Source organism: Mauremys reevesii, linkage group 6 (assembly GCF_016161935.1).
Source record: "Mauremys reevesii isolate NIE-2019 linkage group 6, ASM1616193v1, whole genome shotgun sequence".
Classification (NCBI taxonomy): Eukaryota; Metazoa; Chordata; order Testudines; family Geoemydidae; genus Mauremys; species Mauremys reevesii.
In genome coordinates, this window is record NC_052628.1 from 71,178,038 (window position 1) to 71,320,516 (window position 142,479).

Here is a 142,479-nt window from a genome sequence, read left to right on the forward strand (position 1 = left end):
ACATCCATTCAATGTGCAGTGGCAGTCAAAAAAGCAAACAGAATGCTGGGAATAATTAAGAAAGGGATAGATAACAGGACAGAAAATATCATGTTGCCTTTATATAAACCCATGGTACGCTCACATCTTGAATACTGTGTGTAGATGTGGTCACCCCATCTCAAAAAAATATATTGGACTTGGAACAGGTTAAGAAAAGGGCAACAAAAATTATTAGTGGTTAGGCCACTGGGTCCCAGCTGTCCTCCTTCTTTGGGTCCCTCTCTGTCAATCACTCCAGCACTATGACAGTCCATCTTTCAGTAGGTAGTGATGCAAACCTCAAGCTGGGTCACCAATTGCTCTCTTCCAAGGTAAGAGTTCAACAAAATATATAGAGTCCAATGGTCCTCTAATGCTTTCTCAGGAGCCCAGACTATGGGTGACTTTGTTACTCCTCTCCATTGCTTGAGCTAAACTAGGTAACAGCTCCCTATCACCCCAGTCTGTTAGCCAACCAATCTCCTCAGAAGCTCTGCCAGCTTTTACTTTGCCTTGCAGGTAACATTTTATCCACCCTAGTCCCCAAGCTCCCCTGGAAGAGCATTCCTCTGCAGTATCCCACCTCCTGTCACTGGACACTCACAGAAAATACCAAGTCTGCTGTCTCCAAGGAGACAGTATATAGACTTCCCTGCTAGCTCAGTCGAGGGAAGAATTAATAATAAAACCAAGAATAAGTTTATTAATAAAGAGCAGATTAAAGTGACACTAAGTAAAGATAATAGAAACAGACATAGTTACAAATGAAAAACAACAAAAAGCACTTCTACAAGACTAAAACTTAACTCTATCATAATATTATCTATAACTTTTCCTGTAGTCCTTTCTAGTATTCAGTTATACCAGGATTCACATTTTCATGTTTCCCCTATGCCTCACAAGAGGGTTCCTCCATAAATAGATAATCATCTCTTTTCCCCATCTTTCTTACAGTCCAGTACATTCCTTTGCAATATACTCTTCGAAGCCCACACCTGACAAAGTTCCATTCCCCTGTTGTGTGTGCTTCTGGGTGCAGATACCATGTGGTCCATGTTGGTACTCTGTTAATTTGCTTTTCCTGTTGCCTCACTACACAAAAATAGTCCCTATTGTCTTTGGCAAACCCCACTTAATTTATAGTAGGAGACATGGAGATAAGTACCTGCTGTCCTGTCTGGAGAAAAACTAAACAGAGAGAAAAACCGGTTACTGATCTTAAAGCATAATATCAGTAAGTATTCCTAATTCCTCTTATTGTGTTGATACATACATTTCACATTGATATTAATGACCAGTATATTAGAAGTAAGGCTATGATTTAGTCATGGGTATTTTTAGTAAAAGTCACGGATGGGTCACGGGCAATAACCTACAAGTCATGGCCAGTGACTTGTCCGTGACTTTTACTAAAAATACTCCTAACTAAATCTTAGGTGATGAGGGCGGGTGTGTGTGCTCCAGAGGATGCTGCTGCGGTTCCTGGGGGTGGGGGGCTGCTCCTGGGCGGGGGACATCCCAGGGTCCCGCCACCACCACTGCTGCTGCTCCAGATGGAGGGAGGCCTGGGGCCCTACTGCCACCGTCCAGGGACGGGAAGTGGTCCGTGGCCCACTGCACAGGATGGAAGCAGTGGAAAAAAGAACTGTATCTGTAAATACAGCTGAGCTAGTGTATAAAGATGAGAAAATGAAGATAAAGCTATTTTACCATCTTACCAAGGAAGAAAAGGACGAGTAATGAGTGAGACACTGGTGCTGCTAGGAATAATACCCAAAACTCTGCCACAGCTGATAAAGGTGTCTGAGTCCTGTGACCCCTAGACACATTGATACTGTAACCAGAAAGGCTGTGCTGGAGCTCAAGCACCCACTGAATAAAAAAAAGGGGGGGGTGCTCCATACCCGTAAGCCAGTCATAGATGGCGCATGTTTAGGGCAGCCCTGGGCTGGAGCGCTGGAAGCTCCCTAGAAGGGGGCGGGGGGGCACCAGCACCCAGACCGTGGTTCCAAATCCCCCCGACTCCAGCCCCTGCTGAGCCTCCTCCCCCTAAAGCCCCACCCGTGTTCCCACTCCGCCGCTTCCGCCGAGGTGCCCCCGCCCCTCTCCGCCTCCTCCAGTGCATGGCCAGTGACACCTATTCAGTAACTGGAACATGAAAGAAGTGTGTAGATATTCTTCCGCCTCCGCCCCAAACACACACTCACGCCTCTTCAAAAGCCCCCACCAGGGAAAAGGAAAGTCAGCACCTGCGGCCCCAGGCGCGCTGCTGAGCTGCTGGAGCCAATACACTACATTTCCCAGAGAGCCGCGGGGCGGCGTGACGCATGCGCGCTGCTGAGCGGCTGGAGCCAATACACTACATTTCCCAGAGAGCCGCGGGGCGGCGTGACGCATGCGCGCTGCTCTCGCCCTGTGCTCGGCCGCTGCACTTGGCGATTGCGCTTGGCCCCAGGAGCGTGCCGGGGCAGCATGTCGGCTGCGCTGAGGTTCGACGGGCGCGTGGTGCTGGTGACTGGCGCCGGGGGAGGTAAGCGGCCCGCTCGGGCCCTGTGGACTTGCACTGCACGACGTTGCACTTGCCCGCTGGGCTCCGGGAGGGGCGGCCCTGGCCAGGCCGGGGGTCGCCTGTGCTGCTCCCGTAGGTGCTGGCTGATGCGGGCCGCGGGTTTGGGGGAAGAGTTGGGTGCAGGATTTGGGAGTTAAGGGGGGATCCTGCGACTCTGGGTGCAGCTGAAAGAGCCCCTTTCAAATCCCCTCTGCTACTTGGGAAAGAAAACTCTGCCTGCCACTAGCAAGGATACAAAGGCGGGGGGGCGTGCGCGCGGTGGCCAGCAATTTATTCTGTATAGTCCGGTACTGTGGGTGTGGGATGTGCCTCAGCTGTGCAGAACTGGGGCAAAGGTTTTCCTAAGCTCCCCGAGGAGGAAGTTTGATTCCGCGGTGTCAAGGTTGAAGCCACTCCCCCCCCTTTGAAGGAAAGAGATCAATCACTCTCATGTTTACAACAGGCGTCCTGCGTGGTTTTGCTTCAACTTGCAAGATAATTGCATTTTGAAAAACTACTTTTCAAAACACAACTATATGCAATTAAAGCATGCGGGCTGCTTGAAATCTAGTCAGCGTTCAGGTGCTGACAGACACAAAGCAAGCTGTAGAGCTGAAGAGATTTTGTTTTCTATTTCATAATTTATAATAATCTTAGGTGATACCCAGTGAAGCCTTGATCCTGCAATGAGCTCGGTACAGGTGTAGGAACCGTTTCTTCTCTCACCCGCACCATGTAGACCTCTTTGCTGGAGTGTGGATTTGGGGCTGTTTAAGAGTTGCTTTACTGCAAACATTGTCTATTCTAGTGCTTTAGCTTTGTAGGTACAGCAGATTAATTTAAGATGCTTTGCTGATACTTTCAAGAATAGTTGCAAGAAAAGTTTTCAAACAAATATTTTTTAAAGTTGACATTATGAAGCAGAGTAAGAGCTTTAAAGCTACTCTGAATGCTTTTCAGCTCTTGCCCAGATTTTCCTTTGCTTCGTGTTAGTTTGCTGTGCTGTTCTTTAAATCTTTCTTCTTCAGTGAAATCTATCAAAAGTGACCACCTGAGACAATAGGAAATAATACAAGACAAAAAAGCAAAAAGTTGCGTGGTATCAGTGGATATTTAGCAAGTACAACTTGTAGTAGAAGCCATAGGATTCTTGAAAGTGGTTGTTTCACAGATAAGTATGGTTTCACTACAGCTTTTTAAATTAAAATCAGTACTTAATACATTTATCTAACTACAGATCTATCAAAATGCTTTGTTTAATTCTCAATAGGTGCTTACCTTGTTTTGATTATAGTACCATTACTTTTACACAGTGACTTAGAAGTTGATCCTTTTATAAAGATCAGAGTTAGAGAGGGAGTCTTAACACATCTTGCAGACAGAAGAGTATTCCTTCCCATTCCTGTAGGTCAGGGGTCGACAACCTTTCAGAAGTGGTGCGCCGAGTCTTCATTTATTCACTCTAATTTAAGGCTTCGCGTGCCAGTAATAATTTAAATGTTTTTAGAAGGTCTCTTTCTATAAGTTCATAATATATAACTAAATTATTGTTGTCTGTAAAGTAAATAAGGTTTTAAAAACATTTAAGAAGCTTCATTTAAAATTAAATTAAAATGCAGAGCCCCCCAGACCGGTGGCCAGGACCCAGGCAGTGTGAGTGCCAATCAGAATCAGCTTGCGTGCCGCCTTTGGCACGTGTGCCATAGGTTGCCTACCCCTGCTGTAGGTGTTCCTGATGAGATGCCTCAGCAGCTCTCAAGGAAGTGAAAGCAGGGTCATTTAAATGAGAAATTTGATTTTTCCAGTCATTGAAACCAGTGTAACAAGTTTTTAAAATCATCCCTTGAACTATTTGGGATATAAAAAAAGCTACATCCTATAAACAAAATGCAGATGTAAGAAAAATAGTATATTCTTCTCAATTATCCTATTTTCTTAAACCAATTTTATTTTGCCTCCCACCTTTTGTTGTTGTTTTTTATGAAGTAAATCTCATTTATTGTCCTTCAGTTATTTTTTTCATACAAAGACATCTTTAACATTATCAGGAGTCCAATTCTGGCTCAGCTGTAAAATAAATCCAAGATTTCTGCTTAGTCAATTAAGTGGTAGATGTAATCTCTAGAGAATGAGATTATAGAAGAGTTCTTTGGAAGGAGACGGACTGGGAGAAAATCCTTTATTATTACATTAGGTATTTATGTGGACACCACATAGACTGCTCTGTGTGTAATGGTTTATAAACAGGAATCCCCATATCATAAGCACCCTGTCTGGTCCATTGTGTGACACCATTCTCACTGGCCTGTGCCTTTGGATAGTTCAAACATCATGAAGAAAGGGGCACCTTAACTTTGCACAGCTCAAGGGGCTACATAACAACTTGCTAGTAGCCAAATATTGGAGCCATATTATTTTCTAATATGTAGACATGGCACCAAAGAGATTACCAAATGAAAGTATTACATAATGGGGCCTATAATCTCAACTTCAATTTCTAAATCCTTGGTTTGTTTACTAGATTTAGCACGAATGATATGTTTCCAAACAGCCTTTGTGAGCCAGTTTTACTTGATCTCATGGAGAACAAAGGCACTTTGTGTGCACTTTGAAAAATCCTTCTCCCCCTTACACTTTATTCAGTCATTTGTTTAATTGTTCATAACAAAATTACTTGTGTGGAAAAGAATCACAACTTCTGCCCTTGATCCACTTTTGTTAACATTTTGACTGGTATGATTGGATAATATCATTGTCCATAAAAACAACTGTTGTATTCAACAGGCCTTAATTCTAAATAAAGACAAAGGTGAAAGACTAATGGGAGATATGAAACATTTAAATATTGCATTATGCTGTATAGTAAGTAAGCTGCTTTGTGCTCCTTGCTCATGCAAATAAATGACTTGCTTCTTGTTTAGGTCCAAGTAATTGGCACTGATTTTTATCAATATGGGTAAAAGGCACTATAATTTAATTATGATTGGAGTTGAACTTGTGTTTGCATGATATGACAATGTTTCCTTTCGAGTAGACAAAACAAAATCAAACTAGGGGCTGTCTTATTAACTTAGAATGTAGTTCATTAACTTGATATATCTTCTCCCACTGCAAAACCAGAATACATTCCTGTATTGTGTAGCCTGCCCCATCAAGTGTCACAAATGCCTCCTTCACAAGCACAAAAATCTCTCCTGGAGTTTTAGCAGCTTCCATGATGACTCTTCTGGGTGCTGTACCACTAAGTGAGCATGGGGAATACTTAGTGTTTTCAATTGTGGATTTGGCCTTCAGTTTCTGAGCTATTTTGCTTTCTTTTATGTTTCAGTTTTCAGAACATGCGACTGCTTTTGTGGCAACTTTAAAATGGAATTATTTTTTAATTAAATATGCAAGCTTTTATTTTTTTATGTCTGATTTCAGCTCAAGTGACCATTTCTCCACATGACTTTAACTGGTTTAAAGTGTATAGGTAGAAAATACACTGACTCACTGAAACTTTTTTTGTTTTTGCTTTTTAAAACTAGGATTGGGTAGAGCATATGCTCTGGCTTTTGCTGAAAGAGGAGCTTCAGTAGTTGGTAAGTTGTTTCTTTCTTTAATCTCTTGCCAGTAACCTTTGTCTCTCTTTTTTTTTTTTTTTTAAATATGTTGGGATTCAAACTTCATGACTTCTTTGCCAATGACCTTTGTTCTTTAATAAGTTATCCTCCTAACTCCTGAGATTCAAACTTTATTTCTGAACTTCTGGGTTTGAAACAAGTAACAATCTTTGGCTGAGGGCTTCTCTTCACTGAAAGGCTATCTAGATATATAACTTAACCCTAACTTGATTTCCATCCACTCACAAAAACCCTTAACTCAAGTGTGGTGGTGATATTTTATTTGAGTGGCTGGCTCAAAAGGTGGGGCTGGGCTAAAGCTCTCCTAAACACAACTCCTCAGCCGTTAATCCAAGTGGGCAGTGTGGATGCCAGATTGGATTTGATTTAAATCAAATTGATTTAAATCATTAGTCAGGAAGACTCTCTTTATTTAATCATGGATTTCTATATAAAAGTGCATTCTTATTGGTTGTTAAACCTTAATACATATTCTTCACAACTCAGAGAGAGATGTAGGTTTCATTTTTAGAAGGTACACACTATACATTTTTAAAGTGAGTTATTTTGAAAACTTTACAGATTAGTTTTACAGCTATATCAGAAAATGAATGATTGTTTGGTTATTTCATTTACCAAAGGTAATTGAAGCAGATATTTATGAAGTCACTGGGAGGTGAACTGTCTCCAATTCAACAGGTTTCCACCGCTTCCCACCTAGTGTATTGTCCTTCAGTTTCTGGATGGATTTCACTTCCAACCTCTTCTTTTTTTAAAAAGGGTTTGCAGGGTGTCTTTTTTTTTTTTTAAGTCACTATAGATATTCAAAATAGGAAAATTCCCAGGTGTCCATTAACTCTGTTTCCATTAACTCTAATGGCCAATCATTTGTCTTTTTCTGGGTTGTACAGTGGATTGTTACTCAAGTCCACTTTTGTATAAACAGCAAGCTTGGGAGGTACCTCTTTCTGTCCAATTGCTCACCTCCCTGATGTGTGGTGGAGTTGAAGTTTAAGAGCACAGTTCTCTATGTATGCAAATAGGTAACTTCATAACCATAGCTTGTATACATATCTCATGATTATTAAAGTTAGAACATTATAAGAACAAGCTTTCAAAAAACGAGCTTTTGTAAAAGATCTTAATGGATCTATATTTATGGGTACAATAACACTGTATGCAATCTGTTGATATAGCTGCTTTTTTGGGGGGGTTTAAACCTTCTGTTCTCCCCATGGGGTGTCTGGACCCTGATTGGTACAGTCACCCTGTGGCTATAGTTCCTGCAGAAAACTTCTGTAACTCATCCTTGGACCTAAAATATAAACCCTAGCTCAGATATGTGAATTAAGTTGTACAGTGGTCTCAAAGGCTGTCAAGGCTGAATCCTCACTCTGTCACTTTGAGTGTAGGAAGTGGGGGCCCGCAAGGATTTTAAAAATTAATACTTGCCACTCCAGACTTATATTACGCTCCCAGGGTTACAGCTTCTCTCTGACCTTGGTTTGGTAAACGCTGCCACCACCCAAATGCAAAAAAAACCCTTTGAACCCAGGAAGAGCACTTGAGAATTCCTCCCTGTGGGGTACCCTCAAGCCCTTTCACCCCTGCAGCTGGAAGGAAACAAAGGAAATTAGCTGTGGCTACCAGTTAACCAAACAACATACACAAACCTCTTAGGACACCAATAATCCAGTCCTGTTCTTAAAAAAAGTAAATTTTATTAAAAACAAAAAGGAAAAAATACATTTGGAACTTAGGCTTTTGCTAGATTTTAAAAGAGCAATTCCAAAAATTAAGCACACAAAATAGCTTTCTTGAGGGTTTAGCTTAAAGGTTACAAACAAACAAAAGCATCTGGGGTTAGCACAGAGGAGATCCACAAGCCTTAAAAAATAAACGGAAATAAACCTGATCGCGTCTAGATAAACGTTCTGATCTACTTACACCTTTGGGTTGTTAAAAGTAATGCTAGTTATGATCTGATGATTTTTATATCTGGTTCAAACTTTACACAGCATTCCTGCTGCCCTGTCTCTTCAGCCCAGAGAGCAACAGACAAAGGGAAGGTTTCGTTCCCATTTGAAAAAGTTGTAGCCTTCCCATTGGCTTTCTTGGTCAGCTGCCCACTCCTTTTCTTTTACCTGTGGCTTGTTAACCCTTTACAGGTAAAACAAGCAGAGAACAGCTACCAAGAGGGATTTTACAGCTAATTGGCTGTCTGGGTGTCCATCAAAGGGAGCTACTGCCCACTTCATTTATCACAAAGGGACTCCATGTGTCTGTAATAGCTGTCACATGTGACCATGCAGCTTTTCAAAGAGCACCAGCAAATACTGTTGGGCCACTGGGGTTTCACATTTTGAGAACTTTTGCATTAAAAGCTTTCCATTCAAATACTGTCCAGCTCTGCATATTTAGTCCTGAATAAGGAGAAACTGTCAACTTACATATGATGTTACAGGCAAATTACATCAAATGACCTGAGAAAGTTTAATGAAACTGAGAGTAGAAAAAGACAGAATTGGTAATTTAACCACATAAAGAACTGATAGTGCTTGCACATACTGTTGTGACTTTGTCCTATCAACACCTATTTGACCACATATGTCAAGACTTCCTGTTGCAACATTGTCAAAAGTGGCCTCCAATATACCACTTGATCACTCATGGTATGATGATACAAAGGTTATAGGTTTTTACCATGGAATGGTATTTAATTCTCTATGCGGTTTCTCTGATCCGGCATCTAACTATTTGTTGAGCCTCTGTTTATTAAGTCTTAAATTTTCTGCAGAATATTGCTTGATTTGTGTTTGTACAGTTTAAGTGGATTAAGGTGGATACTTTTAATCTATGTGCTGCTCAGATTCCCAACCCTAGCCATCCATAACATAATCTAGTAGCAGTAGCTGTGAAGTTGATTTTTATATGGCAGTCTCATTTCTAGATAACATTGCAATTTGAATTCATGAAAGGGGAAATCTGCAGCAGTGAATAACCTGTTGTTTTAGCCTGAAATAGCATGTGATTAAGCTACTTTGCTAAATAGATTTTTTTTTTTAGTTAACTGATTCAACTCAGCAACATGACTTCTTTGTACTAATCATTGAGTTACTGTATGTGAAAGTTAATTTCATGCTGCCCTTTAATTCAGGGATGTTTTATAGAACAAGTCTTTTGGGATACCATTTTAATGTATTTAATCAATCCAGATGAATTATTTCATAGAGCAGCAGAGCCAAATGTCTCTCATCTAACTTCTTAGGGATAATGCTATATCCCAGAAAACCAAATCCCCTTTTCACTGAATCTTCACAGAATTCCCCTCTCATGTGGCAGTCACTTCTATTGTGAAACAATGTAAATTTTCCTCTTGATTTAAATGGCAAATATAGGGCTATGTTAAATACGTATTTTTGAACTCTGATATTCTCTCCTATATCTTTCAGAATTTGACTATTTGAATCAATTGAATATTTAATGCAATGAGAAAATAAAAATGGTAAAGACAAATGTATTTTTTTATATACTGTAAGATTACCTTGTCTCCTTTAGCCAATACTCAGACTTTACAGTAGCATTCATGCAGCAGTGAACAGAGAAATGTTGTCAAGAGAGGAGGTTCTTTACAGTATCCCTGAAAAAGATGCTAAAACTAACATTGTGGGATTCCATGTTCATTGTTTTTTCATATCTTCTATATTTAATGTGATAGAATTCAAAAGTAAAAAGTTCTTTTTTTCCAACTGCCAGCCCTTGGGTCTGAGAGTCAAGCTGGCTTCTTTCCATCTTGCACTTCACACTGTAAGGTTCTGTAGGTAAAATTAGATACACTTGTTGCTCTTCCACTTATGCTGGTAATGGTGAGTATGCAAGCCCACTTCTTTTCCCTGGAGTTCTATAGATGTAATTGATGCTTGCTTAGTAACATTCTGTTAATGATCTCAAGACTATGTAATATAGCTTACTCAGTGTTAGCTGTGCAGGACAATAAGGAAAAAAATATTGCTGACTGAAGTATGCAAATACGACTTTGTATACACAAACCAGCAGATTTATTGGGTAAGGAGGTACCATCTTTATAAAGTGGCCTTTTGGAGTAGAGCCATATCTGTATCATTTTAATCTTCTTTAGTTTTGTAAATAGATGATTTTTTTCAGTTGGTTATTAGATTAATTCTATTCTTCTATTAATGTATTGACACAGCCTTGAGTGAAATAAATGATCTAGATCAGTTTAATAATCAGTCTAGTTAAACTAGTGGAACCCCCCAGTATAGACACACTTAAACTGGTTTAATTCTTGCTTACATTGATTTATTTTAAATTGGTAAATGTACTGGCAAAAGCTAAACTGATTTAAACAAAGGGTTAAACTAGTTTAAGTGTATGTCAGTTAGAGAGATGCACTGGTTTAAACCAGGGCAGTAACTGATCTGGTTAAATATCTGGTCAGTTTGTTTCTAGTATAAACAAGGCCTTTTTCACATTGTAACTTTATTCTAGTTTGCCAAACCACAATTAACTTGAATTTGTAAATTATGATGAAAACAGGTAGACTTGTGGGTGCATTGTATTTCATTTTGGACTTAATTGTCATGTTACTGAATACTCATTGTTTGAGGTCTTGCAAAAGTTAGAAAGAGCAGTGCTGGAACTCACAGTAGTAAAAGACTATCTTGGCCCTTCTGCTTGAAAATGTAACTTTAGGGCTTGTGTACATTGCAAGTTGCTGCATGGAAAGCCAGGATGTTAGTCTGTAGAGCACCATATTGCTGCGCCGTAACGTCTTATGTGGACATCACTACAGTGCAATGAAAGTCCTGGCAAGATATGCATTGCGGATTCACACCCTGGCTTCCAGCACAGTAACTTGCCGTATAGACAAGCCCTTAAAAATGACAAATCTGAAGGAGTGTACATAGAAAAGAAGTAGATCCTGGTGCTTGAAGCAGTCATTGACTATATGAATCCCAGAATCACTAGGCAATCGTAACTACCATTAACAGTGTCAGTATCCTGACATTGCATTTTGGCCCAGTTCTTTTACAGAAAAAGACCCATGATGAGAATGAACAAATACATAAGCTGGTAGACTACTTTACACTGTATTGAGTGAGGAGGAAAAGGCGCGTGACCTCGTTCAATAGTTATCCTTAAAATCACACTTAAATACTATTCAAGTCCACAACCAGTTCCACTGTATATAGATATTTAAGAACTTTCAAGTACCTTCCTCAGAGTATATATTGGTTGAGTTGAAACACTCTTCTCATTGTTGCATAGCACTGCACTGTCAAAATTTAGGTTTTCTGTGATTAACTTTATGAAAGAAGCTCCAAGCACATGAATGCAGCCCAATTCAGAGATTGTTTTTAGCTATTGATTATTGGCTTGAAGCAGGATCAGAAATGAAATGTACTCAAGGCACAGTCTCAGTGATCATTCAGTAGCAAAAGCAAATGCTACTGGAGGACTAGACTAGTTCTAATCACTGTGACTGTATGATATCTAGATTTTTAATCGTGTTGAACAATAACAATACCATTGGAGAGATCAAGCTTGGCAGGGAAAGTAAATCACACATAGCGATGAAACATCTCTTCTCTACCTCACAAATTGTTACCTCAGGGCATGTCTACATGAACACTTATTGTTCTCATGCCCAACACCCCTGCCCCAACCCTGATCCCCTTCCTGCTCTCCAAACCTTTCAACCCCAGCACAGAGCACCCTCCTGCGCCCCAAACCTCTCATCCCCAGCCCAGAGCCTGCACCCCTTCCCGCACCCTTGCCACAGCCCTGATCCCCCTCCGACCCCCTTGGTCCAGTCCAGAACACCCTCCTACACCTCAAACTCATCCCTAGCCCCACCTCAGAGCCTGCACCCCCAACCAGAGCCCTCACCCCCTCCTGTACCCCATCCCCAATTTTGAGAGCATTCATGGCCTGCCATACAATTTCTATTCCCCAAAAAGTTTGCCCATCCCTGCAGTAGAGTGTCAGACTGTTTGCTCTTGTCCAAATAACTTAGATTACCAGTAGAAATCAGCTGCAGTGAATCTTGTTAATAACATCCGCCAGAAACCTTAGTGGCTGCAGGATGAGAAGAGACTGAAACATATGAGCATCGATTGGTCAAGAATTTATTTTTTGTGTTACTCAGTGAATGATCTGGGAGGTGACTTCAAAGGACATGGCAAAAGCTCCTCAGCGGCTGACAAAGTTGTTGAAGAAATAAGAGCAAAAGGAGGAAAAGCAGTAGCTAACTATGGTATGTTATTTTCCATGATAGATTTAATAAGGCCACTTCATTTATGGAAACAGTACATTGAGCTGTTACCAAATGGAAAGGTAATAGTTTGTGACAAAGGACTGCTCCAATACTATTAGTAATTTAGTTCATTCAATGAGATAAAACATTGTTCGGAGGCTGGAGGAAATGGAGACATAAAGCATCTTAAAATGAAATCTCTGATCCCTTTATTCACTTGAACTCTTGGCACTGGTATGCTGGAGGGGGGAAGCATCCCCCTCCCCCCTCGCAAAAGGTAGTGTTTTCTGTGACTTAGCAAGCTTATCATTTAGCTAACACAGAAACTAGACTGCCTGTTTCTAGTGAGTTTAGCTTCTTGGTTTTCATGTAATGATAAAATGCTGCACTGTTTGGCTTGTGCAGGAATTGCGGTGGACTAATTGCCTGCAGTAGCTAAAATTTCATTTTACCCCATAGGGATTTCACATGAGCAGTTTACTTTTTCTTTTTAAATGCATCACATTCCGTTGTATACAGTAATATGTGGCTGTGTAACTAATACATGATTTTATTTGGAGATCACACCACTGCCTGTTTTTGTTTACAGATTCAGTGGAGGCTGGTGAGAAGCTTGTGCAGACAGCCCTTGAAGCTTTTGGGAGGATAGGTACAATTATTAACTTATAACTTGTTTGTTTGTGAATGCTAAGTCATCTTAAGCAGTGCAGTTAATAATTGAGAGTTAGTGATAGCATGTACAGGAAATTCAGTGTAATTAAATTCAAGATTGTGGTGTTCTATTCTCTGTAGTCCTAAACAAATGAAAAAGCCGCTTCCCGGTAACTAGAGGTTAGCAGTTGCTAATATAAAAGAAAATTGCAAGATTTATCTAAGTAATTATTTTGAGCATTTAGAGTGTTTATGGAAGAAACACTATTCCTTGAATATGTATAAATGACAGTACATCTTTTTCTGTAAATAAGTGTTGTCCGGATATACTGGAAGGTGGACAGGACACACTGGATGTGGTATAATTAGGACGCAACTTTATTCATAAATGTCTGGGAGTGCCCAGCAGATAAGTGTACAGTGCAGGTAATTCCATAATCATTTACACATACTAGGACAAGCTGCTGTCAGCTCTCCCTCTTTACCCATCCTGCTCCCCAGCCAATCCACTGCTGGGACCCTGCCACCCTGATGGAAGGTTAAGGGGGGCTATAAAGGAGTGGGAGGGTTGATTCCCTGCTGTACCAGTTAGAGGAGGCCTGAATCTTTCCCTGTTTCTGCTCCTTTAAATAATAACCCCTTGAAATCCTTTACCAATTCATTTGATCTGCTCACCATCGCCTTTCCCTGTGGGGTACCTGCACCAAACATTGGCCCCATGATTACGTAATGAGTTATGACATCATAGCCCAATCCCCATTTCGTGTTCATCCTAGTTAAGCTCCCAACCCCCTGTGGGAAAGGCAAAACCCCCTCACACTTTGCCTTGGCTAATCTGTCAGTGAGGGAAGAAGTCCTTCCCAGCCCCCTGAGAAAGGAGCGACTAGTGTAATGCCCACAGTGGATCATGACAAAACTGTTATTTAGCTACTTCCAAAGATGGGAGGGTGGATGCTATTCCACCTGGTCCAGGTAAGAGGGCTTTTCCTGCACTGCTGTGGACCTAAATAGTGCCCCTCTCTCTTCTGTTCACCTGTGGGGGTTGGTCAGCATCCCCACAGAAACCTGATCTGAAGCTGCCTCAGCCAGTCATTCTAGCTCTCTAGCTGTTAGAGGCCACACACCTTTTCCTACAAGACAGACAATGGTACCCACTCCATAATGTGCACTGTGGTCATTATGGATGACTTCTGTAGGGGCTGAATCTGTCAGGAATGTATAAAAGTTTATTATAACGTTGGCATCATCTCTCTTTTTACATAGGGTAGAAAGGAACTCTGATTCCCCTTATCCCTCTGCTTTAAGGTAGCATGTTGCTGCTCTTACACTCTTTATTAAAAGGAGACCAATGATTCAGAAATAACATTTCCTTGCGAAAATTTTTCGCTTACTATTATTTCTAGCAACACCTAATTATAACGTAAAAATTTGTGCATTATTTTGTGTATAATCAATTTCACAGTTTCCCTTGCTAATATGGTTCTTTCACAGAGAAACAGGAGGTGAAATACTATTTTTTTTTTTTAAAGTAATTTTAAGAATCACAACATTTGTCAGGGAAACTTGGGAGAAGTTTTACAACCTGGAACTTGTATGATTTAGTTTTTTGAAACTGACTGGCTTTGAAGGTGATTGTTGTTCTTTTAATATAAACACTGAATGTGATTAAAAAAAAAGCAGAAGGTGAATTTATTTATGCACATCACTCTGCATCTTCCCCTTCCAAAACAAACAAACAAAACAGAAGCCAACAAATGAGAATTCAACTCTCTCCAGTGGGCCGCTCCACTTAAAAATAAGCATATATCAGGTAATATGGTCTTTCAAGTTATTACCCAATTTTTGGACCTTCCTTACAGGTCTTCTCTAAAGTTAGTTGGCAAATAATGGTTTGCCATTATTTATGGTTCCCCAGTAGATCTCCATTTCTGTGAAGATCAGTCCTCTCTACTTTATCACCAAGTTGTCCTTCTCTCAAAGATTACTCCAGCCACTTGCCAACTGTCATCATAGAACAATACCCAAAAGATTAGACCTACACCTTGGAAAATGAACAGAGCAACCTAGACATCTTAGCGGTACTGAATCTATGATAACCCATATTCTGGGCTGGACTGTCATTTCAGTTTATCATTATTCCAGGATAAAAGAGAACTTGCATTCCAAGAGAGAGAAAATACACTTCTAAAGCATGGTGACTTGTTCCTGAAATCTTGATTTTTCAGTGTTCTCCCTTAAAACAGTATATGCAGTCTTAAAGGAAGTGGATGTCATTTCACATTTTTCTTGGCTCTGTTTTATGTTTGCTTTTAATAACGTAGTCTACTCCACAATGTCTGTCTTGCCCTTTTGCTGAAGTTAGTGCAAGGAAGCATAGTTCTGACTTGCTCTGGTACATCTAAAAGACAGAATTATTGATACCCATAAATAGAGAGCAAACTTTGAACTTTGATCTGTTTTCTTTTATCATGCTGTTTGTTTTCTTATTGGTGTGACATTATGTTGCTAGTCATTTAATCCCTGATGAAAAGAATTGAAAGAATGTTGAAGAGATTCATGAAGAGTTAAAGATGCTCAGTAACATTTGAGTAATTCTCTTTACTTTTGCCTTACCTTAGTGAAGAATAGACTGTTGTGGTGCTACAGAGAGTAAAAGGTCGCAAACGTTTTCTTAATAACGTTTTTGTTTTGCAAATGCTTGCAAGTATTAAAGGCATAATCATTATCTAACCTTTTACTTTGGCTAAATACCTGGAAATGGTATTTGGTCAGAGCTGAGCAATGGATAAGAACAAAAGCAAATAAAACTCTACAAAGCATTAAGCTGTGTGTTAATTTTTCTTCCATTTCTTCACTTATCTCTTTCCTTCTCTTCCCACTTCTGTCTTCTGTTTTCATTCTCTCCTTTCATTTCCAGCCATTTTCTTTTCTATTGTTTTTTTCAATCCTCTTATTATTTTCCATCTTCTCCCTCTGTTTTCTCTGTTTCATTTCCCCCTTAAACTATACAGTTTCCCCTTCTGTATATTTCTCTCTCCTGCTCTGATGTCCACATTCCCTTATGCTCAGGGTAGCATGTGCAGAACGGAAACCTAGGCAGTGAGAGATGCAAAACTGAGTGGGTGGTTCTGAAGCTCCCTTTCTTGTTTATTGTTGGTTGTGTGGCCTGAGTTACATTACAGGCTTTCTGACTCTTTGTCCATAGTGCCACTCACTTTGAGTTTGGGAGCATTCCAGCTTTTATGTTACCATAAATCATGTAGTTCAGAATTTGTAGCAAGTAGCATCATTGATCTGGGTGGTTTCATCACTACAAACTTGAGCATGATGTCACTGAGGAAGGGGGCCGGTTATGGCACCTTCCCATCAGTGCTTAGTGTTGTCATCTCAACACCTGCGTCTACTTATGAGGCTTCACTGCAGCCTGTGGCAGACTGGGACTACATGTCCAAAAATACTTTTGAAACATAAGGAAAGCCCTAGTCAGTATGAGTGAGCGACTGTTTAACAATTATAACAAACTGTATGTGTGTGCTTATAACCTAGATTTTGAAGGCAGGAGCAGAGTTAAAGCAGATTCATACTCATTCATACTTAAAATGTTTTGTTTTTGTGTTCTTTGCAGATATTGTTATAAACAATGCTGGGTAAGTAAATATGAAGGTAGCTTTTCCCCATTGTTGTACCATATTCTAATCCTTTTGTGTAAATACATGTTCACTTTCTTTTTTTGTTTTCCTGACCATGTATTTTAGGATTCTGAGGGACCGTTCATTTGCTAGGATAAGTGATGAAGACTGGGGTAAGTTGATTAACTTTGAAGTTGACTTAACTAGTGAAGGTTTCTAGACGCTAAGTAAATGCCACCCCATCCTCATGAGAGTGTGAGGGGCACAGATCGGGGTGTGTGTTTGTACCTGACCTTAGAGATTCACACTTGGCCTGCAAATCTCAGCCCCAAGATGCTTAATTCATTATCAGCTTTCACATTGGGTCAGTGTTGCAATCCACACTGGACTCCTGCAAATGTCACCCCCATCTCCAGGGAGGGAAGCGCTCATAAAAAACAGACCATCTGATTAAGGCTGTCAGGAAAAACCCACAATGGAAACATGCACCAATTTTTCCATGTAGGAAAAATGCATTTGTGACCCAGAGAAACCCCTGAAACCCTCAGCAGTCCAGAAAGACAGACAGCACCCAAAACCTATAACAAGGGAAATGTGGTGTGAAGCTGCGGTGCCCAATGGCTGTCAGAACAGGACAGCAAGCAAATACCCCTCAGTGAAGTGATGGGGAATGAGCATCCAATAAGTCCCCAAAAGGCTGCCAGTAAGAGGCAGGAACTGCAGAACAACAGCCCATGGCTATGCTTAAGCACAAGGGGTCTGTGATACCATGAACTCCATGTGCTAGAGCTGCACACAGGACAAGAAGGGGAGCAGGGAGAAGACCAGCCTAGTCAGTTCAAATGCCCATCCCACAGCATTTCAAAATGATTTAAAAAATGCAATGCAGATGTCCAGACTGTGATTAAATTAGTTGAGTGTGAATGAAGTGAGAGGAAGTTAAATAGGCTTCTCTTTTTTTTTTTTTCTTGGAGAAAGTAGTAACTGCATATTTATTTTGCCACAAAAAGGAAAAGAATCAAATGTCTGTTCAACTAATTTGATTGTAGATATAATTCATAGAGTTCATTTGAAGGGATCATTCCTGGTAACCAGAGCTGCATGGAATCATATGAAAAATCAGAAGTTTGGAAGGTAAAACTGTATAAGGCTAATTTTTTCATCAGTAAACAGTAGATTGACACAAGCTTTCTGATGCTGCAATGGATTACTTGATGAGTCTCATTCCAGTTTAGTCAATGGGAAGGAAATAATCACTTCGTGCCCAAATGTGTGAGGCTGACATCCATTTGTTTCCTGCCTTCTCCTACACACACTCTGTGGATAACATCCTAACAACTTTTTTTTTGGAAGTTATTTTTGTCTTTCAATAAACATCTCCAGATTTATTGTGAAGATTTGTGTGCGCACGCTGCCTGGTGTGTTCCCAAAGCTGATGTGCTGCTGTCAGTTCACATTATATCCAGATTTATATTTTTCACCTTTATATCTATTCTTTGTAGTGATTGTCCTGGTGTTTTGGCAGTCTGGCTGTTTAGTCCTATCCACCTACAAGTTGAAGATTAAATTAGTTTGTGCTTCATTCTGTGACCAAAATGGCATATAGTGGCCATTTGATCACTTATTGGGCATAATTTTGGGGATTGCATCCCTGTATATGAGACACAATTCTTCTCTTGCTCTGTTTTGTAAATCACTTTGTTTATTGCCAAATGATGTTAGTGTTATATACCAAATGTATCTTCACATAATGTACAGAAACGTGTTACTTGCAGAATGTCTGCTTCTGTACACTTTTTAGCTTTTTCTCACCTTGACTCTCTTAACATAACCAAAGCATCTTTATTTGGACTGAAGATGGTGAAACCGTGTTGATGTAGCGATTGGGAGTGACGTTGAGACAGATTCTTATCTCAGTTTCGCTTGTGTTAACTTGGAGTGACTCTCGTTAAGTCAGTGCAGCTCCTGTAGATGCACACTCCATGTAATTCAGATCAGAATCAGAACTGGTTATGGTGAGACTTTAACTGCTCAAAAAGGAGACCTATATGTGACATGCATTAGGCGCTGATTCAGGCAAGTACTTAAACTTGTGTCTAACTTTAAGCAAGTGAGTAGTGCTATTGATTATGTAGGGGGTGGGTGAAAACAGTTTTCAACTTACCAAACTTGTCTGTTTGTCAAAGCTATTTTTAAAATGTAAAAATATCTTCATATGAAGTATATGGTTAAGTGCAAACATACATTCCATTAGTGCCATCCCCACTTTTTACAAAATAGTTGTGCCATTATGCCAGTGGTTGCAAGCTGCTATTTCTGTTCTAATATGAGACCAAATCCTGAGAGGTGCTAAGCACCTCTAACTCCCCTTGCATTACTCTTCAGTATTTGTGCCATTTTTGGCATCACCCCCACACATTAGAAAAAGTTGCTTCATAATTACTCAAACATTCATTTTGACATGTTGAGATGTTACAGTATTACCATCCCCATGGTTTTAGGATGTGTAATTGTCAGAAGCCAAAAATGGCTGCAACACCTAACCTGGCATCCTCTAGAAACTATTAATTTTCTGTTTTTCCTTCTCTTTAAGAATAATTATGACTTCTTCAGCTGCTGGAATATATGGCAACTTTGGTCAGGCAAACTACAGTGCTGCAAAAATTGGTCTTTTGGGTCTTTCAAATACACTTGCAATTGAAGGCAGAAAATACAACATCCACAGTAACACAATTGCACCTACTGCTGGGTCGAGGCTGACTCAGACTGTCATGCCACAGGGTAAGTAACTTGAGCTCTGTGAGAATTGAGTCTTTGCGAGTTGGAGCACAATCAATTGGTGAGAAAACTGGAACATTCCATTCCTTTACACTTCAGAAACTCTTTTCTTGTCTATTTATGATAAGTGATCTTTCCAGTTTCATGTGCTGTAGGGAAGTAAGACATCAGAAGAGAACTCTAGCAGCCTTTATAATTCACTAGAATTATTTTATGCCCTGAAACTTTGTCACTGTAGCTTTATTAATTTCCCCATTTTCTTCAGTAGGTATTGGATCAGGGCTGTATTTATGGTGTTTGCATTTATTGTAATATTACTGTTTGTTTGCAATGTGGTATATGTTTCACAAAATATGGAGTAGACAAAGTTGACCTGAGTAAATTAAAACAGGAGATGAGAAGGTAGATAAGTCTGACATAACATACTGGGCAACTAGCGGAATGCACCCTTTACATACCATATACTTAGTAAACTTGGACTGGATTATACTAATATTATTATAATAGACTGTCTGTGAGACTACACAGGAAAATGTTTTGAGAAGGGGTTTGAAGAAGATGGTGAATAAATAAATGAAAAGATGAGGTCAAAGGTTTGGGTTGGTTGAAGTTTTTCTGATGCAGTTTAGTTACTTAGACTGGCCTTGTTAGTCTCCACATAAGCGTAAAGTAGGCAAAACTTGGAGCACTAAGAGTTATAGATTTTTAAGGCCAGAAGGAACCATTATGATGGTGTAGTCTGCAAAACACAGGCCATGGAACTGTCTCCGGAAAATGTACTACTTTGTAGTAATATAAGGAACTGCAAGCCCAGTTTTTAAACATTTCAGAAATTGGCTATTTATATCAGTTTTTGATGCCTGTGATGGAGTACGACTGACCACTGTGGCGCCTCCTGCCGGCTGTCATGGGAATTAGCTCTGTTCTCTACAGCACCCTCCTCTTGTGGTACCTCACCGCTGTCACTTTTGTTCTGGGACCCGTGCGTCCTCTTCAGTGACTCTGCCCTCCGGCTGTGCCACACTTTATGGGGGATCTGCAATCTCTGTCCAGCCACTCCCTCAGTGGCAACTGCAGTCCATTGTTCAAAGGCCACTTCCCATGTGGCTCCAGCACCCTCTTCTGCCCTTACCTCAAGGCCTCCGCCTGCAGGCCCTAGCAGCCAGCCAGGAGCTCTCTCTAGCTCTCCAGTCTCTGCTTGCAGCACTGCTCTGTCCCAGGTGCTGGCACTCCTTCCTCTTGCTAGGAGCCTGATCTTCTCCCCCCAAGCTCCAGTCAGCTACTGATCTCTGTTCTGCCCTCCAGTCCTCCTTATATGAGCCTGCTGGCCCATGATTGGCTGCCCCTCTTATCCCCTTTCTAATTGGCTGCCTCCCTGGGGCTGCTTTTTACCCCTTTTCTGCCAGTGAGGTGTAGCTGCCCCATCACAATGCTCAAGTACTAATGTTTTGTTTTGTTTTATTTTTTTTAAGTGCAGCGTTTTCTTTATTCCTTTGGAAGTATTTTTTTTCCCCCAGTAATATCTAGCTTTTTCCCTCAAAGCATTCAGAAGGAATCATCATCCCATTCTTTTTAGGAACTAACAGTGTGCCAAACCCAGCAGTACATACTGTTTGAGGATGGAACTGTATGAAACCAATGCAAGGCTTTTAAAATTTGGTATACATAGACTCTGAATCCTTCCAGAAGATCCTGTGGTATCTCTTCTGACAGTGTTAGTCTCTCGAAAGTTGAATTGCCTTTATTGTGTCTCATAATTCTTTTGCAGAACTATACTTATTTGCTGTGCCTTCCTATGATGATGATCATAGATTTTAAGACGAGAAGGGACTATTAGATCATCTAGTCTGACTTCCTGTATATTATAAGCTATGAAATTTCACCCACCTTACCCTGTATTGAGCCTGTATTGTGTTTGGCTAAAGCATACCTTCCAGGAAGGCTTCTAGTCTTGATTTGAAGACACTGAAAGAAAGAGGGCCCACTGCTTCCCTAGGTATGCTTCTTCCAATGGTTAATCACCTTCACTGTTAAGAACGTGTGCCTTATTTCAAATTTGAATTTGTCTGGCTTCAGCTTTTTAACTATTGGTTCTTGTTATACCTTTCTTCACTTAATTAAAGAGCCATTTAATATCTGGTTTTTCCTTGCTGTGAAGATACTTGCACACTGCAGTCATCACTCCTCAGTCTTCTTTTTGATATGTTAAACAGATTGAAAGACCTGAAGAAATTGTCTTACAGTGAGCTCTTTAACCCTCAAATAATTTTTGTGGCTCTTTTTTGCACCCTCTTTAGTTTTTCAACATTCTTTTTAAAATGTGGACACCAGAACTGTACACAGTAGTATACTGTCTGTCTGTAGAGAAGTAAAAATCATGTCCGTACTACTGCTCACTGATCTGGAGCTCACATTGAGTTGTTTGTTCACTATGAATCCTAAATTCTTTTCAGAGTCATTTCTTTCCAGGACACAGTCCTGCATTCTGTAAGTATGGCTTATATTCATTTGCTCTTAGTTAACCAGTTCTTAATCCATGTAATGTGTGCTTTTATTGATATTGCATAGTGCTAATTTTTTAATCAGAATGTTGTGCAGTACTCAGTCAAATGCTTTACCAAAGTCTAAATATATTACATCTGCGTACTTATCTTTATCAACTAGACTTTATCAAAGAATGAAATCAGGTTAGTTTGAAAAGACATTTTCCATGTTGACTGGCATTCTTTATATTCCTATTCTTTACTGATTGAATCCTACATCAGCTTTTCCATTATTTGCATGGGATTAATGTCAAGCTAACCAGTTTATACATGCATCTCTTGGAATATTGGAACAACGTTAGTCCTCTTCTAGTCTTCTGGAATTTCCCGGGTATTCTAAATAAATATCAGCGGGCAGAGATCTCATTAGCCAAGTCTTTTAGCACCGTTTGGGTGCAAGTTATCCAGGCTTCCTGGTTTAAAATCGGTCTAACGTTCTCCTTCATTACTGGAAAGTCCTTCATCATCCACATGTGATACAAATACATAATCCTTCTTCTTTCCAAATACTGAACAGAAATATGTGTTGAACAGTTCTGCCTTTTTTGCATCATTAACAACAATTTTACCATCATCATCTAGTAATTGGCCTATGATATTGCTAGGATTTCATTTGTTCCTGATGTACTTAAAAACTCCTTCTTACCAACCTTTGCTCTGACAGCTATGAAGTTTTCCTTGATGTCGTTCATTTCCTTTATCCATTTTGTGTACTCAATAGCTTCTAATTTATATTGTTATCTGTTTCTCCTTTTTTTTCATTGTTATATATTGCTTTTTTATTTCTAGTTGCTGCATTTATTTCTCCATTGGACTTTTAGCCAGAGTAGCCATTTTTCAGATTGTGGAATTAAAGATTTTAGGCCTTCTAACAAACTCTTCTAAAAGAACTCCCAATTGTAATTCACATTTTTCTGTTTAAGTTTTCTCCAATTAACTTTAGTCATAATTTTCCTTAGCCTTGGGAAAAAATTTTCTTTTGAAGCAGTGTGTGGGCTTATATTTTATATATAATTTATTTATTTATTGCTGATAAGGACTCTCCTTTGTTTGCCCATAATGAACGTAATCGGATCAGGATCACTGGTCCTTAGGCAACCACCAACTTCCAGTCCCGTGATTAATTCATCTTTATTTCTCACAGTGAGGTCCAAAATCATTACCTCATGTGGGGTGCAATACTTTTGTGTTTAGAAATTTATCATCTATAATTTTTAGAAACTGTAACAATGTAATGTCTTCCAGATTGAAATCTCCCATAACAACCTTTCTTCCACACATTACAGATAGGTGCTTAAGGAATAATTCTTCATGTTCTCTGATTTAATTCAGTGGTCTGTAACAGACCTCCACTAGTACCACATCATGGGCATTGTTTGGTTGTAACTAACAAACAAATGAGACGTGAACCAGTGCTGATTATAGTTAAGGCTTCATTTTAGTCAGGGGTATTTTTAGTAAAACTCATGGACAGGTCACGGGCAGTAAACAAAAATTCACGGCCCGTGACATGTCCATGACTTGTACTGTATACCCCTGACTAAATTGTGGTGGTGGAGTGAGGGAGCGGCCCAGGACGCCTGCTGTTGTTGGAGGGGGGTGGCCGGCGGCAGCCCGGGACCCCCGCTGGTGCTGGGGGCGGGGGGCAGGGCTGGCAGGCTCCCTACCTGGCTCAGTGCACTACCTCCACCCCGAGCACCGGTTCCGCCCGTGGCCAGTGGGAGCTGGGGGGGCAGTGCCTGCAGGCATAGGCAGTGTGCTTGCAGGTGTAGGCAGCGTTGCTTCCAGGGAGCCCCCAGAGCCAAGCACCAACCAGAGCCCTCACCCCCTTCCGTGCCCCAACCCCTTGCCCTAAGCCTTGTCCCACAGCCAGAGTCCTCCAGCTTCTGGGGGTGGGGGTGGCGGGGGGGGGGTGGGGTGGGGTGCGGTGGCCAAGACTGCCCCAGTAGCAGCTGGTGCGGCTGGCCCAGGGGCTGCCTGTGCTGCTCAGGCAGCCCCCAGGCCAGCCGCACTGGTCACGGAGATCACAGAATCCATGACCTCTATGACAAACTCGCAGCCTTAATTATAGTTCGTATCTTAGATTCCTCTTGATGTATCAAAGATAGATTCTGTTGTTCGTTTTATAGTGGACTGCCTGAAATATTTGCTGTCTCCAAAGTATTGCAAGGCCAGTTTTGTTTAATTCATTTGCCCATTCATTGTGTGTGGAAAGTTAATAGAGTATTGCATTTTTAATAAGATGGCCTATGAATACGAAGCAGAAGGATATATGTTTTGTAAAATGTATGAAACCTATTGTTGATTTTTCTCATCCATATACGTCGCACTGAATGGAGAGGGAGATGATTGATTGTCAACTGCACAATTTTTCAGTTGTGTGTTGTTCTAGTAATCCTTTAAATCGCCAACCGGTCAATTGTGATCGACTGGTTGATGTTAGAGGATCTCCCAGTTGATCACGATCTCTGGTAGTGTAGTGAGGCTGCTGCTAAGGCAGGCTCCCTGCTTGCCCTGGCCCCATGCTGCTCCTGGAAGTGGCCAAGCGTGCCCTGGGGGTGCTGGGGCAGGGGTCTCTCTCCACGCACTGCTCCTGCCGGCAAGCACCGCCTCCGCAGCTCCCATTGGCCGGGAACGGGGAGCTATGGCCCAGGGGAGCAGCATGGACTGTGCTTGCAGGGAGGGGCAGTGTGCGGAGCCATGTGCCCCTTACCGGGCCACAGGGGCACGTTGGCCCCTTTCAGGAGAGGCGAGGGGCTGGGGTAGGCAGGGAGCCTGCCTTAGTGGCAGCCATGCTGCGCCACCGACTGGGAGCCGCCGGAGGTAAGTGCTGCCCGGTGGAAGGCTGTACCCCAACCCCCAGCCCTGAGCCCCCTCCTAGAGCCAGCACGCCTCACCCCCCCCTCCCAGAGCCAGCATCCTGTACCCCCTCCTGCACCCAGACTCCCTCCTAGAGCTTGTACCCCTCACCGCCTCTTGACCCTCCCCCAGGCTCAGCCTAGAGCCCCTTCCCACACTGCAAACCCCTTGGCCCCAACCCAGAGCCCACACCCCTCCCAAACCCCAATACCCTACCCCAGCCTGGTGAAAGTGAATGAGGTTGCGGGAGAGCAATCCATGGGGTGGGTGGGGGGGAATGGAGTGGGTGGGACGGGGAAGGGGTGGGGTAGATCCTGGGTTGCCCTTCAATTCAAAAAGTGATCTTGGGCGTAAAAAGGTTGGAGACCACTGCTTTAAATAGTCTACATTTATTTAGTTTGTAATCAAGAACACATTTTGTGATGATGTGCAGGGTAGGCAATCCCCATATACAAGAGCTGTGTACATTGTGAGTTTTTATTGGGGGGGAAAAATATGGAAAGTGACAGTGGCTTGTAACACAACTGAATAAATACCAGATAAAAATAAAAGGGAAATGAACAAGCCCTTCTCCTGGGAGTTTGCATTGAAATTATCAGCTAACTTTTATTTATAGAACAGCTAGAGATCTGTTTTAGTGCTAGTGAAACAAAGTAAGATTTACAAAGACAAAAATGGAAAGGATATGCAGCACAACTCATTCAAATTCTGGAAGGAATGATCAAATTCACTGTAAAGTGGGTAGAAATGAATGATTATGGGGATGGGTTTGGTGAATAAAGTATTTGAATGATGATGTATTCATACTGATGTGTTTGGTTTCTTTTCAATTTATTCCAGATATGGTGGATGCTTTCAAACCAGAATATGTGGCTCCCTTAGTTCTTTGGCTTTGCCATGAGAAGTGTCAGGAGAATGGCAGTCTGTTTGAGGTGATACTTTTTTGCATTTTAACAAACAATAGGTTTGTTCTTTTGTAACCCAATGCAATTGTAGTCACTTTTTTCTGGAGCTGCAGTGTTCTTTAAAGTGGTGGCATTCTGCTGTGATAACAATGAAACAGTGGCATACTATGTACCCAGTGAAAAGGGTAACACCAAAAATTTATTTTATTACATGTGCCAGATATGCTGGGCAATAGTGAAGTAGTTAAATGTTAATATTAGTAGTAAAATACTCTTTTGTGGCATTAATTTTTGTTTGTGTAGTTGTACTGTGAGGGGAATCTTTATATTGCTCCATCTCATGTGGACAAAAGGTTTGTACATTTCCAGTGCTGGTAGCTTACAGAATATATCTGTCTGTATATAGCACTGGCCGGCTGCTCCTCCTCCCTCTCCCTTATGGTGCACCAGGCCATATTCCTACCCTTTACTTTCTCTTATTCTGATAACAGATCGGTGAAATGTAGAGAACATTTGATTTCTCTGCCCAAAAATAAATGCTGGGAGTAAAAGTTATTCACAGACTATACCAGGGGTCAGCAACCTTTCAGAAGTGGTGTGCCGAGTCTTCATTTATTCACTCTAATTTAAGGTTTTGCGTGCCAGTAATACATTTTAACGTTTTTAGAAGGTCTTTTTCTATAAGTCTATAATATATAACTAAACTATTGTTGTATGTAAAGTAAATAAGGTTTTTTTAAATATTTTAAGAAGTTTCATTTAAAATTAAATTAAAATGGCAAGCCCCCCGGGGCCAGGCCAGGACCCAGGCAGTGTGAGTGCCACTGAAAATCAGTTTGCCTGCCGCCTTCAGCAAACGTGCCACAGGTTGCCTACCCCTGGACTATACACTATACCCCTGGACTTTTATGTTCTCTCAATGTGCAGACACAGTTAACTGGCTTTATTTTAGGAATTGAGCATCAGCTCTAGAACCTGAAGCTAGTTCTAACTCCATTTGTAAAAAGGAATATAGTTCAAGTTTTATACTATCCCTTTAGAAACAAGAGCACAGTTATTTTCCAGCACAGCTCTATGTCTCGTATGTTTGTGACTGACTTCTATCTGTAATTATTCTCTTACTACTTCACCAGCCTAAAGTTGATGTGATTATATTTTTTGTGTGTAGGATAGGTGCATGTAAGTGTGGGTTTGCATCTCTACCAAAAATCAAAATCCTAGAAAAGAACTAGTTTTATTGTCATGGCTGATGTAGTTGCATCAGTCCTTTATTTTATTTATTTATTTTTTTTAGAAAGGGGAGAGTTTACACAATTCATATGTGAAACAGGTGCACACAGACCAACTTCCAGATGGGATCAAAGATTTATGATTCCGGGGTACTTTGAGGCATGCTCTTCAAGCCTCTTTTTTTTAATTAAAGATTGCTTGTTGGCATCAATAGCTTATTTTTTTCTTTAAATGATGGCATTTTCAGAGCTGTGCAAGTGACTTAAAAGCACAAATTCTATTGACAGTCAGAGGTTTATTCTCTTAAATCACTTAGACACATTTTAGAATCCCCATCTAACAGCACATAGGCTGACCACATTTTTGGAAATAAGATCTTGCAAATATTTCTTATAAATGGCCTTGTACCTTCTCTTGCGATGTATGATGTATAAAGGAGAGTTGGCTAATTCATTGGTCAGGGCAGTTTCTGTGCCACATGCAGGCCTCAAGCTAGTGTGAGAGATCTGAAACCCTCCAACAAAATGTGTGAGAGGTATTAGTTTTAGAATATGTTGACTTATAAAGTGTGCAAATTTTCTGCTTCTTTCTTCTCTTCCCCTCAAAGTGCCATCTTTTAAATATCTTTGCCCAGCCAGTCCTTTTCTTTTCCTTTCTTTTTCTCTCTTTTCTCACTTCATTTTCAGTGTCTCTAATGAGAGAAAATGACTAGGAATCCAGTCTGCTCCTGTGCTTTAATACTTTCCTGTGGAAGGTGTTTGCCATGTTGGTTAGTTCCCCGTTGACTCTGCCAGTCAGGCAAAATGATGCCACGGAGGAGCATTTTATGTGAGCAGCAGTTCCATAGAGTCCAACAGTGATTCTACAGTAAAATGAGTTATAATCCTAGGTACACAGGCCATTGATGGGATTCACCCGAGATAGGGCTGTCTGTTTCCCAAACAACTATTGAAATCTTATTGATACTGCTAATGCACCTAGGCTTAGTAGAAAGTTCTTTGGAAAAATACCACTAATTATAATTAATTATATGCCAGGTTGCTATGTTGTCACTTATACAAATTCCCTCTAGAGAATAGTTTTGCTTGTTTCCAACACTAAAACTCTGATTCCTGTGATAAAATCAGATAATGATTTGTTTTCCCGCTTGGCAGGTGGGAGCCGGATGGATTGGTAAATGTAAGTAGTCTGTGTTGTTGTAGGTTGATTTAGATTCTTTTTTTTTTTAATAAAAACAAAATCTAATATAATTGCACGTTCTCTCTTCTACAGTGACTGATAAAGAAAGCTTTTTCATTTTGTTGGTCTCTAGTGGGCTGCATATTTTGAATAGATGAGGCAGATTTTAGTACACAAAATGAGTGCCATAATCCATGTGTGCCAGATCCTCATCTAGTATAAATAGGCACCACTCCCTTGATTTGAATGGAGCTGCATTGACTTACACTAGCTGAAGAGGCTTAGTAATGTTAGCTACAAGAGCTAAATAGTATGTGAGAACACAAGGGGTAGTCTTCATATATGTAGGAGGCACATGCTATTAATCTGTTTTTATGTGTATTCACCTTTAAGTGAATACACATAAAGGTGTGTGTAATAAAAGTAAAGACAACACCTGGGCCTCTATTCAACATTCAGTGGCTGATGAGCAAGAGGACAATTTACTTCAGTGTATAAACATGTCTTAACTTTCTTTTCCTCTAGTCATCTTATGCATGATTATTTTTTAAAAATGTACAAAGATTCTCTAATGTGGCTGAATCACATGAGATTCTCCTTTGAAAACTTTCCTGAAAAATTTGTCCCTGTTTTTTAGCTGAAATATTTTGAATTTTTTTGAACAGCTCTGACCAGTATTCTAATGAGATGGACCCTAAGCCATTTCCTTTTCATTAGCAGCCTGTTATACTCATTGAACAGGATAAGGGACAGCATAGAACCTTGAAGTGCCCTCCACACGGAGATGAAAGTAAGCTGGTACCGAGTACTGGTTTAAAAAAAAAAAAAAAGGAGCAGTAGTGTACCGGAAAATAGTGCAACATTCAGTACTGGCTTACTTTCACCTCTTTTGGCTGCATAACAAAAAGTTCAAACTCAAAGCTAGTAAAAGCTTGGAAAGGGAAAACTCACTGTCACATTTGTTTGTTGTTTCTCTCCCTCCTCCTCCTCCTCCTCCAGCCAGGCAGCCTACGCGGCTAGGCTCCGCGTTCCCCGACCCTCCCATTCAGCAGGGGTTGCAGTGGCTCCCCTCTAGCTTGTAGCAGGGAGCAGGAGGACTGGCTGAGGGAGAAGCCTCCCCAGGTAGCCTGCTGCCTGCATAGGGAACAGTTTAAACTTAGCTGTTCACTCTGTGGGATTTGGGGCTATTTCTGGCATCCTTGTTAATTTCACTCACAGTTGTTGTGGAGGTGGTGACGAAAGCCCGGCAGTTCTTTTCTGTCCCCTGGATGAGGCAAGATCCGTCGGGCAGCCTGGCTGGAGGAGGAGGAGGGAGGACAAGGAGAAAAATGTGACAGTGAGTTTTTTCAGGCTTATTCCAATAGTAAAGTTTTATTACAGACAGTACTGGTAGTAATAGTAGCTTTATTTTTTATATGTAAGTCATGCAATGGGAGGGATCCATGAAGTAGGTAGGAGAGGTGGGTTGCTTGTGTTTGGACTGTAAGGGTAAGAAATGTAATTTACTTCCACCCCTGGCCCCACCCCTTCCATCTGAGGCCCCGCCCCTTTGGGAGGGAGGGGTTGCAGAGTGAGACCCATACCGGTAAGAGCTGTATTTTACTTTCACCCCTGCCTCCACAAGAGAGTTCTTGAGGCAGTTGACGGTTCCCCCAGAAGTACTCTTTGGTTCCTGTGAAAGAGAAAAGAATGGAGTCTTGCAATAGTCACTCCATCTATTCCTTTAGCATCTGTAAACTTTTCAGTAACAAATCGTGGTAAATGGTAGCAGTGGGTGCTGATAGATCTCAGAATATCGACATCGAAATTCGATCATTGTCCATCACCAAGAAAAGATAGTCAATTAATGAGATCAACTTCCTTGCCATTTCCAAGCTGAGAGATGGATTCATAGTAGTCATGGAAATTTGTAGCATCCCAGTGCTCAGAGCTAGCGCTTCGATTAGGCGATCCCAGGCGGTTACCTAGGGCACCAGGATTCGGGGGGGCGGCATTTTGTGTTCCACTCCTGTTGCGCCGCCAAAGAAAGGACCTTCTGCTGACGTGCCGCGGAAAACAGTGGCAGGCAATGAGCAGCTCAATGACTCCGCTGTTGCCTGCGGCATTTCGGCGGAGGGTCCTTCTTCAGTGGCGCGATGGGAGCGGAACTGGAAGCACAAAATGCTGCCCCCCAAATTCTGCCTAGGGCGCCAGAAACTCTGGCGCCACTCCTGCCAGTGCTGGCTTCATTTTAACCTTTTTTCAAAATTTTCTCTAAAAAGGAAGATTGGAAACATGATGATTATTGGTAAGATTGTCTGTGCCAGAAAGTATCTCCTTGAGTCAGGGTGCTAAAGATCACTTGCTTTGAGACACTGATTTCTGGCCCTCTCTGTCACTGACATTCTCCATCAAAGTGTTGTCCCCTCGTGATTCACTTACAGCTTCCCAAGCCCTTTGACAGCCTCAGACAGTAGCAGTGGTCAAAATCCCATGAAAGCAGAACTTGAATAGACTCTTTAAATTGGTTTATGGTACAGGTGTTCCTTGCCTAGTGAAAAGGAATGTTCAAAAACTGAAATCACATTTACAAACATTTCTGTCATGTTTTATTGGAATTTAAAATGTCATGGTGTGATTCTTTAAGTGTTAACTAATGGCAAAAACAGTTTTAAATTCAACTACCTGGCACTTGTGAGTTAGATCAGGGAGGTTCTGACCTAGTTTTCTCTCTTTTGGGAGGGTTGGAATGAGTTTTAATTATCTCTCAGAAAGCACACTAAGAAATTGAAGGGTTCTGCAGTTTGTCTTGTTGACCAACACCTTGAACTCTGTGATCAATGTCTTCCATTTTCGCTGTTTAATTAGTGCGCTGGGAGCGATCCCTGGGTTCCATTGTCAGGGAGAAGAATCATCCGATGACACCAGAGGCTGTGCAAGATAAATGGGAGAAGATCTGTGACTTTGATAATGCCAGCAAGCCCCGAACTATCCAAGGTAAAGAAGGTGTTTGGTATAATACAACAGTCTGGGGAAATGAAAGCTGTAAGAGGGAGTTTTATAGAAACATCAGGTTTTTATTTTATGCTTTTTAGAAGGAAAAAAAAAAGTCCGCTGAATCAGGTGAACTTCCCCTTCAGCTGTGTCCCATAAATCATTACACACTTCTAGAAGAGTCAGGCCTTTTTAATGCTATTGCTGTGCCTTTGAATGTTTGTCCTCTTCCTCAGGGGTTTCCTAGCTAAGGTGCTCAATTTTGCTATGAGTTCCGTGTTTTACAATCAGATGGAAGATAATTGTATATTTGGTTGTACACCAGTGCATGTAGGAGCAATGTGTTAATAAGGAATGTATTCCCTTCACTACTGGAATCTTGGGTGACTATTGAAAGTTTAAATAAGGAAAAGCTTTTGGGTTAGGGACCCCCTGACATGACACTGGGGCTGCAATTTCCCCAGCCTCCTTATCCTAGATGACTTCTGTCAAAATTCTGCAACTACACCTGTATTCCCGCTTCATGGTTCACCAAGGGCATCCACTCTAGGCTCCCAACTCCTCTCTTGGACAGAGACCTGTGTCTCTCTTCTCTCCTAATGGGCTTTTCTAGGCTGCGCAGTTCCCTGCACTGCACTTTATTTCCAGAAAGCCAGACTGCCTAAACAGGCCAGCATCTGCAGTTTGCTTTCTCCTCAGAGGCTATGAACGTCATTGCTGGCAGTTATAACTTACCAAGCAGCCCTTTATAAGCGAGCACATTTATTCTTAAGATGAAAACATTACAGAGAAAACATATTAAAAACAATAAAAGTTTCTCTGTGTGCTAACAGCTTATTAGAGGTCACCCATCGGTCTTTATGGGGTTTCCGTAGGCCAAAGTCCTTCCAAAATCCCAAGAAGGATTGGGCCCCCATTGGACAGCTGGTCCTGGCCGTTTGCTGGATCAGAAAGAAGGGCATGAATCAATTTAAACACAGTCCTTTCTTTGTCTGATGATCTCTGCAGAATCCTGTGAACTAGCATATGTGAGCTTCTACTGGTGGTGGTGGTTCTCTGGAGGTGTTGCAACCTGAGTGAATATGCCTAATCACTCCCCATTGTTCTTACTGAAGGAACTGTGGTCATCTTCCACCATGGAATTCCCTAACCCACAATGATACAGTAATATATCCTAAAGATATTGCAAGAGATTGCCATATCTGTCACAATTTCAGCTTCCCTTTGATCAACCTGACTCCACAGCCTCTTGCTTCATCTCCCTTGCTTCCTGATTTGACCAGCAGCTCTAGACCCTATGCACCATGTTAGTTACTGTCTCAACCCTGGTCTTTACAAAGCTCTTCTCTATGATGACCACGTTATCCTTCTCCAGTATTGCTTCCTGTCCCTCCTCCTCCTCCCTTTCTGGCAAAGAGCGTACTAATTTCTTCAGGTACAGAATTGGCACTATGCAGCAAGAGCTCTCGTCCCTCTGCCTAACCTTCATTCTACCTATTGCCTCTGCTATTTCATTCCAGTGTGACTCTGGTATCTTTCCTGCTGCCTACCTCTAATCAATCCCTCATTCTGTTCCACCTCCCCTTCCATCTTCTGACTTTTCTCCTCCCCCATACTCTCATCCTTCTGTCTCTTACTCTCTCTCTTGGATGGCTTTTTCTCTCATCCTACAGATGCCTATTGTATATCTTTTCCAAAATGAAATTTCTTTTGACACTCACTCCCCCCCCATCTGCCTATCCAACAATCATGTTCCTTCTTTCCATTACTTCCAAGTTTCCTAAGTGTGATATGTATATCTGTTGCTTTGTTTTCTTCTTCTCTTAGTATTGAATGTTGTTCTGACAATGTGAATTTTGTTAAAGCACCTTGGGCAGGGTTGGGTGCTTCATAATGGTCTTACGAACATCTAATTGAAATAAAATAACACTATTATAGAGTGGCCTCTGTGGCAGTCTGTGGCACGACAGGTGCATTTCCCTCTTTCTGTCCATGAAAGGAAAATAGTTTTAGTGTCTGATATAAAGCTTATCTCTGGGCACAACACATTCATATACATCAGTGCAGTACTTCCCCCAAAACCTGTCAGGAAAACCATTTTCTACAATAAACAAATGCATATAGCAGGGTTTTCCCATTTCCCCTCTCCAGAGAGAGATCAGCAAGTCATCAGCTCAAGAGTCATTAGCAGCGCTTTGTTCTAAGTTCCTTTGGCCCCTGATTTAGGGACCACTCTCCAGGCCTCCCTACCTGAGGGTGACTTCAATTTCTACAATCCTTCACTCACGTCTTTGCCACAAGGACTCCCATGGCTGCTGTGTTCTACTCCTCAAGGCCTCACTCCCTGTTAGTCCTGTCTCTGTTTGGGTGATGCACCCTCCTACAGCAACCTTTTTGCTTGTGGGCTTGGCTTTCCCTGTCAAACGGAATCTTTCCCTTTTCTGAACTCAGCTCCTTTCCAAACTTTCCTCCAAGCTCTTCACTAGCAGCTCACGGTTGACACTCTTTCCAAACTCAGCTCTCTCCCAGCAACGCCTGTCAGCTCTTGTTTTCTGCTGTGCTTTCCTCTGTATCTCAGGCAGCTCTCGTCTGCCCCTTTTCTGACTGACTCCATCTGTCCTCAAAGGCAGCTCTGAGTCACCATTTCTCTCTCCTCTCTAGAGAGGCAGCTCTGAGTCACCATTTCTCTCTCCTCTCTAGAGAGGCAGCCGACTTTAAGCCTCAGTCAGGCGTCAGCTGACTAGTCACTGGTCTCTTTCCTCTTAAATGACCCGTGTCACCCTGTGACAAAAACTCTATTGGATCCCTAGCTTCTCCCCATCAACTCCAGTGAAATCTCTTACTAATGGCTGATGACCTTCCCCTGTCCTTGTCCAAGAACTTTTTCTGTGCTCTCTTCCTGGAACTACTTTTAGCAGAGTCAGTTGCTCTTGACTACTCTTGTTCTGTCCAATATACAAGCTCTCACCAAATCGTTTTGTTCTTTTCCCCTATGCTATCTCCAGAATCTGTGTCTTCCTCATAACTCCTACCATAGAAGCCCACATCTATGCCTTAGTCATCTCTTGCTTCAGCTACTGCAGCGACTTACTCTCTGGACTTGTCACAGCTTATCTTGGGCACCACACTAGTCTATGTAACATTTTTTCCCCAACTGATTTCATGTCACTTCCTTCTTGGGATCACTTCTCTTACCTTCTTCAGAAATACAAAGCAGGCAGGAGCTATTGAGAGCCACGTGAGATTGGTTTTTTTGTTCAGTCCCAGCCCTGTCAAAGAGAGTTGGTAATGCCTACATTTTAACATCTTATACATTGATTTTATAACTTCTGCTGCCACACTGGTTTTTATAACTTCCCTTCAGATTGATACAGCTATTTATTTAGTACCCATCTTTTTCCCATAATACAAGAACTAGGGGCTACCAAATTAAATGAATGGGCAGCGGGTTTAAAACAAATAAAAGAAAGTTCTTCACACAGCGCACAGTAAACTTGTGGAACTCCTTGCCTGAAGAGGTTGTGAAGGCTAGGACTATAACAGGGTTTAAAAGAGAACTGGATAAATTCATGGAGGTTAAATTCATGGAGGTTAAGTCCATTAATGGCTGTTAGCCAGGATGGGTAAGGAATGGTGTCCCTAGCCTCTGTTTGTCAGAGAGTGGAGATGGACGGCAGGAGAGAGATCGCTTGATCATTACCTGTTAGGTTCACTCCTTCTGGGGCATCTGGCATTGGCCACTGTCGGTAGACCGGATACTGGGCTAGATGGACCTTTGGTCTGACCCAGTACAGCCATTCTTGTGTTCGTATGTACCATACATTTGCTCAGCACTGTACAAAACACAGAAAATCACAACTTCTGCCCCCCCAAGGAGCTTGCAGTCCAAACCAGACAGAATTTAATATTTTATATTTTATATTGCTGGAAAAAAGTATTAACCCAAAGGACTATTGTTTAACACAAGTAAATTTATTAAACCTAGAAATTCCTGGATGAGCAGAAAACCATTTATTCATTGCTGTTCCAAAAAAGTTGTATGATCTTCAATTCTCCTGCAAATCAGCATAATGCATACAATATATTTTTCAGGGTATTTCACTTGTACAAATATGAAATAAGAGAAACGGATACAAAAAGCAGTATAGTGTACCCTATTAGTACTTAACTATATTGCATTTGCTAAAGTTGAAGATGTCTCAGTAAAATTTTTCTCTCACACCCCCCAGTGTCATCTGTTTTAGTGTGGTGTTATGAAAAGGACTGTTTTATGTAAAAAATTCAGTAGCATCAAGATAGAGGTGTAGCCGGTCTTTGAATAAGAGAACAAGCCCTTGTTTAAACTCTCAGATCCGTGAGAATTAGCAAAAGAGTTAAAGAAAACTCTGAAGAAATTTGATAGGTCAATAAATTTAATTTTTCAGTATGGTATATTAGAAATTTTTTCCCCCAGTATTTTCTTAGAAAGTTTTTCCCTAGTATGAAAGTCTCCTCTTTAGTGCCTAAAGGCATTCAACTGTTAAATAAGCGAAACTAATTAGAATATTTGCATTAAAAAAGTACCTTGTATATCTGCAAGTTCAAGTGCTCCCAAAATTTCATTAAAAACTATTACCAGTATAAATTTAAGTAATTGGATGCTGTGAAAAAGCAATTATGTACTAAAATTTATATGCAATTACAAAAAATACCAATTAGCTAAAGCATTTACCTTTAATTTGCAAGAATATCCCATAATCAGAAATGTGACGCTTGACTCAGCACAAAAATAATTGGGGAATTCTGAATATGAGTGATCTGACTTGAATTCCTTCTAGATTATAAGGGGTTGAAGTTTGTGTAACATGTCATTTGAAAGGTAACTTTCCTTACATTTGTAATAATCTTTAGGACTGGACCTACAATTTTGCCATGAGTTAGCTGTGATTTCTATATAGCTATTACACATAAAAATGTGTTTTGTAGACTTCTTAGAACAACATTATTTTACAAAGATAAACTCTTAGTGGAGCTCATTAATTTTTAATGTAAACAAATTAAATATTCAGTACCTATTTACTTGGATGGTAACTCATTTAGGCCCTAATCTAGCAAAACACTTAAGCATATGCTAAAGTTAAGCACGTTTAAGTGGTTTGCTGGATCAATGTCCTAGTGCATACACTACACTCCCTGCAGTTATTCACAGAATTCAGTGTGTATCAGAGGGGTAGCCGTGTTAGTCTGGATCTGTAAAAGCAGCAAAGAGTCCTATGGCACCTTATAGACTAACAGACGTATTGGAGCATGAGCTTTTGTGGGTGAATACCCACTTCGTCGGATGCAGGGAGTGCTATCTCAGATGAGCTTCACATACTAGAGATAATCTCATAAGGCAAAGCAAATCTGACTGGGTTTTCTAAAATCATTCTAAGTAAAAAAAAATTTCCCAATTTGCCTTCCACCATGCTGTAATGTGTTTAGAAAGTTTTTTCCAGTTTTTATTTGACTCAGAATACTTGATGGGTAAATCAAGTCACCGAAGGAAAAGAGCAGTCTAGTTGTTTCTGGATGTGGTTATCTAGGTTTTGCTGTTTTTGTTTTTTTTTTTAAATTGTTGGTAATGTTTTTAAACAGCCAGACCATTATCAGGGAGTGGCCAATCACTTTTGTCTATCTTACTAATTCTTTTCCCCCTACATTCTTTTTGTTTGTGTTGCACTACTACTTAGAGGAACAAAGGTTATGCTAGGCTCTGTAGAAACGTGATGGTCCTTGCCTCAAAGAGTTTAGTCTTACTAGACAAGATAACAAGTGGGGAAGGGGATATAACATACAAGCAGAGTGAACAGCCTGATGGTGTGCCAGCATGATGTTCTTCTGTGCTTTTTCCCCCCCCTTTTTTGGATTTTTTTAATTAAATAATTGCTGGGACTTCTAATTTTATTTATTGAAATGTACTATGGGGCAGGGTAAATGAGTGTAGGAAAGAATAGTCAGAGGAGGAAGGTGACATAAGAGAGGAATGTGGAGGGCTGTTGAATGAGACCAAGGTGTAGAGCAAGGATTGACAACCTTTGTCACATGGCCCACTAGGATAAGCACCTTGGTGGGCCAGGCCAGTTTGTTTACCTGCTGCATCTTCAGGTTCGGCCGATCACTGCTCCCACTGGCTGCGGTTCGCCGCTCCAGGCCAATGTGGGCGGCGGGAAGCAGTGGCCAGAACGTTCCTCGGCCCGTGCCGCTTCCCGCCGCCTCCATTGGCCTGGAGCGGCGAACCTCAGCCAGTGGGAGCAGTGATCGGCCGAACCTGCGGATGCGGCAGGTAAACAAACCGGCCCGGCCCGCCCGGGGGCTTACCCTGGCGGGCTGTGTGCCAGAGGTTGCCGATTCCTGATGTAGAGACTGGGAGGGAGAGGGTGGATTGTAACTGGAGCTGGCAGCTGATGAGCAGACAAGAAAGTATGTGATCAATAAAAACCGCAGAAAGCCGTCTGATACAAGTAATGTCTGGCGTCCGATGGCCTCTGCTACAAATGCTGCCTCTGTTTGTTTGATCCTATCAGCTTGTGTTTCTCTGGCTCCACCCTGAAGATTTTTTTTCCAACCCACATGCTCGAGGGTGCTGCATGGGCCCTTATGCTTCTGGAGAAGGTTGGGGGTCTCCCCTGCATGGTTCTGGGTTTGGGGCTGCCTGGTTGTCTTTGGTGTATGGGGCAAGGACCATGAGTTCTCCTCCTACCAGTTTAGATTTCAGATATCCTGTTTACTGGTTATTTATACACTAAACAGTATTTCCCTTTTTAGAAAAAAAAAAAAGGCACTAAGTTTGAAACAGCTCATATGCGCTAACTTACACCCCACGTAACCTCGATGAAGTTGAGTGTTCTGTTCTGTTGCATTAAAATCTCCTCCCACACTCAATTTATGAGGAACAAAAGGATGATATACCTTCAACATGAAAAATTTTGTTGCCATTCAGGCAACACACTCAAATTCTGGATTAATTTATGTCTTTGAGCTACTGCATGGGCAGAAATATTTTCCTTCTAAAGGTCATTACATGGCAATCATTTTTTTTTTTAACTTAAGTTTTTTACAGCACCCAAAAGTAAGGTAGTGACCTCACCAAATAGCAAACTGGCACATGTCTGAGCCTCAAAGAGCTTATTGTCTGCTTCCATGCATGACACAACAAAGTGGGTAATCACACTCTGGGAAGAGATTGTGAGAGGAAAGGCAATAAGATTACACAATTGGTCTGCAAAGGTGTGTTCACAGCACAGCTAAACATTTTTACAAAACACCTTTTACTAAATACAGATGACATTTTTTTTTTTAAGCATGTTAGTTAACTCTCAGCTTTGTGTATATGTGGTAGAACTGGGCTGATTATCCTGTGGCCTAGCACATGACCCTAGTGGCCTGTCCCCATTCTCTGGAGACACCAGATGGTGCAGGAGCTCCAAAGTTTCTGGATGGGGGTGGAGAGAGAGTTGGGCAAGGCAGACATAAGGTTGCATGAGCAACTATAAATCTGGCATCTCCAAACTTTCAAGAGCTTGATTTTGCAACCTAAATAATATGCTTTAAACCTTTGTGTGTGTGTGTGTGTGTGTGTGTGTGTGTGTGTGTATATACACACACACATAAAATTAATTTATGGAGTGCCAGCCATATGCTAAGAATACAGCTAGAAAGAAAAAGTTATTCTTCTGAAGTAAGAATTAATTGCTGTATAATACAAAGTAGTTTACTTTGAAATGTGTGTTAATTTTAATGTTTTTGATGTAGTAATGTCTTTTTCAATTGGACAATCTATTAATTCACATGATAATAACATTCACAAGACACTTAAATATAAAATATCAGACATTTAATGTAATCTAATTTCCTCGGAGTCTTGGTTGGATGCATTGAAAATGTAACCTTGCATAACAGGAATGAGTCATGTCTAGTCAATTGCTAAAATATCATTGTAAATCTAATGCTGTAGGTGGGACTGCTGTTTCCTATGCCAGGCAGCAGCAGGTCAGTGGAGATTAAAGTGAATTAATGTGTTGAGACACAGCAGTTGCACACTGCTGTAGCTGTACTTTTAGAAAATGGGAGGAATATTGGTCAGTTGTGGGGTTCTTGACTATAAGTTTAGTGAGCAAACTCTGCTCATAACATTGAAATTGATCCTTTATTTAATATAGTGATCTTTTAAAAACAAAGCAAAAGGACCCTCCAGTCTCACATCTGATTGGAGTGATAATATTTTAATGGCTTACTTAAAGCCTTTCAGACATCTGAAGAGCATGTTTTAAAAGCGATCTTGTTTTTAAACAGTCATGAAAAACATACTTTAAAAATATATATAAACTTACACTTGGTACTGCGAAATAAATACCTCAAGAAGTTCAGTGCCAGACTAACAGGCATATCTCACACTCTAGATGTCTTCACTGTGAATTTAAAGAACAGTTAATCAAATTACAAACCCAGCAATCCCCTACAAAAGTCCTCCCACAAAAGTCAACCTCCATCAAGCCCTCTTTCTCCCCCACTCACCCCCAAAAGCTTGAATAAATAGATTTGCCTTGCAATGTGCTCTGAAGATGAACAAATCTGATTGGAGAGTACCCAATAGAGGATGTAGTTCCAAAGCTGAGGGCCCCTCATTGAGAATGCTCTACCAATTGCCCTTTCAAAGTGGATCCAGGTCAAATGCTGCTGCTGACCACAACTGTGGCAGTAATGCACGGAAAGACACAAGTATCTCAAATAGGCTGATCCCAGGCCATTTAAAATCGTAGAAGTGTAGGGCTGGAAGGTACTGCAGTAGGTCATCTAATCCAGATCCCTACACTCAAGGCAGGACTAAGTAATAACTAGACCATTCCTGACAGGTGTTTGTCTAACCTGTTCGTAAAAACCTCCACAACCTCCCTACGCAATTTGTTCCAGTGCTTAGCTACCCTGACAGTTAAGAGGTTTTTCCTAATGTCCAACCTAAACCTGCTTTGCTGCAATTTAAGCCCATTGCTTCTTGTTCTCCTAAACCTCCAAGGATAGGACAATTTTTCACCCTTCTTGTAACAACTTTTTATGTACTTGAAAACTGTTATCATGGATACCCTCAGTTTTCTCTTCTCTAGACTAAACAAACCCAGTTTTTTCAGTCTTCTCTCATAGGTCATGTTTTCTAGACCGTTAATCATGTTTGTTGCTTCCTTTGGACTTTCTCCAATTTGTCCACATCTTTCCTGAAATGTGGCGCCCAGAACTGGACGCAATAATCAGTTGAGGTCTTATCAGTACAGAGTGGAAGAATTACTTCGTGTGTGTTGCCTACAACATTCCTGCTGATACATCCCAGAATGATGTTCACTTTTTTTTCCCATTAGTGTTACACTGCTGAATTAGGGCTTTATGGTGGGGGGGTCCCCAGATCGCTAACCTTAAATTTCATCCAGATACCAATAAGCAATGATTCCCAAAGCCCAGGTATCTTAAAAGTTGGGCTTCAGCATTCTGTACCAGCATAAGTCTCCGGATGCTTAATGCATAGTTCCATATAAAATACATATCAGGAATCTCATTTTAAGAGAACATCAGCATGAATCATGGTAGCAAGGTTCTCATCTGAAAAACTGATTCGGTCTTCTAGCTAGAGGCAAATGGGAGGGGCATTCTGTGGTTGGCTAGCAGCTGCTGGGGAAACAAAACCACCCCCAGATTTGCAAATTCTAGTAACATTTGAGAGAGAGACACCCTTCCTAAGAGAGGCACAAACAATCCTTTTGATAACTTTAGGGTTACCTTTACCCAAACTAGCCACCATTTCCCATTGGATCTGAAGCTACAGTCTGCCTCCAGCAAATATGGCCACCACGTTGCATTGTTTCCAAGGGGGTTGAGGCTAAGCTACTCTCTAAGGTTGAATTTTGTACCTGCGGGGATCATGCTCAAATAGGAGGACAATAGCTTCCTCTAAGAGTGGAAAAAATCAGCAGGAAGGAGGAAAATAGTGATTTTTAAAAAACTTTTTAAGTCAATCTCATAATCTTTTGGAGACTGGTTTTTGAATGTTTGGTATTGGGATTACTGATTTTATCCAGTTTGAGTTTCTGCCAACAAACGCTCATCAATGCCTGAATCTCACCCAGGCATGGAGCCTGGCATTGAGCAGCCCTTGCTGGGTCAGGTGAGAGAGGCAGAGAGATGGTCATGCTTTCAGCATACGGAACATATACAACATATACTTTGTGCTAACCCCCTTTGTTGTGCAGTAATCTGCCTCTTGAAATCATGACATTGCTCTAGCTTCAACTTGCTCTTGCTGTTTACCCCAGCTTGCACAGGAGGATGATTGATAGAAAACATGATTTTAGAATACCCAAAAGAAATAAGTATACAGAGGAGAAAATGTACACTAATTATCAAATTCTGTTTTTTGACAAAATTAGTAAACAGTGTGCAAGATGTCTTCTCTTAACATGTTAGTGCTGGGGAAGTTGAATTTAATATACAGTTATGGACTTGGTTGCCTGACCAAGATAATGTTGTATAGCACCAGTTATTTGTTCCAGACATGTGCTTGAAATAAATATTGTTTCCTTCATCATATGAATCACAACTCCTTACTTAGTGCAGAGCCAGTAGAACACCTGTAGGATATAATTGCCACACATGGTTTGTAGGCATCAGTAAGGTACGGAACTAAAATCTGTTTAGAGAAATCTGTATATATTGAATCACCCCTGCCCCCATTTTTTATTTTTCCCATATGTCATTGAAAGAAGGATCTACTTTTGCAGATTTATGCAGGGTTCTTTGGCTATTTTTAAATCATTTGTTCCCTTTTGTTTGTTCCAGAGTCAGTAAGCATACTGAATGATGTGCTAAGTCAAATAGAATCTGAAGGAGTTTCCATGAATCCCACAAGCTATACTAGATTCGCTTCTTCAGGCTTTGACCCAGTAAGTAAAAATGCTTCTGCAAGGTACTAATCTTGTAGCTATCAAAAGATCCAAAGCAAGGACAATCTTGCTCACGGCGTGTGATCAGAAGCTTTGGCTTGCTTTCTGTAAAGGTCACTTTTTAGATGTGAACTAGAGCAGAAATAATAAACTCGCGCCCTATTCTTCTCTTATTTTCTCTAATTAGCGGTAGAACTTTTGAAGTTTTTTTATTATAATATATCTATATCTATATATATCTATATCTATATATATCTATATCTATAGATATCTATATCTATAGATATCTATATCTATAGATATCTATATCTATAGATATCTATAGATCTATATATATATATATATAGATCTATATAGATAGATATATAGATAGATATAAACTATAATACTTACCACCTCTTGCACTTTGGAGCATTCAGACACCCTAAATAGGATATTGTTTCGAATGATGTTGCTGTTTTTTACCTGACAGACAAGGCTCTTTGTGAAGTGCTTATCTTTCACGTGGCTGATTTCCCCACCCACAAGTTCTAGGTGGAATGAGCTGTCTATTATGGTGCTAACTATTTCATTAGTGTTGGTTTTTAATCATGATTGTTTATTGAACTGTCCACTGCAATGTGGTTTTTCTTTGAAATACTGCGTAGTGTAATTTGCAGGATGCGGTTCTTTATTGCCATATATTCTATGATGATATATACAGGCATCCTTACAATATATTTATTGTTATGGAATATATTTAAAGGGAAAAAAAACAAATACCATTTCAGTTCCAGAAATATCTTCCCTGTGACATGGCATGTAAGTAGGGCTGTTGATAAATCGCAGTTAACTCACGTGATAAACTAAAAAAATTAATCGCGATTTTAAAAAGATTAATTGCTATTAATCACACTGTTAAACAATAGAATACAAATTAAAATTTATTAAATATTTTGGATGTTTTTCTACATTTTCATATAGTTTTTCTGTTTGCAATTGGAATCAAAGTTTATATTTTTTTATTATAAATATTTGCACTGTAAAAATGATAAACAAAACAAATAGTATTTTTCAGTTCACCTCATACAAGTACTGTAGTGCAATCTCTCTTTATCATGAAAGTGCAACTTACAAATGTAGGGTTTTTTTTGTTACATAACTGCACTCAAAAACAAAACAATGTAAAACTTCAGTGCTTACAAGTCCACTCAGTCCTTCTACTTGTTCAGCCAATCGCACAATTAATTTTTTGGATCGCATGATTAATTTTTTTGGATCACTTGACAGTCCTACATGTAAGTAATCATAGCAAGACTGTTAATATATTACGTTGCAGCTATATGATGATTGTGCTTGAAGAAAGTAAATTGAAATCAAATACTACATAGCATTTAACTTTAAATTATACTATATATTTTTAATCCACAGAGCAAATGTGTTGGCCAAAAGTTGCCCACAGTGGTTTATAATTATACTCACTTGCAACCGATTTTGTACGCTCTTGGTGTTGGAATGTCAACCAAGGATCCAGACCATCTAAAATTTGTTTTCGAAGGCAGTGAAGAGTTCTGTTGTTTACCTACGTTTGGAGTCATCCCAGCTCAGGCATCTCTGTGGGATGGTGGACTTTCTAGTGTTCCAGGACTCAACATTGACTTCACAAAGGTATGTATGATTTAGACATTGCAATTTATTTTGTGTTGCATGCTATATAAATTGACTGTAATTGAAATCGCTCAGTATATACACCAAAACTTCAGAGATCGCTGTTCTACAAAGAGAAAAGTAACAGTCTCTGATTTCTTGCAACTCCGGACAAAACTTGTATTGAAATGAGTTACCTACCTCTCTGATGTAAAGTTCGTGGTTTTTTTTGTTTTTTTCCCCTTAAGCTGCTTATGAATCACATGTGTATCACTCTCTTTTTTTTTTTTAAGTGGGAATCTTGCTTGAAGAGCAGCATCCTCTTTATTAAAACCCAAAAACCTTTATCTAGCTCTGACATTTTTGTGTATTAATGGAGGGATTTTATTTTTTAGCAATTTCTTTTGCTCTTTCCAGGGATGAAGCTCTCTACCATAGATAATCTAGAAAGCAAGTACAGTAGGTGTAATCTTTGCTTTTTTTATTTAGTTGACAATGTACAGGGGTGAACACTCTTCAAACTGTGTGTGTGTGTACACACACGCACATTAAACAAGTATAAATTATATAAAGCTGCATTCTTCAGAATATGATGTCATAAGAAATTTAGTATTTCATAGCTGAAATATGATTTTTAAGAAGCTTAAAAATGTAAGATTTACAGCATTTTCTGTACTGGGACTGTGGTCTGCATAAAAAGTAAAGAAAGCTGTATAAATGGCTGTCGTTTTTGTCACACTCCTGCCACCCCATGAGTTTTTTTCATAGCTGTCTTGACTTCAAACTCTGAAGTTTCCTGTAAAAAGCAAACTAACAAAATCCAAACACCAGATGGCCAAACCCCTAACATTATATATGTATTGAACCAGAATCACTGCTGCTGGCCTTTGTTGACTGCACATGGGATGTCCTGTTGTGTTTGTGAGAAGCTAAGGAAAAAACATAGTGCTCCACAAAACAGAGGGAGGCCCCCTCAAAAGGTTGTAGTGTCTATAATTCTTGCCATGTTCTACACATAGGCTATGGGAAGAAGAGCAACATACCATTATCCGCATCCTGGGAATGGTGGTATAGAGCCATATGTTATCCTCCCTCTCTCCTTGGTCCCATACATTAAAGTAAATTACAGTCAAAAGGCTCTTTGGTCATCTCCCCTGCAGTGTTGTCTGTCTTCAAACCCCATCTAGTAACACTGAACATTCAAAGCACTGAATTATAGTTGGGATATTTGTTAATGCATTTTTTAAAATGTCTACTTTTACACCTGAACTATTTTTTAAAGTAATTTTAAACCTAGGAACTTGGTATTATTCAGTGAAATCACATTGCTTAGCATGAAATCTGCTGCTAATTGAGAATCTATAATAGATGCTCAAGAGGAGTGAATGAACGGATAATCAGAACTGTTTGGTGCTGGACGTTATGAAAACTGGATTCCACTTCAGAAATTTTGTCAGGGATTAAAAGGATAGCATAAATATGCTGGAAATATTTTAACATTTACTTAAAATTTAGGAAATCTGAAATTTTGACTGCTATGCATCTCATTGGCATTCTGTTTTGAATGCACTTTCTTTTAAGATGATTTCTGAGGTTAGAAAAGAAGTTCTGCAGCTTGGAGTGTTCAAATTTTTAGTAATGGGAAATGCTTATAAACTGATGTCTGTGTAGGCGCGTGCTAACTTATTTATTCTGTTTTGAGTTATTGACTCATGATGGGGTAGACAACAGAGATTAACCTGGCAATAAAATTGCCCATATTTATCTTTTTGGTGGCTTCTTCCTAATTAGAATCTTAGAAAATAGAATTGTAGGGCTGTAAGGGACCTAAAAAGATCAAGTCCATCCGCCTTGGCTGAAGCAGGATTAAGTATACATAGACAATCCTCGACTGGTGTTTGCTAACCTGTTCTTAAAAACTCTAAGGATGGAGATTCACCACCTCCCTTAGGAAACCTGTTATGATATTGAACTATCCTTGTAGTTAGCAAGTTTTCCTTAATATCCAACCTGGATCTCCCCATGCTCAGTATGTTCCACAAAAATACTGTGTGATTGTAAGTCAGGACTGATTGTGGAGGGCTGCTTGATTTTAGGCTGTTACCAACAACTTCCAAAAATAAGTGTGTCAAAATAATTCCTACACTCAAAGTAACATAACAAAATATTCTGAAATAATGAACTCATCAATTTTGACTGCTATTTTTATAGCCTTGGTGCAGCTAAAAGTATCCAAGTGTGGAAAGAACTTGATATAATTTATCACTTCTCTTTATTTTGTAGCAATATGTTTTCATTCTGAACACATTTCCAAAATATCTGTATCTACATATTTGCTTATGACAGGGATGGGAGAAGTGGTGGCAAATGATACTGATTGTCATTATAGTGCTGCTTATCTTTACACAGCTACTGCATGGTGAGCAATATCTGGAGTTGTATAAACCACTTCCAACTTCAGGTCAGTCCTTTACTCTGATGGTTTCATATTCACCATGGCAGCACTTCACTTTTCTTTTGTATCAGCATTACATATGGAAATACGGATACATTGTTTTGAACTGGTTTCTGTTACAAATTTAGTCTGTATTTTGTGTGTATGGCTTTATCGTACTGGTTTTGGAACTTTCCAGTGAGATGTCCTGTTAAATTAAAAAAAAAAAAATCTGATCAGATGGTGCTTTTTTATTTTTATTTTGTCTAACAACTATAGTTTATATTTGTTGTGACGTACTTAGTAAAAACAAGGTAACAATTGGCTTTCTGCTGAGCTGCCTGAAAAAGAATATTTAGTTGCTTACTAAACATAAATTAGTGTGCCTTCACAATGTGTTTGTTTATATATGTATATATGTGTGTGTGTGTGTGTGTGTGTTTGTGTGTGTATATGTGTATGTGTATATATATATATATAGAGCTCATGATCAACTTATTAACTAGACTTAATTAATTACATCTGGGAGTTGATATCACAAATTGTCAGAATATGTTTCCAGAAACTGTACTTTGTTACATTGTTTACATCCTTGTGCCTGTGAGACTTAAAGAATGAAATGAACTAAGTATGTTTTAATTTTAGAAAGATAAGCTAAGTGAGGTAATATATTTTATTGGACCAAATTCTGTCGGTAAGAGCGAGAAACTTTTGACTTTATAGAGATGTGAACAAAGACACACTTATCCCTTGCCGTCAAAATTTTCATTGAAAAATGTATTAATGGATAATCAGGGTCTATGTCCAAAGAGAGTCTATATTTCTGTTTTATAAAACTTCACTAATTACAAAGATAAGACCAACCATATTGGGTTAGACCACTGGTCCATTTAGCCCAATATCCTGTTTTCTGACAGTGGCCAATGCCAGGTGCTTCAGAGGAAATGACAGAACAGACAATCATCAAGTGATCCACCCCGTGTCGTCCACTCAGAGCTTCTGGCAAACAGAGGCTAGGGACGTTCAGAGCATGGTTTTGCATCACTGCGCATTCTGCCTAATAGTCATTGATATAACTATCCTCCATGAACTTACCTAGCTCTTTTTTTTAACCTTGTTATGATTTTGGCCTTCACAACATTGCTGGCAAAGAGTTCCGCAGGTTGACTGTGTGTTGTGTGAAGAAGTACTTCCTTTTTTTTTTTTGTTTGTTTTTGTTTTAAACATTCTGTCTATTCATTTATTTGGGTGACCCGTAGTACTTGTGTTTATGTGAAGGAGTAAATAACACTTCCTTCTTCACTTCCTCCACACTATTCATGGTTTTATAGCCCTCTATCATATTCCCAGTCTTTTTAATCTCTCTCCATATGGAAGCTGTTCCATACCCCTAATCATTTTTGTTGTCCTTCACTGTATCTTTTTCAATTCCAGTACTGGTTGCCGGATATATGTGAGTTTATTTGTAAAGTGGTATTGAGAAGTTCTTCAGTGAAAGAGATGAGAGCAAGTGGGGAAGAAACCAAATAAACCACGGATAAACTAGTTCTTTGCTTCTGAGAGCGAAAGGAAGCACCTGAGCTCTTTATTGCTTGCAGGAAGATGGCATGCTCTCCATTAATTGACAGGACTCTGTGATTAAGATCATATTGTTCAGGCTCATATTTAAGTTGTTTGCAGATATGTCAACCAATTTCAAACAATAACATCTCAAAAAGTAGAATATCATATTGCATAGGATATGCATTGTATTAATGTATTACAAATAAACTACTTCTAATTTATATGTTCTAAAACTTGGCTTGTGTAGATTACAAATTTGGGAATATTTGTAATTAGCTTTGCTAAAATACTCCTGCAAAAAATTCATGTTGTATTGTAATTTAAGACCTTTGTACTTCAACATACGTGTTTTCCTATTCTCTCTCCTTTCAGGACCATTAACTTCAGAATCAACTATTGCTGATATTCTTGACAAAGGCTCAGGAGCAGTTATTCTCTTAGATGGTAACCATATTGTAATTTATTAAAGAGACACAATCAAAGCTGACAGTCTCAAAATTTAACCTGTGCTAACAATAACTTTCAGCCTAAAATCAGTTTAAATTCTTAGGTTCTGTGCCACATGGCCCAGTGACTGCTGAGAAATGAACTAATTTGCAGTCATGTGCATGTTGCCTTATTCTTTGGAATAGATAAATTCTGAAATTAAGAAGTCTCCTTTTTGAGAGAACATTGACAGAAGATTCAGTAGTGTTCCTGCCCCCTGAGCAGAAAGATGGTGCTGAATACACAAACAGAAAAAAGCTATTACTTCTAATAAATAGTCTTATCTGAAGTTGGCTAGCCTGAACTGTGTTTCTCTTAAAAAGATGTGTGTGTGTGTGTGTGTGTGTGTGTGTAAAATCCAACATCTAATTAAATTGACTGTCAACTTGAATTTTATGAAAGGACATCCTGAGATGTTTTTATTCTCTTTTGTTAATTTTTTTTTCTGCTCATGCATTAATTTAGTGGGCCCAAGAAGTCCATAACTTGTATTTTTCTTTCACAAAATATGTGTCTTAATTTCTGGGGACATGGTTATGGTATAACATGACTGTTGGGAAGTTCAGGTTTTAGAATGAGACTAATAGGGAATGACCCACCAGATTTTTTTGAGGTAATGTACTGTTTAGTTTTCTACATGAACCCTTTACAAATTTTCCCCTACTGTTTCCTCAAAACCTCCAAATAATACTACTTATTCCTGACCTCTGCCCTTCCTGTTTCTTACCAGTTAATGACTCAGTCTGGCAAAAAGCTAACTGCTTTCCAATCAAATCCTTCTAGTTATGCTTTACTTCCGCATAGGAACGATTGAAAAGCCAAGGTTTGGGCCCATTAGAAGTTTATTCAAATGAGTGCGTCTATTTCTGTAACAGACCTGAAGGTTCTGGTCTGGGTCATTAAAGGGTAGCTGCTTATGGGAGAAACTAGGCACTCAGTATAAGTGGGAGTGGTGCACAACTGGCAATAAGTTTAAGTATGAATGCTGGTCTGTGTCCTAATGGAATAAGTGAGAATAAATTGGAAATAGATTTCAATTTCACCTCAGTAACTATAAATACTTAAAGTTCAGCAAAATCAAAAGTGACTTTAACAAAAAGAAAACCAAGTAACCTTAAATTAAATCTTCCTTTGGGGTTGCTTTTTCCACATACAGTATTAGTGCTGCTTTGTTGTGTATGAGGTTGTGAATGTGATTTTTCACCAGGGATTGTTAATGGCTTCTAATAAATCACTTTTTATGGCATAGTTCTATAGTATTTAAATAAGTGGCTAATGATGTGTGAAATGTTGAAATAAACATTAATTTCAGCACTTTGTGTGTTGTCAACCATTTTTTAGCACTTTTATGTCATCAGCATTTTGATAGCTCATTTTTTCATTTTAATACTTTTGTTTAAAGAGCATCTATAATAGCGTAGTTTTAAACAGGACATTAATCTTCACTTGTTAGGAAATGATTTATGACAGTGCCATTCAAAAGTGAGGACATTGTCCCCTAACTTGTGAAGATGAATACTGGCATATATAAAACAGCTATTCTATATCCATTGGCTCTGAGAGGGGTAAGTGTTAGGAGTATTCAAAAAAGAGACTCTAACCTCTCATTTTGTATTGTCTTCCAGTTCGCACCTACTGTGGAAAGGATCTGTTGTGCTATAATCAGTTCTCTCTGTTTATTGTTGGAGCTGGAGGATTTGGTGGAAAACGAACATCAGAAAAGGCAAAGGTAAACTTTAAATGTATTTCAGATGAAATAACTATTACATTTAGAGAAAGATAATATAAGAAAAATAATTAGTGTATTGATTAGGGATGATCAGTTAGCTTGGGAATGACACAGCAGAAGACAGACACAAGCAGATTCTGAACAATCTTTCAGGACTGAATTGCCTGTGCGGTACAGGTTGAGGTGGCTGATTAAAGTGGGAGAAGCTGTTTCATAGTTGCAGTCTAAGCTGGTCTTTACTTTTGAGGTCTGTGAACTTAGGCTGCAGGTCATCTTCTGAGGGAATCATCTGTTCACTATTCAAGCTGGCAACAGTTATGTTGATCTGAGAGTATGATGTAGGCTAGTGGTTCTCAAACATATTTGATTGTGCCCCCTTCTCTTTGTCTGTAGTAGTTTATGCTCCCCTGCCTCCCGCCACACAAGTTCATATACCAATAATAAAAAATCAACATGCAACTCTCACTAAATATTAAAAACAGTAAGGCATTGATTCAAACAGAGCCATTTAAGTATATAGGGTAAAATTATACAGAAGTGCACAACGTTTCTCTAATGGGGGGTCCCACCGAAAAGGGGGTTAGAAGTCGATTGTAGGGGGCTCAAGGTATTGCCACCCTTACCTCTGTGCTGCTTTCAGTGCTGAGCGGCTGGATAGCTCTGGCGCCTAGCTCTGAAGGCAGCGCTGCTGCCAGCAGCAATGCAGAAGTAAGGGTGGCATGGAGTATGCAACTGTATGAACATATCTGCAAAGTTTGCTCTTTATACCCTGACCAACCCCTGAAAATGTGTGATTTGTCCATAATTTAAGTAGACCCCCCCCCCACTGATATGTCTGAAGGAATCAGCGTTGCTAGTTATTCATTGCTATGTATAAAATGTGTGCAGTAGATTTTTTTTTTTCTCTTCTCCCTAAAGCTTCTCACACCGACCCCCCCCCCCCCCAGTTTGAGAACCTCTGATGTAAGCCAATCTTAATTTAGGTATTGTATAGCACTTTTGTGATTGCCTCACATCTTTTGTGTGGTTGCCCCCAATGTGACTTGATTACGTCCTCCATAACTAGAAGGAGGGGTGCAGAGTTCTTCGCTAGAAGCTGAAAGAAAATGCTTTATTTGTTTACTCACTTTCCTTTTGATCTGTCAACTCTTCGGAAATATCTGAAGTCTCTGTATTAATATCTAGGGCAGCAAAAGCCTTGCAGAACATCTAAAGTCAATCCAGTGTAAAGAACTTTTTTTTTTTTTTGAGTCTCTTTGTATTAGATTCTGAGAGTGCAACCTCTCCTGTAGACTAACTTGAAGAGCAGGATTTCTGGCTACTATTTTTTTCTCTTTTTACAAGTAGCACAGAGATTTAGACCTCTCCAGAGGCTTTTTCACTGTTCTTTCCTTTTATTGTTGGTTTATACCAGGGATTGGCAACCTTTGGCATGCAGCCCTCCAGGGTAAGCCCCCTGGCGGGCCGGGCTGGTTTGTTTACCTGCCACGTCCTCAGATTTGGCCGATTTGAGGCTCCCACTGGCTGTGGTTCGCCGCTCCAGGCCAATGGGGGCGGTGGGAAGCGGCGGCCAGCACATCCCTTGGCCCGCGCTGCTTCCTGCAGCCCCCGTTGGCCTGGAGTGGCGAGCCACAGCCAGTGGGAGCCTCAAATCGGCCGAATCTGAGGACGTGGCAGGTAAACAGACAAGCCCGACCTGCCAGGGGGTTTACCCTGGTGGGCTGCGTGCCAAAGGATGCCGATCTCTGGTTTATACTGAATCTCCTTGAATCAAGAAGTCCTGGTTGTTATAGGTCCTGTGCAAAATTTATGCTTTGTCATTTTATCATCCTAGCACTTGAATATATACCTAGATGCCACTTTCAAATGCTTTTCTTTTCTACAGGAAAAAAATTGAGCCATTTTTTGAATGCAGATGGTAACATGACACAAGTAACTACCCTCATAGGAGTGGTCCCATTGCTACTCGTGCTTAAGACTTTACAGATTTATCCCTTTAGTCGATACTTTGTACCATATACCACACACATTCTTTTAGTTAAAGGAGGGGTTCTCAAACTGGGGGTTGGGACCCCTCAGGGGGTCGCGAGGTTATGACACGGGGGGTTGTGAGCTATCAGCCTCCACCCCAAACCCTGCTTTGCATCCAGCATTTATAATGGTGTAAATGTGTTTTTATTTATAAAGCGGGGGTCGCACTCAGAGGTTTGCAATATGAAAGGGATCACCAGTACAAAAGTTTGAGAACTATTGAGCTAAAGGAAGTATTTTGAATCTTTCTTCTTCTAAACTGTAATGACCGAAATCTAGACTTTAATGGCCTTCAGTGTAGTTATGCACCCATAAGCATGCACACAGAATCAGTTGTGGGTGAGGGGAATACAAAACAATAAATGTTGATTTTGATTAATGTAATCTTGACTTCCTATGATCTTTGCCCCATAGTATTTGATTTCTTATGTAATTATATTATGAATGTTTTTAATGTTTGCATGTTTAGTTAAACATGAAATTCCCAGCTAAGGAGCTTTCAAACAACTGGTGTTCCTCCTGTTTGTTTAAAATGGCTTGCGGAACATGCTGTTCATTGAAAAAACCTCTAGATGTAGCTCTGTTTCTAAACTGATGCAGTTATGTGTGTGTGATTTCAGAAGCAGAAAAAGAAATAACAGTGGCTTTCTCTGCTCTCTCTGGATTATTATCTAGAGTGAAACGCTAGCATCTTGAGAGGTAGTTGGCAAGTGACATACAATGGCACAGTGAGGTTTACTGTGTGTGTGCCCTTAACAGAAGTCCAAATGGGTAAAGCAGCTATTCATCTAAATGAGAGGAAAAACACGGCATGTAAACAGGAAATGGTAAGGAGGACAGTTAGCACAATAGGACTCTTCTCCAGATCTGGGCGTATAGGCAGCACTGTAAGACAAGTAATAATACATAATAATCATGTGGACTTTGCCATGTTGTAGGCACTGCACCATAGAAGATAATTTATTTTCAGTTTGTAATCGAGGGCCTGTGATAGTACATCCATAGTCCCATGTGGGCTGCGTTCTGAGATATTAGTTCAACTTCAAAAGCAGTAAATTGACCAGCTAAAAAATCTTTTTGATTTTTAGATTTTAGATCTCTATCCACTGTGTTCAGATTTCTTAATCTCAAGCTCAAATCTTGAGGTTCACCCAACCACAGAAGGTGTGGGGTTAGGCTGTCCCTAAATATATCATATACTTATAAACAGAAAATTGATGAATCATGCTTGTTTTACATAGGGGCACAACTCTTCAATGTCTCCTTGACAAATTTAACAGAACACTTTATCATCATAAACCCGATTTCAGTGAGGTCATCTTTGTAAACACAGCAGCCCAAATGAACTGTTACTAAAGTCAGTAGTGGTGGTATTAGTGGCCCAGCTCAACATTCATGGACCTTTTTTGTCTAACATGGTGCTTGTAAGAAAAACACAGGTGCACTAGAAATTAGATAATAAATTAAAAACCTTCTGGGCCAAAAATTAGACTAAAATTATATAGTACTAATTCTTGTTTAGGAAGTAGTGGTGGTATTTAGTTTTCTTACGTTAACATTGAGAAAAATTATTCTCTGTTAATATCACACTGATGTAGTGTTGTCTGTATGTGATCCTCCTACATCACAACAAATGAATAAATTGTTGTCCTTAGTTTCACTAAATGAACAAATAAATCCTTTATCCTTGAGGCTTTTTAACAAATAGGGAAATCCAGATGAGGATAGAATATAACTTGGATTGCCTGGATGGTTTTTAATTTTTTATATAATTCCTTATAGGGCTATGTATTTGCTACAAACACTGTGTCCTACAAGATATGGGGAAGTTGCCAAATATGAAAATTGTAGGTAAATGTCTGATAATGCAATAATGTTAAACTTTGTCTCAGCTGTTGGTGATCTAGATATAAAGGTATGATGTGCAAGATTATAGCAGAGTACTGAGAGACTGACTCATGAGTTCTGTTCTAAACTCTGCCTCTGGATTTACTGTAATTTTTGTCAACTCTTTCAATTGCTGTACCTCAGTACTCTAAAATCAGTATTATAATATCTAGCACAGAGTTTTTTATTGTAATGTGTGGTGTGTGCTTAGACCTAGAGTGTGATAAGTGATTTTATTTAATTTTTAACATATATATAAAAGATGAAAAGAATGCCTATTCCAGACTCTAGGTACCCTTGTGATAATTAATTGTATTTTTGTGTTAAGACGCAAACAGAAATAGCAAATCAAACAGCCTTTCTCCACACACAAGAATCTAGTCCCAAATCATATACTTTCCCACTTCATTTCCTAAAAAATATGAATCCCTCCCAAATTAAAATCTACAACTTAATCTCCTCAACATTGGCCTTGTCCAAATAGAAGGGTGTGGTGGTGTATCCCTTACGTTGCCCACAAATTTTCAGGCAGTTTCAGACCAGAGATGCTAGTGAATTTCTAAGTTAGGGGTCCTCATACAGAACACATTGTGAGCAGCTCCCTCTGTCATGTATTAAAAGAGCTGGAGCTTGAACACCTCCTTTAATCTAAAGCAGTGTTAAATGGTGGGAGCGGTGGGGTCTTTCATGTGTCTCAAGCCAGTTAAGGCTTAATAAGACAGAATGAGATGGAAATCCACAGACAGGCCGTGCAAATTCTGGAGCACTGCTATCATGTATTCGTGGCAAAATGCACTGTGTTTATCAAGCTGGCCACCACTTCCTGTGCCATCTTCAGTTTCTGAGTTAATTTAAGGGGTAGCTCCATTGTAGTGTTCTGAAGTGGCAAAGGTGTGGATGATTCTAGTAAGGCCTGTGCTCAAGAGATGGGATCACAAACTTTTGAGCAAACAGACTGAGAAAAGTCACCCAGTTCATTGTTATATGATTGTTTAACAGCAGCTGGGAATATAAGACCCCTGAATTATGAACTTTTATGACACACAGCTGAGGAGTTTCCTCTGTGAAATGGGGCTGAGATGATTTTTGCCATTTCCTCCAGTTACCCTTACTGACTTACTAACAGCCTCAAACAGCTAGCTCTCATGCCCCAATCACTACCCTGTACTGAGACACTCAGCCTCTTGCTATGGCTCATGCAACATATAAGTGTTACAGCATACTGAAAACACTTAATCCCATGCCACCTCATGGAACCCTGCATTGACCCTATGTGCACATTAACAGAGAAGCCAGCTCTTGGGACAAAAAAGCAATTACCCAAAACTATCCTCTACCTTATCTCTTTCCTCTTAGGTCTGAAAGCAAGTAAAAATTTTATTAAAGTGAATTTTGAAATGAAATATACACAGGTTGAGAGGGAAGGTACTGTACATCTTGGGTCAGGCTTGGGTTATGGGGGGTTACAGATATCATTTGTAAGGATGAAAAGATACATACATATCACATAACCGGCATAGACCCAGATTGGGGTGCAAGGGATTTTAAAGCGGCAGTGGATAAGTGGGCTTGGGTATGCCACCCATGGAATGAATAAGGAGTCCAGGTCAGTATCGGTGGAGCGGATAAGTACATGGGTGGGGTGTGTCCCTTGGTCCGTCAGGGAAGGGAGTGGGTTATTTTTCTGGTCGGCAGTCTCGGTTACTCGGTGTGGTATTGGCGGTGTCCGGTGATGTGTTCGGTATTACTACTACTTCTGTGTAGCCTAGTGGACAGCACAATTGGCTGGGAGTCAGGAGACCTGGATTGTATTCCTGGCTCTGCCACTAGCCTGCTGGTGATCTTAAACAAGTCACTTTAATCTCTGTGCTTCCATTTCCCCATATGTGAAATGGGGAAAAGGATGCTAAGATCCTGTAAAGCACTTTGGGATCTGCAGATGAAAAGGACCATGTAAGCGCTAGATGGTGGCATTACTGTTTATTCAGTTAGAAGCTAATGGTTCTAATGTTGTTAGGGTAAGTAGTCTTTAGCCAGGAGAAGTTCTTCTAGCACACCCAGATCCTTAGGGAACAGGGCCAGCCTGAACTCAAACAAAAGGGAGCACAGAAGTTACGTCCCAAGATCTTGCTCTTCCATGGAAGTGGAAAGCTCTTTATGAATTGGAGGAATTTCCCCCTCCATAATCACACTGTTTCTTCCCCAGGAGTGAAGGGGCACTTGAATCAGTTCATGGGAGAAGAGAGCACAGATAAAGCAGTCTGTCCACATCACAGACTCTTTGCTATGTTTTGGTGGCAAAGAATCCTCTGTCCTAATTGCTTCATGTACAAGCTCAGTCCATGAAGCTAGTATTACTAGAATTTGAACATCAGATCAAACTTCAAATGTGATTTTTTTTTCAGTATTTTGCAATTTATATTAAAGCATTTCCTTATATTCTGCTTCTGTCGGGGGATGAGCAGATTTAGGATCAAGGCCAGAATCCATCCAGCCATAGTGCTTCCATGTCTTGCTCTTTCCCACACCAAATGTTTCATGTCTTTGCCAATTAATTCTCCATTAGCCTAGTGGTGGGATTCTCACTTTATTATCTAGGCTTCTGACTAGAGGCAAGGCAACACATTGCATAATATGCTACTGTGCCAGCACTTTAATTCAGTGTATCTCCCACTCTTTCCTGGGATAATTTACACCAACTACCACTAATTAGGGTGTCTGCTGTGGAAAGTGAGCCAGTAGCTTCATACCATCTAATGGGTTAAACTAGCATTGATTCTCTTTAGTGCACCTCTCATAAAGGCAATGATATACTGTAGAACTGACTTGCTATTGGTAAAAATCAGAAATATATCTAACATTATAAATAGTTTGTGGGTTTTAAAGAAAAAATTCAGCTGCTTGAATAGTTTTCAACCGGTTGCGATATTTTCGCTCCATACAAATCAGCCCTTTAAGATGGAGTCTGACAGACTGTCATGTTGAGTTTACAATTTACATAATCAAAAAAACAAAGCCATAGAGGACCTTGTTTCAAGTGATAGGGTTCAAAATGCAGCATGTAATTGGGAGGATAAAGAATAAAACGCCAGAGGCTTTAAAAGACTAAGATAAGGTCCAGAGTCATTCATATAGTGAACTTTTAAAAAAGTTGGTTAAGCTCTTGTTATAAGGCAGTATTTAAATAGCTTTTTTTTCCTGCACCCCTTCAATTTATGGTCCAAAATGTTAACCTTGGTTTTGATAGGTTTCAAAGTTGGATCAAACCGTGCAAGTGTTAGTTTGTAGAGGAAACTAATAGCCTTCTTTCTTGAGCTTTATTTTTTTTAAGTTAGTTTGGAAAAAATGTTTTTAAAATGGTCTGCCGTATAAGTGTGTAAACCAGATTTAATGCTTTAGGATCAATAATCACTTTATAGCTTGGTGTGTATTGCCTTAAAATTGTTGTTAGAGCAGATGTTTGTAAACCTAATGGAGTGATCGTCAGTTATTCTTATTGGCTTTCGTAAAATGACGCAAAACCCTGTAATGTACAATGTTAAAAGAGCAGTGTTGTTCTGCAGTGACAAATTTCTGTCAAAAATGTATTGATGTTGTATGTTTAAAGAGAATCTTGATGCAAACTTTTTTGAGCGTGTTGGAAATTTTTTCTCCTTATCCTTAAATACGTTTTAACCCCCATCCCTGGGAAATCATTGTTTTTAGTTCTCTTTAAACATATCTGATAATGATTTTAGGGTGGGTAAAGGAGAGTGATCTTTTTGCATTTAAATATTCTAACTTTTTCCATTCAGGTAACAGTGAACCCGCCTAATAGAACACCTGATGCTGTACTTTCTGATGTCACTACAGCTGATCAGGTAAAGTTTTGCTTTTTTTTAAGGAAGGAAAGTTTCTTTATTAGATTTACTTGGGGAAATCTCCTACCCCCATCCCTCCTTGTTTTAATAAATTCTCTATTTTCACTAAAATAAAGTTATGAAGTGTTCTGCTTTGGAATATCATAACTGTGTGTATTTAAACTTTTATGTATGATGTTCTTTGCTTTTGTAAGGCTTATAATCTTATCAGGTTTTTCTAATGTAAATGCTATATAATGGGAAAGAGGCTAAAATGATTAGCATGTCATGTTGTATTTATGAAAAATAATTTTCATTAGAATAGGAACTTTTGAAAACTTGTACCAATGCCTGTGCATGACAAGATATGGAACAAAGTAACAGTGGTGGTTCAGAACACAGTGGTGCTGAGTGACGCAGTCAAAATGTTGTTAATTTTTTATAACGCATACACTAGTCTTAACCTCTGGTTGCATATATAGAAGTTAAAAACAAAAACAGTGAAACCTTTTGACAAATGTCAGTCCAATTACACTTCACTCTGCCAAGATCCACACTCTTAATACTTCAAGTACAATCGCTTCCCCCACAGAAAAAGCCTGAATAAATAGATGAGTCTTGCATCATTTTTTGAAGGTCAACAGATGATAAAAACAAATTCAGAAGCTAACAGTAGTCCATCAAAAGAGCTCTGGGTGAAATTACCAAAAGTGTTAAAGTACCATTTTCAAATGCAACTTTTAGTCCCTTTTGGAGCTGAAGTTCCACTGACTGCCAATGGAACTTTGGCTCCTAAGTGCTTAACTTAACTTTTGAAAATGGGAGCAAGCTCTTAAGTGACTTCAGTGCTTTTGAAAATTGTATCTGTTTTTTCCTAAATGTTTAAAGTTAGGGACTGTTAGTAAAAAGACCCCAGCTGATCTTATTACTCAGCCATCATGTTGGAGCTGGTAAAACTAAGCTTAGGTGGTCTTCATGCGGGTCCCCACGTCTGTACCCTAAAGTTCAGAGTGGGGAGGGAACCCTGACATGGTCTCAGAGCGGTGGAATCATTTTGAATCAGAGATAATTTTGAATCAGAAGCACAAACCTTAGGAATTTTTTTTTCTTAAAAGAAGCTGCTTGGGGAAAGCAGAAGCTGAGGGCAGATAGCGATCTTATCTCTCGTGGCCTGAGACAAAGGTGTCAGGTTCTTGTAACAAAAGAAATTTTTTTTTAGGCTGTGAGCAGCTGAAGATTTTTGTCTCTGCCTGAGGGAAGGGTAGTTTACTGCCTACAAGGGAATTCACAAGCCGCTTTTTTTTTGGTCTCTTTTCAGCTTCAAAATTAGCTAATTCTAGTTTATGTTGGACATTGCATTTCGCCATCCTAGCTCCTGCTTGCCTAGCTGACCTGAGAGTAGAAATGGGGAGGGAACCCTGACACTAGTGGTGAATAGAGTGACCCAACAGCCTTCATAAACCAAAGCATGGTTTCACTGAAACAGCATGACATAAGAGAGAAGGGTTTTGAAAACAATAAATAGTTCATACATGTCTGTCTGACATAAATCCCCACCATCCTGTGATGGTGATGCAGACGGACCTAGCTTCTTCAGAAATCTGCAGCCAGTGTGACAGTCGGTCCAGCTCCCAGACAACATCCTTTCCGCTAGACAGAGTGTTTTGCTTTTTATCCAGCAGAGTTCCTTTCTCTTCTCAGTTACCAGATGTTTTGGCCCTGCTAATCAAAAACCAGCTCGGTGGGCCCAGTACAAAGTTGAGTCAGTCTCTTCAGGGTCAGCGGCTCTCCCATTGTCATGTAACAGCCCTCAAGTGTTTGTTGAAGTCATTGTTTAGCTTTCCCGTTTGTTTCCCAATAAGCTTGCTGATTTAGTCTACTATAGTCATACAATAAACACTGTAATAACTGAGTTGATATATAGTATTCATAAATTATTACAGAACAGATGCACATCTCTCACAAGGACCCGTTTGAACTTTTATTGAAGTCAGTCGACTCTGAATATCTTCAGTGGGAGTTGTATTAGGTCCTAAATTGGTAACTACACTCTGTATTGAGCATTGAGAAGCCTTTAAGGGTTGTTCTACATCGAGACAACAAAGAGACAATAACTTTGGCAAAGTCCGTATCTAAGAGGGAGAGAGGTTGTAAATTTTACCTATATGCAGATAAAATGGTACTTTGCTCTCTGAACCAGGGAAAGAGAGCCTTGGAACGCAGTGCTGTTAGAGTGCTAATACCACTCCAGCCCAGTCATCTTACTCTTTCTCTTTTTGTGTGCATTTTGAACAGAACGGAACCCTATACAGGGGAATCATTCCACAAAGAGCTCATTGCTTTTGTATCAGTATTTTGCTTTCTGTCCTACTGCATTAATATGTACAAACATGGACGCACTGGAGCAGTTTTCTGGCCTGCTCTCCATCTGTAATCTGAGCAATGGTTTACTGCATTCACTGCTGTAAATCTTTGAATAAAATGGAATTTTTGACAGAAGATCAAAAAAGTCTAGAAAGCGTTTGACTATTAGTAGTTTAACAAGAGATGAATCATTCAATTTCAGCCCCAAAGGGGACACGTAATGTAGTTATAGAGCCTGCAGTATTATCTAGTTACTCTTGTCCTGTCAGTTGTCAACCTGATAATTTAAATGAGTGAATGGAAATAGATTCCACTAAATGATTAATCAGGCAGTTAAAATACACAACCTGTGATACATATCTCATTAGACTTGCTCCTTTTTACCCTTCTCCAGCCCATATTTTTAGCTTCTTAGAAACCTCTTTCATTGGTGAGATACTTACACAAAATAAGTAGCAATGAGTAGAAAATTATGCAGAAAAATGGACTTGGTCAGATGATCTTCATAGCTTTCTAAGTAACGCAATAAGAAGATGTTTGTAACACCACCATGTGTGATATGTGTCGTGTGTCTGCTTCAGATATGATCTATGATTCTTTTTCTCCTGGGGAAACAGGTGGAGTGAAATGAGTTTTTAATTAACTTTGGTGGTGGATATAATGTTCCGAATTTACAATGCTGGAGGTGAGGCTGGTCGATGATAAAAATGGGAAAGATTTTTCAAGAACACATCTTCAGCAGCTGTAACTTTCTCTCTCCTTTATATGCGACTTGTTCTCTTTTCCTCCACTGTCATTGATGGTGCACACTTAAGTGAGAAACCTACCTAACTGCAAGCAGAGGTAGAAGTACTATATGGTGTCAAATAACCATTTGTATTTCTTCAATAAAATATCTGATGATATATCAATCAGCTGCAGAATTCTTTTCTATTTTTAATAGTAGTATTAGATACATTGGGCATGAGCTCTGTAGTTCTCTATGGTGGGTTTTGACTATGAATATTCTATGGGTGCTCTCTCTCTCTCTCCGTGGAATTCTCCTGGATTTTGGTGGTGGCTCTGTATGAGTAGGGTGAGCTATTTTAGTTAAATTTGAGAATGTAAAATGTATCACTAACTTTACAGCCTAGCAAGATCATATATCACACCATTAACTATGCAGTGGAAAGGTCTTATGGTTAAAGCACAGGACTGAGTGTCAGACCTTGATTCTAGTCTCAGCCCTACCACCAACTCACTATGAGAACTTGGGCAAGTCACTAAGGGCTTGTTTACAGAATGTCTTAGTCCTTGCTGTCTGGGGTGTAAATTCTAGTGCACACCAGTCTATTGTGCACTCATTGGGTCATGTGGACCTTGTTGGTGCATGCAAAAAGTTCCCTACGGCACATTACTGTAATCGTTTTTCATATAGTACTACATTAACATGCACTATGGAAATTTTAGTGCCTACAGCAGGGTCCACATGGGCCAGCTAGCACATAACACGCTGGTGGGCATTAGAATCTACACTGAAGCTAGTGAGGACAAGCCCTTAACCTCTTCTGTGCTTCACTTTATCTATCTGTAAAATGATAATACTTATGTCACAGGGGTATTGAGATTTTCATGCTAATTTTTATGCTTCAGCATGCCTAAAAGTTGCCTGACACTTCCCATTGTAAGACCGTGTTTTCACATAATTATGCCAAACTTCAGTCATTTGTGTTGAAATTCTCCAGGATGAGTGCTTCAGACTGAATTAATTTTGGAAAACTTCAGCAAAAACAGTTAAGCTGTTTCTCAGAATAAGATTCGGGACAAACACATTTCTTTGGACTATATTAAAAAAAAATCATACAGCTGTTTTCTTGAGACGCTTTAGCGCCTCTATGCTTTTAAACAGGAACTTGTAATTTGACAGGGGATTGCCCTGGGGTGAGGTACGTGTCTGTTGCTCTACTTATGAAATTTGACCCAAATTTGGCAGCTAATTTCTCCAAAAATCATAGTTCGTGCATGCTCAGTCAAAGCTTGCTAATTTGGCAGCTAAATTCTCCAGAAACTCCTTCCCGGGGCTGAGCACGACTTTGTATGCAATTTCTGCAGCTAGGGACCACAGTGACTGTGGACAGGGAGACTGTCCCCCTTCTCATACCCAGGCAGCATGGGGAAGGAGGAGCAAGCATCCTGAATCGATAGCAGTGAGGGGGTGGGGAAGGATGGAGGTAGAGGCAGAGGGGCACAGCAACAAGAGAATTTTGAGTTGTGACAGGCTAGGGGGACAGAAATGGGTGGGAAATGGGTATAGCAGCAGGGGATACAGACTAGGGTGAGAGGTTATATGAGGGGAGTAGAGCAAAACGGTTTTGAAATCCAGCATCTAGATTTGAAATTGTTGTTCCTGAGACTCAGCATTTGTTTGCTGTCTAGCTAGTAACTATGAACCCCACTGGCACAGGATATGTCATATTACCTTCTAGTGCAGCGGTTCTCAAACTGGGGTTCAGCCCCCAAAGTGGGTCTTCATCCTCTTTTAATGGAGTAGCCTGGGCTGGCATTAGACTGTCTGGGGCCCGGGTTTGAAGCCTGAGCCCCTCCAACTGGGCAGCGGGACTTGAGTGGGTTCAGGCTTCAATCCCACCTCCGGGGGTCATGTAGTAATTTTTGTTGTCAGAAGGAGGCCGTGGTGCACTGAAGTTTGAGAACCTCTACTCTAGGGGCAGGCTCGTACAGAGGATAACAGGTTCTTTTTTTTAGCATGTGTCAGTGTGGACCCCGCTGTAGGTCCTCAATGTGTGAGAACTGAAGGGTTTTTTTAATATCAGTACAGTAACTCCTCACTTAAAGTCATCCTGGTTAACGTTGTTTCGTTGCTGATCAATTAGGGAACATGCTCATTTAAAGTTGTGCAATGATCCCTTATAATGTTGTTTGGCAGCCGCCTGCTTTGTCCACTGCTTGCAGGAAGAGCAGCCCATTGGAGCTGGCTGGTCGGGGCTTGGTACCAGGGTGGACTGGCAGCCCCCCTATCAGCTCCCCTAAGTTCCCTGTGTGGCAGTCGCCCAGGCTATCAATTGCCGGCAGTTCAGCTGTCCCTCCCCCCACTGCCATGTGCTGCTCCTGCCCTCTGCCTTGGAGCTGCTCCCGGGAGTCTCCTGCTTGTTGTGCAGGGGACGGGGGAAGAGGGAGTCTAATGTCAGGGTGTCCCCTTCCCCCCTACTCCTGACCCCTGCTTGCCCCTTCTCCATATACAGCAGGGTTGGGGCAGGACAGGGCTCAGGATGAAGAGAGCTTGCTGGCCGCAGCTGCTGTCTCAATGTCCTGATTTTTTTTAAAGGCAATGTACTTAGAGTGCGGTCAGCATCCTTAAAGGAGCAATGCACATCTCTCTCTCTCTCTGTCTGTCTGCCATGCTGTCTCCCCTCCCTCCATTCGTGCTGCCTTGTAGAGTGTGAGGCTACATTAATAACAATGTGTTAACCCTTGAGGGCTCAGCCGAATGCTAGTTCATCATTTAGCAGTAAGGCATTTCCTGGGAAATATCCCACCCTCTTCCACTCTCTAACTTCACCACCTCAACCAAACTTCACAATCATCATTGCTGTGTTCAGTATTGAATTGTTTGTTTAAAACTTACACTGTGTGTGTGTGTGTATTCTTATGGGGAAATCGGATTCGCTTAACATCGTTTTGCTTAAAGTCACATTGTTCAGGAACATAATTACAACATTAAGTGAGGAGTGACTGTATATTTTTCAGGGCCGTGCATGTGCCCTGTGCTGCCTCATGCTCCTGAACAAGGGCATAAAGGGCCGGGTGGTCACGACCCTCCCTCTTACCACTCATAATGGTGAGAGAGAACCTGGCAAGTATCGAATCTGCTAGTTTTTAGCTCTGACTGTCGTCTTCAAGACCTCTCAAAGTCTCCAGAACCAGCTCGGAGCCATCTGCTGTATTCAACAGTTGTGAATTATCCAACCCATCTGGACCAAATTCTACTGTTTTGACTCATCTGTATAAACCTCTCTGCACAGGGCTCTTTATCATGGTAGACTTGCAACTTTTGGGCTTCAAAGCCTGTCCATCCTGTGCTGGACTAATCCCACTGAAGGATGGACACAGTAGGGCCGTGGATCTCAACCTTTCCAGACTACTGTACCCCTTTCAGAAGTCTGATTTGTCTTGCGTTACCCCCAAGTTACACCTCAATTAAAAACTACTTGCTTAAAATCAGACATAAAAATACAGACTGTCATGGCACACTACTAATGAAAAATTGCTTATGTTCTCATATTTACCATATAATTATAAAATAAATCAATTGAAATATAAATATTGTACTTTCTGCTCTATATACTATACAATGAAATGTATAAACTAGTCATCTGTATGAAATTTTAGTTTATACTGAGTTTGTTAGTGCTTTTATGTAGCCTGTTGTAAAACTAGGCAAATATCTAGATGAGTTGATGTACCCACTGGAAGGGTTCTGCATAACCCCATGGGTACACATGCCCCTGGTTGAGAACCACTGCAGTAGGGGAGTCACAACCAAATACCGAAAGAAGTTATAAAGAATTTTGCCCTCTGAGTGGGTTATTCTAGAATTGTCTGAAATGGGACTTACTGTGGCTTTCTCTGATACCAACAGATACTGGTCTAGATGGACCAGCAGCCTTAACTGGTGTGACAGTTTCAGTATTTTATATTCGGAATTCTGTGGGCTCATGTGGTGCTGGGAAGAGTTATCAACAGAGCATTTCCCCTGGACCTCACTGTAGGCCCCGTTCCCCCTCTGATTCCTTTGTCATTGGTACTGCTGTACATCTTGCTAGTAGGTGACTGGTTAATTTTTCAAGCCTGGTTAGTATGGTGGTGCTAAATCTAAATAGGAACACAGTGAAGTTCAGGATAGATAAAAATGTGTGTGCAATACTAGTTTTGTTACACACCAGTGAACTTGGAAATGAAACATTTTTTGCTTTATATACTGTGAAAAATAAGTGCATTCTAAATAATGAGAAAGTATAATATATTAAGCCAACATCTAGTACATTTAAAAAAAAAAGAACAAAACTCTGCCTCTTAATCCATTTGTCTCTCTTCCCCCCAACTTCATCCCATTTTTAACAGCTGTGTCAGAGTGATTATTTCTGACTCAAAATGCTACTGTTGCTGCTATGATTGTTTCTGTAAAAAGATGAGGCTCAGGGAACTCTGAATTGCAAATTCGAGGTGAGAGGGTATATCTTATATTGTAAAAAAACAAAAAAGGTTTCTTCTTACTTTGGTTAAACTAACTGTTGACTGACCCCCGGTTAAAATGTGAAGTGAAGACATGGCACCTCAGCTTTTAGCTTAGATTAGCAGCTCAAGATAAAGCCTGTTGGGAGCCTAAAGAGTAACCTTCTTGCTTTTGATACCTATACCTGCCTTATTCAAGGTATGAAACTGACAAGACCTGTAAATGTAGTGGTGGGATTGGGGCCTGAGTATTTCCCTCCAGACAGCTCTCCTGTTGCCTGTGAAGAATAGGGTGTGTGTCTGTAATATTGCCTCTCTTACTTCCTGCTCTTCCATTCGTGGATCCCCACCAATAACTCTCTATACAGCTTCGCTGATAAAGGGACTGGTCTTATCTCCTGATAAGGTAGCGGATAGTCCTTTAGGAAATAATCCTGCTTTCTCTGGGTTCCCTTTGATCAGCCACAGGGAGACTCAGCCAAAGGTAGCTGGGACACTAGGGCTGAGTCTGTCTGCCACCATGGATTTGGGGAATGGGGATATTTGCTTCCTCATCCTAGGGAATTTCATACCCTCTTATTTCTCCCCCTCTTGCAGTGATATTCTGCAGCACTTTGTGAGGCTGACCAATAGTTTTCTTGTTCTCTCCTCTGACCTCCTTTCTTTGTATGAAATAGTGATTAGATCCCCAAAGAAAAAGCAAAAATAAAGGTATTTTCTTAAATTAGAATATGTAGTAATTATTTCTGCATGGCGCTTCATTCCTTTGATAGCCCTTCCTTTATTTTAAAGAAAACTAATCAATAAGTTATACAAAAACGGAAGGAATTTTTCAGAGGCTGGCACGTAACAGTTGGTAGCGCCATTTGGGAGGTTGTGAAGATAGTCATATAAAAGAGAAGGTTCTGAAAAGAGCAGAGTGCTTGGAGAAGGGAAAATGGTTAAAAGACGAATGTTGACTCTCTGCCTTGTGCAACATTCCCTGAAAACATGTAACTTTACACTAACTTCAGAGGACAGCATAAGAGAGCCTCCTGGAAGCCGCAGGTGACTCTTGTTGTTTGTAGCATGAATAATTTGTTTCATGATGGAGAGAATGAAATGCTGCTGTTGGCTCACAAATTCTGAGAGCATGCCAAGATGATTTGCTTAAAAACAAAAGACATTACAGGCAGAGCAGAGAGGAGTGAGGCCATTGCAAGGATGTGATGTTTTCTTAATTTGTCTGGAGGCTTTAGTAGTCAGAGAATGTTGCACTGTTAATTCCCTGAAATTGTGAAGTAAGCGAGCACCTAATAATAGCAAATTACTTAGAAAGTTTATTAAATTTTATGATGCCATTTTCAAGATGTGAGATTTTTACATTTTGTGAATTTATCCCTGCTGGGCAACTAGAAATATAATTTTCTGAGTTCGGAGGCATAAAGATGATTGTGAATTTGGAGTACATTAGCATTTGTTCTGTATTATAAGATGGTGAATGGGGGAAGAATATATTGTGCTACTGGCCATTTTATTTACATACAGAGCTCTTTCATCTCCACCCATCCCCCCCTTCATGTATTCAGTGTGTATTATCAAAGTATGTACAAATATTTATGCCACTTTTAGTAAAGGTTCATAAACTTGAGTTAGCTTTTCTGATTAACTGAGGTTCTAGTAGAGAAGAATTTTTGTATGTTGCTTGTGGTGGTGGTGGTGGTGGTGTTAGTGTTTTTAAGTGACAAAAAGTTTCTGAAACCACACAGCTCCCAGACTTGGTGCTGGTCCCAAAGGGTTTACAAATAAATGTTATCTGGCTAAGTATAGATTGCGATTTCCTATAGTGAGTATCTCCTCAAAGAACTGAATAATATGTGCACTAGATTTTCACAAAAATATTCTGGCTATTGGAAACCAGTTATAAGCTACTTGTTTCACATATATCTCCTCCTCTAAGGTGAATAGAAAGATTTATTATCTGCAAAGTACAGTATATTTGTACTGGTTTGTATCATCTACCCATTCCTCCCTCCCATTACTTACCTTGCAAAAATAGATGATTAACATAACTTTGAATGCTTAAGGCCCTGGTTCAGCAAAGTACTTAAATAGATATGCTTAAGCCCATCCCTATTCAGCTAGGCACTTAAGCATGTACTTAAGGATTTCTCTAGATCAGAGCCTATATCAGATCTATTAGTTGAACTAGAAACATTTGGTGGCATGGGTAAGAGAGAGCTCTGTAGTACCCTTGTGGCGGAACACAACACTTGGAAATATGTAGATCCAGAGCTTGTTCTAGCAATCAGCTTTTTTCCTGCATGAGGATGTTTGGCTGCTGCTATTCATTAGCGAAACTGTGATTTTTGGCATGTGTATCTTTGAGGCAAAGAAAAAGTTACACCCTCTCTCACAAAACTCTTCTTTCCAGACAGAAGGGAGAATGTATAAATGGATAGCTGGCTTCCTTTTCTGTTAGCTTTACCAGTGACCTTTATTGTAGTATGCAGGCAAGATTGAAAAATTGGCACGGACAGGTTGAATATCGCCTTTCCTTTTGTGATCTGGCAGAACTCCTAAATTGTTAGGAAATGAGACTTGACAGTTTATTATTAATTGGAGAACAATCTAACCATGTTATGACTGACTTCAGTCTAATACCCCTAATCAATTGACTCTTGTCAAACTCCAAGGATGGATCACTTTTTTTATGTTATCACTGAAGACTTCAGGAAATGCTGTCATCATTGTCGGGACGTAGAAAGCGAAGATAACAAGGTTTGGGTTTTTTGTTTTTTTTTAAATCTGCCTTTGTTTTGGAATACTATTCATATAATGAAATAATACAAAAGACTGCTTTCAGTGAAAAGAAACTGTTGACAGGTCTAGCTTGGCTGCATTAAACCTGAACTATGTTTTATCCAGTTACGTCTTATGCTTTTGTAACTGAGAACATTTCTATTAAGATGAATGTTGAAGAAAGGTAAAACACTCTAATACTTTTGATTTTTGATCAAATTTATTGATTGCATTTAATGTTCTGAACCTAGTTATTTCTAAACACTATGTGGTAGTTTTTATAAGAAGTAAACATGTCATGTTTTGTCTTTAGTTACATTTTTTTTTTGTGTGGATTATAAAAATTCTTTTACTTTTCTCCTCAACTCAAGCACTACTTCACATAGAGATAATGGTTGCATCTACATAGCTAGGTTTGAGTCAAGTTTTGCACTTAAAGCAGGCATTTAACGTCCTTGTTATGTACGAAAAATAAAATATATGCTCCCCAAAATTTTTTGAGTATATAATGAATTTTCCAACAATTTACAAGTAAAACTGTTAATTAGTTTGATTTAAAAGTAATTAAAATAGGTCCTTTGAGAAATTTAGTAGCAAAGTAGCGGAATAGCAAAGATACTGAAACTTCCCATTTAGTTATAACTCACTGAATTCTTTCACACAGGCCACACATGAACATTTTTGGATTAAGGGTAATTTTTTGCTGCTATTCTTCAGCCTCTCTTGTAATGGAGAATAATTTCTACTTTAGAGAATTCCATGAAGCACTGCTCTTTTTCAAAATGGCTGTAATCTCCTACTGTTGTTAATGGGATCGAGGCCACATGCTGCTTGCTTTCAAAATGACTGCCATCTACCTTTGATCGTAATGGCATCAAGGCAACAGATTACTCCTAACAAAGACACCCATTGTTTTAGCTAATCTGCTTTTCACATTGCTCCTCTCTGCTTCCTGGCAGTAAGGGGTGACATCAACTTCCCATGCAGCTTGACTTTACTCATCTCATAGGACCAAATATACTAGCTTCTTATGGATAGTGTGGTCAAAATTCTCCTCTCCTGTCCCTGCAGCAAGTTAGTCCTGCCTTCCCATTTGCAGAGCTCTCATTTGTAGATCTTAGTGCAGTAGTTAAGACTTGACAGTTGTGTGTTTGTACCGTAGACTATTAGGCCTTGTCTACACTACACAGTTTGACAAAAGTCAGCTGTCGTAGATAAAATAGTGGCAGTGTACTCACTGAAATGCCCCTCCCATCAGCCTAACTCCCTTGCTATGCTGACATAATAAATCCCCTTCAATGAGAGGTGTAAGGCTTATGTTGATGTAGTTAGGGCCACACAGTATCTATGTAGACACTGCGTTCCTTACATTGGCTGCTGGGTCTTCACTCCAAGCGGGGCTGCCACTGTCCCACAGGGTTCCGGCTTCCTGCTGCAAGCATGGCAGCTGACTGGACTCCAGGTGTGGGTCTCCCCGCTGGAGGTGAGAAGCCCCATGCTGCTGCCTCCCCACTTCCAGATGGGAGCTTGATGCAAGAACCTGCTCTGGGGCTGAATCCTGGAGCCATGAACCCAGTTGCCCCCATGGGGCTAAAGCTGGGAGCTGCAGGGTTGAATCCTGGAGCCCCAAGCCCTGGTTCCCCTACAAGGCTGAAGCAGAGAGCCACCATGTGGAAGCCGGGGCTGAAGCTCTGAGCCCAGGCACCCCGCATGGCCTGAACCCTGCTCCCCAGCGGGGCTGTAGCCCAAGACCTTACCCCAGCTTCATCCCCAGGAGGTGGGGCTCAGGCTTCTGGGTCAGCACCTGGGGTGGGGGCCACGCAGCCTGTAGGTCAGCCTCAATGCCTTCTGGCCCAGCACTGGCTCTGCTTTCAGAGACCTGGCATGCGAGGGCTCACTCCTTGGTTTCTGAGTCTGATGCCACCCTTGCAGGTTATGTAGCTCCATTTACTGGGTGTGTCAAGGCTGATTCCCCACTCTGGCACTTCAAGTGTAGGAATTGGGGGCTCGCAAGGATTCTAAAAATTAATACTGGCCACTCCAGGCTTGTGTTAAACTCCCAAGATTACAGCTTCTCTCTGACCTTGGATGGGTAGATGCTGTCACCAGCCAAGTGCAGAACCCCTTTGAAAACCTAGAAAGGCTAACTTAGGAATTCCTTTCTGTGGGGTACCCTCAAGCACGCGCGCTCGCGCTCTCTCTCTCTCTCTCTCACACACACAGCTAAGAAAGAAAAAAAAAGGGAAAGAAAGAAATCAGCTGTTGTTACCAGCTACTTAAACAACATGTGCACAAACCTCTTAAGACACAGAAATCCAATTCTGTTCTTAAAAAAGGTAAATTTTATTAATTAAAAAAAAAGAAAGAAAATACATCTGGGAACTTGAGCATTTGCTAGATTTAAAAAAAAAACTTACAAGAATTAAGTATCAAGAATACCTTTCTTGAAGTCCAGCTTAAAGGTTACAAGCAAAACAAAAAGCACCTGGCATTAGCACAGAGGAAGCCCCAAGCCATGAAGAAATAAAAGAGAGAAACCTAATCACGTCTTCCTAGACATTTCCTGATCTACATACATATCTGGGGTATCAAATGAGTAGTTTCTAGGTATGATACTGATGGGTTTTCATACCTGGCCCAAGCTTCTTACATCATAACTGCTGCCCTGTCCCCTTCTCCCCGGGAGAACAACCACAGACAGACAAAGGGCAAGTTTTTTTCTCAAATTTAAAAAGTTCTAGCCCTCCCATTGGTTCTTTTGGTCAGGTGCCCACTCCCTTCCTTTTACCTATGCAAGCAGTGAGACTTTTAACCCCTTACAGGTAAAGCAAGTAGAGAACAGCTACTAAGAGGGATCTTATAGCTAACTGTTTGGCTGGGTGTCCATAAAAGGGAGCTACCCACCTACCCCTTTCCTTTTTCACTGTTTCAGTGGGAGTAGGATAAGTTACACAGCACCGGGGAAATTGTTGTAAGCATAAACAATAAATATCAGATATGGATACATTTTGAATTCAACCATCAGCTTCAAAACAACAAAACGCACAGAGTGATACCGAACTTCCTTCAACAAGTTCAACCACCGTAAGGGGTGAAGAACACCAAGGAGGTGATGAGAGTAAGAAACATAAAGCTGTTGTTAACCTTGCAAAATTTAGGAAATATGAAGACAACTATTTGAATTTCAGTTTTATTTGTTCTGGAAGTGGAGATATACCTCAACCACAGTGTGTAATTTGTGCACAAGTACTGACCGATGAATGTTTGAAACCCTCCAAATTACAGAGACACTTAATTACAAAGCATGTCATGTATAAGGATAAGCATCGTTCATTTTTTGAGCAAAAGGCCAAGGAACTACTTGATACTAATGGAGTAATGAAATTCAGCACTACTTTGGAATAAAAGCTTTTAAGGTCATCCTACATAGTGGCGCTTAAAATTGCTCAAACAAAAAAATCCCATACGATTGCTGGGACTTTGATAATGCCATGTGTTATTGAAATAACAAAGGAAGTGTTTGGGGAGAAGGCGGCCAAGGTACTGACAAAAATACCAATGTCAAATGACGGATCACTTCTGTGTCAGAAGACATAGTTTCACAGTGTATTGATCGGCTGCATGTCAATGATTTTGCTATACAATTAGCTGAATCCACAGACATTTCACAACGGTCCCATTTACTTGTCTATGTTCTGTGGCACCCTATAGACTAACAGACGTATGGGAGCATAAACTTTTGTGGGTGAATACCCACTTGGTCATACGGCATCTGTATACAGAGGTGAGATGGCTATCTCGAGGCAGAATGCTTCCCTGTATATTTAATCTCAAGGAAGAGTTGTGTACTTTCTTAGCTAATACTGTTCATTGACATACCAAGTCCAGATGCAATTCTTGGCACTCTTCCCTGCATCTTTGGCAATTGTTTCTGTACTGTGGCAGGTGTTGAAAATAATATGTAATTTATATTTGTCCTTGTTATAGATTGCAGTATCAGAACACCAGCTAAGTAGATTGTGATGAATTCCTCCCACAATCACAGGTTGCATGTGGCTTGTGCTAGATGGTTTTTACCAACCCAGACTAATTTTCCATTTTTGTTTTTCTGTTTCCACAGGCTGCCTTGTATCGGCTCAGTGGGGATTGGAATCCTTTACATATTGATCCTGGTTTTGCTGCTCTTGGAGGTGAGATTCGAGGAACACTACCCTTTTTTTTAAATAGTGCTAGGGTTGGGAATGATTTAGTATTAGGTAAAAATAATACTTTTAAGTTTGTCATTTAGTCAACACATTTGAGGTATTTTGTAAAAAAACAAACATACCCCATGACCTTTTAATGCCTCTTCTTAAAACTTAACATTAAATGTTCCCTTTGTCAGTCAAAATAATGTGCAACATTACACTTTTTTTTGGTTACAGTTTATGTACAATCTTTTCCCCCCTAAAGGAAAGCTGGTCTTCCATCTTTCTGTTGGAGTTCCCTTGCATCCCATTCTGCCACTCTCCCTAGTTTTCTCTTAACTTAAAGTCTATAATCTGCAGTTTACTGTCTTAGTTCAAAAAGTTGATGTAATACCCTTTTGAAGGCACTTGTACAAAACTGTTTGGAGAACTGCCATTAGCCCATAGAGTTGGTCATCTTGATAATTTCACATGCCAAACTAAGTAACACCAGGAGTTATTTGTCGATGATATTGCCTGGGGTGGAATGTAATCTAATCACCTGAAAACTGAGTTTTTACAAACACCTTACTGATTGAGCAAAGGCACTTCTGTACTAAGAGATAAGTGGTAGTGTGTACAAGCTCCTGCCCCCCCCTTCTGTCTCTCTATAAAATAATAATTGCATGGATATTGAAACATATCAGCATGAGAGTCCTGTAATTCCCTCACCGTGTGTTAATACACCAGATTCCCATCCTCTCCTCATTCAGATCCCTCCTAAAGACTCGCTGCTTTCAAAACCACTAGTGCATGTGCTTTCAAAAACACTAGTACTCTCTCTACCTCAACAACAAAAAAAGGAAACACTTAAATTAACTCTTAATCTCCCAGTGCATCTTGCTATATCCGGGTGTCTCTTTTAGACAATAAGTGTCTCGGGGGCCAGAGGCTTTTATTATTGTTTTGTACAGCACTGCACTAATTGTTGGTAGTTTACCTTTATTGGTTATTTATTATTTGTTATTAAATTTCACTACAGTCCTTGAGGAGATTCTACTGATCCACTTAATTGTGGGATTTGTGTTGCTCAGCTGCTGATGATGATGATGCAGGTTGGATATTTAAATAGAATCCTACAGTTCCACTCAGAATGGTCTTGGGGAGAGACTCTTTTCTCTGTGAGTAAGAGCCTGTGTTTACATGTTGAGGCCCAATATTAAGAAAACATCCTTACAAAAGAAAAGATAACACAGATTGCGCTACTCCTTTGCTGCCACAAACCTAGACTTGTGCATAGTGCAAGTAGTCTTTTGAAAAGCCAAATGAACGTGGTAGCTAAGAATATCTGTTCATTTGACAGAACCTAAAGAACAGCCACATTGCATTTGAGACAAGGATTTGCTCAGTTCCTTACCCATGTGTGTAAATTAAATAGAAACATATTGAACAAATACCTGAAAAGATTTTCAATAAGGGTTCTTTTAAATTTTACAGTGAATTTGCTTTGGACAAGCTCACATCCTTTTTGTTTTAGATTTCCATGAGCACTTTAAATGATCAAGTTTTTCTTTCACAAATGCATACAGAAAGCAAATGTTAAGCTTATGTGCTTAGGCATTTTAGGATAATGAATTTGAAGCTCACAAATATTGTCACAGAAGGGGTATTTTTATATAATATCTATGCACTTGTGTGGTCCCCATAACTGTGCCATCTGGGCACCTCCCAAGTATTCAAAAATAGAAATAATACTGCTCTCTCCCATGCTTCCTCACTTTTATCCTAGTCTGTAGGAGAAATAGCTTGATTGGTTTGTAGGTTGAGTGCTTGTTAGTATTGGTGTTTTTGTGAGGAAAGCAATGAAGGGAAGTAAAACTGAAGAAATGGGTTTTGCGTTTAGCACTGAAAGTGGTTTCTCTCTTGCATAAATTAGTTCCATAGTTTAAGTGCAGCTCTTGTGAAAGTTCTGTCTCCTACACCCATGAGCTGCCTCATATTGAATGACTGATTCACTGTTCCAGTACAACATTGCTGGCATGGGAGGTTATGATTATGAATTGCAGGACCAAGACCTCAAATTGGTCACTTGAGTGGGGAGTCAGTTCAGAGAGAGAGAAGCATCAAGGTGATATTCACACTAACCTATATTCCTAAGCAAAGAGGCTTCTGCATTTTGTACCAACTGGAATGTTTTCAGCATATGGAACTTAATTCCTCCCTCCTCTGTTTGCCTCACTGGCTCCCATTCCCAGTGTCCTTGCATGTATGAATTGTGATGATCAAGCCTAAAGGTCAAAATCAGTGTTTGATAGGCTAGGCGGCTTCTTCTGACCAGGTAGATGAAACTGGCATCTCTTTGCTACATGGCTATTTGTGTAGCTGCTAGCACTGAGAAATCCAAAAGAGACCCCAAGGCTTCAAACTGACAACAGTCTGAGGCACTCAATGTTTTGAAGGAGGCAGGTTCTTTGAAGTGCATCTCTCATCCTACCAGTATCACCTTTGTCTTGCTTGGATTCAGCTTTAAACAATTGCATTTCATCCAGGCCAATTTTGGGTAGGCAGTAAGAGAGCTAGAAGATAGTGCTATTTATGTTTGGTGTAAAGGACGCACATACGCAGACTTGATTGTTCTCTTCATATTGGTATTGTACCCATTTCTGCTGTGATGCCTACATATGTGCCAATGTAGAGTAACTAAGCTGAGGGGTGGGTACATGTATGGTGTATATCACACACACAATTACATTAAAAGAACATTATTAAGGTTGCAAAGTCAAGCAATAAAATCAAGTTAGTAAATGCCAGAATAAAGGTTGCCTGGGCTTCTTGTCTCAGTTCCATTCTTCTTGCCTATTCCCAGTGTCCATTCTTCAGGCTTCTCATCTCATTCCCAGTCTCCTTGCCCTGCCAGTCCTAGTCTCCATCCCAAACTCCTCATCTGATCTTTCTCTCCTCCCTCCTGGCCACTGGCTCACAGTCCTAGTCTCCTTCTCCAGGCTCCTCGTCCAATCTCAGTTCCCCCACACTCTTTCCCTGGCTCTTTACATCTCAGTGTCTTTGCCCAGCCAGTCCCACTTCCTCACTTGCACCCCATCTCCTTGTCAAATGTGTCTCCGTTTCTCTGCCCCCCCAGTTCCCAGCCCTGGTGTCCTTGTCCAACCAGTCCCAGTCTCTTCTCCCATAAAACCTCCAGTCTTAAGCCTGGTCTACAGTACGCATTTAAACCAGTTTAAGGAGCGTAAAACCGATTTAACACCACACCCGTCCACACTAGGAGGCACCTTATATCGATTTTAATGGCTCTTTAAATCGGTTTCTGTACTTCTCCCCGACGAGAGGAGTAGCGCTAATATCGGGATTAGCATATCGGAATAGGGTTAGTGTGGCCGCAAATCGACGGTATTGGCCTCCGGGCGGTATCCCACAGTGCACCACTGACCGCTCTGGACAGCATTCTGAACTCTGATGCACTGGCCAGATAAACAGGAAAAGCCCCGCGAACTTTTGAAATTCATTTCCTGCTTCCCCAGCATGGAGAGCTCATCAGCACAGGTGACCAGGCAGAGCTCATCTGCACAGGTAACAATGCAGTCTCCTGAGAATCGAAAAAGAGCCCCAGCATGGACTGCACGGGAGGTACTGGATCTGATCGCTATATGGGGAGAGGATTCAGTGCTAACAGAACTGCATTCCAAAAGACTAAATGAAAAAGTATTTGAAAGAATTTCTAAGGCTATGACGGATAAAGGCCACAGCAGGGACTCACTGCAGTGCAGAGTGAAAGTTAAGGAGCTCAGACAAGCCTACCAGAAAACCAAAGAAGCAAACGGAAGGTCCGGGGCAGGTCGAAAAACATGCCGCTTCTATGCTGAGCTGCATGCAATTTTAGGGGGCTGCACCACAAGTACCCCACCCCTGACCGTGGATTCCGAGGTGGGGGTTGTAATCTCTGGCATGTCTGAGGATTATGCGGACGGGGAAGATGAAGAAGAGGAGGACGACCTAGCAGAGAGCACACAGCACTCCGTGACCCCCAGCAGCCAGGAGCTTTTTCTCACCCTGACGGAATTACCCTCCCAAGCCACTACCCCAGACAATGATGCCATGGAAGGGAGCTCTGGTGAGTGTACCTTTGCAAATAGCAAACATTGTTTTTTAAGCAAGCGTTTTTTAATGATTGATTTGCCCTGAGGACTTGGGATGCATTCACAGACAGTATAGTTACTTAGAAAAGTTTGTTAACATGTCTGAGGATTGAGCGGAAATCCTCCAGGGACATCTCGATGAAGCGCTCCTGGAGGTACTCCAGAAGCCTTTGCAGAAGGTTTCTGGGCAAGGCAGCCTTGTTCCGCCCACCATGGTAGGACACTTTACCACGCCATGCATGTAGCAAGTAATCAGGTATCATTACATGGCAAAGCATAGCTGCGTATGGTCCTGGTGATTGCTGGCATTCAAGAAGCATCCGTTCTTTATCTCGCTGTGTTATCCTCAGCAAAGTGATATCGTTCAGGATAACCTGGTTAAAAATCAGGAATTTAAGTAAGGGGGATGGACATTTTCCTACTGGGTTCGTGGACTGCAGCAGCTTAAAAAAAAATCCTTTCCTGCACGTAGCCAAGCGGGGGGATGGGAGGAGTGAAATGCCGATGATCTTTTTCGTGATGGGTCAGCGGGGATCTTCCCCAAGCTACCAGCCACGCAGTGGGTGGGGGGGTGGGAAGGGTGTTGATTAGCAGGGAGCTAGCATGGTATTAGCCATGCGTTGGGGGGAGGGGTAAATCACTGCAGAAGCCGAAAGACAGTGGCTTACCATGGCCGCATGCAAGCTGAATTCTGATGCCTGGACCTGTGTCTGTGAGATCTGTAACTTCAGAGCTGCAGGCACTCAGTATTAAGATGAAAAATGCGACCTTGTGGGGAAATCACATGTGCTATGTAAGGTGAATAGTGCTGTTCACTGTGAAAGAGTATAACCATTGTTGTGTAAAATGTATCTTTTTAAATATTTCTCTCCCTCATGCAGCTGCAAATTTTTCAAGCATCCCTCCTCCATCCCAAAGGCTAGCACAGATAAGGAGGAGGAAAAAGAAGACGCAAGATGAAATGTTCTCGGATATTATGGAAGTTACACGCAAGGAAAGAGCTCATCTGAATGAGTGGAAGGACGTGGTATCAAATTACAGGAAAGATGCCAGTGAACGTGAGGACAGGAGGGACACCCGAGATGAGAGGTGACGGCAGGAAGACCGGCAGGAAAATCAGCGGTGGCGGCAGGAAGATCAGCGGTGGCGGGATGCAACTCTGGGGCTGCTGCGTGATCAAACTGACATGCTCCGGTGTCTGGTGGAGCTTCAGGAACGGCAGCAGGATCACAGAGTGCCGCTGCAGCCCCTGTATAACCACCCTCAACCCTCACCATGTTCCACATCCTCCTCACCCAGACGTGTAAGAACGCGTGGGGGGGAGGCTCCGTGCACCCGCCCACTCCACCCCCCGTGGACAGCCCAACCAGAAGGCTGTCATTGCTGTGAAATTTTTTTACTGGCCTTCTCCATCCCTCCTATCCTCCTCCCAAACCACACCCTTACTTCTCTCCCTCTTGTTATAATGAATTAATAAAGAATTCATGATTTTTAAACTATAGTGACTTTATTTGCATAAGTAAGCTGTACTCGAAGGGGGAGGGTGAGTTGCTTACAGGGAATGAGTCAATCAAGGGGGGTGGGTGTTCATCAACAAACACAGCAGTCACACTGTACCCTGGCCATTGATGAAGCTCGTTTTCAAAGCTTCTCTGATGCACACAGCTTCCTGGTGTGCTCTTCTAATCTCCCTGGTGTCTGGCTGCGCGTAATCAGCAGCCAGGTGATTTGCCTCAGCCTCCCACCCCGCCATAAAGGTCTCCCCCTTACTCTCACAGAGATAGTGGAGCACAGAGCAAGCAGCAATAACAATGGGGACATTGGTTTGGCTGAGGTCTGAGCGAGTCAGTAATGTGCGCCAGCGCGCCTTTAAACGGCCAAATGCACATTCCACCACCATTCTGCACTTGCTCAGCCTGTAATTGAACAGATCCTGACCACTGTCCAGGCTGCCTGTGTATGGCTTCATGAGCCATGGCATCAAGGGGTAGGCTGGGTCCCCCAGGATAATGACAGGCATTTCAACATCCCCAACTGTTGTTTTCTGGTCTGGGAAGTAATTCCCTTGCTGCAGCCATTTAAACAGAGTAGTGCTTCTGAATACGCGAGCGTCATGAACCCTCCCTGGCCATCCCACGTGGATGTTGGTGAAACGTCCCTTGTGATCCACCAGTGCTTGCAGCACCATTGAAAAGTACCCCTTCCGGTTTACGTACTGGGTGCCCTGGCGCTCCGGTGCCAAGACATGGGATATGGGTTCCATCTATCGCCCCCCCCCCCCACAGTTAGGGAATCCCAGTGCAGCAAAGCCATCCACTATGGCCTGCACGTTTCCCAGAGTTGCAACCTTTCGTAGCAGCAGCTTAGTGATTGCTTTGGCTACTTGCATCACAGCAGCCCCCACAGTAGATTTTCCAACTCCAAATTGATTCTCGACTGACCGGTAACTGTCTGGCGTTGCAAGCTTCCACAGGGCTATCGCCACTCGCTTCTCTACTGTGAGGGCTGCTCTCATCTTGGTATTATGGCGTTTCAGGGCAGGGGCAAGCAAGTCACAAAGTTCCATGAAAGTGCCCTTACGCATGCGAAAGTTTCGCAGCCACTGGGAATCGTCCCACACCTGCAACACAATGCGGTCCCATCAGTCAGTGCTTGTTTCCCGGGCCCAAAATCAGCGTTCAGTGGATAGAATCTGCCCCATTACCATCAGGATCTCCAAAGCGCAGGGGCCCGCGGTTTGAGAGAATTCTGTGTCTACATCCTCATCACTGTCATCGCCACGCTGCCGTATCCGCCGCCTCATCGCCTCGGATTGAAGGTCCTGGTTCACCATAGACTGCACGAGAGTGTGCGAGGTGTTTAAAACATGCACGATTGCAGTATTGAGCTGAGCAGGGTCCATGCTTGCTGTGTTATGGCGTCTGCACAGTTCACAAAGCAAAAAAGGCACGAAACGGTTATCTGCTGCTTTCAGGGAGGGAGGGGTGAGGCTTTACCCAGAACCACCCGCGACAATGATTTTTGCCCCATCAGGCACTGCGATCTCAACCCGGAAATGCCAAGGGGCAGGGGAGGCTGCGGGAACTATGGGATAGCTACGGAATAGCTACCCATAGTGCAATGCTCCAGAAGTCGATGCTAGCCTTGGACTGTGGACGCACACCACCGATTTAATGTGTTTAGTGGCCGCGCGCACTCGATTTTATACAATCTATTTTGCTAAACCGGTTTCTGTAAAATCGGAATAATCCCGTAGTGTAGACGTACCCTCAGTTTCACCAGACTCCTTGTTCCAGTTTACTTTTTTGTCTCCTCCCATGTCCAGCTATTGTCCCCTCTTCAGATGAATCATATGGCTTCCTCCTCTACACTCCCTGGATGCCAGCAGGAGTACATTGAGAGGCAGGAGAGACAAGCTCCCTGCTCTTAAGTTCAGTACCTGGTGCATGCCTCTACTCGCATGGCCAGGAGCAGCCATTACAGGGAAAATCCAGCTTTGCCCCTGAGCTCCTGACCTAGAAGGGAGCATGCTCAGTTGTGGTCTTGATTCATGCACAGTCCTGTTGCTGTGAGTGTCTCGAGCATGCTCAGCGGGAACAGTCTTCGGAGATTTTAGCTGTTACACTCTAGCTAGTCAGTACCAAGTATGCACGAACTGCCATTTTTTTCGAAGACTTATAACTTGGCCACATTTGGGTGGATTTTCAGAGAAATGGCAAAAGTCACATTGCTGACACAAAGACTATCCTCTGTCAATTTTCAGATCCTTGTTCTAGCGCCTAGTAGGGTGACTTAGTGTCCAGTTTTTGACTGGAATACCAGGTCGAAAAGGGACCCTGATGGCTCCAGTCAGCGCCGCCAACTGGGCCATTAAAAGTCTGGACAGCAGTGGTGTGGCACTAAGGCAGGCTAATCCCTACCTGTCCTGGGGCACTGCGCTGCGGCCTGGAAGCAGCCAGCAGGTCCAGCTCCTAGGCCAATGGGAGCTAGGGGGAGCGGTGGCTGCTGCAAGAGCAGCACGCACAGAGCCTCTCTCTCTCCACCCCCCAAGCAGTGCATCTGCTGTCCACATCCAGTGCGCACGCAACACGGTGTCAGGACAGGCAGGCAGCCTGCCTTAGTTGCCCCCCTTCTGCGCCACTGACTGGGAACTGCATGAGGTAAGGCCGTGCCCCAAGCTCGAGCCCCAGCCCTCATCCCTGAGCCCACCCTCAGCCCAGAGCCTTCAGTCACCCCAACCCCCTGCCCCAGCCCTGAGCCCCCCCAAAACCTGGAGCCCCCTCTTGCACCCTAAACCCCATATTCCTGGCCCCAGTCCAGATCCCTCACTCCCCCTGCACCCCAACCAACTGCCCCAGCCCTGAGCCCCCCCAAACCTGGAGCTCCCTCTTGCACTCTAAGCCCCTCATCCCCAGCCCCAGTCCAGAGCCCTCACCTCCTCCTGCATCCCAATTCCCTGCCTCAACCCTCCTGCATTCCGAATCCCTTGGCCCCAGCCTGGAGCCCCCTTCCATGCCCCAAACCCCTCATCCCCAGCCCCACCATCGAGCCTGCACCCCTGGCCCAGAGCCCTCATCCCCTCCCACACCCCAACTCCCTGTCTTATCCCACAGCCCTCTGCTACACGATAAATCCCTCAGACCCACCCCAGCCTGGAGCACCTTCCTACACCCCAAACCCCTCATCCCATCCCCAACCCCAGCCCGGAACCCATACCCCTTCCTGCATCCCAGGCCCCTGCCTCAGCCCAGTGAAAGTGAGTGAGGGTGGGGTAGAGCAAGCCACTGAGGGAGGGGGAATGTAGTGAGCGGGGGGCATGGCCTCAGGGAAGGGACGGGGCTAGGGTGTTCGGTTTTGTGCTGTTAGAAAGTTGGCAACCCTAGCGCGTAGAGCCACTAGTGCTTTTCCAAAAAAAGTTTGCCAGTATTTTTTTAATGTAGATAAAAATCGTATTTTTCCCTAGCCTTGTTCTCAGAAATGGCTGAACTGTTTTGGCTGAAATTTTCCTAAAAATTAATTTTGAGGTGAACATCCAGCATAGAGAATTTCAGCCCAAACAGTTAAAGTTGGTAAAGCTGTAAGCACCTGAAAACAGCAACTTATAATGGGACGTGCCAGGCAACCTCAATAGGTAGCGTAACTAGCCCTACCTGTAGTCTCCATTCATATTTAAATATATGTATATAATTATAGAAGCTATATAGTCATTAAGAAAAATATTCTCTATTTGAATGTCTCCTTGTTTCCATAGATTATCAGCTCTTCAGGACAGGAATCATGTCTACTTCTGTGTCTTGCGTTGCATATACCATAATAGGTTGCAGTTCTGATTGGAACTTATGTTACTATAATATAAATAATAAATGATAACAAAGGCTATTTCAATGGGATACTCCCCAGTTCTCTATTTATGTGTCTCATTTAATGTGAACTAATATTAACAACAAGTGGAAGGAATGCAAACAAAATAGGGAAATATATAAATATTATTTAACCTGTTGAGATAAAGTTGTATTCAAGTTGCCAAGGCCCCATGAAATTCATCCTGGGATACATAAGGAATTAGCTGATGCAGTCTAGCAATTAACTTCAAGAACTCATGGAAGATGCGTGAGGTCCCAGAGGACTGGAGAAGGGCAAATGTAGAACAGATCTATGAAAAGGGGAACAAAGAGGACCCAGGAAATTATAGAGCAGTCAGACTAACTTCACTACCTGGAAAAATACTGGAACAAATTATTAAATATCAATTGGTAGGCACCTAGGGGATAACAGGATTATAATGAAAAGCCAGCATGGATTTGTCAAGAACAAATCATGGCAAACAACCTAATTTACTACTTTGACAGAGTTACTTGCCTAGTGGAGAGTGGGGAAGCAGTAGATGTGATAAATCTTGATTTTTAGTAAGGCTTTTGACACAGTCCCACAGGACATTCTCATAAGCAAACTAGGGAAATGCAGTCTAGATGAAATTACTATAAGGTGGGTGCACAACTGCTAGAGAGATCTTACTCAAAGAGTAGTTATCAATGGTTCACATTGAACTCGGAGTATCAATCAGTGTTCCACAGGGCTCAGTCCTGGGCCCGGTACTATTCAATATTTTCATTAATGACTTGGATAATGGAATACACAGTTTGCTTATAAAACCTGTGAATGACCCCAAGCTGGGAGGGGTCGCAAGCACTTTGGGGGACAGGATTAGAATTCAAAACAGCCGTGACAAATTGGAGAATCTGAAATTAACATGTTGAAATTGAGTAAAGACAAATGCAGTATTTCACTTAGGAAGGATAACTATGCAAATGCAAAACAGCAAAATGGGGAATAAGTGGCTAGGTAGTACTGCTGAAAAGCATCTGGGGGTTATAGTGGATTACAAATTGAATATGAGTCAACAATGTGATGCAGTTACGAAAAAGGCTAATACCATTCTGGGCTGTATTAACAGGAGCATTGAATGTTAGACTGCGGAAGTAATTGTCGTACTCTTCATGGCACTGGTGAGGCCTCAGCTGGAGTATTGTGTCCAATTCTGTGTGCCACACTTTAGGAAAGATATGGACAAATTGGAGAGAGTCCGGAGGAGAGTAATAAAAATGGTGACAAGTTTAGAAAATCTGAGCTATGAGGAAAGGTTTTAAAAATGGGGTATGTTTAGTCTTGAGAAAAGAAGACATAAGCAGTCTTCCAGTATGGTAAGGGCTGTTATAACGAGGACTGTGATCAGTTGTTCTCCATGTCCACTAAAGTATGACAAGAATTAATGGTTTTAATCTGCAGCTAGGCAGATTTAGGTTAGATATTAGGAAAACCTTTCTAGCTCTAAGGGTAGTTAAGCTCTGGAAAAGGCTTCCAAGTGAGGTTGTGGAATCCCCATCATTGGAGGTTTTTAAAAACAGGTTGGACAAACACCTGGCAGGGATGGTCTAGGTTTACTTGGTCCTGCCTCAGCATAGAGGACTGGACTTGATAACCCTTTGAAGCCCCTTCCAGCCCTACATTTCTATATAACAAAGTAGGCCCTTGAAAAAGGAGAGCAAAACATGTACATTAAAACAAAAAAATGTTTTTGTTTTTGTTTGTTTTAAACAGGATTTCAGAAACCCATACTGCATGGATTGTGTTCATTTGGTTTTGCTGCCAGGCATGTTTTGAAGCACTTTGCAAATAATGATGTGACCAGATTCAAGGCAATTAAGGTCTGTTCTTGGCAGTTAATTTCTTTTCCTTGATTATTCTGCTATTAAGGAGTAGTTCCTGTTAATTACATTTCCTAAGGTGGAAACAGACTTTAGGTTTGTCCATGCAAACTTACTTTAAATCAGCTTGCCACAATGACAGTACTAATTTTGCTTTTACTTAATACTCTATGTATTTTCATGGCTGTAGCTAGTTTCTATAAATATTACTAGTAGGGCTGTCAATTGCAGTTAACTCACGCAATTAATTCAAAAAAATTAATTGTGATTAAAAAATTAATGGCAGTTTTAATCGCACTATTAAATAGAATACCAATTGAAATGTATTAAATATTTTGGATGTTTTTCTACCTTTTCAAATATATTGTTTTCAATTACAACACAGAATACAAGTGCTCATTTTATATGATTTTTACAATATTTGCACTGTAAAAATGACAAAAGAAATAGTATTTTTCAATTCACCTCATACAAGTACCATAGTGCAATCTCTTTATTGTGAAAGCACAACTTACAAGTGTAGATTTGTTTTTTTACATAACTGCACTCAAAAAATAAAACAATGTAAAACTTTAGAGCTTATAAGTCCACTCGGTCCTATGTCTTGTTCAGCCAATCACTAAGAGAAACTAGTTTGTTTACATTTACGGGAGATAATGCTGTCCGCTTCTTATTTACAATGTCATCTGAAAGTGAGAACAGACATTCACATGGCACTTTTGTAGCCAGCATTGCGAGGTATTTACGTGCCAGGTATGCTAAACATCCGTATGTCCCTTCATGCTTTGGCCACCATTCCAGAGGACATGCTTCCATGCTGATGACACTCGTTAAAAAAAAAATGTGTTAATTAAACTTGTGACTGATCTCCTTGGGGAGAATTGTATGTCTCCTGCTTTGTGTTTTACCCACATTCTGCCATATATTTCATATTATAGCAGTCTCAGATGATGACCCAGCATGTTGTTCATTTTAAGAACACTTTCACTGCAGATTTGACAAAACACAAAGAAGGAACCAATTTGAGATTTCTGAAGATAGCTACAGCACTCGACCCAAGGTTTCAGAATCTAAAGTGCCTTCCAAAATCTGAGAGGGATGGGGTGTGGAGCATGCTTTCAGAAGTCCTTCAAAAAGCAACACTCCAATGCAGAAACTACAGAACCCGAACCACCAAAAAAGAAAATCAGCTTTTGCTGGTGGCATCTGTCTCAGACAATGAAAATGAACATTTGTTGGTCTGCACTGCTTTGGATTGTTATTGAGCAGAACCCATCGTCAGCATGGACGCATGTCCCCTGGAGTGGTGGGTTGAAGCATGAAGGGACATACGAATCTTCAGTGCATCTGGCACGTAAATGTCTTGCAATGCCGGCTACAACAGTGCCATGCGAACGCGTTCTCACTGTCAGGTGACTTTGTAAACAAGAAGTGGGCAGCATTATCTCCTGCAAATGTAAACAAACTTGTTTGAGCGATTGGCTGAACAAGAAGTAGGACTGAGTGGACTTGTAGGCTCTAAAGTTTTACGTTGTTTTATTTTTGAATGCGGTTATTTTTGTACATAATTCTCCGTTTGTAAGTTTAACTTTCATGATAAAGAGATTGCGCTACAGTACTTAAGTGAATTGAAAAACACTATTTCTTTTATTTTTACAGTGCAAATATTTCTAATAAAAATAAATATAAAGTGAGCGCTGTACACTTTGTTCTGTGTTGTAATTGAAATCAATATATTTGAAAATGTGGAAAATATCCAAAAATATTTTTATAATAGTATTCTGTTATTGTTTAACAGCATGATTAATTGCAATTAATTTTTTTAATCTTTTGACGGCTCTAATTACTAGATAATCTGCTTTGACAATTACATGTTTTCTGAACTTTTTTTCTATTTCAATTGATTTTATGCTCTAGATTGCATATTTGGATACATGCAAATCAGTATTACTGCTGAATGTTTTTATTTAGAAATGTATATTTTATTTAGAAATAAATAAGGCTATCTGAACCCTTTCTTTTTGCAGGTTCGTTTTGTAAAACCAGTCTTTCCGGGACAAACTCTGCAAACAGAGATGTGGAAGGAGGGAAACAGAATTCACATTCAAACCAAGGTCAGAAGAGTGAGACTCAGGCTGTGGGCTTTAGCAAAGGATGTTAAAAGTATTTTTTTTTCTGTTGCGGGAACAAAATGGTTCTTCAATCATAGCTCTGAAGAAAAGAAGTCTTTATCACTTCACCTCATTTCTCCATTTAATAATAGTTTTCTGTTGTCATCAAGATTGCATATGCAGTTGCTGGAAATAACATTGTCTATAAGAACTCATTAATTTAGGGATTTTTATAGCATTAAGATTCCAAATTAAGTGCATTGTACTGCTTTTATAAATCTAGCTTTTGAGGTTTATATATATTTAATGATGGGAAAAATGTGAAAACTGCAAGTGGTTATCTTCAATGCCTATATCTTAGGCCTTGTCAACGCACACATTTTTACCTGTTTAGCTGAACCACTTTAGCTGAACTGGTGCAAACCTATGGGTAGATGCTATTTTGTTATGGTTTAGCTTAAACCTGTTCTGAAGGTCTTTTCTACCAGAAGAGCTGCACCAAGTTAACTTAAACTAAGCCTTAATAAGCCTGGTTTAAACCAAAATGAGTGTGTCCCCACAATCTTGTGTACTGGTTTAACTAAACTAAACTAACTAAATCAGTTTAAAATCATGCCATAAGTTAAATTGGTACCTCTGTGTGCATAGCCAAGCCCCTAGACATGATATGAATCATTTTGGGTTTACAGTTTTTCCTTGGCTGATTTCATCAACACAATAAATGAAACTGCCGATTTCTTGGATATTCTTGCCACTTACATCTTCAAGCTTTTTATCTCTCTTATCAAACCTGTTGTGTCTGAGTCAATTCCCTTCTCCCTCCTCTCCATCTCATCTTATCAGGCAGTGTAGATTTGCTTTTCTTTCTCTACCGCTTGAGCATCTTGCAAGGGGAAGCAGTGCCGTAATATTAAGCGAATTCATCAACTCAAATGTGTGTGTGTTGTGCATGTCTACTGAAGGTTTCTTGTAGTTTCTCTGTATTTCATATATTATTTTAAAATACTAAGCTGTTAAGTATAGTACAGTTAGGTTTTTGGTGCTTAGGCTGGAAGTCTTTGGATGCCTTAATAAAATACTGTAATGTTCATGATGGCCAGGGTGTGCTCGCCACTGTGCACGTATTAGGGAAAAAGACCCTACCAACTCTTTCAAGGATCTTATGTTCTGATCAGCAGATGAGCTTATTTCAAAGAGATACAAAACTCCTGGGGAAGGGAAAAGGAACCAGGCATACATTTTGTTCTCACACATGTAGATTGCTGGATTAAAGTTCACAGACTTTCAGGAACAAGCAGCAGTTGGCATCCCAGCCTTGCATTACCTCACCTTTAATTATTTTCAAAAGTTTCAACAAAGAATACTTATACATTAGTCCTAAACTTCAGCGAAGCACCAATGCAAATATTAATGTATTCTAAAACATTGTATATAGGCCATCCTATTATAGGTTTTATGAACCATCAGTAATGATACAGTTTAGTCACAGAGGTCACAGCAGTCACTGATTCCATGACTTTACCATACCTCCGTGTCTTTTGCTTCAGCTGGGACCGTGCCCCTCTGGCCCTCCTCCCCTGGCATGGCTGGAGCCAGGAGGGCTATGCTCCCCTGCCCCACACCTGGGACTGGAGCCAGGATTGGGTGGGCCCCCATACCCGCTCGGCTTCCACCAAGGCTGCAGCTGCTCCCCAGTTATTTTTAGTGAAGTCACAGACAGGTCCTGGGCTCCCGTGAATTTCTGTGACGTGTCCATGATTTTTATTAAAAATAACTGAAAAAATCTTAACCTTAACCATCAGTTACTTAATATTGGATTTATTAAGTCAGCTGTGTGGAAAGGTTCCAGGTCAGGATATATGATTACTAGGCCAATTGGAGGCCTCTGTTTGGATATTTGTGATCTCTGCTTAGTTTCCCTTATCTATTTTATTTTATAGCAAGAGGTAGCTTAGGTACCTGACAGTATAAATTACACATAGTCCCTGCCCCAAGGAGCTTATGCTTTCACATAGAATGCAGTGAAGGAAACAACAAAACAAGAGGGAAGGATGGAGTCTTGTCAGTAAGATTCTGCAATTATTCAACAACAGGCTTGTGCACAACATTTTTTAACAAATACTATTTAAATGAATCTATAGTCTCTTTTTAAAGAGGCAATGTCAAGTTGAAATCCAATTCTTAGAAAAAATGAGTTCTGTCATTTTTATCATTTCACAGCAAAGAATCCATTTTCCTATTTCTTAAAATATTTGAGTTCTTCTCTGTTGCTGCCTTAAAGACCCACAAAGGTAGTGAAACTGACTACACACAAACTGCTGTCAAAAGCATATGTGCATAAAGTAAATAAACAGAAAAATAGAGCAAGATCATTTCTCTTTGAACTATTTCAGGGCTTGTTTACACAAACATTTGGTTCACGGTAAGCTGGGATGTGAATCTAGCCTGTCCCTGTGGACCCTGCTAACATGTATTAACAATTTGTTAATGCTCTTTGATCTAGTCTTTGAAACAGGACTAAATCAAAGCGCATCAATAAAGTGTTAATGTGCATCAGTGGTGTCCACAGAGACAGGTAGTCAATGGTAGGCTAGTGCAGGGTAGATTCATGTCCCAGCTTGCTGTGAACTTATTATTTATGTAAACAAGTAACCTTACCTGTCGTTTGTAACAACAGATGTACATTTTCAAATAAAAGCATGATTTTTAAGTTGATGGTTAAGTTGGTGTCTTTTTAGGCCAAGGGGAAATATTTTTCCTTATCCAAAAAAGTAAAGCTTAAAAATTCCTTAGAAAAGAAATATAATTAAATTGCTCTAGCCATGCTTGTTAAATAGTGTAGTAGTAGCATGCGCTTAGTGCTCATTTGAACAAATAGTCTATTTGTAGTCTATTTGTTCAAATAGTCTATTTGTAGGTCCATGTCCCAGCATTGAAGCTATGTCCTTGAAATAATTTGATCTGACAGTTGAAGATGTAGTGCTCTTTAGTGGATAGAGCACTGGACCGGCACTCAAAAGAACTGTCTGGGTTCCATTCCCAGCTCTGCCATTGGCCTGTTCATTGAACCTGGGGAAGTCACATCACTGTTGTGCCTCAGTTTGTAAAATGGAGATAATACTAACCTTTTTAAAGCACTCTGAGATCTACTAAAGAAAAGCGTTATATAAAAGCTATTTTATTTGTGTCCTGCTATTATGGCCTTATCCAGAAAATCTGTGGTGGTAATTTTAATAGAAAAACATCATAATAATAATATTTGGGCTTTCTTTATGCATCAAAGCAAGCATAATTGTTCTTTTTAGGACTGTTTGTAAAAGCAATACTTTCAAATTTACTTCAAACTTTATTTTCCTTTGTTTTTTTCCTTTGCTGGAGCTTTTTAAGTTTTGTTTTTTTAATCTGTGACGTAAGACATGAGAGAGATCGCTTGGTCGCTTTAAAATGTAGCTGTTTTTTGGTCAGTATAACTCTTCTTCCTTTACTTGGCATGTTCCACTCAGAATATGAATTTTCGTTTAATAGGTCAAAGAAACTGGAGAAGTTGCTATTGCAGGAGCATATGTAGATCTGACATCAACCCTCGATAAACCTTCAGCTAAAGAGCCCATTAAGGTAGGGGAAAAAGACACTCAGATGGATCAACTTGTGGAGAAGCGCACTTAGGTTTTACTTTTGAAAGAATGTACAAAATACTAGACTTAGGAGAAAAAAATACTGTGTACATTTAGAAATGAGTATCCTTTTATAGATTGAAGGGAAAATGGACAGAAAGACAGAGGAAGAGTTAAAGTCAAGATCCACAATACAGGAGAAGAAAGAAGGAAGGGACAAATTAAAAAAAAATGCAGATAAAAAGGAGTGAGAAATGTTTATTTTGTAGAAAAGGGTTGGAGGCTGCTCAAGTGAATAACTCTCACCAAGGTGAGTAAGGGGTTCACAATATAGCTCCTGGGGGTGTGTGTGTGTGTATAGGCATTTGCTTTGATGTACCTAGATGATATGATTGTCAGGGTGGGGCACAGACTAGATTGTAAATGGGAGAGTTGGGGTGCTTGTCAGGGCCTCTGAAGACCTGGGGATAATACTTCACTACCTCATAGGGGGGTTCTGAGGACAAATGCATTAAAGATTGTGAGGTGCTCAGATACTATGGAAATGGAATTATAGAATATGTAAGACAGGTTCCTAGAAAACTTTCTCCTTACACCTTCTCAGCCTTTCAGTCATGTGGCATATTGGAGAGTCTCATCCTTCCTGTTTTAGATTTCTTTGATGGCATGATAATAAGCCAGGTATAGACAGTCTTGTTCCTCATAGTGGTGTCCCGTGGTTCTGTTCCCAGATTCATCCAGATTGTATTCAGCACTACTGTGGCTAAATAGTTTGTTTCCATTTGTCTGCCTCACATTCACATCTGATCATACCACATCATCCCTATTCCAGTTCACATTTGCAATGTGCCTACCTTTGGCAATTGTATACTGTCAGCAAAAATCCTTTTTGGATGCAACCCATTGTAGACCATCTTAGTTTTTCTTTAAGGTTGGTAAGGGTTGTTTTTTTGTATAGTTGTCTCTTAAAAGTACAGTATTTCTACTCCTTATCAGATTTGTCTTTTATCAGACAATAACGCCTATCCCAAAATGTAGAAACAAGTACAATAAACTGTTAGGCTTAGAATTTGAAGTTCATAGCAATGACATTCTACCTTGTATTTCATGCCAAAGTGTTGCTAAAGTTCCATTATAGCATATATCCTATATTACGTATAAGAATGACATGAAAAGAATATTAAGGCTACAAAATCAAGCCCTCAAAAGTTAGGAAATGTCAGAATTAAGCTTGCCTGTGCCACCTCCCTGCTCTCAGTTCTGGTGCCCAGTACTACAGTGGCACCCCCATTGTTATGGGGAGCAATTGCAGGGAAAAGCCTGAATATTCCCTGCAGTCCAGGGCTAGATCATGCCCAGTACAGATGGAATGTTCAGAGAATTTAGCTGTCAAACTCTAACACGTCTCTAAGCAGTGTCTGCAAACTGGGTTTCAGAGGCTTGTAACTTGACTACATTTTGACAAATTTTCAAGAGGATGACAAAAGGGGCAGCTCTTAGACCAGAGGGATTCCTGTGACAAATTTCTAGTCCCTGCTCCAGAGTGTGGAGGTGCTAGAGCTTCTCTGTGAAGTGGTTGTAAGAATTTTTTAACATAAGCAAAACAGCTTACATTTCTCTGACCTTGTTCTGAGAAATGGCTGAAGCATTTTTGCTCAAATTTTCCAAAATATTTCAGCCTAAGGCAGACAGCCATCATGGAAAACTTCGTCCTGAATGGTTGAAATTTGAAAAAGTTATAAGCAATTGAAAATGATGTGTTATAATGGAATGGGTCAGGCAATCTTAATGTTAGGTAATGCTCATTGCAACACTTACAATATCTATATACACCTACGTACAGTAAGGTGAATAAAAGATATCATGGCACCTTTAACTCTGCCTAAGTCCGACAACTGGACTGTAGGATGAAATGTAGTAGATAAAAATGTTAATATTGGAGCAGCTTGCTAAAATGTAAAAACTTATCCATTAAACCATGTATCTTTTAAAAAGTGTCAAAGGCTTACAAAAGACTAACTGGATGCAAAATGTAAATATTTAAGTTTAGTTACATAATAGCTTAAATTTAACATTAGTCAAACAGTGTAACACCAAAAGCACTCGATATAGCATATACATTTGACTGTCCAAGGCAAAATGAATACACTGAAACTTTATAAATCAATCTATTTTTTGAAAGTTAATATGTTGAAAATAAAAGCAATCAATTTTTTAGATGATGCCTTATTCTATAACTCGTGTATACAATCCCTTGTGGGGCGGAAGCCATGATTACACTTCAGATAAATTAAAAGGTAATTTATAAGGCTTTTAAGATATGCTTTCCCCTCAGGATTATTTAAATTACGAAGATAAATCACAAGAACTATAAAGGTAACTTGTGAAATAGTTCTCAGGAACGGTTCCACACATTTTTTTTTTCCAGATAGAATTTACGGTCTAATGTAGACATGCTGGATGTGATTATTGCGTGTGGAGGGAGACATCCCTATCTTACAGTAACTCCTCACGTAACGTCCTAGTTATGTTCTTGAAAAATGCAACTTTAAGCAAAATGATGTTAAGCGAATCCAATTTCCCCATAAGAATTACTGTAAATTAGGGGGGTTAGGTTCCAGGGAAATTTTTTTCACCAGACAAAAGGCATTATATATGTATACAGTAAAAGTTTTTAAAATAATTTAAAAAAATAATTTAATACTTTATTCACCAATGATGATTGTGAAGCTTGGTTGAGGCAGGGGCGTAGCGGGGTCAGGGCACGGGGGCTTGCCCCACGCCGCCCACTGGGAATTCCATCCAGGGAGCGAGGTGGAGGCGCAGGGACTTGCCCAGTTCTGCCCTGGCTCATGCTGGGGAGTGGGGTCAAGGCACGGGGACTTGCCCTGCTCCACCCACCCGAAATTCCAGCCAGGGTGCAGGCAAGCTCCTGTGCCAAGCAAGGTTATAAGTTAATCCGCGGGTATCCGCTTTATATCCATGGCTATCCATGGACCATTTCTGTGGATAGCAGTGCAGATGCAGATACAAATTTTGTATCCACGCAGGGCTCTGATGGTAAGAGTTGGGTGGGCAGCTGTGAGGAACTGCAGCGGGAGGCCAGGGGGCTTGGGCCCCATGCCCAGGGCAGGTGGAGGGTCTCTGCCATGGCTCCCCACAGCTGCCTGCCCTGCTCTTATTGTGGCCAAGAAGCAGTTCTGAGCTACTCCTCCTCCCTCCCCTCATCCCCCGACCGGAGCTGGGTCTGGGAGAGCCATACTGGCAGCTGCAGGGAGCCTGGGTCTCTCCACCTACCTTGGGGGCGGAGGGGGGGGGGCAGGGACAGGGACAGGGGCTGCTCACACCCCCTGCCCAGGGCAGGTGGAGGGTCTGCCATGGTTCCCCAAAGCTGCCAACGCGGCTCTCCCCAGTCTGGCTCCGGTTGGGGAGGTGGGCAATTTGGAGCCGCAGCCTGGCCATGGTAAGAGCTGAGCGGGCAGCTATGGGGAGCTGCGGTGGATCCTCCACCTGCCCTGGGCATGGGGCCCGAGCAACCCCTGGGCAGCTCCACAGGTCTCTGGGCATGAGGCCCGAGCAACCCCTGGGCAGCTCCACAGGTCTCTGGGCATGAGGCCCGAGCAACCCCTGGGCAGCTCCACAGGTCTTTCCCGTCCCCTTGGCCAGGCCAGCATGGATCCCAGCCGGGGAGCCGTGGGGGGCTGCAGCGGACCCTCCACTTGCCTGCGGTGCCGGGGGTGGAGGTGGCTGAGAGCAGCCCCTCGCTGTGTCCCCGCCCTGCAGGCTTCCTGCCTGGCCAAGGGGAGGTGGAGGGTCCGCGACTGTGCACGCGGCTCTCCTCAGCCGGGCTCCAGTGGGGGGTGCCTCGGTGCCTCAGAACCTCAGCCCGGCCCCCAGTTTAGAGCCTGCAAATCCGCCGATATCTGCAGATAATTTTTGCAGATAGCGCATGGGATGCGGATACACATTTGTGTGTCTGCGCAGGGCCCTAGTTATAAGGGAACACTGCAGGACTTGAAAGGAGTATGTTCTCTAATAGGTCAGTAACCTAATAGCGAAACGACATTAACCGGGAGGACGTAAAGTGAGGAGTTAGTGTATTTAATCACTTTTCAGAATAGATTCCTCTGGGTGCTGTTTGAACAATAGTTATACTTTTATTACCTTTTAATGTAGCTTTCCATTTAAAATTGTATGTACTTTATTTTATAGGCTTCAGGGCTGCAGAGTAACCTTGTGTTTGAAGAAATTGGTCGCCGCATCAAAGAGGTTGGAAATCAGCTGGTAAAGAAAGTAAATGCCATATTCCAGTGGGACATCACTAAAGATGGAGAGACAGCAGCACAGTGGAGTAAGTCATAGGCTTTTTTATATAATGCCCTGATGCATTTTTTAATGAAGTGAGGTGAGTTATACTCCCACCAATTAAGACCTGCTATTTTAAAGGTAAGCAGAAGTAATAGATGGGAGTTCTCATTTGAATGTGTATTGCACAAGTGACAGTTTTTGCAAATGGGTGGGATAATGTTCCATAATAATAGTTAATAATCTTTCTAAAAACTTAGCTATATACTTTGCCTATTTGGGTGTACGCACAGACAAGTTGTCCTCTAAAAATTTGTTCTTAAGATGTTTCCACTCATGTATTTTCTTTAGAACAATGTACTACTTTAACCAAGTCTTTCCTATTCAGAATCTGTCAGATCAAAGTTTGCTAAAGGCTTACACATTATTACCTCTTCTCAAGAAAATGTCTAGATTGTATGGAAGCCAAAGCATTTAATTGCAACAACTTTGTGCCTTGAGATCTTTAATTTGGGTAGTTAGATAAGGAAAATCTGTGTTTCTACAGGGTTTTAAAATAAATTTCTCACTTTTTAAAATTTTGTTTTGAGGTCTCTCTCTCTCTCTGATGTTTTTTCAAGGATACATATTTCTGTAAAACGTAAAATCTTTTTCTTTCTTAGATGAATGAATGTCAGGAACCTGTGGAATTACTGTTTATTTTGCCTCCTGCTCTGGAATGGTTTGCTAGAGGGATACAAAATTTTGTCCCAAGGCCACACTGGCAGTTTACCAGAAGCCTCACAGTTGCACATCATTTACATAAAATTAAGTAGATTGTAGTCTCCCTCACTTTGTGGATGTGCAACTCTGAGTTTACAATCCTCAGCTTGTAATGCTTCATCTTAATTGGCCTGGGCACTTGGAGCAAGATGAAAGCTTGCACAGTGGGAACTGTAGTCTCTATGTGCTATACCTCCTCAAGTTGAGGGAGGCTGGTGGAGTTGTATGGGTTATGTTTGGTCATTGGGCTGCATTTTGATCACATATCACCATTTTAATCCAACAGTAATTCTGGGAGGCTTTAAGAGCCTTCCATAAATCAGCTCTTTCTCTACATTATTTAAGAAACTGTTACTTCTCTCTGATTTACAGGGAGAAAGGTGTAGTCACTTTTGTAATTTCCCTTTCCCTCTTCCCGGTTCTTCACAATTGAGATTCTGACTAACAAGGCTACTGCTAATGGGCACGACATCATGCGGAATATTTAACCAGTGTGGCTTGGCAGCTGTATTTTACCTTTCTGGCATAGTGAGCTGTCCTTGTAGAAGATGAATAAGATGCACTGAGATAACGGTGGTGATAAATGCATTAAAAATACAGTGGAACACCATTTATCAAATCTAATTGGGACCAGGCCAAGATCAGATAATCAAAAATTCAGATAATCTAGAGAATGGACAAAGAGCTTCAGCCCGTCAGTGGGGCTCAGCCCGTCAGCCTTGATTCAATTAATATGGAGAGCCAAATGAATGGAGGCTCGGATAAATGAGGTTCTACTGTACCTAAATAGATTAGATTAAGTTCTCCAGAAGCCAAATATCTTTCTTTAAATCAAAATAGGAGGAAGGCAGATTTTACAACATTCAACCTTGAGGACCTCCTGCCTACAGACAATCAAATTGGAGAAATGATCTGAAATAAACAGGATGCAATTCAATAAGGACAAATGCCAAGTACTGCACTTAGAAAGGAATAATCAAATGCACAAATACAAAATGGGAAGTGGCTGCCTAGGAAGGAGAATTTCAGAAAAGGATCTTGGGATTGTAGTGGATCACAAACTAAATATGAATCAACCTACTCAGCACTGATAAGGCCTCAGGTAAAAGTTCTGGGCACCACACTTCAGGGACAAATTTGAGAAAGTCCAGAGGAGAGTAACAAAAATGATTAAATGACCTATGAGGAAAGATTGGAAAAACTGTGTATGTTTAATCTGGAGAAGAGAAGACTGACAGGGGAAATAAGTCTTCAAGTATGTAAAAGGTTCCTATAAAAAGGAAGATGATAAATTGTTCTTATCCACTGAGGACAGGACAAGAAGTAGTGGGTTTAAATTTAGCAAAGGAGATTTAGGTTAGACATTATGAAAAATTTCTTAACTGTAATGGTGCTTAAGTACTGGAACAAATTGCCTAGGGAGGATGTAGAATCTCCGTCACTGGAGGTTTTAAAGAACAGGTTAGACAAACACCTGTCAGGGATTGTCTAGATAATACTTAGCTCTGCCTCAGTGCAGGGGACCAGACTAGATGACCTATTGAGCTCCCTTCCAGTGCTACATTTTAATGATTCTGTATTTGTCACTCTTGATCACTCCTCCAATCTCCAACAATTTCCTACTTTTGCACTCTTTTATATTAATTCAAGTTAATCAAATCATGGATGTGTTCAGAATAGCAATGTAAGATTTAAAAGCCCTGCTTTACTGTATTGACACTCGTACTTTAAGGATACCTATTAAAAATGCCAGTGTCAAACAGCAAATCACTTCACGTGGAAGCCTCTGTATCATGCCGTGTATTAGGGCTCCTGGGTGGCATTCACCTGTCAGTGCCTGGCCTGGGTTGGGGAAGCTAATGATCCAACCAGTGGACCTTCAGTGATGAATCCTGGTCACATGCCACCTGAGGCACATCGCGCATGTGCTAAGAAGAATAGAGGTCTTGGCTGCATTGAGTATGTGGCATCCGTAATGTATGGTCTTACTACAGAGGACACTAGGAGCATAAGAAACTGAGGTTAAATTAGTACAGCTGAGTGATAGAATGTTAACCATCACAGTTAGAGTGATTCTTCACTGTTATTACCCTAGATGAAAAATTAAGTGGCCTTTGCCCTCTTACTCAGGCAGAAGATGATTTTAAAGTTTATTCAAAGTCACCAATTTATTATAATCCCTTTTTAATTTCTGAACCACCATGCTTTGTGTTCTTGTGGCGAGTGGCCTTTCCAACCCTGCTCTCTCACAAACATACATTGAAGGCAGGCAGTAATAGGACTAGAAACAGCTGAAGACCTCTTTTTACCCAAGGGCTTTACCTCCCATACCAGCCTGTTGTGTTGGAGGAACTCACCCTGATTGATGTGTGTGAAATGCTAATGTATGATATCATGAATAGGCTATCCAGAAAGAGGGACACTGCTTTGTATAAATTAAGACCCAATCTGAACCTTTTCCCTCATTTCAAGAATTTTGGTCTGGCCTTGTTCTCTCTGCTCCATCCCTGGCCAGTGGGGAGAGGATGTAATTTGTTCTTGTATCCTCTGTTAGTAAGGGGTGTCTCCAACAAGGGAACATAACTGGGCCTTTAACGATCACCTCCACCTCTTCTGCACCAGGTGATCCCAGCCACCAGAGAGAATCTGGCCATTTCGTTAGGGTTTGAAAATGTTTTAGCAGGTTTTGCTGCTGTTTTTAATTTTCACTTAATTCGTGGTGCTGACCAGGACTAGGGGCTTGATTCGGAGCCCACTGAAGTCAATGTAAAGACTGTCTCTAACTTCAGTTAGAGGTTTGGATCAGGCCTTAGAAGCAGTGATATCAAAACAGCCTGGACTCTGTGTGAGGGACTCTGTTTGTTTTTTTAAAATATTTATTACCCCACAAATACCAGGACTCATTGTAGGCTGAACTGGGGTAAATGCATAAAATAAACTTTGCTGACAATTTTCCATTATAAACCCCCTCCACCATTTGAGCTGTAACTTTCCATGCATGGTCTGTGCCTCACATTGACTTTTATTTTTTAATAATTTCAGTGCAAACAGTTCAGCTGTTTCTGAGAAGGATAAAGAAAATCAGTCATTTTGATAATGTTAACATTTTCTAACCACTTCTTTGAAGAGCACTAGTGCTTCCATGGGTTGCAACAGGAACTTAATATTTGGCAAGGAGCTAATTCTGAAGTCAAGATGTGCCTTTTGCTAACCCCATGAAAATCCACTCAATTTTGACTGAGTAGTACGTCTCTAAAAATTGTTATTTAGACATTCTTAGTAGAGCTTGTTAGGGGTTTGTTGCTAAAATCTCTGAAATTTTAATCTGTGCTGAACGTGCTTCCAAGATCCACAGGTTGTGAACTCCAGAGAGCAACAGGCATTGCAGGAGCAGCAGCCGCTACTATCCTTTTGGGCTAGGAAAAGGAATGTTGGCCTGGGAACCAGGAGAGCATTAATTCTAATCCCACTTCCTCCATTACTGGTATTAATAATTCTGTGTACTTCAGAGATTTTATGTTGCCCCTATTTTTTTGGAGGATGAGAAGTACCATTCCCCAAAAGGGAGTAACTGAGAGGGCTGAACAAGATCTATCAGCGAAGGAGTTTTTAATCCATTTAATGTGTGCCATGTTCATTTTATTTTGTTCTAGTTTAATCAAAATGTTGTGTGGCACCAAGTCAAATGCCTTACAGAAATCTAAATATATTACATCAGCGCTAAAACCTTTATTGGCCAAATTTATAATCTGAATAAAATAAGATCTCAAGTGAGTTTGACAGGATCTATTTTCCATAAACCCATGCTGATTTGCATTAATTGCATTAACCTTCTCTAATTTTTCGTTAATTGAGTCCCTTATCAGCTGGTGCATTATGTTGCCTGGGATTAATGTCAGGCTGATAGACATATAATTACCCGGGTCATCCTGTTTACCCTTTTTAGAAATTGGCATAACATTAGCTTTCTTCCAGTCGTCTGGAACTTCCCCAGTGTTCCAAGAGTTATCAATAATCAACATTAATGGTCCAGCAAACTCCTCACCCAGCTCTTTTAAAACTCTTGCATACATCCTGCTGACTTAAAAATGTCTAGTTTTAGTAGCTTCTGTTTAACACCCTCCAGGGATACTAGTGGAATGGAAAGTGTGTTGTCACCATATGATGAGACTATATCATCTGTTTTTCCCCATAATACAGAGCAGAAATATTTATTGAATGCTTCTGCCTTTTCTGCATTATTATTGATCATGTTACCATTTCCATCTAGTAATGGATCAATACCATTGTCAGGATCATAGAAACATGTCAGGATTGGAAGGAACCTCTGCAGGTCATCCTTTTTGTTTATAATATAATATTTAAAATTGATGACCCAGGCAGTATGGGTATGCATGGTGGGGTTTCTTTGTTGAGGGTTTTTTTTTTTTAATGGTATATTACATTGCTTAAAAATTAAGAGGCTTAAGGTAACGAAGTCAAGCGCTCAAAAGTTACATAGCCCGTGCCATCTTCTGCCTGCTTGTTCATATTCATTATGATATAGTCTGCAAGTACATTATCATATGCCAGTTGTTCTACAGGATCCTTGCCTAATTCATTTCACAAAGTGAAAGTGAAGCAGGCAGAGAGTTTGTTGTTTTCTTTTCTTTCCTTTTTTTTTTTTTTTTAAGAGAGAGAATGTTCTCATGATTAAGAACTGGACTGGGAGCCAGGAAAGCTTGGTTCTGTTCCTGTTTGTGGCATTCCTTATGATGACAGGCAAGACTGTTATAATACATATGAGCAAAGAGGCCAAAGTATAGTTGCATAAGTAATCTTAATTCTGGCATTTCCTGCAACCTAATGTTCCTGTAACAGAGGTTTTTTTGTATGTAATGAAGAGCATAATGTTCAACTTCTATCCCAATGCCCTTGGCGTAACTTGATTTAATTGTTGTATCTCAATACTGTTGACCAAATTCAGACCTCCTATAAAAGTGCACAAGACCATTGAAGTCAGTGCATTTGCACACTACCTTAGGTCTGAATTTGGCCCAGTGTTTTTCACAATAAATATTTAATGATGACCTGCTGCATTTAACTAATCTTAAGATTTTGCAATTATACTGTTCTAATTTAATATAAGTTGGTAAGAATCCCCTTTGCCTCCCCTTTAGCATCATCCTATAATTGCCTTTTTAAAAAGTGGCTACAGTAACTTGGCTATGAAATGAGGAGACAGGAAATTGTCAGGGAAATAACTTGATTTAGAAGTTGGTTCTTATGAATTAATGCATACTTTTTGTCTCAATTACATTTAAAATTGTTGACATATTTTCACTGAGACAACAGAAATAGTCTCATCTTTGTCACAAGCCTTTAGTTTACACCGATGATGTTGGGGGTCCTGATTGTTTTATTAGCTTTTCTTCAGGCTTCTGTTGCCAAAGCCCACAATCAAATTAAGTCTCCCGGGCCTTTACTGACAGTGTTTACTGTTCTCCTGGCCTACCTGCTGGGCTTCCTTCCATTATTAAATTTGTTACTCAGCTGTGCTGCCTTGTCTTTTAATCTTTTGACTTGTCACTTTTGCATTGCTTTGTGCTGTTGTGCAATCTGCAGCAGTTGACAGCGCAAGAAACAATCTGGGCCCTGCAGCTTATTGCTGTCTTGGGTGATACTATGGCTCCAGCATCTCCAGCTAATGTCCTTGAGCCTAGTGTCGGGGAAAATGAAAGAAATCAGTGGCTTTGGGAAGAATCATCTGAAATTCTGTTCTGACACAGCCAATAATTTTATTCTTCCTTAAACTTGTAAGCACCAATTTATTTATTTTTATTTCTGTATTTAAATTACTTGTGCATTTTATCACTACACATCAGGGCAAGGTTTCTGTTTGGCCATCACTCATTAAGTGGATGGAGCATGTGGACACTAGTATTTCTCATTGCAGCAGGAATTCTCAGTGGCAACTCCAATGTTAGTCGCACCAGTCTATTTAACTAGCAATAACCTTTACAACTTCATTCATTTTAATTCAGCATGTAGACTATACATTCCAAAGCTGTGTGGAATAGATGGTCTTAAATTCAGGCCATGGAAGTTCAGTTTATTTTTTTCCTTTAAAAATAAGATCATACTAAAACACACACATAAACATGGGTTATTCAAGACATAGAATTGACAAAAAAGAGAGAAGTTTATTACCTAATCAGTTAAGTAACTTCCAGTCTCAGCAGAAGACATTAGATCTGTTCAGAAAAAATCTATTGACAAATAAGCTGGCCCTTCATAATTTAATTGAGAAGGTAAAGAAAAACATTAGGAAGTTAAGAATTTTTAGCTGTCATATCTTTTTTCCCCAAGTTTGAGACTTAAGAGAAAAAAGCCTTGTGTCTTACAAACTCCATTAGTTTTGCTATTTTGGTAATGTTCATAATTTCCTTAACTTCTCTGGGGCATGAGCAGAACCATATTCAAGAATGTATGAAAGTTAAGCTTTGTCAGCATAACCTGAGGAGCTTGTAACACCTGTGAAATCCACATTTCCTGGCTCACTGGAATTTTGTATGTTCCACCTACACAGCCTATGCGGTCAGTAGTTGGCTTCCTTATGGTCCTTATAATTTTTCAGCAGAGGTTGTGGATCAAAAAGGCCTTTGCAGTGTTTGAAGCCAAGATCCAAAGAGATGTGAGGGAAGCTTCTACAGCCCCACAAAACAATGTTAATGTTTCTTACACTTGTATTCTAATGGCAATAGTCTTTTAAGAAACATTCCCTTGCTGCATTTGTAACCAAAACATTGCAGCATTTTTGCTAGTTCATGAAAAACCCAAAGGTAAAATTGACATAGATAGACATAGAAAAAGTGAAGCTAGTCTAGCTTAGTTTCTCCTCTAGTTTTGTTATCCAAATGGAGTTAAATGCAAAAAGCAAACAAATAGAACAAATAATGAAAATGAAAAAATAAACACTTTTTGTTAATCAGATATATTTGTAACATGGTGATGAAACTTGGTTTTAACCTGGCCTATTATGTTCATATTAGATCTAAGTGTATCTGACCACTGTCTGCAGGTCTACAAGCGATTGCGAAGGGTTGACCCAAGGCAACAAAATCTGACCACTCTGCTCATCTAATTTGAAGCAAATTGGCACCCAGCTGCCTAAGATTTACTGCGGATACTAGCACTCCTCTTTTTAGTTTTGTTCCCTACTGTTTGGAGACATACAGGGAAATAAGTTTTATGTTGATGCTTAATCAAGGAGTCTCTGATTTTTTCCATTTGTGATGCATGAGCCTTCTCCTCTTCCCCCCCCCCTTTTTTTTTTACCCTGCAGAATTGGTGATATTCACCAGATCTGTTTCTTAAGTCGTAACATGCATGGATAACTAAATTGTATGTTCCAAGTGGGTAGTAATTGTCCCATGTGCCCGTTTTCCACTCAGCATTAATGTAAATGACAAACTTGATATTTTTATTTTGCTTGTAGTTATGAGTGGACATACAGATGTTAGAACAGTTTCCAAAAAATGAAAAAATCATCACTTTCTAAAAATATTATCATCCCTCAAACAGTCTGTTGGATTTGCCTCAAACTTTTAAAGCAGCTCTCCTTTGGGGTGAGGCTACACATGATCCGGTTTATTCAGAAAGCAGTTTCCAGAAACTTAGTAGGGGGTTAACATCAGGTCAATAATGAAAACTGTCAAAGTCTTCACAAGAGTGAAACTGCTGGGACTCTGTAATTAAAAATGTCAAACTTCAACTTGACAATTATTTTATTTTTACACTGCTGGGGATGCAAGGGGATTGGATGGGAATTTGCAAACTGTGAACATGAATTGGCAAAGCACATCCTGTCGTCATAATCTTCTAACCAAGCAAAATAGTACCTTTGTGTCTTCTAGTAGATTATTTTGGCAGGGCATTTTGTCTGGGGAAGTAGGCCTCTCAAGCTACAGACACTTTGAGGAATTTCTGGCCTTCTGTAACAGAAGGAGAGAGATTTTGCAAAGTTTAATATACTCTTTAAATCAAGGAAAACACTCTATAAAGTGGTCAAAATTAGCAAACACAGATTTTAATAATGCTGTCTTTAATGAAAAGGGCACAAGCCCACGTGCTAAAAATATGTAGAACTTTATTACAAAAATATGAGTTGCTGCAGTTGTAATGTACAGTACCTTGCAAAACCTTAAAAAAATGTTGTGTGGATATTGTTTACAATTTGTTATTGTTTACATTTTGTTATTTGTCATTGTTATTGTTTACATTTATTTTTTGCAATTGTTGTGTAAGAAAATTAATATGAAGCTTTTTTAAACTATTGGCGATTCCTTTTCCTTAAATACCATTTACTGTATTAAAAAAATTGAATCTAGACTTTTTTTGAAGCACTTTGAACAGAAACTTGAGACTTGAATTGGAAACTTTCTGAAAACTGTAGTTTTGTTTTTTCCAAAATGAGATAGCTCAGTCTTTAGCAAAGTCTGCCCACCTGCTCCTCCTTAAACAGATGTGTTTTGCTTTCTTGGCATGGAGCAGTTTAATCTCTTCCCTTGCTAAAGATTATTTCCCTTTCAAAATTGTAATAAGGATTTCCAGTACTAACTATACTGTACATGTACTTGACAGTGAGATCGTGATCATGCACATCTTTTGGGTGGATGGGGCTGGCCAGAACAAAAAGTTCTAGAAAAGAGTAATGGCTAATCAATAATAGGATTTATTGTATTGTACATGTACATCACATTTAATCTTTCTGGACCACAGTTGCTAAACTCATCTAAACTGTAGATTTTTATGAGAACAGCTGTATGTCATTTGCTATCTGAATATTAAACATACAATCTGCTGGCTCAGACATTTAACCAAGTGAAGATCACAGAATTCTGCAGAAATCTGAAAAGCTTTGTCAAACTATGAAATTAGACTGTTACCTGAAGATCAAAAAATCTCAATGCCCACAGTAGGAAAACACTGATTAATCAGGCAGAATAATTTATTTGCCTCAAACCTATCAACTCATGCTTGGTAGATCTTTGTTTATCATGGCAGGTAACAGTAGTTATTAGAGAAGAATAGCATAATTATGGAGGTTTTATGATTAGCTTTTTATTAATTCATCAGAATAAAATCACTCCGCTTTGTAGCTGGTAATCCAGGTATGTATTTATCAGGAAATGTATCTTTCAAGTCCCCCTCTCATCCTTTCCCCACCTTCCAAAAATTGTTTAAAAATTATTAGTTTTTGCAAAGTGCAGTTTAAAATTCATTGCTAGTCTTACTCCTGAGTGTTTATAATACCAAGTTTAGCACACATCTAACACAATCTTTCATTGTAAGATATTTTTACCGGAAGGGCATGTCATTTGAGTTTCCTATATATTCTGTTTGGTTTTAAAAAAACAGATTTCCCAAAAGGCTGGTAACACAAAAGTTAGACACAGACATAGGCATGTAATAGTAATTATTTTTATTAAAAATTAAATGGATTAAAACCTGGCTAACTGATATATCTCAAAATGGAAACAGGAAATCATCATTCAGTGTGTGTGTGTTTCCAGTGGGGTCTCTCGGGGGTTGGTTCTTGGCCCTAAGCTATTTAACATTTTTATCAATCACCTGCAAGTAAACAAAATCATCACTGATAAAGTTTGCAGATGACAAAAAGATTAAAAGATTGGTAAACGATAGAACAGGTCACTGATTCAGAGCCATCTGGATCACCTGGTAAGCTGAGCGTAACCTGGAATACTGGATCCAGTTCTGGTGCCCACAGTTCAAGAAGGATATTGATTAAACTGGAGAGGGTTCAGAGAAGAGCTAGGAGAATGCTTAAAGGAGTAGAAAACATGCCTTTTAGTGATAGACTCCAATTGCTCAATCTATTTAGCTTAACAAAGAGCACATCAAGGGATAACTTGATCCCAGTCTAAAAGTACATACATGGGGAACTAATATTTGAAAATGGGCTCTTCAGTCTAGCAGAGAAAGATATAACATGATCCAATGGCTGGAAGATTAAGCTAGACAAATTGAGACTGGAAATAAGGTGGCTATATTTAAATCAAGATTGGATTTTTTTCTGAAAAGATATACTCTACTTCATTTGGGGGAAGTTCCGTGGCCCATGTTCTAAAGGAGGTCAGACTAGATGATTACAGTGGTTTCTTTTGGTCTTGGAATCTGAATCAATTACAGTACATGGCTCTTTCTATTGCCTTTTTTTAAAAACAAAACTAACTTTACTTCCTTTCCTCAGCTATTGACTTAAAGAATGGTTCTGGTGAGGTGTATCGGGGGCCAGCACAGGGTTCTGCTGACACCACTTTCACCCTTTCGGATCAAGACTTCATGGAGGTGGTCCTAGGCAAGATTAATCCACAAAAGGTAAAGGCATTGTGAAGTAGAGATTTTCAGTCTCATGGTGAAATGTTACTCATTTAACTCGGAGACATTCTTGAAGTAGCACAATTTCTAGTGTGCAGCTAATGTAGAAGAAAGATTACTGGCTTACAAGCCAGTCTTGACTGAAATACTGAGTGTCTGTGAAAGGTGCTGCTGTATAGAGTACAGTGCTCACTCGTAAAATGGCACACACTGGTGTATGAGATGCTACACCTTCCTATTGCAAGTGGAGAGAGAGATCTCACATACCACTGTGCAAATCTTAGCTGAGCAACTTGTATCAACCTTGTGCATGTAATAATATTCTGACTTGCAAGATTAATACCCACGGTTTGTACATTAAGACTGTAATAAAGAAGAAAGGCCTATTACTGTTGTCATGGGCCTGTGGATTTCTGTTGCATTATAATGAGACACAAATCTATTAAAATTAGGCATAAATCTCCCTAAATAAGGCAAATCACTTAGGGGAGGAGATTAAAAAAGGGACATAATAAGGAGTCTGTATTTGAGCATCTGCAAATGTTCCTCCTTAAGTGCTTAAAACTACTCATTTGTTATTAAAAACAAATGTTATACAAGTTAAGTGTCTCAAATTTAACATAATTCAGTTTATAGCCTAGATAAATGGATATTCTTAATAAGCTCATCATAATATATTGAGAGCTCTCCTTTGATCCCAGTCAACAGGACTGAAATTAACAAGGATTTTGAATTTAAAATTTGGAGCTAACAATGTTGACTAGTATATAATTCCTATATACTGCATGAGCAGTAGGAATATACAGTACAAATATTTTGTGACCTTTATATATAGCAGGCACAAGGTCTAAACAAACAAGATTATGACAATCTATGCATTTCTGTATTCTAAGGATTAAAGTGATTGCATTTCATGCACAATATTTGCTGTTAGACATCAGTATCACCTGTGAGTTTCTGTGGCGAGAAGGGGCTTTCCACCTGAAGACGTTCACGATACCACTTTATATTTTGGACTACTAGCTCCATCAATTTCTTATTTGAATTTATCTTTACGTTAATGGGAATATGGAGAAGTGTGCTATTCCAGAATTTTGTTTGCTTTCATATAACCTTCAAATTGCAAAACCAAAGTACAGCAATATTGATTAAATAAACACATTTTAAAATGTCATAAAAATTATGAACCACATTTAAACTGGCTATGAAGAGTCTCAAATCAGGAGCAGAACTAAAAATATGCAATATTGGATTTTCAGTGAAAACGCTCGAAGACTGATATTCTGGTTGCACGAGTGAGTGCTCCCCTGCATACTGCATATTGTGAATGTGTTAAGAAAAAAGTCAACCAACTGATTTTTTTTTTAAACCCATTTAAAAATGGAGACCCTGGCTGACCGTGTGTAAATTTGAGTAGGGTTCAGTTCTCCTTTTCCTATCCTCCTCACCTGCAGCAGTGGGGTGGTGATAGCACTCACTGAACTCAAGAGGGTCTGGTAAGATGGGATTGGGGCCTTGCCTCTGTGTAGTTGTTAACTTTTGACATTGGAGACTGGAGAAGCTCAGCTTTTACCAGCATGCTCCCCATGTTGCTGAGCCCTCAGAAAGGCTCAACCACCGCCACTTCTCCATTTACCACTACCCTTCTCCATCCCTGTACGCTTCAAGAAGCTTGGTGTTTGTGATTCGTGGTGTTATACAATGAGGTTTAAAATGTCTTCTGTTCATAGCTAATGGACATTCCTGGTGAGGTTTGTCCTGTAAGACTTGTCTAAAGTAAACTTCACTCTACTACTGTAGTTCATTTTTTTTAAAACAGACCTTTGAGAAGTAGGCAAACAATTGAAGAAAATTATTTTTTTTTCCCCCTCTGCTTCCTATAGGCATTTTTTTCTGGTAAACTAAAAGTGAAAGGTAACATCATGCTGAGCCAGAAGCTGGAGATGATTCTTAAAGACTATGCCAAACTCTGAACTGCTAGATGGCCCACTTCAATAGTCCCCTAAGAAGAACAGGAATGGCTGTCATTTCAGAAACAGGCCTTGAATCTTTATGCACATTTCTTGTTGTCTATGTTCTGATTCACTGTATTGCTAATATGTTTCCTTGATTGTTGCAGATACAAAAACCTGATATAAATCTGTTTAACACACTCATTTTCTCTGTTCCTCAGTAAAAGTTTGAATCATAATTTTCTCATATTGTAACTTCATTTAAATAAAACTTGCATAGTTCTTACAAAATACATATTTCTATATCAGTTATAAAGAAAATTAAATCATTAAAATGCTTTGATACCTCCTTCCTGCATCATTGTTTTCTATTGTCTGTAATCCTTTCATACTGCTTAAGTCTGATGTTTAAAATGCAGAAGAATCTGAAGGTTTTGTTTTTGCAGTTGGTGTATTTGGTGGTTTATTATGGCCTCCTGTAAATGTCTTAAAGAAGCAGTTAACCTGAAGTCGGTTTTATTTATTACATATAGTCTGCATATCTTTTGTAGACAAGAAAGCTCTTTGAACTTTGCAGCACATCACCACATTCAGGTTGTCTGCCATTTAGAGAAATTTACTATTAATTACCATTGTGCCAATTAAATGCAAATTCTTAGTGTCTTTCAGTACAGGCCATTTATTATATTAATTAGGTGGTGTTCATGCTGTGGGTTTGAAAGGTTTATAGATGTGTTAAAGATAATAGAATGTTTAAATATGCAGTGTTGGAAAAAGACCTGGTTCAAGTCCTGAACCAGGAGGGGCATTGCAAGAAAGAAAGTTGATCAACTGTTTAATTTCCTTGGTGTTCTTGAAAGATTACTTTTATTTACTTGCAAAGCAAGTGAAGTCAAGACTTGCAACCGTATAGTAATCATAACACATAAGGAGGATAATGCCTTCCTCTCAGCAACTGCTTTTACATAAAAGGTAGAAACCAAGGGGTTAAGTGAGTTACCTTGTACCACAGGGACATGTGTCTCATATTTAAATAGTATGTAGGCATGCTTCTGTACTGTTGTCAATACCACTAACACCTGCTGCTACAAGAGCTTGCCATTAGGTAGAGGAAATGAGAGCTCTGTATTTCACATTGATTTGGAATTTCTTTATATATCATTTGCTTTGAGTCACTTTACAAATCAAAGTTAAATGTTTAGTCTTTTGCGTTCCCTCTCCAACTCTGCAATGACTTTTGCTCAGCAGCTGCAGCAATCTGCTGATTGGGTCAGATGAAGCTACATGGTTGTAATTAATGCTGCATGAGTTGAGTGCTGAAAATGTCTATCTCACAACACCAAAGGCTTCACAGTAGTCAACCTCCCCTTTGTGAAATCATTCTTTTGAGGGCCAGCATAATGGTAGAACAAGAAGTAGTTGCTAAGTGAGAAGTTCCTGCTTTCTGCTGAAAGCTAGGTATATTACAAAATGGGATAGAGATGAATCCAGAAGAACAATCTGGAGTTGCTGTGGAGGTGCCAGATACAATACTTAGACTATCTTTTCCCAAGCTAATCAATAAAACAGTGAAACTAACAGGAAAGTAGTTATCCTCTGTGCTGTAAATGAAGTACAGTAAAATATCATGATAGAAAGGCATCATAGAGGAAAGAGAACCAGTAGCAGAAAGAGCAGCAAGGGTGGGGAAAGAAAGAAAGAAAGAGTATTCCATAACATTAATAACTTAGGATGGGGATGGAGGGGAATCTGTGTTTGTCCATTTTATAGACAAACACACCCACAAATAAGAAATCTAAAAAGTGTTCCTGATCCATATTTCTAACTTGAGAGAGATGGTCTCAGCTAGTATGTCAAATTAAATTCAGTAGTCTGGTTCAGGAACACCAGACGTACAAAAATATTGCGAGAGTCGGCCAACCTACCTGCTACGTTTGTAGGCTCTTCTTTTGTGTTACAGTGGCATCACTGGATGAAAATAGAGAGGATTCTTTCCGATTTAGGCCGCAGCTTTAATTATACAATGATTGACCTTTCTCATTGCAATAAACAGATGAAAAAATGGATTCCCAGGAAGTATTTTTTGCTCCCTTATATACAGTAAGACTCTTGAATCATTATGTGGAAAGTGGTTTTTTTCCCTTCCTTCACAGTTACTATTGCGGCAAAGATTGGGGCAGAAGAAGACAGGTGCATGGACCATAGTCAAATTGCTGAAGATGTCTGAGGCTGACATTTTGTTTTACAAGGTTGTCTTCTATTTAGCATTAGTTAAGCAACTTTGGCTGAATTAATGATACGATTTTCTCAGTGTCAGAAACTGAAACCCCTCATATTAGAGAATGGCTGCTGGGGTACAATGGTTTGTGTATAGCAATTAATTATATATGCTAATATTCTTTAGAACCTATCCTAAGGGCAGCTATGTAGTGTCCATGAGGCAGTTCAAATTTGGATTCTTTTTAAGTGACATTGGCTTGAGCTAGACATAATGAGAGCAGCCTCTGCTCCACAGCCACTCAGGAATGAAGAGCAGAGATGGTGCATGCAAGTCATTAACAGTGCATTGGGATGTGGAAGTCTGCAAAGCTCTTAGCCAGTTTATGCTAATGCTGGTTCCCCTCCCCCAACTTTGAATGTCAGGTCCATTTCCATTTGAGTTTTAAAACTGATGCCTTTGTTTTGAATGCTTATTTTTCAAGGAGCATAAAACTCTTGTGATCACAAACTACATTAAAGTCTTTGTGATGTGTATTTGTACCTTATCCTTGGCATCTGATCTGTACTAAAAAGCACAAACATACAGATTATAATCTCAAAAAAACCTGTTCAAGCACATTTCAAAGGATGTTAATACACAAAATATCAAGTATCCCAATTCCAATTTAAGCTCATAATACAGAAATTTCAGCTAGCTTTCTTATGTAAAGAGGACAGATCCTTTTCATGACTTGAGAAAGGGCATCATACACCCGAAAGGCTTAAAACTAGGAAATAACAGGAGAAGCCAATATAAGTCCATACATCAACAGATGAAACAGTGAAATCTGTACTAAATGAGGTAAAATCTATCAGTTGCTTATATTTGTTTCCTGTACATGACACTGTCTGTGTATAAATGGCTTAGTACTATCAGTGGTTTTTTGTTGCATAGTACAAATCACACTCAGTGAGACATTTAGAACGATCATTGTTCTCCAGCATCTTTCATAAAAAGGTCTCAAACTACTTAAGAGATAAAATAACCAGAGAACATATCAAAGTATTGAGTGCTAGTAATTATTGTACGAATAGTGAGGCAAACATGTCACAAAGGGATGAAAGTGTATACAAGAAAATTATATATTTAATAATGTACCTAAATATTGATTGCAAAGGATGCGTCTTTGTCTTCTGTATGATAAACCTTTGGTCTAGAATGCTCAGTTGGTGTGTATTTAAACTGTTAGACACACACAACACATTGATTTTTCTCTAGTTATAGATTTTATAGTTTTTACGGCTAGAAGGAACCACTGTGATTATCTAGTCTGAGCTGCAAAATAGAGGCTATACAACTTCCCTGAGTTAATTCCTGTTTGAACTAAAGCATGTCTTTTAGAAAAACATCCAACCTTGATTTTAAAATTGTCAGCCTTGGTAAACTATTCCAGTAGTTAATTTACACCATTTTTCAGACTGAATTTGTCTAGCTTCACCTTCCAGCCATTGGTTCTTATTATAGGTATTGGATATATCCTTTGTGTTGTGCTTATGTGTCTACTGAGGGGGAAAGAAGGTGAAGAAATTAATTTTGTATTTAGCTTCTTAGGAGTGAGGTCACAGGCACTGACTTTTTGGGGGGGGGCAAGTGGGTGCTTTGAAGAGGCGTGTGTTTGGGGGGGGCTATTTTCAGCATATTTAAACACTTCTTTCATATTCTAGTTATTGAATATGTGTCTATCTTAGGTATCTTAGGGGGTGAAGAGGAGTGGGTGGGGGGTACCATGGGGGTCTCAGGCAGGACTTTCCCTAGGGAGGTGTGGGGCCCGGGACATTAGAAACTCAGTGCTTATCTGCCCTGCCCTGCTTCTTCTGCCCCTGCCCTGCCTGTCCCCCACCCAGTTCCGCCCCTGAGCATGCTGCACCCTAGCTCCATCCCCCTCCCCCCAGTACCTCCTGATGCTGCGAAACATCTGATCTGTGGCAGGCAGTAGGCGCTGGGAGGGAGGGGGAGGTTCTGGTAGGGGGACTCCTCCTCGCCTCCCCCATGTCTGCCTGCCGCTCACCTCCCCGTTCGCCTTCTCACCCCTCCTCCCTCACTTTGCAGCCTGTGAGGCCGGGGGCAGTCACCCCGATTCGCCGTACCCAAGGGACTGCTCTGCTCAGGGGAAGAGGTGGAGTGGGGTTGGGGCCTCGGGAGAAGACCGGGCAGGGGTGGGGCCGTGGGGCTGAGTGTGGGGCAAGGTCGTGGTCTGAGCTCTGGTGCATCTCCCCCCCACACACACTTCTAGGGAGCTTCCAGCACTCACGCCCAGCCTCCCCAAACGCAAGAGTCATGTGCCGCCTATGACTGTGGCTTGTGGGTCCTGAGCACTCCCTATTTTCTTCGGTGGGCGCTTGGGCCCTGGAGCACCCAAAGAGCCGGTGCCTATGAGTAAGGTCCATGGTCAATCTTGTATCTTTGTGAGGTGAGTCAATAGTGTAAGTCAAGTGCCTTTGAAAGTTCTGTACTCATGAGCCCTGTCTAATGGTCTACAATGTAATTGTTCCAGTGCAGCTGTTGAGAGGATCTGCCAGTTCAATGGACAGCTTTCATTATAGGGACAAACACCTTGAACTGGGGTCTCTTCAGCGTGTGTGCAAGGGAGCAATGCAGGGAGAGAAACTCTGGGTCACTACAGGCGTTTAAATTGGTTTCTTTTCTAAAACCGATTTAAACGCACAAACCGTCCACATCTGTGATAATCTCTTCCCAGTGACCTACATTGCTAAGCAGATGGGCTGCTATGTTTTGTACCTGTTTAGTTTTTTCAGCATATGAGGCTTGATTCCTAGATTTGAACCATCATAATCATGAATATGTGTGTGTGTGTGAGATTTGCTGTGTCCTACAGGATGGGTTGCAAAGTTCTGGCCAGCCACAGATAGAAATGGGGATATTTTGCTGCTGTGGCTATTTAAGCAGACCATAGCATTAAGGAGTTCAAAGGTGATCCAAAGCTGTAGACCAGTTTAACAGTCTGAAAGTAGATGCCCTCTGTTATGGGGAATATTACAGAGGAATCGCATGCTTCTAAGTGTTCCTCTCTTCTGAGCAGCAATACTCCAGTCTTACCTGGGTTCAGCTATATCTAAGGGCTGGTTTCTACTAGCCATTGAGAGAGCTGAAATATGCCAACCAGTGTGTCTTTTTTATATGTTATGCAGTGAATAGATGGAAAATAGCAGAACAAGTATACTATCAGATGTACTAAGAAGATCATCTAATGCTGATGAGTGAAAAGTGTGCCCTTAAAGCACTCTTTATATGACCTTTTCTCCAGCTAAATAATTGCCAGATATCATTAGGGCTGAAGCTCTAAAAATACTGCACAGCTTCTTTTTACAAGTGGTCTTCATGGCAAATACTGCAGGGTCTCTCTTACATTAACAAACTAGCCATATTATTAGTTTTGGAAAAATAGTAAGATTTCTCCTGTGCATAACAAGGTCCATTATGCAACGCCTATATGCAGGTACACAGCCATACCCAGGTATATTCTAAAGTAGGTGTTTGCCAATGGCCAAGTGTACTATCTATATTAAAATTCACTTCCCCAAATTCATTAAAATACCTCCCATGGATATTTTCAAGGCACTCAAGAAGATAGGCAGGCTTATAGGTAAAGAATAGCTGGTATAGTCAAAGTAAATGGGCATTCAGTAGGCTATGTATTTTATGTAGAACTTAATGTTTACGTCACTGTATAAACCTCTAAATGTTTATTATTTGTATTATCATAGCCCCTAGGAGCCCTGTCATGGACCACAACCCTGTTGTGCTAGGTGCCGCACAAACATTGAACAAAAATGTTTCCAGACTCCATCTTAGGATATGAAAAGAGGTGAGATAGATATAGACAAATGGGGTAGTACAAGGGAACAGTGAGACACTATTGGTAAACATGATAGGCAGTGGATAATGAGTTTGTTTTGTGAATGTTTACAGGGAGCTTCTCCAGGTATGAGGGGTGGCCTGGGAGAAAATATGAAAGAGCTTATTTGAAAATTTAACAAGTGGGCAATGGAGGCTGGCATCATGGGCTGTTCTAGTTATTTTGGGCTAAATTCTTCTCAAATGAACTTCAAAATTGAAACTGCATAAGTAGTTGGATTTCCCACACTGCTCTTAATAAACACACACTGTTTATAGTCAACTCCTGTCCTGGGGTTCAGCTTTATCAACATCTGAAACAAAATCCTGACATAAGCCTCATTTTTAGCTTTCTCCTCCTGCTTCGTTTGTTCCTAGGTTCTGCAGGCAAAAACTTTGTCCCGTTGGCTAGTTCCCATTGCTCCTCCTTTTATATCTTGATTGAAGCTAACTGAATCCACCTGTTAGTATGACTCAGCAGTAAATCTACTGTACTTTCATGCTAGGTAGAAGCACCTGGTAACCAAATGCCCCCACAGAAAAGCCCTGCATCCCTATATAGGTTCATAGTCTGCCATAGTGTTACAGGCAGGTTACATGAAGGAAAACTGTTGTTGTGATATCGATGGGAGCTATTCATGACTGCATTTCTGGGGTAGAATATGGCTATTTTTAACGTTTGTATCTTTTTGTAGTCCAGGAGGGTTAAGCTACTTTAAATATGTTTTTGACTAAACCACTGTCAATTTTCCTTCAATCTCATTTTGTCACGTGTGTTGTATGCCCTGCTATTTCTGAAAGTAATATTTTGACACATCAAATATAAAGCTATAGTGATGTATTTTCTTCTGTGTGATGATGAAGGTAATACCTCACAGAGGTTTTTGTTAAGATTATCAGTTTTATGACTAAGTTTGTTAAATACAACAAAATATCGTAAAGAAAAGACATTTAGGATAATCCTTGGACATTGGGTTATTTTGTTTGTGTAGGCTCCAATGCTGGTGGGGAAAATGATTCTTATTCTTCTATTAAGAAAAAAATATTAGTCTATGGTGAGATGTGTCATGTTTCACATCTTTCTGTTCACTCTTTCATCTAGGCTGGCTTTTTACATCCCTTCTGGGCATTCAGCACTAACATCTACCAGTGTCTTGTAGCATCCATCTAGGGAAGGAGGGGATATATTACAGCTAGTCTCCTTAAGCAGCTTTTCCCTCCAAGGCAGTTTCTCCGCTGATCACTTCATTCTTTGCTAGCCCTGTGTGGCATTGCCCTGAAGTACACAACCATCTTGTCCACTAGCAATGAAGCATTTCAATTTTCTTTTGACTAGTACTGCTGGAATTTCCATGATATGAGTGAAACAGGTTTAAAAATCATGCTTGTTGGAAACTTTTTCATGATGGCCTGTCAACCACCAGTGAATGTGAGTGTGAGTTTGCTTGAGTGAGTGTGAAATTTCCTGTCTGATTTATTTATTGTATGGTACTTTTAGAATGCTTCAACTATGTAAATTGGAAGGTGATGTATAGGCAAAAGCACAAATTATTGCATACTGCTCACTGTATGTATAGCTGCTAATGTACTTGCTTTTTTTAGACCCATGATTGGGATGGGGAGATGGCAGAAGTAAGTAATCCCCATATAAATAGTGATCTAACATGGTCTGTAGATGGCAATCCAGTTGTTCTCTTTAAGGAGTACTTGAATCTGTGTTGAACATGTCAGATTAAAATCTGCATGCTCTCTATCTGAGCTGTTTACATTTTATTTTGCCTTTTCCTGCTTCTTGCATCGTGGTCTTATTTCCGGTTTGCAATTCATCTCACTTTCCAGAAAACAAATAGAAATCCTGCAGATTTGCATTCTCTTGTCACCTTTTAAATGACCTTTAAATAAAACAGGGGAAATGGATGTGAAATGAGAATAAGACCATGCAGGATTTTGTGGTGTACTAGCCTCAGTTTGGCCCTGTGCTGATTGTTATGCCTCAAATCACTGGAATTGTTCTTAATTAGGTTATTCCAGAGCATTTCACTACATTTACCAGTTATCAGGAGTTAGTGATAACTGCACTTAGATGTTGACAAGTGCATTCATAGTCAGAATTGCTTTAAAATTAACAAGGTAAAAAAGAATGAGACATAAAGCCTACCAATTTGAAAAGTGGCAACCTCAGAATAAAAGGGGAATTTAAACCCCCAAATAAAATCTACCCTGCTCTCCTTTTCTCAAAATTTTTTATAGGCCAAGCCATCATGCCATGCTTCCTGTAGAAGAAACAAAAATGCCATCTGTCAGTCAAGACTCTTAAACTAAACCCAATTAAGGTCACTTGAATTCTGAATGCACACAGGGATTTAATTCAATTTTACTAATCCACTTTAAATTCACACCGTTAGTTAATTTGGATTAATTTTCCTGAGTATCCCTTTGTAGACAAGCCCGGAAACAGCATTTAAAATTTCAATGACCTAATTTTAGACATGGTGTTTTTTTAAATAAGGGATCATTTTTTAAAAAAGTCTGAAATATCATGCCTTGGAGGAACTGGCTTACTTAAATATACCTAATTCTCCCTGTAATATAGTGGTCAGCACCTGAGCATCCCCTTGTGGCCAAAGGGTACATTGCAGGCACCCTGCTCCGTTGAGCTCCTCTTGTGGGCTCCTTAAGCATACCGCACAGTCTCTCTTGTGGCTAGAAGCGCACACACCCAGGACCGGTTTAATAACAGTAAAGGTTGAAACCAACCTCAGAATCTCCAAAATTAAAGTCTCTAGCAATGACATACAAGTTCACACTCAGCCTTGATTCATTGTCCCACATGGCACTCTTCCTCTGTTTGGTCTGCTCCACCCAAAGCCACCAGTCTCCGCTCTTTCTGGCTTCCTTCTCCTGTCAGTGTCTCCCCTGTTGTGAGGGAGAAGGTAGTCCTTCTTTTAATTGGCTCAGTTGGGATCACCTGCTCTGAAAGAAGGACGTAGGGCCTGGACTGCTCACAGGGACCCACAAGGTTAACTTCTTGTGGAGTGAATAAGGACCCATACAGAGAAGGGTAAGTGCTGGTGAAGCAATCTTTTCTGATCATGATCTTGGGAAGGGTAAGAGGAAGGAATGGTTGGTACACCATTAAATCTTGACATTCTTGCAATGTCCTTGACTCCTACTTCTTCTGTTGACACATTCCTTCTCCCCATGTGAATACCCAGTCCCTTCAGTATGCTAGGGTAGCCAATTTTGTAATATTTAAAAACCAGGCACTCCAGCAGGAGTGTCCGGAACCTCTCCCTCCCTCCCAGCCCAGGGCCCCCGTGCTCTCCCTGCCCCTCCTCACCACCCCATGTTATCTGCAAGGAGGTGCACCGGCTCCCCCCTGACACTTTCAGCTGCCCTCCCTGGCAGCCAGGCCTGGGCAGGGAGTGGGATGCAGCTGCTCCCAGTTGCTGTTCTGTGCAGCTGCCTGGGAGAGAGCCTGGTGGGGTAGGGGGCAGCAGCAGCCCGCTTCCTATCCGGGCTCAGCTTCCGGGGACAGGGGCCGAGCATGCTGGGGGGGAGGGGGAGCTCCAACTCACTCAGTTGCTGTCACTGGAAGCCGAGCCTGGGGGATGGGAGGGGGGAACCCGCTGCTGCCACCCCTCCTCAGCCAGGCTCTCTCCCAGGCAGCTGTCCTAGTGGTCTGAAGAGGCTCTGGTCCTGCCCTGTCCACTTCCCACCTGGGCCAGCTGCTGGGGGGAGGAGGGGCAGCATAACCCCACATGCCTCCCCACCCCTGATGGAGTGCCTAACTGGACTTTCAGTGTCCAGTCAGTGTTTCTGACCAGACACTGTCAGGTGCCCCCTTTTGAGCAGACTTTCCAATCGAAAACCGGACACCTGGTAACCCTATCAGTATGCTCTGTCAACACTGAAAGCGCTGTTGTTTTGGGATGAATATGATTATGCATGTCTGACTCCCTGTCTATATACTAGGCACACTCCTAGGTTTTTCACATATGCAGAAATTGGTGCAGTGAAGCAGTTTGGCATGCTTGAGTAAGTAGCTATTCTGCAGGTTCTTTTCTGTGTTCTGCAGTTGGTGGCTCTTTTTCAGTGTGGTTCAGTTCTGTCTCAAAACCAATAGATTGAATGCTTAATCAAATGCTTTGAGGCCCCACATCTATGAAAAGCATAACCAAACAAGGTGGGACAACGTGTAGAAAAGATGTCTAAATTGTATGACATTGAGCACAAGGCACTTTACAATATTCCCACTCCCACATTTTTCCAAACTACAAGCATCATGATGGTAGAAAGTTGATGGGCTTTTTATTGATCAGCATTAACACTGCTACAAAGTCCTAAATAATCAAAAGGGAGATTGTGTGAGCTCTAAGGAAGAGGGATGATAAAATTCTGCATAATACTCTGATACATTGAACCAAATTTTTCAAACATATATAAAGTTGATCTGGATTAATCTAAGTTGGTGTCAGGTCTCCTCAGATGAAGGTATATTCACATGTTAGACTAGCGATGGCAAGGGGACTTTGGAAGACCTGTAGGTTTGGTTGGAATAAGCATTGAAATGTTTCCTCTAAACGTCATTCAGACTTCTCTGAACCATGGGTGGTGATAGAAATATTGCCAGATCTTGCTTGTGGGATTCCCAGGACTTCCAGTTTTGGGCTGAGTCAGAAATACAGTGAGAGGCTCTTCCTGTGGTACTGTGTTTCTACTCTCAGCCCCAATGAGGAATCACAGATGAGCCTAATACTTAAAAAAGTGTCAGTAAATAAATGAACTTGGGTTTGTTTTTATTTTATTCAAAAAGGTTCACCCAGGCTTTGAAGTGACATGAGTGTTTTATTTTACACCTGGGTCTACAATTTCCTTGGCATTTCCTGAATGCTACTGCAAGCAGCAACTTGTCTGTGGTGGGGCACATCAAGCTGGTTTAAACTTAGTATTGTGTGATGTAGTCATTTAATTGCTGCTTCTGTCACTCAGTGTTTCTGAGTAAATTTAATCTCAAAACTGCACACAAGTATTTCCTTTTATGTTTAAGATATGGAGATATACCTATCTCATACAACTGGAAGGGGCCATGAAAGGTCATTGAGTCCAGCCTCCTGCCTTCACTAGCAGGACCACGTACTGATTTTGCCCTAGATCCCTAAGTGGCCCCCTCAAGGACTGAACTCACAACCCTGGGTTTAGCAGGCCAATGCTCAAACCACTGAGCTATCCCTCCCTCCTCTGTTCTGGATATTATGATTTCCTCCCAGCATTCTGTTTTCACTAGATGAAGTGTGTGAGGCTTGTGTGTTAAAGTACCATGATCTTTGTGTTTCCCCACAATCTCCCTTTCCTCCTTTTTTTGGGTCTAAACTGCTCTATGTTCTGCACAATGCACTTTCGGTTGCATGTAGTGCAATTTGATTTGTAGGAACATTGACCAGTGCAGTTGTGAATGTCTACTGTAACCTAATCAGTCAGTGAAGGCTCTAGTGCTGAGCGCTGCAGTAATACTGTTAGAAACTGATGATAAAAGGTGGCAGAGTTTAAGAAGAGTTGAATGCAATGTGGGGTTTTTTTAAACATGAAATTAGGCCACCTGGGTGCTGTGTCAGAGAGAATATAAACCTCCCAACTCGAATCAGAGTCAAAATGAATTTATTACTACTTCAGCTCTGAGTGTCATTTTTCATGCATCTGGGGCAGAGGAGAAAGATTTATAAAACTAGAAAAGAAAAGAAAAACCTCTAAGAATCAGATGACCATTGTGTGAATTGTTTCCCATTTGTTTCAAACAAAAATACATTTCAGAACAAGAAGAAAGATTTGCCTGGTGTAGCTTTGCCTTGTTATGTGACCCTATCAGATCACTCAAACTAAGCAGGACCAGCCTGCATAACTATTTGGAAGGAAGACCTTCAAAGAGTACCTAGTTGCTGTCAGAAATTGTGCTAATAATTTAGAAGGTGGTAGTCTTCTCAGTTAGCACTGGATCAAACCCCAATTTGATAGAAACACTGCTGAGGAATGCTGAGATGTAAACTCAAGCCCCTGTCCACTTGTGGCCATTAAAGTTTACATTATTTCCAAAATAAGAGTATTGGTCTCAGAGTATGTCTACACTGCAGTGTAAGCTTGGGACTGTGGGACTTGAGTCCCACAGGCTTAATGTTCGGATGCCCATGCTTGAGCGTCCACACTGAATATAGACCCTAGATTTAGAATTTATGGACCCAGGTATCACACTCCCACTCAGGTGTTGGCACTGCACTATGCAGACCCAAGTCAAACTAACCTATTTCAGGCTTCCGAGCACCTTTCCTAGCTGTAGGTGCTCTAGCCCTTTATTTGTGGTGCACTTTGGGAAAACTTGAGTGTCCGTCCCATAGCACTTTCTAGGAAGTTGTGGTAGCCTGCCAACACATCCAGCTGAGTCTGCATGGTCCCACCAACTTCCAGTCCCATATTTCAATGCAACATTGCTTATTATTTTAATCCTAGCTCTTGTCAATTTAAAACCCCAAATATTTTTATTTAATTTTCTACATTGGTTTCCGAAAGCAGCTAAGGTGATTGGTCATTTAACCTGCATTGAAAGTTCTGGTGTCCTTTGTTAAGTGCCTAATTGATTATGAACACAGTGATCAGATTCTGGTGTTCTGATGTTTCTCAACCATGGCTGAGATTATTACAAGAATTTTCAATGTAATTTACGGGAATTCCTAGTCAGTGTCTGTACAAACATTTTTAGCAAGTTAGGCTCCAAGATTCTTAATAGTGCAGTGCTCAAAATATTCCAAGGAATACCTTTTAGTGAAGGTTGGAAAGATGACAAAATTTAGCTCAATTTTTTTTAATGGTTGTAAAGGTACAACTCAGCTGACACTTAATAGCCATCATAAAGCAGTGTGCCATCAGATTGCTTTAGAATCAGAATGTTCTAATAAAATTTATAGCTAGATTTCCAGAGCTTCTTTCTGTTTGTGAAGCTTTGAAAGAATAGTGTGCTATGCCACCAGTTATAAAAGTGTGCTCAGATAAGTGAGCTACTCCTTGATGAATCAAGGTCTTGAAGAAGCTTTTGAGACTGTTTTGAAGTCTTTGGAGTTAGACTAAGATTAAATAATCTATTCATTTTGGCATGAAATTATCCAACTTTGGGATTTATTAAAAACAAATGGAAGACAGTGAAGTATCTGACTCCATGGCTATTGAGTTTGGCATTACCAAGCAATTCATTTCAGGATTAGCATTATTAATACACCTTGGCAGTAACATAACTGGCATAGAAAAATGAAAGTGACATTAGGGCTTGATGTGTTAGAGAGTTCCTGGGTGTGCTAGGGCAAATTCTGCTCTGTTGCATGATGATTGCCATCATGAAGGCAGAATGTGGCCTTAAACATCTTATTAGTCCCTGGGCTCCATCTTTTTTTAACATGCATATTTAATGAAGCACTTTGTGTCACACTTATGCTGATTGACAGATAAATAGCCAAAAGAGCTGCCTACATCATGGCCTTTCATTTCTAAATGATTCATGGAGTGACCAGGCTGTATTTAGCATTGTAGTTGATATTCCAATCTTGTGAAAGCCTTTATCTCCTCCTTACTGATAAATTCATTAATTTTCTATCTTGATCTCTTCAGCCTCAGTAGGATGAGTTTTGTAGAATTTATCACATTGTTTCTTTCTGTTTGTGTATTTTGAGTAACAATCTGTTATGAATTACTAATTACTCCCATACCCTACAAACTAGTCTATTTTCAGAATTTCTCATGGGTGATCTAATATTGCTACAAGCCCTAAACTGTCCTCTCTTATATTCATCTTTATACTGGCATTTAAATATGATTTTATGATAACAGGAAATGGGTTATTCAGGGTATTTGATATGGGTAACATGTGGATAACTGCTTCACATTTTACCTAATACTTTCAAGTCAGTTCTTATTAGAATTGTGTGCAGGTTGCAAAAGTCTCCACAATTGGCATCTGTCAAGGCTGATTCCCCACTCTGGCACTCCGAGTGCAGAAGGTGGGGGCCCGCAAGGATTCTAAAAACGAATACTGGCCACTCCAGGCTTGTATTAAGCTCCCAAGGTTATAGCTTCTCTCTCTGACCTTGGATGGGTAGATGCTGCCACCACCCATGTGCAAAAAAACGGAGGTTTTCAAAAGGAGGCTGGATAGCTATCTATCTTGGATGGTTTAGACACAAAAAATCCTGCATCTTGTCAGGGGATCAGGCTAGATGACCCTTGTGGTCCCTTCCAACCCCTATGGTTCTATGATTCTAGATAGTCTCCATCCAAGAAGATAAGTCCACCTCCATATGAGATGCAGGTCATCCCATTTGTACAGCCCCTTCTCCTACTGGAATATGGCTCAATGTTCTACAAAACCAAGACCTTCAGCTTCACACCAGCCACATACGCCTGGGTTCACTTCCAATATTTTCTGACTTCTGTTGCATGTGGAATCTCCAAGAAGATTAATGATTCCCTGGGGAAACCACAATACTTGCTTATATGGAAAAATAAAATGAGTAAAGTTAATGTATTTTTAGCTTCTTTTAAGATGATTTACCATCTGGAGACCAGAAGGAGAGGCAATGCCATGAGACCAGCCAGCTATATGAACTCATCAGTGCTCTATAGACCACTGTTTGAGAACTGTTAAAATAGGAAATGTGAAGATGTTTAGAGTTTATACTACAAGGTAACTAGTTTGTAGTTAAATTCTACTCACATAAAGATGGGACATGAAAATGATCAGTAATTAATATATTCAGTGTGATAAATAAGGTTCAGTATGTTCAGCATTACAACAACTGTATCTTCACTTTTTAATTGAGTCCAAGAAATGATGCACCTAAAAACCTCCTATTATATTGTTTCTTTTTGATCATGAATAAATATGCAAATATATACATAGTTTGAAATTCTAACTAGATTAACAAGCATTGTTATGTAAAGAGGAATTAATTAAACACTAAATTAACTTTGTGCATACTGTATGCCTTGAGACTGTAGATTCCTCCTTCGATGATTAATGGAGAGGAAATGGCATACACATTTACACAAAGAGATGTGATAGTCTGAGAGAATGGTGTGCTGGTGAGACAGTCAAATTAAATAACCCCAGCTCTTTCATGTAGCAGTATGGGAGCTAATCCCTGATAAATATCTGGCTGTGGTAGGGAAGCTAGTCCAGTGGGTAGGGTCAGGTACCCAGGGTTCTATTCCTGGCTTGGTCACTGACTTGTGAGACTCTGGATAACTTATTTTACCTCTTGCTTCCTCAGATTCCCCCGTGTGTAGAATGGAGGTGAATATATCATTACATATTTTAAAAGAAAAAAATTAAGCTTGGGGATCTATAAATGAAAAGTGGTATCCAGGAAACTGAGTATAACTAGGTCTTCTGTTTTCCAGGGTTATTAATTTCATTTTGTGTGTCTGCGGGAGGAGAGTATTATTCTTAGCAATTTGAGTTCTATGTAGATGCCCCAAAATCAAGATTTAATGAGCACTCTCTTTGTAATGTTCCCTAGTGTGCTTTAATGTAGTACTGTTTCAAATAGCACTATGTTACAGTGCACTAGGGAACCTTAGTGCGCACCCTCAGGGTCTACATGGACCAATTAATTTGCAACATGTTACTGAGCTTTAGAAATCCCACTCCCGTAGTGTGCTCTGTGTAGATAAGCTCAGAGTACATCTACATGGGGATAAAAGCCCTGCGGCACAACCGCAGCTGCCCTGAGTCAACTGACTTGGACTCATGGGGCTTGGGCTGTAAGGCTAAAAATTGCTCAGTAGATGTTCTGGCTTAGGTTCCAGCGCACCCTTGGCGGCTCCCAGGGGGTCAGGTTCTAGGCCATGCCTGAATGTATACATAGCAATTTTTCAGTCCCAAAGCCTGAGTCAGCTGACCTGGGCTAACTTTTTTTTTTTTAATCCCTGTGTAAACATAACCATATATACAACTAACTATTTCTGGTGTTTATTGGATAAATACTGATTTTTTTTATCCAGAGGTGTTTTCCAAGTGCTTATTGTTTAAAATAAAAAATCAGAATCCCTAGGTCTAATCTTTATAATCTTTAATATGAAAATATATCTTAATACAATACAGTATATAATCACTTTCTGAAATTTAAATCTTCACTACATTAGCTACCTGGTAAATATATTTGGCAAATTGAATGCACTGAATACTTTAAGGTAGGAATACAAATATGCTAGATATAAAAGAGAAAAGGGGGGAATTCATGAAGAAACTTTGTCTTTGGAGATAATACATTGAAAAGGGAGTTACCGAGTTGTTTCCAGTGTTATCAGACTTTTAAAGCAATCAAAATACTATTAAAAAGCAAATATTAACTCATTTGTCCGGATTGTATTTCCATTTTTCTTAGTATTTTCCTGGAGTTGAACATTAATGAATCCAATCGATTGGATTCAAAGCCTATTCTTGGTAACAGCTGACTTCGTTCCAACCATACGTATCTCGCCTCAGATGTGATCACATGCTGAAAACCAGGTTTCTAATAAACTAGGAATTTTGAATTATTGTGAAAGGAGAGTATGAAGCACTCATGGATAAAGCTATGAAAGTGCTGCTTCCATTTGCTTCCACTTATCTCTGAGAGTGCAGTTTTCAGGAATGATTTCTGTAAAAACACCACATAGAAATGATTTAATCATGGAAAATAACTTACAACTGGCCCTATCGCACATTCAGCCAAACATTGTGTACCTATGCAGTTCAAAACAGGCTTATTCTTCTCACCAAAATCTGGCTGAACACCCCCCAAAAAATTCCATATTTTCATATTATAGTTTTAAAAACCCAGCTTAGATCAGATTATATACTTTTAAAAAATGTATGTAATTGAATAAAGTTGTGATACCATGCAAACCCTAGAGCCTGAACTCTTGAAACTACCAATGTTCTGAGTCAGTAAATATTTGGTTGTGGGAAGCCACACAGTTTTAAAATCTTTAAGGGAGCTTCAGTACTAAAAAATTTGGGAACCATGGTCCTATGCTACCCAGTACTTAATGTAAAGAGTGCATAGGGCATGCCAATTTGCTCTGCCTCTCAGATTTGGCCAGGGTCTCTCTTTTTAGCCACTTACCAGACTGCTGTGAGGGGACGTTTCTGGAGCCTCACCAAGCTGTAGCATTGTTTTCTTCCCTTTGCGTCTTTGGCACATTTTCTGGGCACTGAATCAGAAATGTAGCTTCTCAACCTAATTTCCTTAGATACCCACAACCAGCACTTACCCCCAAGATACCCTGGTTAGTTAAACAGACCTTGTCCTGGACCTCTGTACCAAAGGTATGAAGCTTCTGGTTTAATTGTTTAACTCTCTCTTGCAGTAGCTGGGAAGCAATTAATACATAGAGAGAGAGAGAGAGACTTTGCCCAGAGTCCAACACAATTTGCTCTTTTACTTAATCATGTAAAGCAGAGGAGAATACAGATCATATAAAACAATAAATACTACATAGAATTCACCTCTCTAGTTCACCTTCCCTGACAGTCCCTAGGGACCATCTGTGTCATGGATGGCAGGCAGGCATGTGTCCCCTGCCTTCTATGGGTTGTTACATGCTGTGTGGTTTCTCCCTCATGGAGCTCCTTTCCCAGCTTCTGTGACTTTATCTCTCTGCCCCATGCTCTCTCTTTCTGTCTCCCTCTCCCTCTCTTCCTGTGTGGCTCCCTGGCTTCCTTTGTTCTCTCCTTTGGGTGACTTTCCACTGCTCCCACCTTTCTCCACAGGGGTAAGATAATATTGGTTTCCAAGGGTGCAAATGTGTTTTAGCATAACTTTATTGTGGTTAAAGTATCGTCGTTAACTTTAAATATTCTCCATTGTCTCTCTCTGATGTGTCCTTGCTACAGGACCTGTCAGCAATGGTGGAGCCACATACACTTAGGAATTCATGATACAGCAGTTTTTTATATACAACTTCACAATGTCTACCACAGTTCAAAAGGTGTACAGACAGAGCCCCAATTCATCATCCTGTTAATAAAAACTTTCCACCATAACCAGACTTACATTCTCACTAACTATTCCCCTTATTTCCCAAAAAAACCTTATCACAAACAGCATTTTATAATCCAAAATGAGAGCGGACCCACAGACTTGTGAAGCTCCTAGAAACCTACTAGACTGCCAATCTAATTAATATGGAAAATGTTCAGATACTATATAGGCATAGGCAGCAGTACAAATCACTAAGATAGAATGCTTTAGCAATATTATTTAACTACAAGGGAAACGAAACGTTTTTAAAGGTGTGACCTTTGTTCATCAAATCTTGTTTTTTCTCTGTCTGGGTATTCTGTTATGAATGCAATTACTTTCCTTGATCTCCAGTACTGTTACAAAATAACTGAAGTAATCCTCACTAGTCATTTCATGGAGCCCTGATCATGAGCGTCTTCAAAGTTTTTATTGAACTAAAAATTCAGACAGAATCAAATAGTGAAATAATCAAGCAGAACCACAGATTGATTCACCGTGATCACTTCAGAAGGTTAAGATTAATACCATAGCAGAATCACTGTCTCCTGGAGCATAACCTGGTCCATATATGAAAACACCTAGCTTTTTCCAGTATTTTACATACTATTTTTTTTAATTTAAAAACCCAGCAAAAAATAAGAAAATTTAACCAAAAATTCACAAGTACACACACCTTAGCCTGGAATGATTAAAAAGAGAATGTTATTTAGTCACTCCCATCATGCTCTTTTTTGGTACTGTTTAAATTAGCAAGTGATTTTTAGTTCTATGATTTCACCAACAGGTGGTGATAATTTCTCACAATAACACTCACCAACTGTGGGCATTTCTTCCTTGTAATTTGAAAATGCTGCTACTTTACAGCTAATTCATTCTTTGAATAAGTCTTAATGTAGATAGAAAGCTAACTTTTATGTGGCTCCCATTATCATAATATCTGAACACTTTGCAATCTTTAATATATTTATCATCACATTTAGAGAAGGATTATTATTCCCATTTTACAGATGGAGAACTGAGGCACAGAGAGACTGAGACTTATCCAAGGTCACATGTGAAGTCTGGTGGAGAAGGGAATTGGACTAGGTCTCCCAAGTCCTAGACTATTGCCCTAACCATTGGACATCCTTCCCCTTTGGAGAGTAAGAAACTGACCATGCAAAAATCAACTCAATGTGGATTCCTACCTTTTGAAAGTTCAATGGTGGGTGGCTCTGGGGATTTGGGCTGGCTTGCCATCCATCTCCACCCTCTGACAATAGAGGCTAGGGACACCATTCCTTACCCATCCTGGCTAATAGCCATTAATGGACTTAACCTCCATGAATTTATTCTACAATCAAGCTTGCTCAAATATTGTAACTGTTTTTCCAGCATGCTGAGAACAGCCCTTCTGCATGCACACATCTTTTAAAAAACAGCCTTATATATCAGAAAAGAATTAACAGTGGCAAACAGCATTCAGAAATAGACATGGGAAATCCAGGGTTGCCCGCCCTTTCCCTGAGGTCCCACCCCTGCCCTGCCCCTTCTCTGAGGCCCCGCCCCTTGCTCACTTCATTCCCCCCTCTCTCTGTTGTTCACTCTCCTCCACTCTCTCACTTTCACTGGGCTGGGGCAGGGGATTAGGGCTGCAGATGGGGGTGTGGGGCCAGAAAGGAGGCGTTTGGGGTGTGGGAGAGGGCTCCGGGCCATGGCAGGGTGTTAAGGTGCGGGGGGTGTATAGGCTCTGGGCTGGGGGTTTAGGCTCTGGGTGGGGATGGGGATGAGGGGTTTGGGGTGCAAGAGAGGGCTCAGGGCAGGAGCAGGGGTTTTGTGTGTGTGTGAGGGTGCGGGTCCAGGAGGGAGTATGGGTGTGGGGGGGAACTTCAGGCTGGGACAGGGGGTTGGGGTGCGGGATGGGGTGCAGGGTCCCAGCGGCACTTACCACAGCTCCCAGGAAGTGTCCACCAGGTCCCTGAAGCCCATAGGCGCATGGGCAATCAGGGAGGCTCTGCACGCTGCCCTCGTGCCCACAGGTGCTGCCTCCGCAGCTCCCATTGGTTACGGTTCCTGGCCAATGGGAGCTGTGGAGCCAGCTCTTGGGGCAGGGGCTGTGTGTGGAACCTCTCTGGCCACCCACTAAGGATCACAGGGACCCGGCAGCCACTGGAAGTCACATAGAGCCAGGGCAGGCAGGCAGCCTGCCTTAGCCCTGCTGCGCTGCTGACTGTACTTTTAATGGCCTGGTTGGCAGTGATGACCAGAGCTGCCAAGGTCCCTTTTCGACCAGGCATTCCGGTCAAAATCCAGATGCCTGGCAACCCTAGTGAAATCTCACTGACATTTTTTTTTCATATTACTACTTACCTATGAATTTTGTCTAAATATTAGGTGCTAAATTGCCTACTTATACTCTAGTATTTATTTAGAAAATAAAGATAATTTCTATTTTGTTGGTGGCTTTAAAGAGCCCAATATTTATTTCACTATCATTTAACATCATAAGAGGTTTGATCATATCAGTGTAAACAATTAGCAAAAATATTATATGGTAGACCAAGTTGCAAAAATGCATTACAGGATACCTTATACTAACCATGCTAGACAATTCTCAGCATTCATTTGCCTCATTTAGAAGTGAAGTCCCATACGATCTCTTACATAGTAAAATGTTGGGCACCCACAGCTCCCATTGAATTCAACTGATCTATAGGTCAGTCCTTTTGACAAGAAATTCCTAAGTGTAAGATTGAAAAAAAAATAGAAGTGCTATTATTTCTCTCTTTTTTTGTAGCCTGGCTACAGTGTCAGCGTGTAGGTGCCCCCCCCCATTTTCTTTTAAACATAGAAGGAAAGGGAGAACTTGTAGGTAAAACTTACCTTAGAGGCAGCAGAGTTTTCATTCCCTCCATTCAAGGCCCCTTTCTCACCTAGTTAATATCATTCAGTGTAGGGTTTTTTCTCTCCAAAAGGGAAAGTCTTTTGGAAAATAACCATTCTGTAGAGATAGCAGTGAGTTGTTGCACTATGAGTGGAAGTGAGGAAAAAGCTGTTCTAAGGCATGAATAAACCATGTTCCTCAACGGAATGAAAAGCTTGTGTTGAAAGAGTTTTTCCCAAATATTTGATCTCTGTCTTTGTTTTGAACAAAACTCCTTGATATTAAGGTATAAGAAATATCTAATTATAGGTATGTCTGACTATCTCCCATCAACCTCTAATCTCCAGAGTACGTTTGAGCTTTAGCTCCCTTTTTTCTGTATTTTTGAAGCAGGAGCAGTGAAAAAAGGGTGTATGGCATAAGCACTCATTTCACCACTCCTAAATTGAACACTGCAAATATTGCATTCCCATTCTTTACTTGTTTCAAAAGCGCTAGGCCAGTAACCTCTGAAGGAGTGATGTGAGCATTTAACATTGCCCTTTAAAAACATTTCTTTCTTTGGCTAGCAGGAGCTAATGATGCACCATTTTGATGTGCTGGAGTATTTTCAGCTCAAAGTCTGTGTGTGTTAGTCTTGGATCAGCTGTGAAGCTGGATGCAACCTTTTAAATAATGACCTATTTCCTTGATGCATTTTGATGCATTTTTCCCCTCTAATCATAAGGAGCAAAATCCAAGAAATACACAACTGCTTTTAAAGTCATTGAAAGTGCATTGCCTCCAAAAGTCTGGAATAAGCATCTTTAATCTCACATGTGTTACATCTTATTTTGGTAGCCAAAATTTACATTTAAATGAAAAAGATGAAAAAATCATAGGGATCATCTACTTAAAACATACTTTAATAATGGTACGATGCACATGAACGGTGGCAAGAATGATCTTTATTTTCTGGCACAGTCATATGACACAGAGGGTATCTGTGTTTTATAATCCTGTCCTATCATGTGACAAAGTTAATAGTCACTGGTTACTGCAGCTACTGTTACACACATTTAATTAACTGAGGAAACTGAGCAAATCGAAACAGTCAAAAGTAGTTTAAAATATTGTACAGTTATCTACTTCTCTTTTGCTATAATCACTGTTACTAAGAAGACTACAATTTCCATAGCTAATCATATGGCAGAATTGGGGGATAAAACAAACCAACAGTTAAGTTTTGCCATCTGTCTTTTGAAGGTAGTTACAAAGCATTTTCATGCACAATAGTAACAATAAATTTATCAGATAGGCACAGATTTTTTACAGTTTGATATATTATTTTTATAACTTTTGTGTGGCAGCCTTTTCATACTCAACCAAGGGATTTTTTTTTTCTAATAAAGCACTGCAGCCAAATCCTGAAAGAAGCTGAATCATTTCAGAAGGCAATGCAGTTATTTTTCATGTCCCTGCCTCATTTCAAGTGAATATTTTAGAAACCACTAGGGCCGCATCTTTCTTTGTCATGTTAATCTTCGTTATGAATCTGATTTGCATATAGGTTTGGATTGTCAACTACTCTGTTAGCACTTTATTAATGTATTTACATTCCTTTTATATAAAAGAGAAAATCAAAAACAGCAAAAGTGCATTATCTTTTTAGTCACAGGATAATATTTTAAAACCAGATTAGTGTTTTTAATCCCAATGGAAATCAGAAGTGAGGCAAAATGAAGTTCTTGGCCATCAGTGTGCCAAACAGGGCAATGTAAACCTCTCTGCTCAGCAAGCTTTCCTTCCTCCTTCAGTTTTATTAAATTCTCTGGGCCCATGGGTCTATGGATAGTGTAATTAAATTCAGATAAGAAAAAACACAGTATTTTACACGCATCCATTCACTTCACCTTTTAATGTGTAATTCTCTCTGCAAAGTGAGAGGAAGCCCTGAACCATGATGACCTCATCTGATGGAGACTGCTTCGTAATAAAGGCTGATTTCCAATGGCATTTGGTGAGGTGAGAGGCCTGTTAGAACATTCTATACCTGATATTTGCTTTGTGCTTTCATTTAGGCCATTTATTTCAGGATCCACTGCAAAACTGCCCTTTGTTTTAAAACCAGTCTACCTCATGGACTTTGTCTCTCTATGATCCTCCATCACAGAGATTGTCCTCTTCTCTGTCCCTTCTCCAAGTCTTAACATTTTTGTAACCACCCTCTTTTCCTCTGTAGTGCCTGACAGAACAGCTTTCCCAACAGCTTTCCTATATCTCTCCACTGCATCAACAATGTGCTTAAATCTAATCTGAAGATATATCTTTTCTTCCGTCTCTACGTCTTAATATCTCTCTCCTAATGTTACCATGCTGTTATGGAGCAGCTCCATAGTTGGAAAGGTTTTTGCTCGCACCTATCTCAAATATGACTTGGGATAAATACTTCAGACTTGTTTCACACACTGATTCCAAATGAAAGCTGGTGCATCTGCCTTGTTTAACCTTTTTTGCCACAATTCTTAGTATATTCCCTATGAATTTAATAACCACTTGATATTTGCTGGACCTTCGTAAACTTTGTGTTAACTGTTTTAGAGCTTCTAAATTCCATGTTAATATTCTGTAATTTTATATTTATAGATATTGTTTTTTCTGTGCTGAATGCTATGAATCTTAGTCTACAAGCATTGTCTACCAAACTTACAAAATGACTCTGTAAACCCATATAGACAGTCTTCTGTGCATACCAATGCAGAGATGACAAGATTTGCAAGCTTTATTTGCGGAGTCTGACCATTCAGAGGTGTGTAGACCCACCTCTGCAAGTGTTGTGAAGTAGCCAATATTTCTCTGCTCCTGTTTCAGCACAGAAATCACAACTTCAAAGTATTAACGTACCATAGTGATGTCATTTATTTGTGTGAAAAATAACGGAATCATAGAAATGTAGGGCTGAAAGGGACTTCAAGAGGTCATCAAATCCAGTTCCCCGCGCTGAGACAGGACCAAGTAAACCTGTCTGTGACACAGTAAAGGGCTACGGTCTGGTCCCTGGTAAACAAAGGGTTAGCTCCCAATGCACAGGTGGCTATTTGGGAAGTAGAAGGGTGAAAATGACTTAGGGAAATTAGAATCCACCCACAAAGGCAGCGGGCCTGTAAGGTCACAGTAACATCCTTTATTTTCCTATGAAATATGAACAGTTGAGGAAGAAACCTTTGCTGATGGACTTGTTTTCTGCTGACTCATTCACTGGCTGGAATGACCCATTGTCTCCAGCCTTTGTTACACTAGAGGTCAACTTAGATGATCACAATGGTCCCTTCTGGTCTTAAAAAAATCTATTAATAGATTTGAATAGTGATGAAATAGAGATGAAAATAGCAGTTGTTAAAAATCAGTGGTAGAAAAGCATTCCACCATCACTGCCACTGATTTGAGTCTTATGGAGGTATAACAGTGAAATATGATTAAGCAGTGATGGGGAAAAAACAGTTAGCTCTGGCATAATACTCTGGAACACGTAACTATAACTTAAATCATTTAGAGCATGCAGGTCAAGCATAACACCTAGTCCAGCCTTGGTCATTTTATTAATTATGCCTATTGAATATTATTCAGATTGGTCCACGTCACTAAAGAATATAGTGGCAATCCTGTAGTCTCTTATCTCTGTTTAAGTGTTGGCAGTACAAATGTTATTCACACAAAGTCAGTCTAATTGTAGATTGGAGCTATGTAGTAAGATCATCTCAGAATATGAATGCATTGTGTGTATGTGCCAATTTGCTTTATACTAAAACAAGTAATTATCTTCTCATGAGGTGGAAATAATTATAGTGTTTCATGTAGCAGCAGTAATAATACTAAGCATTTTATAGTTTATGTACAAATATTAGCTAATTAAACCATACAATCCTTGTGAGGTAGCAGAAGAGTAAACTGAGGCAATGTAGTAAAGTGGCTTTGCTCAAGGTCACCCAGAGATAGTTGCAGGGCTTGAAGTAGAACTCAAGACTTCCTTCTTTCCAAGCCTGTGCTTATTTCTTCAGACCTTGCTGCTTTGCTGTAGGTCTTGAGAAATGTCTTAGGCCTGGTCTATGTGCAGGGCCGGCTCCAGACCCCAGCGCGCCAAGCGCGTGCTTGGGGCGGCGTCCCGCGGGAGGGTGGCAGGTGGCTGCGGCAGACCTCCCGCAGGCATGCCTGCGGAAGGTCCGCTGGTCCCGTGGCGCCGGTGGAGCATCCACAGGCACGCCTGCGGGAGGTCCACCCGAGCCGCAGGACCAGCGGACCCTCCGCAGCACGTCTGCGAGAGGTCCACCGGTGCCGCGGGACCAGCGACTGCCAAAGCACCCCCCGCGGCGTGCCGCCCTCCTTGGGGCAGCGGAAATCCTAGAGCCGCCCCTGTCTATGTGACCAGGTTTTGCCAGCAAAATTTGCCTCTGAGTGGCACAGATTTGCATGTGTTCACATCCAAATTTGATTCCAGCAGGTAAAATCCAGAATGTCTGTCACCAAAATAAAACCACCTCCCTGAATGCTGTAAGTCCTGGGCCAACATATTTCTGCTAGCAAAATGCAAGTGTAGGTGCTGCATTATCTGTGCTGGGAAAAACACTCCTCCAGCATCAGTCCCACAATACCCTGTGCCGACAACAGCATCCACTCAGGTCACAATTTTAAACTCCACTACAGGGATAACCATGACTGGAAGCTTGCCCCACTGTAAAATCCCCAATGTTTTGAAAATGTCCTTTCTCCGGGAGCCTGACTTGGCGAGCACACCTATTAACCTACCATTGTGAGCTGAGAGGAATGGCTCAATGCAAAATAAAGCTGCAGCTAAACCTTGTGTGCTTGTCTGGACCAGGAAAAAAAAGTCCTGGATTTTTTGGCCTGTCGGGGAGAAGGGCAGGGCAAGCCTGCCTGTGAGACAACCATAGGAACAAAACTGTCCGTATGGAGGAGGGTGTAAGAGCTGGGCTATGACGGGGACTAGAAGCAATATTGGGCGAAGGGGGAGCTGCAGTAGTCATTACAGAAGGTGAGGGACATTGACAGAAAATCTGACCACCCCACAGACCTGCTGTCTCTATGGTGAGTTCCATACCATACTTGTGATGTGCCCACTGTCACATTTGAGGTGGCAGTGGTGTCCCCCATCAAGACCCACAGGATGGATGGAAAGAAACTCGCATGCTGCAGCAACAATGAGCTTATTAAGGAGGGGGATATAGACCCTGGAGAGCCAGGAGCTCTTCAGTACTGGATGTACCTAACCAAGACCCAGATGAGCCTAGAGACAAGCTAATTGAGTAGGGTTGCCAATTTTGGTTCGATGTATTCCTGGAGATTTCATCACAAGATTAATCTTTAATTCCTGGAGACACCAGCCCAATCCTGGAGGGTTGGCAACAGTCCCACTGAGGAAAGGGAAGGAAGTTCAGGTAGGCATATTACAGCATTATTTTTGGCTGCATGATTAGTTTATCTTTGCAGTGCTTAAAACCTTCTCCCCCTCTGTCCCTCTCCCTGCCCCTTTTCCAAATGGTGACCATTCACATGTGATAAGAGAACAAAGGAATTGACTTTCAAACTAGCCAGTTTATTTTAAAACTATGAACTGCCAATAAACAAAATATTGAGTTCATTTAGCAGCCAACATATTTTGGCATCCAGATAGAATTCCTGCTCTCACACGACACTAACGTACTAGCGATTCAATTCATTTCAAAGAAACACAAAGATAATGTGTTGACACCGATACCAGAGTATAAAAATAAAGTACACAAGAAATTTAAGATATTCCTTGCAAGCAATCCAGGGACTGGCTAATCAAAGTTTCTGATTTTTAAGATTAAACTTGTAAAGTAAACATATAATGTAAACATTACAAGAGACAGTGCTTTGATTGTCAAGTCCAGTTGTCATACTCATTACTTTGCATGTATAGTTGAGGTAGAGGCGGTGACATTAGCTCAGCAGCTTCATTTTTCTGGACTTGTGCTAGGCAGCAGTGACAAACCTTCTTCATTTGTGAATTTTTTTTATGGTTGTCCCTTTTTGTCCTCTCGAATGACCTTCATAACATTTTCTAGTAGATACTTTTTGATCCTTTCCCAGACATTTCTAGGAAGCATGGCCAGTTTCTTCCCCCATGATACCTCACTCTGCGATGAGCTCCGCTGGCACCATCACTGTGAACAGCCTGGCATCATATGGATCAGGGAGACCTGAAGCTGCCTGGAGCAGCTGTTCTTTCTGGACCTTTGTCACCCTCAAGAGCCATTATCAGCCATGATCACCACTGTCTGTAACAATTCTAGCACTACTTACTGCATTGTCCTTACTCACCAGCACACCCACCAGCCCCCCATGTAGGGTGACCGGTGTCCGGTTTTCGACCAGAATACTCGGTCAAAAAGGGACCCTGGTGGCTCCAGTCAGCACCACTGACCTGGCTGTTGACTGTCCAGTTGGCGGCGCTGCGGGGCTGGCAGGCTCCCTGCTAGCCTCCATGCTGCATGGCTCCTGGGAAGCAGCTGGCATGTTCCCCCTCCAGCTCCTTGGAGCAGTCAGGGGGCTCCACACACTTCCCCTGCCCCAAGTGCCACCCCCACAGCTTCCATTGGCCCGGAACCGCAGCCTGTGGGAGCTGCGGGGTCAGTGCCTGTGGATGGAGCAGCATGCAGAGCTGTCTGGCCACACCTCTAGCCATTTCGCCGCCCCAAGCACAGCGGCACACCGCGGGGGGCGTTCTGCCAGTCCCACGGCTCCGGTGGACCTCCCGCAGATGTGCCTGCAGAGGGTCCGCTGGTCCCGCGGCTCCGGTGGACCTCCCACAAGTGTGCCTGCGGATGCTCCACTGGAGCCGCGGGACCAGTGGACCCTCCACAGGGATGCTTGTGGGAGGTCCACCGGAGCTGCCTGCCGCCCTCCCGGCGACTGGCAGAGCACCCCCTCCGGCATGCCGCCCCAAGCACACGCTTGGTGTGCTGGGGCCTGGAGCCGCCCCTGTCCGTGTAGAAGCCAGAATGGGGACATGCCGCTGCTTCTGGGAGCTGCTTGAGGTAAGCGCCACCTGAAGCCTGCACTCCTGACCACCTCCTGTGCCCCAACCTTCTGCCCCAGCACTGATCCCTGTCCTGCCCTCTGAACCCCTTGATCCCAGCACAAAGCACCCTTCTGCACCCCAAGACCTGTAACCCCAGCCAGATCCCTCACTCCCCACACTGCTCCAATCCCCTCCCCCATCCCTAATACCCCGTCGGCCCTCCAAACCCCTCAGTCCCCCCAGAGCACCCTCTTGCACCGCAACCCCCTCATCCCCAGCCCCACCCCAGAGTCTGCACCCCCAGACAGAGCCATCACACTCCCCCATGCCCCTGCCCAGGCCCCATCCCCAGCCCCTTCCCACACTCCAAACCCCTCAGCTCTATCCCAGAGCTCCCTTCTGCACCCCAAATCCCTCATCCCTGGCCCCACATCAGAGTCCGCACCCCAACTCCCTGCCCCAGCCCAGAGCCCCCTCCCGCACCCTGAACTCCTAATTTCTGGCCCCTCCCTGGAGCCTGCCCCCGCACCCAAAGCCCTCCTGCCCTCCCACACTCCAGCCCCCTGAACCGGCCCAGTGGGTGAGAAGGGGGAGAGTGAGTGACAGAGGAAGGGGGGGGATAGAGTGAGTGGGGGGAGAGGCCTCAGAATGGGCAAGGGGCAGGGCAAGGGTGTTCGGTTTTGTGTGAGTTGGCAAACCCAGGGTTGAAAGTTGGCCACCCTACCCCCATAGCTAAATGATTTCAGCAGCACCCCCACGCTATTCACCATATTTGGAGCTGTAGAGTGGTCCCAAAGCAAGCTGTCCCAAAGTAAGTCTGACTCTATGCATATTTTTAGAAAGATCTTTATGAGAAAAAATTTAGAGAGTTTTGAGACTTATATTTTCATTTTCCTTTCCAATATCTCTGTCCTTTTGTTTATCAGTGTCCTTAGCTGGAGGATCCTAGAGAGGTGCCTCCTCAACACCAGCTGAAAGACTGACCTTCATCAGGAGAAGAAAGGCACGTTTTCAGAGCTTCTCCACTCCTCAGAGACTGCTGACCTGGAGAATAGGCCAGCATGGAGGGACCTCATGCTGGAGACAAGGTTGAGTGACCAGGATTGGAAGGACCACATGCTGATGGAAAGGCAGAAGGACTCAAGTGCACTGAGATGTGCACAAAGACATTATGCAGCTCTTCAAGCAATACAAACAGATTTTGCATAGTATTATGGAGCAAAGTGCCCCAAACCTCCTCCCAGCAGCCATTGCGCTTCACTGACCATTCAGTGTTCAGAGGAACGTACAACACTCCCTTCTCCCTCAAGGGGTAAGTATAGTCTTCAGTCTTATCCTTACCACCCCATGCCAGTGAAAAACAAGAACTGCTATGACTAAGCATTCACTGACCTGTGATTTATGCAGGATCAATCAGCAAGTACATTGCTCTTTGTTGTTTTTTTTGGTAAGGTTTAATAAATGCTGATAAGTCTGTTTGTGGTTCATTAGTTTGTTTTTCATTACCACTCAAAATTATGTTTTCAAAAAAATCAAGATCTATTTACTGGGTCTAACAAAACAGAAATGTAGCAGCCCAAATCATCACTCCTCCCACCAAATTCATAAAAGGAGCTAAAATCCATATTCAAGTCAAATTCCCAAAGAAGTACACAAAAGCAAGATACTGCACTATTATGGCACAGTGTTAAAGTAGTCCTTTTAAGCCTTTCTTAGCTTCTTGATGGGCTCCTGTAATTGCCTTTGTGTCTGGCTGTTTGAAAGCAGCAGACAGTTTGACCACTTCACCTCTTCACTCTGCCAGGAACATTTTCTCCTTTGCCTCACAAATATTATGAAAACACAGTAGCAACAGGAATATTTACCTTACTGAGATCCAGCCTAGTCCTGAAGCATTGCCAGCATCCTTTCAATCTACCAAATGCACACAGCAGTCATCCTGTGCCTACTCAGGCTGTAGTAAAATCTTTCCTGTATGGTTTCATGAACCAGGAAAACAAAGGGAAGGCTGAGACCCCCAGAATCTTTATTGGCATTTCAATGCCATCAATGTGAATGTGCCAGTCTAGGAAAAACGTTCCACTGTGTCTTTTTTGGACAAGTCCAATATTTCTGAGGGGACCATCATGTACCTCTGACCAGCCAATGTTAATTTCAGTGAAACATTCCTGGTGATCCACCAATACATGCCTAACTATGGAGAAGTCAAGGGGTGCTGGAACAATTTTGGCTCTATCACAACATAAATGTTAAATGATAATTAGGGCTGTTGATTAATTGCAGTTAACTCACGCGATTAACTCAAAAAAATTAATCACAATTAATTGCAGTTTTAATCGCACTGTTAAACCATAGAATACCAATTTAAATTTATTAAATATTTTGGATAATTTTCTTCATGTTCATATATATTGTAGTCTGTGTTATAACTGAAATCAAAGTGTATTTTCCATTACAAATATTTGCACTGTAAAAATGATACAAGAAATAGTATTTTTCAGTTCACCTCATACAAGTTCTGTAGTGCAATCTCTGTTGTGAAAGTGCAATTTTTTTTTATTTATTTTTTTGTTACATACCTGCACTCAAAAACAAGACAACGTAAAACTTCAGAGCCTACAAGCCCACTCGGTCCTACTTCTTGTTCAGCCAATCACTAAGACAAACAAGTTTGTTTACATTTACAGGAGATAATGCTGCCCACTTCTTATTTACAATGTCACCAGAAAGTGAGAACAGGTATTTGCATGGCGCTTTTGTCACCGGCATTGCAAGGTATTTACATGCCAGACATGCTAAATATTTGTATGCCCCTTCATGCTTTGGCCACCATTCCATGCTGATGATGTTCGTTAAAAAAATAAGCTGTTAATTAAATTTGTGACTGAACTCCTTGGGGGAGAATTGTATGTCCCCTGCTATGTTTTACATGCATTCTGCTATATATTTCATATTATAGCAGTCTCGGATGATGATGACCCAGCAGGTTGTTCATTTTAAGAACATTTTCACTGCAGATTTGACTTGCAGGCTCTAAAATTTTATGTTTTTTAATTTTTGAATGCAGGTTTTTTGTACATAATTCTACATTTGTAAGTTAAACTCTCACAATAAAGAGATTGCATTACAGTACTTGTATTAGGTGAATTGAAAAGTACTATTTCTTTTGTTTTTTACAGTGCAAATATTTGTAATCAAATATAAATATAAAGTGAGCACGTACACGTATTCTGTGTTGTAACTGAAATCAATATATTTGAAAATTTAGAAAACATCCCAAAATATTTAAATAAATATTTAACAGTGCGATTAATCGTGATTAATTTTTTTAATCGCTTGACAGCCCTAATGATAATATAATGAAATACATTTTTATGATTACAGAGTGCATGTCAAAGGATGAAGACATTGGATAGGATGAGACTGGCCACTTATCTCACATAATCTGCAACTCTGTCAAAAATATTTAAGAATGTTAAAATGTTGTGAAGCAGTGCAGAGGCAATGGCAATTGTTTAAAAAACAAAAGGACAGGTGTTAATAGAAAGTATTTAAAAACATCTTCAGTGGAATTTAGTGTGGTATTTATGGTTCTAGTTTAGATGCATCCTACTGAATTAAGCGAGCTGCTCAAAACTAACTCAGGTAATATTAAAAGAAAAAAAAGCCACAGCCCTTGACTTTTTTTGGTACTCCATTGGGATTCTTTAACATTCAGCCTCTCACACCACAGGATACTTTTTCTGGGTCCCCCCAGACATATATTCTTATTTTGTGATTTTAGAATAATACCTCAGTCAATCGTGTTTGTACAAAGTACAATAATCAATTTCTCAGGGCATAAAAGAGTACACGTACTGGAACCTATTAGCAGAGAAAAATCAAAATATATCCTGGACAGCCAGTGGGTTCATTTTATTCAGAGCATAGTGGTGGTGGTTAAATTAGTTTGGTTCCATGCCACCTCTTGTTCAACATTTCCAGCTAGCAGTTAAAGACAGTTGCTGTGTCATTTCAGAAAGCTGTCACTCCCAGTGGATGTGCATACAGCATAGGATATCAGACATGATTATGAGAAGTTGCTTTTCTTTTCCATCATTTACAACAGTTAGGAGAACAAACATTCCCAATACATTTATATAGTTAATACCAATTTCTTGCAGAAAACTAAACAAACACCCTTATGGCTTTAATCAGCATGATGGAAGCCATTCTGCAAATGGACACTGACTGGATCAACTATTATATTTACAGCTGTCTGAGGCTCTTCAGCTGCACAGCTGCTGCAGGTGGAAAGCCATTAAATGTTCATTGATGCTGGCATCTCACTAGACTCATTCAAAAAGTTCTATAGCTCGAAATAATTGCTCTCTTAAATGATAGCATTCACCATGAATTCATATCTTATGGAGGAGAAGTGGAACATGCAATCATCCTCTCCTTCCCTAGAATTTCTTGGCTATTGAACATTTTCATAACATGTGATACAGCTTTCATTAATTAATATGTCCTATAATTTTTGCATTTTAACAGGGGATATTCTGAATCATCTTCACATGCATATTTGTAGTCCTGATGCTGCTTTTCTTTAATTACCTGTTTTGTACATAAACCATTCTGTAGAGGTTTGATGACTGGGTCTTACTGTTGAGTGGCATTATCCTGATACAACAGACACAGAATAGTTCTGAAACGACATTATTCTGAAAGGAGACAAGTGACTTTGTACAAAAAATGATCATATGGTTAACATATTGTTTATTTTGGGCCTACCGGAAATGTCATTGGGTCTTACCAGGAGCCAAGATCTGAACTGAAGTCAAAACTGAATTACAGTAGATTCCGCTTAATAGCAAGCTGGGTGTTGACAACTTCCAGTTAATAGCCTGAAGCCATCAGGGAGCCGTAGGCAGGCTGGCTAGTCAGAGCAGGAGGCTGGCCTAGTGGTTGGAGCAGGAGTCCAAATGCCAGAGCCAAGGGTGAAGCCAAAGCCAGAGATCAGAGCTGAGGGTCAGAACTGGGTTACCTGGAGTCAAGCAAGTCAGGAATAAGGCCGGGTGCAAGGCAGGGTTTAGGCTGCAGCAGGGCTAGAAGTGAGGCAAGCACAGAACGACAGAGACTCCACAGGCATGTGCAGTGAGTAGCCTATGCTCTTGGTTTTCTCTCTCTTATTTTCTCTCTTTTTATGGCAAAACAGACTTGACTGCATAAACTACAACTGCTACCAACTAGAATTCCTCAGTACATAGCTCTGCCCAGTGTCTTTCAGGTAACACAACAATGCCTTTTAAAGAAGATTCTATTTCCCCAGGATCTTTACTAAACAACATAATGTAACTTTTAAAAAAACACCTTAAGATGTTTGAATTCCTCAAAAAGTTTTCCCCTTTTTTCAAAGCCCTCAAATACTCATACAAGGTGATCAGTTGTTTCTTCCACCTCACAGAGAATACATAGTCCATCTTTGTGTCTATTTAGTCGAAAAAGATGTTTGTTTAAGCCACACTGGCCAGTTAGTACTCTAAAGAAAAGCACATTAGTCCTCTTCGGGCCTTGATGTATATAATTATTTTCAACTCTAGAGCACAGTTCAAAAAAATCTTCCTCTTCTTTTTTCATTAATCCATTTTTTTGCCATTCTTCTTTTAAATTTTTCTATAATAGACTTTTGAATTCCTGTTTTATTCAAGGGTATTTCTTTATCAACCCTTCCATTTCTTAGTGTTTTTTATCTGCTTTGTCCACCAGTCCATTCTCTGTTATCCCAATATGCACTGGGATCCAAGCTAATGCTACATGTATCCCCATCTGCTAGCTGTTACTAGACATATAATGTCATTGATTAAATTACTTCTGTATTCTGAGACACTTTTTTTTTTTTTTAATCACCATAAGGCCTGAGATTGAATCTGAAAAAAATGGACTGCTGCTGCTGGGCACACATCCCAGATCCAATTTAATGCTAGTGTTATTGCTACTAGTTCGACTGTCATGACAGCTAAATAATCAGATATGATTTTAGATATACTAATTCCCAATTTTGGAATACAGTATGCTGTCCCTACTCTTCCTGTTTTTTCTTATTTGGATCCATTGGCATATGTTTAACAAAACCAACTCCATTTTTCATCTATATGCTGGTACACTTCATTTTTCATACCCACTGTCTCTTTTACCCTTAAGTTTATAAAATAAATCTAAATCCACATTTGGACATGTTACTTTCCAGCCATAACTAATTTTTTTACTCCATTCAACTCCTGCACCCACATTTTAACATGAACGGCACATGGAGTTCTAACATCACGCGCTACAGTTTGCCTATTGAATTCCCAACAATCCTCATATTTCTTTGCTACTTCCATCTTCCAACACATGCTTTGTTGTCTCATTACTGGTCCGCTCTAATAGCACTTCATATACTGCCCCTTTATTTCAGTCAAATAGTTTGGAAGTGGCAAAGTATTTTAACTTTCCCTGGCATTCTAGGTTTTGGCAGTTTATCATCCTGCTCTTCGTTTTCATGTTCAACTAAAAGACCACAGCCTAACTCTTACAATAGCCCCTCTGCATTTATGAGTGCAGTTAACTACTTCCACAGGGCTAATATCACCTGATCTTATTTCTTTGGTTAGGAATCTTACAATTATAACCTTTTGGTTTATTTCCTTCCTCAGCTTTGCTTTTTTGCTGATATCATCATCATCTGATTCTACTCCCCCTCCATTTGTATCCATAGATTCTCTCTAATAGACTCTTCAGTTTCATTTGAGATCAGAAAATTCTGCCTTGCCTTGCCCAGCCCCTAACTGCCAGCCTCAGCCACCCCAAATCCAGCCCTACTTTGCTGTTGCTGCTGGGCTTATAAATCAGGCTGCTGGTCCTGCAGCCAATCAGGTGCAGTAATTAATCAGGCAGTTCCAGGGCAAGTGCAGCTGAGCCTGTCATGGTATGTCTACAGTGCAATTAGACACTCGTGGCTGGCCTGTGCCAGTTGATTCAGGCTTGGGCTGCAGAGCTGTTTAATAGCAGTGTAGATGCTTTGACTTGGGCTGCAGCCTGAGCTCTGGGACCCTTCCACCTCCCAGGGAGAGGTCCTGTGCAGTTCCATTGGTCCCCAGTACTTCAGCTCCACCATCTGGCTGCAGTGCTGCAAACCTGCCTTCTTCTTATTAGTAACTGCTGGATAATGGCAACTTTTTACTAGCAACAGAAGGGTTGCTAATAAGCGGAATCTAACATACTCACCCAGAAAATGAAGCCATAATTAACACTAGGAACATTATTTATGTATTTTTATACTGAATTGTGACCAAGTAAATTTAGTTCATCAAGCAGAACAGCTAATACCTCTTGTTTAAAATAATCATCCAAAATAGTAACGTAACTATGTACCTTAGGTACCTACAGGTTGACCAAACATGGCACAGTACTGCAACCTCATTCAGGAAGTCATTATTCACCTAAATCTTCCCACTGACTTCAATGAGACTACTCACATGAGAAAGTGTGGCAGGATTGGGTGCTTGGGGACAGGAAAAAAGGTTGAAGAAAGCATGTCCTTATTCCACTCTCAAACACTTCACCAATAAAATACTTCTGTATTTGTGTCTGCTGTAATCAGAATTAATAGTTGTCTAAGAAAGGTGAGTAATAAAG

General features: G+C 40.8%; 1 protein-coding gene across 1 annotated transcript; it reads left to right on the top strand.

Moving 5' to 3' along the window:
• Nucleotides 1–2,350: 2,350 nt before the first annotated feature.
• Nucleotides 2,351–107,106, top strand: HSD17B4 (hydroxysteroid 17-beta dehydrogenase 4). The gene is made up of 24 exons (XM_039544503.1): nt 2,351–2,551; nt 6,097–6,150; nt 12,341–12,448; nt 13,038–13,097; nt 16,725–16,746; nt 16,855–16,901; nt 17,778–17,862; nt 19,322–19,509; nt 25,749–25,840; nt 28,198–28,222; nt 31,070–31,198; nt 42,038–42,141; nt 43,552–43,788; nt 46,177–46,228; nt 48,137–48,208; nt 49,876–49,979; nt 57,692–57,757; nt 72,231–72,300; nt 83,526–83,632; nt 85,660–85,746; nt 89,269–89,358; nt 93,570–93,708; nt 104,677–104,804; nt 106,688–107,106. Exons 1-24 carry the CDS (start codon nt 2,494–2,496, stop codon nt 106,775–106,777), a joined length of 2,214 nt encoding a protein of 737 aa, XP_039400437.1. The 5' UTR covers nt 2,351–2,493; the 3' UTR covers nt 106,778–107,106.
• The last annotated feature ends 35,373 nt before the right edge of the window (nt 107,107–142,479 follow it).

Excerpts from the sequence above, each read along its gene's own strand:
- HSD17B4 (XM_039544503.1), top strand. The coding sequence starts at position 2,494 with ATGTCGGCTGCGCTGAGGTTCGACGGGCGCGTGGTGCTGGTGACTGGC. Across the intron at positions 31,199-42,037 it reads CAAGCCCCGAACTATCCAAG|AGTCAGTAAGCATACTGAAT; the intron begins GTAAAGAAGGTG and ends TGTTTGTTCCAG. Across the intron at positions 104,805-106,687 it reads GCAAGATTAATCCACAAAAG|GCATTTTTTTCTGGTAAACT; the intron begins GTAAAGGCATTG and ends TGCTTCCTATAG.